General features: G+C 37.1%; 1 protein-coding gene across 4 annotated transcripts; it reads right to left on the reverse strand.

Annotated features, from left to right (window-relative positions):
- Positions 1-2,717: 2,717 nt before the first annotated feature.
- Positions 2,718-105,656, reverse strand: CEP162 (centrosomal protein 162). Of its 4 annotated transcripts, none has more exons than XM_033234504.1 (27): positions 105,539-105,656; positions 104,293-104,408; positions 98,989-99,103; positions 93,677-93,823; positions 93,177-93,360; positions 91,148-91,215; positions 82,030-82,145; positions 79,936-79,966; positions 79,017-79,133; positions 71,737-71,928; positions 70,450-70,531; positions 64,370-64,652; positions 63,225-63,486; positions 57,836-57,969; positions 57,343-57,570; positions 56,670-56,810; positions 54,233-54,345; positions 52,263-52,368; positions 46,342-46,468; positions 44,969-45,132; positions 44,040-44,144; positions 40,197-40,409; positions 37,415-38,049; positions 34,456-34,597; positions 31,598-31,696; positions 4,816-4,950; positions 2,718-3,727 (listed from the first exon to the last, which is right to left on the reverse strand). In XM_033234504.1, exons 2-27 carry the CDS (start codon positions 104,347-104,349, stop codon positions 3,518-3,520), a joined length of 4,206 nt encoding a protein of 1,401 aa, XP_033090395.1. In that variant the 5' UTR covers positions 104,350-104,408; positions 105,539-105,656; the 3' UTR covers positions 2,718-3,517. The 4 variants fall into 4 exon arrangements, with proteins under 4 accessions (XP_033090395.1, XP_033090396.1, XP_033090397.1 ...); XM_033234505.1 differs by having other exon boundaries at positions 105,532-105,644; XM_033234506.1 differs by lacking the exon at positions 79,017-79,133.
- Between the last annotated feature and the right edge of the window lie 38,523 nt (positions 105,657-144,179).

The following is a 144,179-nucleotide window of genomic DNA, read 5'->3' on the forward strand; positions in this document are numbered from 1 at the left end:
GGTGCGGGTCCTCTCTATGTTGAGTGCCGGTCCCCTAGGCCCACTTTTTCTTTCTCTGTACTTTGTCTATGTGTCTCATTTCTTTTCTCAAGTCTCTGGTTCCACCTAATGAGAAACGCCCACAGGTGTGGAGGGGCAGGCCACCCCTTCATGATGTTCACATATCCCTGCGTTCCAGAACCAGGCTCTGCTTGTATTTGGAATGAATGGCCCACAGACAGTCAAAAGGACAAAGGAAAGGATGGGTGCAGCTATACATTAATAGGCTCACAGACAAAAATACACAAAACACACTCAATAAAATAAATTACTTATAGCTTAAAGGTTCTTTTACATAAAAAAATAGCAAACTGTAATACTTTTACTACCTTTTAGGCATATGGTTACGGAGCACTTGAAATATGGCTAGTCCAAACTGGGATGTGCTGTAACTGTAAAATGTATTTTGAAGATTTAGTATGACAAAATGCAAAAACTCAATTTTTATATCAATACTGGTAATATTTAGGTAGATTATATAAATTCGTTTCACTTGCTTTTTACCTTTTTATTTTTTAATTATTTTTTTACAGGCAGGGTCTTGCTCTGTTCCAAGCTGAAATGCAGTGGTGCAATCATAGCTCACTGCAGCCTTGAATTCCTGGACTCAAGCAGTCTTCCTATCTCAGCCTCCTGAGTAGCTGGGACTATAGGCACATGTCACCACACCTGGCTAATTAAGAAATATTTTTTAAGAGATGGGGGCTTTCCTATACCATGGTGTGGTATCTTCCTATACCATGGTGGAATGAAATTAGAAATCAATACCAAAAGGAACTCTCAAAACTACACAAACATGGCCAGGCACGGTGGCTCATGCCTGTAATCCCAGCATTTTGGGAGGCCGAGGCGGGCAGATCACCTAAGGTCAGGAGTTCAAGACCAGCCTGGTCAACATGGTGAAACCCCATCTCTACTAAAAATACAAAAAATTAGCCAGGTGTGATGGCGTGCACCTGTAATCCCAGCTACTCGGAAGCTGAGACAGGAGAATCGCCTGAACCCAGGAGGCGGAGGTTGCAGTGAGCCGAGATTGCACCATAGCATTCTGGCCTGGGTGACAGAGCAAGACTGCGTCTCAAAAACAAACAAAAACTGCACAAGACATGAAAACTAAACAACTTGCTCCTGAATGACTCCTGGGTAAACAATGAAATTAAGGCAGAAATAAAAAATTCTTTGAAATAAATGAAAATAGAGACATAACAAAACCTTTTGGGATACAGCAAAAGTAATGTTAAGAGGAAAGTTTATAGAATAAATGCCTACATAAAAAGACAGAAAGATCTCAAATTAACAACCTAACATCGTACCTCAACCTCAAGGACCTAGATAAATAAATGGTGCTGGGAAAACTGATTTGCCATATGCAGAAGAAATAAACTAGACCCTTACCTCTCATCATATACAAAAATTAATGCAAGATGGATTAAAGACCTAAATGTAAGACTTAAAACTATTAAAATGTTAGAAGAAAACCTACGAAAAACTCTTCTGGATGTTGGCCTCACCAAAGAATTCACAATGAGGACCCTAAAAGCAAATGCAACAAAACCAAAAATAGATAAATGGAACTGAATTAAAATTAAAGGCTTCTGCACAGCAAAATAATCAACTAAATAAACAGACAACCTACATAATGGGGGAAAATATATGCAAATTATTTCCCTGAGCTAGGATTAATATTCACCACCTAGAAGGAACTAAAACAATAAGAAAAAACCCCAAACAATCCCATTACAAACTGGGCAAAGGACATGAACAGACATTTATCAAAAGAAATACAACTGACCAACTAACACGTGAAAAAATGGTCAACATCACTAACCATTACAGAAATACAAAAACCACTCTGAGTTATCATCTTATACCAGTCACAATGGTTATTATTAAAAAGTTGTAAAACAGATGATGGTGTCAATGTGTAGAAAAGGGAACATGCGATAGTTTGCTGAGAATCCCAAGAACAGAAAACCAAACGCTGCATGTTCTCACTCATAAGTGGGAACTGAACAATGAGATCACTTGGACACAGGAAGGGGAACATCACACAATGGGGTCTGTTGAAGGGTGGGGGGAGAGGGGAGGGATAGCATTAGGAGATATACCTAATGTAAATGACAAGTTAATGCATGCAGCACACCAACATGACACATGTATACATATGTAACAAACCTGCACGTTGTGCACATGTACCCTAGAACATAAAGAATAATAATAATAAAAAGGAACATGAATACTTTTTTTTTTTTTTTTGAGACGGAGTCTCGCTCTGTCGCCCAGGCTGGAGTGCAGTGGCCGGATCTCAGCTCACTGCAAGCTCCGCCTCCTGGGTTTACGCCATTCTCCTGCCTCAGCCTCCCGAGTAGCTGGGACTACAGGCGCCCGCCACCTCGCCCGGCTAGTTTTTTTTGTATTTTTTAGTAGAGATGGGGTTTCACTGTGTTAGCCAGGATGGTCTCGATCTCCTGACCTAGTGATCCGCCCGTCTCGGCCTCCCAAAGTTCTGGGATTACAGGCTTGAGCCACCGCGCCCGGCCCATGAATACTCTTTTGGTGGGAATGTAAATTAATTCAACCTCTATGGATAGCAGTATAGAGATTTCTCAAAGAAGTAAAAATAGAACAATCTCATTACTGGGAATCTACCCAAAGGAACAGAAATCATATAAAAAAGATATCTGCACATGTATGTTTATTGCATCAATATTTACAACAGCAAATTCATGGAACCAACTTAAGTATCTACCAACAATTGACTGGATAAAGAAAACGTGAGAGAGATTATATATAGAGATACATATAAATGGAGTATTATGCAAGTATAAAAAAGAATGAAATCATGTCATTTGCAGCAACATGGATGGAGCTGGAGGCCATTATCCTACGTGAACTAAATCAGAAGTAAAAAATAAAATATTGCATATATTCTCACTTAAAAGTAGGAGCTAAACAATGGGTACACACAGACATAAAGATGGAGATTAGACACTGGGGACTCCAATAGGGTAAAGAGTGTGTTGAAAAATTACCTATTGGGTACAGTGTTTAATATTTGGGTAATGGGTACACTAGAAGCCCAATTCCCACCATTATTCAATACACCCATGTTACAACAAGCACATATATCCCCTGGATCTAAAATAAAAATTAAAAAAACCCCACATTATCAACAAAAATGTGGCAGAGTATGTTCAACTTTCTTTTCTTTCTAGCATACAAGTGAGACCTTCTCGGCTATAAAGGAACCTGTCCATAAATCACTTAAAATGTGACTGGTTAATGATTTTTAGTAAAGTACACCATGATACGTTTTTTTTTCTTATTGGTTAAAGGCAATTTATTTTGAAATGTTGCTATGGTTGTTTGCTTTCTGGAAACATATTGGAACACTTGTTTTTCATAAGCTGTCCTGGCAGTGGCACAATCCCATTCATTTTTTAGGCCTTTTAATAAGGTCATTATGAAATCTGAGTTTCTAGGAATACTCTGGTGCATTCACTTCATCTGCAAAAGCAACTGGTACAACCACCCCTTGCCGGTGCAGCTCTCGGAGAACATCTAATATTGAGTCTAGTTCTATGCGGAACTTCTCCAGCTCACGATTCTTTAACTGTGCTAGTCTTTTCCATTTTTCAACTTCTTTGTTTTGCTCAGTTTCCACTGCTTGGTGTGTTTGCTGTATTATCTGCAAATACAAAAATTCCACATTGCTGTCATAGTTCATAGTGGTGGGTGCGGAACCTTTAACAATCTTAAAGTAGGCAAACCTGGGGTTTCTTTGGGGAGCTCACGTAAACTATAATGCTCTGCATGGATGCAGCATTTTCAGTCTTCAAGGAGTATATACATCCCAACTGTGTTAGGGACTAAATGTTTGTGTCCCCCTCAAATTCATATGTTGAGGTCCTAACCCTTAATGTGGCTGTATGTGGAGTAAGGAAATAATGAATGTTAAGTGAGATCATAAGGGTAGGACTTGATTTGATAAGAATTAGTATTTTCACCACTAGAGACACCAAAGAGATTCTCAGCAGAAGAGACACCAAGGAGATGTCTCGCCCCTCTTCCTCTCCTCTGCGCACGTGGCACTGAGGAAAGATCATGTTAGAATAAAAAAAAAGGTGGCTATCTGCAAGCTGGGAAGAGAGACCTCACCAGAAACCTAACTGACCAAAACCTCAATCTGGGACTTCTGGCCTACAGAACTGTGAGAAAATAAATTTCTCCTGTTTAACCACCCAATTTATGATATTTTGTTACGTCAGCCAAAGCAGACTATATACTGTTCAAACAAGTAAAATTTCAGCACCAAGGCAAGTGCCTAAAAACACATCATGCCTTTAGATCTGCTATTTTTAATTTATCTGTTTGTAATTAAGTATAGTAATATTACTAGTGCTAGCTATATAATTTAAATAATCATATTAAAACAATTTATTTCTTATAAACATTTGCTGAAATGACTTGAATATGGAACACCATGCCTTGTTCCAGGGTAAGATGTGTAAGTTTTTAGGAACCCGTCAATAATTAAGAACATGATACAAATTTTTGCTTTTTTTTTCCAGATATAAGGATACCAATCTTCAAGCACTTGAGATATAAAGTCTCATTTTTCTCGTAAAAGTTATAAACTTATTAAATTTTTAACAAGATCAAAATACACTGGAAACACTTTAAATGGTAATTTTTGTTAGGGATGACAAAACTATAGCAAAATAAAGGCATTTAAAAGTAAAGACCTATATAAATATGTAAAATGATTTACTTTACCTGTTGAAGTTCCTGTTCTCTTTGTGCATGTCTCATTTCCATCTGCTTAATTTTCTTTTCTAAGCCCACGAAATGTTTCATCTCTGGTGTATGGTTTTCTTTGGCTTCTCTCAATTCTTCTAAGAGTTTTGTAACCTAAAATTGACATATGAAGCAAATGAAAACCTATGATCACAAGAACTAATTATTTTTTAATAGGTAATCTTGAAAATCAGAATATTTGTATCAAATTTCTCTACGTAAGTAAGAGGCATCTTGGATTGTTAGAGTAATTAATAGCTTTCATTCTCTATATCCAGAAAGTAAAGGCTCATCCTAGCTCTGAGCTGACCTCACATTCTAAGAGGTTCCAGATGAATGGACCATTTTCTACCTCCCAAGTATGGCAGTCTGGTAAAGGGGCTGAAAATGAAGTTGGCACTTTCTTTAATGCATTAAGTTTCACTACAAGGTATTTGTTAGTAAGGTGGTTACTTTCAGAATTTAAAAAAGTATATTTAAAGCACCCAACACAGTATAGTGCCCCATGCACAGAAAGAGTTCAATGAAAATGTATTTTTCTTCTGTTAACTCCCTATAATTCTATTTGTAATTCTCTATGGCCCTTATCACTTTATAATTTGTAGTAGTTCATTCCACAAATAAATGTACACATATAAAAACAGAGATAATGAAGTACTGAGCCCTTTCTGTGTTGGCTGCTGTCTTAGGACCTGGGGATCCAGAGATTAAAGACATAGACCCCACCCTCATAGAGTGTAATGCAGTGCCTTCATATTGAGCTTGGGAAAACAATTAATTGTATCTTCTTTATTCCATATAATCATGAACAGAAATTCCAACAAGAATCAGATTTTGCTAATTGTTTACATCAAAAGGCAACAAAAACCAAATGAAAATGGATAGAATTAACAATCACTCCTGTTTTCTATGAAAACACCCATTACCTAATAACAATAATACCAAAAAATCCCAGTATCTTACCTACATTAGTTGAAAAACACGCAAAGATACAAGCAAATTAAATCAGAGGCAATCTATTTTAAATGTGGAGCATCCCTGATGGTATCATCACTGAACAAAGAACTATGCAGACTATCCTTGGGATGATTTGCAGAGAGCTCAGGGAGAGGCGTCACAGAACATGCTGTGCTGATGAGTGTTGGTTGGGCATAAAAACTGTATGTGTGAAAATAGTGATTACTGATTGTTTAAAGAACTAATGATGACTAACCTAAGAAAGCTGATAAAGGCACAGTCATACACAGAGTGGTCAAATATTACTTCAATTCCTGTAACCTTTTTAATGGTTGAAAAATGATTTTGAGTAACATTTCCAGCTGTTACTATCTTGTGATATACCTGTTCCTGGTACACCAGTTAGGAAGCTCTGGTTTTCTGAACGAAGCAGTCAAGTGAATGAGAACTCTAATATGGTGTGCTATGATACAGAGATGGTCAATGAGTAGTGAGATAAGTGAGAACACCTAACTTGAAGAGAAGATGGGCCACAGAGAATTCCAAAGGCAGCTGTGCTTGAATTGAGTCTTAAAGGGTAAGTAGTAGTCAGTCATTACATTATGATGTGCTAGGCATTAGGCTAAGCACTTTACAGATGTTGTCTCATTTTTTATTAAACCTTATATATGTTTACTGTCTGACTCCTCACATAAAATATAAACTTCATAAGAGCAAAGATTTTTGTCTTTGTTCTCCTCACTATTCCTAGCACCTAGAGCTGCCCATGGCAGAGAGGTAGATGTCTAACAATTATTCATGAATTAATTAGTGCATTCACCTTTCGATGATTAAACATTCAATGGTAAATCATATCAACTTAGAAATCTGGTTTTAGACAAATAGAGAAAATTTCCTTTTAATTGCATGTACCTAAAAGAACCTTTAAGAATATAATGAAAACTGGCCGGGCGCGGTGGCTCAAGCCTGTAATCCCAGCACTTTGGGAGGCCGAGACGGGCGGATCACGAGGTCAGGAGATTGAGACCATCCTGGCTAAAACGGTGAAACCCCGTCTCTACTAAAAAAAAAAAAAAAAAACTAGCCAGGCGAGGTGGCGGGCGCCTGTAGTCCCAGCTACTCAGGAGGCTGAGGCAGGAGAATGGCGTAAACCCGGGAGGGGGAGCTTGCAGTGAGCTGAGATCGCGCCACTGCACTCCAGCCTGGGCGACAGAGCGAGACTCTGTCTCAACAAAAAAAAAAAAAAAAAAAAAAAAAGAATATAATGAAAACTGAATATGTATATATATTAAAAAAACCTTTTATTTTAATGAATTATCCTATAGAGATAACTGAATACTTAATAAACACATATGAAAAAAACACTTCCTGCTATGTACATATTATTAAAAGAACTGGAAACAACCTGCATACCAACAATAAGGGATTTGTGAAATAAATTAGTAATGATTAATAAGAGCCTGAGACCTAGAGTCACAGGCAACAGGTTCTAATGGTGGCACTTCTATATGGTGGTTGGTAAGCCTGGACAAGCTTTTTCACTTTCCTTAGCATCAGTATCTTCATCTAAAATAGGAATAGTAGTAGCAACTACTCTTTTGGTTGTGATGAGAATCAAATAAAATAAGGCATATAAAACACTTTGTACAGTTCCTAGTACACATTAAACTTAAAAAAATATATACTTTGTTCTGGAGTACATGTGCATAATGTGCAGGTTTGTTACACAGGTATACACGTGCCGTGATGGTTTGCTGCACCCATCAACTTGTCACCTACATTAGGTATTTCTTCTAATGCTATCCCTCCCCTAACCCCCAGCCTCCCAACAGGCCCCTGCGTGTGATGTTCCCCTCCCTACGTCCATGTGTTCTCATTGTTCAACTCCCACTCATGAGTGAGAACATGCTGTGTTTGGTTTTCTGTTCTTGCCTTAGTTTGCTGAGAATGATGGTTTCCAGCTTCATCTGTGTCCCTGCAAAGGACATGAACTCATTCTTTTTTATGACTACATAGTATTCCATGGTGTATATGTGCCACATTTTCTTTATCCAGTCTATCACTGATGGGCATTTGGGTTGGTTCCAAGTCTTTCCTATTGTGAACAGTGCCACAATAAACATATGTGTGCATGTGTCTTAAGAGAAGCATGATTTATAATCCTTTGGGTATATAGCCAGTAATGGGATTGCTGGGTCAAATGGTATTTCTAGTTCTAGATCCTTGAGGAATTGCCACATTGTCTCCCACAATAGTTGAACTAATTTACACTCCCACCAACAGTGTGAAAGCATTCCCATTTCTCTACATCGTCTCCAGCATTTGTTTTTCTTGACTTTTTAATGATCACCATTCTAACTGGCCTGAGATGGTATCTCATTGTGGTTTTGATTTGCATTCTCTAATGACCAGTGATAAGCTTCTTTTCATATGTTTGTTAACTGCACAAATGTCTTCTTTTGAAAAGTGTCTGTTCATATCCTTTGCCCACTTTTTGATGGGATTGTTTCTCTTCTTGTAAATTTGTTAAAGTTCTTTGTAGATTCTGGATATTAGCCCTTTGTCAGATGGATAGATTGCAAAAATTTTCCACCATTCTGTAGGGTGCCTGTTCACTCTGATTACAGTTTCTTTTTCTGTGCAGAAGCTGTTTAGTTTAAAGATCCCATTTGTCAGTTTTGGCTTTTGTTGCCACTGCTTTTGGTTTTTTAGTCATGAAGTCTTTGCCCATATTGATTTTGGACTGAGATGATGGGGTTTTCTAAATATACAATTGTGTCATCTGCAAACAGACACACTTTGACTTCCTCTCTTCCTATTTGAATACCCTTTATTTATTTATTTTTTCTTGCCTGATTGTTCTGGCCAGAACTTCCAATACTAAGTTGAATAGGAGTGGTGAGAGAGGGCATCCTTGTCCTGTGCCAGTTTTCAAAGGGAATGCTTCCAGTTTTTGCCCATTCAATATGATATTGGCTGTGGGTTTGTCATAAATAGTTATTATTTTGCAATACGTTCCATCAATACCTAGTTTGATGAGAGTTTTTAGCATGAAGGGCTGTTGAATTTTGTCAAAGGCCTTTTCTGCCATCTATTGAGATAATCATGTGATTTTTGTCCTTGGTTCTGTTTATGTGATGGATTATGTTTACTGATTTGCGTATAGTGAACCACACTTGCATCCCAGGGATGAAGCTGACTTGATCATGGTGGATAAGCTTTTTGATGTGCTTCTGGATTCAGATTGCCAGTATTTTATTGAAGATTTTTGCATTGATGTTCATCAGGGATAGCCTGAAATTTTCTTTTTTTGTTGTTTCTGCCAGGTTTTGGTATCAGGATGATGCTGGCCTCATAAAATGAGTTAGGGAGGAGTCCCTCTTTTTCCATTGTGTGGAATAGTTTCAGAAGGATTGGTACCAGTTCCTCTTTGTACCACTGGTAGAATTCGGCTGTGCATCCATCGAGTCCTGGACTTGTTTTGGTTTGTAGGCTATTACTTCCTCAATTTCAGAACTTGTTATTGGCCTATTCAGGGATTTGACTTTTTCCTGGTTTAGACTTGGGAGGGTGTTATGTGTCCAGGAATTTTTCCACTTCTTCTAGATTTTCTAGTTTACTGGCATAGAGGTGTTTATAGTGTTCTCTGATGGTAGTTTGTATTTCTGTGGGATCAGTGGTGATATCCTCTTTATCATTTTTTCTTGTGTCTTTTATTCTTCTCTCTTTTCTTCTTTATTAATTTGTGCTAGCAATCATATCTATTTTGTTGATCTTTTCAAAAAGTTAGCTCCTGGATTCACTGATTGTTTTGAAAGGTTTCTCGTGTCTCTATCTCCTTTAGTTCTGCTCTGATCTTAGTTATTTCTTGTCTTCTGCTAGCTTTTGAATTTGTTTGCTCTTGTCTCTCTAGTTCTATTTTGTGATGTTAGGGTGTTGACTTTAGATCTTTCCTGCTTTCTTTCATGGGCATTTAGTGCTATAAGTTTCCCTCTAAACACTGCTTTAGCTGTGTCCCAGAGATTCTGGTACGTCATGTCTTTGTTCTCATTGGTTTCAAAGAACTTATTTAATTCTGCCTTAATTTCATTATTTACCCAACAGTCCTTCAGGAGCAGGTTGTTCAGTTTCCATGCAGTTTGTGGTTTTGAGTGAGTTTCTTAATCCTGAGTTCCAATTTGATTGCACTGTGGTCTGAGAGACTGTTATGATTTCCATTCTTTTGCATTTGCTGAGGAATGTTTTACTTCCAATTATGTGGTCAATTTTAGAATAAGTGTGATGTGCTGCTGGGAAAAATTCTGTTGATTTCGGGTGGAGAGTTCTGTAGATGTCTACTAGGTCTGCTTGGTGCAGAGCTGAGTTCAAGTCCTGAATATCCTTGTCAACTTTCTGTCTCATTGATCTAATGTTGACAGTGGGGTGTTAAAGTCTCCCATTATTACTGTATGGGAGTCTAAGTCTCTTTGTAGGTCTCTAAGGACTTGGTCTACGAATCTGGGTGCTCCTGTATTGAGTGCATATATATTTAGGTTAGCTCTTCTTGTGGATTTGATCCCTTTACCATTATGTAATGGCCTTGTCTCTTTTGATCTTTGTTGGTTTAAAGTCTGTTTTATCAGAGACTAGGATTGCAACCCCTGCTTTTTTTTTTTTTTTTTTCCATTAACTTGGTAGATCTTCTGCCATCCCTTTATTTTGAGCCTATGTGTGTCTCTGTACCTGAGATGGGTCTCCTGAATACAGCAAACTGATGGGTCTTGACACTTTATCCAATTTGCCAGTCTATGTCTTTTAATTGGAGCATTTAGCCCATTACATTTAAGTTTAATATTGTTACGTGTGAATTTGACCCTGTCATTGTGATGTTAGCTGGTTATTTTGCTCGTTCGTTGGAGCAGTTTCTTCCTGGCATTGATGGTCTTCACAATTAGGCGTGTTTTTGCAGTGGCTGGCATCAGTTGATCCTTTCCATGTTTAGTGCTTCCTTCAGGAGCTCTTGTAAGGCAGGCCTGGTGGTGAAAAAATCTCTCAGCATTTGCTTGTCTGTAAAGGATTTTATTTCTCCTTCACTTATGAAGCTTAATTTGGCTGGATATGAAATTCTGGGTTGAAATTCTTTTAAGAATGTTGACTATTGGCCCCCAGTCTCTTCTGTCTTGTAGAGTTTCTGCCAAGAGATCTGCTGTTAGTCTGATGGGCTTCCCTTTGTGGGTAAGCTGACCTTTCCCTCTGGTTGCCATTAACATTTTTTCCTTCATTTCAACTTTGGATATTCTGACAATTATACGTCTTGCAGCTGTTCTTCTCGAGGAGTATCTTTGTGGCGTTCTCTGTATTTCCTGAATTTGAATGTTGGTATGCCTTGCTAGGTTGGGGAAGTTCTCCTGGATAATATCCTGAAGAGTGTTTCCCAACTTGGTTCCATTCTCCCCTTCAGTTTCAGGTACACCAGTCAGATGTAGATTTGGTCTTTTCACATAGTCCCGTATTTCTTGGAGACTTTGTTCATTTCCTTTTCCTTTTTTTCCTCTAAACTTCTCTTCTCACTTCATTTCATTCACTTGATCTTCAATCACTGATACCCTTTCTTCCACTTGATCGAATTGGCTACTGAAGCTTGTGCATGCATCATGTAGTTCTCATGCCTTGGTTTTCAGCTCCATCAGGTCATTTAAGGTCTTCTCTGTGCTGTTTATTTTAGCCATTCGTCTACTCTATTTTCAAGGTTTTTAGCTTCTTTGCGATGGGTTCAAACATCCTCCTTTAGCTTGGAGAAGTTTGTTATTACTTATCTTCTGAGGCCTACTTCTGTCAACTCATCAAAGTTACTCTCCGTCCAGCTTTGTTCCATTGCTGGTGAGGAGCTGCATTCCTTTGGAGGAGAATAGGTGCTCTGATTTTTGGAATTTTCAGCTTTTCTGCTCTGTTTTCTCCCCATTTTTGTGGTTCTCTCTACCTTTGGTCTTTGATGATGATGACCTAGAGATGGGGTTTTGGTGTGTATGTCCTTTATGTTTGTTAGTTTTCCTTCTAACAGTCAGGACCCTCAGCTGCAGGTCTGCTGGAGTTTGCTGGAGGTCCATTCCAGACCCTGTTTGCCTGGGTATCACCAGCGGAGGCTGCAGAACAGCCAATATTGCAGAACAGCAAATGTTGTTGCCTGATTCCTCCTGTGGAAGTTTCATTTCAGAGGGGCACCCAGCTGTTTGAGGTGTCAGTCGGACCCTGCTGGGGGGTGTCTCCCAGTTAGGCTACTCGAGAGTCGGGGACCCACTTGAGGAGTCAGTCCATTCTCAGATCTCAAACTCTGTGCTGGGAGAACCACTACTCTCTTCAAAGCTGTCAGACAGGGACACTTATGTGTGCAGAAGTTTCTGCTGCCTTTTGTTTAGCTATGCCCTGCCCCTAGAGGTGGAGTGTACAGAGGCAGGCAGGCCTCCTTGAGCTGTGGTGGGCTTCACCCAGTTTAAGCTTCCTGGCAGCTTTGTTTACCTACTCAAGCCTCAGCAATGGCAGATGCCCCTCCCACAGCCTTGCTGCCGCCTTGCAGTTCGATCTCAGACTGATGTGCTAGCAGTGAGCAAGGCTCCATGGGCGTGGGACCTTCTGAGCCAGGCGTGGGATATAATGTCCTGGTGTGCTGTTTGCTAAGACCGTTGGAAAAGCGCAGTGGTAGGGTGGGAGTGTCTTGATTTTCCAGGTACCATCTGTCACGGCTTCCCTTGGCTAGGAAAGGGAATTCCCCGGACCCTTGTGCTTCCTGGGTGAGGTGATGCCCTGCCCTGCTTCAGCTCACACTCCTTGGGCTGCAGCCACTGTCCACCAAGCCCCAGTGAGATGAACCCAGTACCTCAGTTGGAAATTCAGAAATCACCCGTCTTCTGCATTGCTCACGCTGGGAGCTGTAGACTGCAGAAAAGTTCCTATTCAGCTATCTTGCATTTCAGATGGGGGTTTTTTCTATAAGACCCTGACTGGGGCTGCTGCCTTTCTTTAAGAGCTGACCTGTCCAGAGAGGAGGAATCTAGAGAGGCATTCTGGCTACAGTGGCTTTGCCAAGCTGCAGTGGGCTCTGCCCAGTTCGAACTTCCTGTAGGCTTTGTTTATGCTGTGAGGGGAAAACCGCTTACTCAAGCCTCAGTAATGGTGGACACCATTCCCCCCACCAAGCTTGAGTGTCCCAGGTCACTTCAGACAGTTATGCTGGCAGCGAGAATTTCAAGCCAGTGGATCTTAGCTTGCTGGGCTCTGTGGGGGTGGGATCTGCTGAGCTAGTCCACGTGGCTTCCCGGCTTCAATCCCCTTTCCAGGGGAGTGTCTTGCTAGCATTCCAGGTGCCACTGTGGTATGAAAAAAAAAAAAAAAAAAAAAAACTCCTGCAGCTAGCTCAGTGTCTGCCCAAATGGCCTCCCAGTTTTGTGCTTGAAACCCAGGGCCTTGGTGGCGTAGGCACGCAGGTGAATCTTCTGGTGTGTGGGTTGCGAAGACCGTGGGAAAAGTATAGTATCTGGGCTGGAGTGCACCATTCCTCATGGCACAGTGCCTCATGGCTTCCCTTGGCTAGGGGAGGGAGTTCCCTGACCCCTTGCACTTGCCAGGTGAGGCAATGCCCCACCCTGCCTTGGTTCGCCCTCTGTGGTTTGCACCCACTGTCTAACCAGTCCCAATGAGATGAGCCAGGTACCTCAGTAGCAAATGTAGAAATCACCTGCCTTCTGTGTTGATCTCACTGAGAGCTGTAGAACAGAGCTGTTCCTATTTGACCATCTTGCCAGCCTCCCCCCACAGATTAAACTTTTGATAAATAATTATTACTACTATAATAATGCCTCTATTTTGAAATGGTATAACAGAAGTGCCAATAAAGATAATATACTGTCATGAAAAGATTTTATGCACACATACACACACACACTGTTACATTAAAAATGCTTTGAAAATCATATGCATGCATACATATACATGAACAAACATGTATTTGCATGTGTACACACATGAGAACCATATCCACAATATTTGTATTTCTCTATATTTATGAACAGAAAAAAATCTGGAAGGATATAGAGCAAAATATAACTAGGTAGTGCGATTATAGTGATTTTATACCTTCTAATTGCTAATACTAATTATCATGTATTAATAGTATAAAAACACATTGTATATTGAATCCATGCTCAACTAAGGACAGAAATAGCACCAATAAAAAGCATAAAAGCATATATTCTTTAATGAATAAAACTCTGTTATCTTATTCATCGTTTATTACTTTGCTAAAGTAAAAAAGAGTGATTTACCCAGATGATGTCACTTAGAGGTGAGTGAAGATGCTTTCCTGCTAGAGAAGACAGATATCACTGACTGCTGGCAGGAGGTGGCTCAGGTGCTAGAGTTCAAACAATCTGCATAGCCCAGAGACTGCTTCTCAGAGAAGACATTTGTCTTTGTTCTCTTACTTGTTGGTGAGTAGATAATCTTACAAACTACACATTTCAATTTACTCTGAACCACAAAATTACTACTATTTTTATTACTTTAAACGAGCCTGGGCCGGTCGTGGTGGCTCACGCCTATAATCCTAGCACTTTGGGAGGCCGAGGTGGGTGGATCACTTGAGGTCAGGGGTAGTGGGATGACCAGCCTGGCTGACATGGTGAAACAACTCCATCTCTACTAAAAATATAAAAATTAGCCGGGAATGGTGGCACAACCCTGTAATCCCAGCTACTCGGGAGGCTGAGACATAAGAATCACTTGAACACTTGAACACTTGATCACTTGAACAAGGAAGGCGGAGGTTGCAGTGAGACGAGATTGTGCCACTGCACTCCAGCTTGGGCGACAACAGTAAGACTGTCTCAAAAGAAAAAAAAATGAGCCTGGTATACTGTGTCTGTGTATTTTTCAATCATGTCATGTGCCTTCGTGCTTTGTAACTATTGGCATAAGTTTTCCTGGTCACTTTGCTAGAGGAATTGTGAGTGCTTACTTAATCTAGAGGGCTTAGATTCTAATTAGGCTAGCACTGAAGGAGATACTGGGCACTGTGTCTTAAGCAGCCATTCCTGCCTTCTTTGCTGACAAGGCCTTGATATTGTTCAGGTGTTCATGTCATGCTGGGGTTAATTCTGATCAGTTTTACTGACAGTTTACTGGATAACTACTGGACAAAAACAACTGATTAGTTATAGCTGTCCAGTTTTTCTTGGCAGTGATTGGTTTAGAGGTGGGCACATGTCTTGGTCTGTTTTCTGCTGGTATAACCAAATACCACAGATATTTATTTGGCTCACAGTACTGGCATCTGGACAGTTCAAATGCATGCTACTGGCATCTGGGAAGGGCCTTTTGCTGCGTTAACCCATGATGGAAGGGCAGGCGGGTGATGAGACAAGAGGGAATGAGAATCACTGAACTTATTCTTTTATCATGAGCTCACTCCTGTGATAACTAACCCATTCCTGCTTTAACATCAACTAAATTTAAACATAAGTTTTGGCAGGGACATTCAAACCGTAGCAGCATGTGACACAGTTCTGAAGCAAAGGCAGTTAGCGGGAGACATAGACTGTATGTATCTGTTTGATTATTTTTCTGTCCCACTGGTTAGAATGTTGCTTGAGAGCAAGGACTTCAGATGTTTCATTGCTATACCTTAAGAAGCATATAATAGGGACTGACATCTGCTCACTAAGTATTTATTAAATAAACGAATAAAAAGTGCTATGAAGGTCTTATTTAACTTGACAGCCGTAAAAACTGAGGCCGAGGGAGTTTAAAGGCACTAGAAGTGGCTATGTAAAGATAACTTTTTTCTTCTGCATGAGAAAGTGACCATGGGTTCAGTTTTCTGTGTCTGTTCTCCCCTTGATAAAGAATGGCCATCGGCCACACACCAGGCACCTAGGCTTGGGGGACTTTGTATGAACTGAAATACTTCATAGGAAGACAGTTTTGGGCTCTCCTGAGCATGCTGCCTCTTGTAACTGAGCATGTCCTTGTGGGAGCCACTGCGCAAGGATTAGTATGAGAGATATCGATTCTTGTGGAGCATGGGGCATCTAAGCTAGCTAGGGAATAAGACTCATGCCTGGCAGGTGGTATGAGTCTTACTTCCTTGCACCTGTGTTGTCACCCGGACAGCTCCTGGACAACTATATGAACCGCTGTGAGAATGACTTGCACTGAAGAGAAATGCCTCAAGCTGCCTTGCTAGCCTGCTGTTTCCTGGCCTGTATCCAGCATGCCAAGTACAGCCTTATGGTTGTTGTGCGACTCTAAATGTTTACTTGAACATGCTAATGAGCCTTATAATGGCAAGTCAAGAATTTAAATCCAGATCTTATAAATGCTATGATCATTCCACTATCTGTTCATAAAACAACAGCAGCTAGCTGTAGAATATTTGGGACAAATTACAGTAAGAATTTTGATAATTCTTACGAGTTGGCCACAGTAGTCCCTGGGGTCTTATTAGAGGTTAAGTCTTAAATATTTTCTATATCTTTTATAAAACATTTATGTAGATTAAAAAACAAAATAAAATCCCACGAATGAAAAAATCTATAATCAGTAAAATGCATATCCTAATAGGAAAAATATGAAAATAAGCAATAATAGCATCAATCCTTGGTTATCTGTAGGGATCATGAGTAAAGATTCATGTCCTTTCTCTACAACTGCAAGGTGTGAAGAAATAAATGAACTGAAGATTTTTGCAGTCAATTAGAAGTGGAATAATAGACTGAAAAATCTATGATGAATATTAAAATACAAAAGATTACCTCTAGAGTCTTAAAAAAACCAAAGATTTGAAAAACACATGCCTCAGCATCAACTGAAGAGGTGCTAGATGCTTAATAAGATTTTCACCCCATTGCAGCAGACATAATTTTAAAATATGTGCTTGAAAATATTTTAGGTGACAAAGGCATGAAACATAATGAAGAGTTTAGAAACATCCTTTCAGATTTCTATAATTAATACACTAAGTGGGAATTATCTCCAATGACATTGAGGGATTTGCTTTATGCTGAAAACTTCGAAATCATTATTCAGTTATCTCATGGCCTATAAAATGTTAGAAACACATAAGCAATCAAAAGTCCATTGATGGTTTAAAATGTATAGTGTGTTTTCATCTGTGGCGATGTATAGTGCACTTTCACTTGTGGCCATGTGGAGGCAAAGGGAGACTCCTCCTTTCAACAACTAGAAAACGGCACAAAATATTCGAAACAACTGTTTTCAGACACTGGATAAACAGCACTACAGACTGTGATTTCTGGGAGAAGAGAAATAAGGTGAGCTCTAGAGCTGTCCAGCTTATTGTCAAACTGCTTTGGCAAACAGCTTATTGCCAAAACTGCTGGAGGCAGTTTTGAAGCCAGAGCACTTCCTGGAGCTCACACAGAGGTGGGAATAGTTCGTATTTCCATCAGCCTGAGAGGAAATGCCTCATAATACACAGGACGTCAGGGAGAGTCCTCGGAAGGGTATCAGCAGTAGCAATAAACTAGTCTTGTCAAAACAGCTATTTTACAGAATATTACACATAATACAGCCATTATAAATAAACCCCATATTAAAAGGTAGGTATTCCAATTAAAAGGCAGGGTGTCATTACCTTTACTCAGGACACTGAGTGCTTAGCTTTCTAGTAATTAGGCTTAAAAATCATGGGCTGTGGCTTTTCTGTTTTCAAATACTTTAGTTATTCTTAAAGAACTATCTTATCATTGTATTGCTAAATTAACAACAAAGCTAAAACTGACTTCATTCTTGATCTTGCAAACATGCAATAAGTACATATACTTTCTTTTATTGCTTTTCCTAAAAACTTTCAGTTCTGAGGTTCTGTAAACTTAGTGCTTATGTTAAAGTTTTATGTACATCTTAAACATTGAAAAGAATGCACAATGTTGAACTAGCCTTTCAACTAGAACAGGATTTTAAAAACTGACACTCGCATAATTGTAGAGTGTTTTTACATTGATCTTTTCATAATACAATTGGCTCTATATTTTACCTGTGGGACTTAAGTCCTTGAATAACAATAAATGGTATATATGCATCAAAGAATAGGATGTGCAGCTTTCCTGGCTTTTCACACTTTTTAGAATCAAAACAATCTTGGAGTAATAAAATTACTTAGATCTTAGAGTAATAAAAATGGTAGGTTTCCAGAAAGATTTATTTTTGTAATGACATTGTTATTGGTGATCCAGTATGACTCTATCATGGTGGCCTTGCCTATTTATTAATCAAACAGTAGTAGTACTGAAGGAAATCAGAATATGTTATCTCAAAATATGCCTCTTTGACATAAAAATTATTTTTGAGCTAAAGGAAATAAGCAGCAGCAAATGGAAGAAAAGCTTTCTATCCTCCTTTTCTGCCTAAAAGTAGGAAATAAATTTTCCTTTAGTGAAGAGGGCTCTAGATGCTTATCAGCTTAGAGATGGCACCAGAGGAATCTGCAGTACTCCATGAGTTTCCTACCATATATTTACATTCCCCTACTTTCCCACCTTTGTAGCCTAAAACTGTTTTCCTCTGTCCTGTCTTTATCTACAAATTGATTGTTCTTTGTTAAAGATGGCTTATAAGCCAGAGTTCTAAGCCACTGTTTTGAGTTACTTTTTGTTGAGGTTTCTCCTGTGATACGTGCTGCATACAGTAATAAACTTGTTTTTCTCTTGTTAATCTGTCTTTTGTTCCAGTGGTCTGTCCCAACAGGAACTCACATGGGTTGAGAAAAAATCTGTTTCCTTCCTGACAGTTTTTGGCAATGCAGATGGGACTTTCTGGGATACCCTATCCACTCTGGAACCTGCAGATGAAATCCTAGCAAAACTGGCAGAAGCTGGTAAAAGGTAAGAATTCTTACCAAACTCAGCTCTCCCAGATATCTGTCTATAGCAGCCAGTCAAGAAAGGAAGCTGAAATTTTTCCTGGTCCTTCTTTCCATATTCAGATTGGTAGAAGAAAAAAATTTGTACAATTCTTTGAATTTGTGACTCTTGTGGGTTTGGTTTTGGTGACCTATTCATTATTATCTTTAGCCTCCTTGAAAAGATCATTGTTTTCTGTTGTCTTTTGCATCATTTGTTGTAAGGAGGAGAATCACAGTATAGAACGCAGACATAGGTCATATAAGCCTGTTGTTCCAGCCACCCTCTCAGGCTGATGAGTTTAGGGTTCTCATCAGACTGGTGTGCTCACGGTTCTCACCAGACTGGTGTCTGTTTAGACAAACTTTGCTGAGGGTCCCCAGTAAGAAAAAGAAAGGATGAGGTTCACCTTTTGTCTTGTTTTATGTCGTGAGAGCTTGGCTTTTATGACCACTAAGAACACTCTCTCTGGTCTCTGTCAGGTGGGGGGGGCACAAGCGTGTTGGCTTGTGTCAGGCAGCCAGGTGAACAGGGTGGGAACCCAAGACATAAGTGACAAGCAGCATTCTCTTTGTCTGATGCAGCTCAGGGGAGTTTGTCTGAATAAGAGATGCCAGTCCATAAGGAGCCTTTGGCGTTTCAAACTTTGTTGCTTGGTTCATACTGGAAGAGTCCTATCCCAGTAATGCCTGTGTGGTGTCACAGATTAGCAGGTCTGTGACTGGAGTTGTCTCTGTGGGAGGCTTGAAACGCCATTTTCACACAACTATTCTGTCTGCAGAGCAATGAAGGTCTTTGTTTTCTTAGGCTATCTTTGGGAGAAGCTTTGGATATCGAGGGAGTTTTGATCTTTTGCAGACTTTTTGAGGAAGCCCCCGGCAACCATGGTTAAGCTACAAAAGGCTTCTTGGTTGTTTTTTATTTTATTTTTTGTAGAGACAGGGTCTTGCTCTGACACCCAGGCTGGGGTACAGTGGCACAATCAGCTCGCTGAAGCCTTGAACTCCTGGGCTTAAGCAATCCTCCCACCTCAACCTCTTGAGTAGCTGGGACTAGAGGCACATGTTACTGCACAAGCTAATTTTTGTATTTTTTGTAGAGATGGTGTCTTGCCATGTTGCCCAGGCTGATGTCAAACTCCTGGTCTTGAGAGATCCTCTCACTTTAGTCTCCCAAAATGCTGGGATTTACAGGCGTGAGTAACCCTGCATGGCTGACTTGTTTTAAACCATAAAAAAAGCTTATTGGTCTAGAATAGCAGTTCCTAGCCCTTTTGGTACCAAGGACTGGTTTTGTGGCAGACAGATCTTCCACGAAAAGGAGGATGGTTTTGGGATGATTCAAGCTCATTACATTTATCATTAGATTCTCATAAGCCCACAACCTAGATCACATGCATGTGCAGTTTACAACAGGGTTCACACTTCTATGAGAATCTAATGCTGCTTCTGATCTGACAGGAGGCGGAGCTCAGGCAGTAATGCTCACTTGAACCCTGTTCATCTCCTACTGAGAGGCCAGGTTCCTAACAGGCCACAGACTGGTACTGGTTTGTGGTCCAGGGGTTGGTGACCCCTGGTCTAGAGTCACATTAAAATGGGTATACCTTTAAAAATTTGAGCTTTTATATCGAAAAATGATTTTTTTTGAATTTTAAAGGGAGCATTCATTCTAAACAAATGTCTTACTGGTACTTACGGTAAAATAAAATTTAAAAGAGGGCGTAAAAGAGTATCAAGTCTAGTCTAAAAAAGAAAAAAATAAAAAAAAGTCAGACTAGACTTAAGTTAATATCTACACCTGCTATGGATTCCTTCTCACCTACCTATAGTCTCCTTTACTCCCAACTGCCTGACGTTGATCTACCAGAAGATCTTCCGATCTCTGGGTCCCTGACTTAAAAATCCAGTCTCATCCTCTGAACAAATTCTTTTAATCTTAAAACTCCTCCAACTTCCCCAGGAAATCTTTTGAATGCCCAGCGGCCTACTAACTTGCCTTCCTCTGAAAGATTTACAGAAAGTACTCCACTGATATACAGGGCCGGGGTGTATAGGTTACTTGTGTAAATACTGCCAACTAGGAAATAGACAGAACACTGTCTCAGGGAACTGGCAGCCAGGCTGGCTTTGCTGTACCTATATTCCACCTACTTTCCAGGGCTCTATAATCAACTCCATCAGCTCCAGGCCTTCCTATATTTTGGGTGCCCACTACAAAAATATTCCTTAAGACTGTCCTGTGCTCCAGGAAAATAAAAACTTAAAAAAAAAAAAAAACCCTGGATCTTTCATAATAGACAAATATGTCCTAAAACTCCTTCTTGGAGAAAAACTTCCGTCCTTTCTCAGTCCCTCAGAGATGTAAATCTTACCATGTCTTTGAAATTTAAACATCCAAGGAGTTAACTAAAACAAACCCCACATACATTTGAGACTAAAGAGAAAAAGGCAGCCCAGGGGGAGAAGAGTTTGTTTTTTTAAACACACTGCTATAAAAACTCCTTTACCCCAAATTTAGTCCATACCCTCCATAAGATTACCTAAAAAGGGCAAATGAAAAATTTTAAGTCTTCCTCAGAAATACTAGTAAAAAGTTTGGCCATCTAAACAGGTAACCTTAATTTATTCTATCTGCCAAATATACAATTTGCATTCAACTATTCTTTTATAAATTAGTGAGTTTTTGGGGCATGTTCAAGATGGCCAAATAGGAACAGCTCCAGCCTGCAGCTCCCAGTGTGAGTGACACATAAGATGGGTAATTTCTGCATTTTCAACTGAGGTAACGGGTTCATCTCACTGGGGAGTGCTGGACAATCAGTGCTGGTCAGCTGGTGCAGCTTGACCAGCAAGAGCTGAAGCAGGACAAGGCATCTCATCACCTGGGAAGCCCAAGGGGGAAGGGAATCCCTTTTCCTAGCCAAGGGAAACTGAGACACACAACACCTGGAAAATCGGGTAACTCCCACCCTAATACTGCCCTTTACCAAGGGTCTTAGTAAATGGCACACCAGGAGATTATATCTCACACCTGGCCAGGAGGGTCCACGCCCACGGAGCCTCCCTCATTGCTAGCACAGCAGTCTGAGATCTAACTGCAAGGCAGCAGCAAGGCTGGGGGAGGGGCACCCGCCATTGCTGAGGCTTAAGTGGGTAAACAAAGCCCTAGGGAAGCTCAAACTGGGTGAAGCCCACCCCAGGTCAAGGAGGCTGGCCTGCCTCTGTAGACTCCTCCTCTGGGGACAGGGCACAGCTAAACAAAAAGCAGCAGAAACCTCGGCAGAGGTAAATGCCCCTGTCTGATAGCTTTGAAGAGAACAGTGGATCTCCCAGCATGGAGGTTTGAGATCTGAGAACAGACAGACTGCCTGCTCAAGTGGGTTCCTGACCCCTGAGTAGCCTAACTGGGAGACATCCCCCACTAGGTGCAGACTGACACCTCACACCTCACATGGTGGGGTACATCCCTGAGACGAAGCTTCCAGAGCAACAATCAGACAGCAACACTTGCTGTTCAGCAATACTCTATCTTCTGCAGCCTCTGCTGCTGATACCCAGGCAAAGAGGGTCTGCAGTGGACCTCAAGCAAACTCTAACAGACCTATAGCTGAGGGTCCTGACTGTTAGAAGGAAAACTAACAAACAGAAAGGACACCCACACCAAAACCCCAGCAGTACGTCACCATCATCAAAGACAAAAGGCAGATAAAACCACAAAGATGGGGAAAAAGCAGTGCAGAAAAGCTGGAAATTCAAAACATCAGAGCGCATCTCCCCCTCCAAAGGAACGCAGCTCATCACCAGCAACGGAACAAAGCTGGACGGAGAATGACTTTGATGAGTTGAAAGAAGAAGGCTTCAGTCAATCAAACTTCTCAGAGCTAAAGTAGGAACTACATAACCAGCGCAAAGAAACTAAAAACCTTGAAAAAAGAATGAATGAAGAGATAACTAGAATAATCAATGCAGAGAAGACCTTAAAACACCTGATAGAGATGAAAACCATAACACGAGAATTACGTGACAAATGCACAAGCTTTAGTAACTGACTCGATCAACTGGAAGAAAGAGTATCAGTGATTGAAGATCAAATGAATGAAATGAAACAAGAAGATAAATGTGGAGAAAGAAGAGTAAAAAGAAATGAATAAAGTCTCCAAGAAGTATGGGATTATGTGAAAAGATCAAATCTATGTCTGATTGGTGTGCCTGAAAGTGACGGGGAAAATGGAACCAAGTTGGAAAACACTCTGCAGGATATCATCCAGGAGAACTTCCTCAACCTAGTAAGGCAGGCCAACATTCAAATTCAGGAAATACAGAGAACGCCACAAAGATACTCCTCCAGAAGAGCAACTGCAAGACACATAATTGTCAGATTCACCAAAGCTGAAGACACACATAGGCTCAAAATAAAGGCATGGAGGAAGATCTACCAAGCAAATGGAAAACAAAAAAAAAGAGCAGGGGTTGCAATTCTAGTCTCTGATAAAACAGACTTTAAACCATCAAAGATCAAAAGAGATGAAGAAGGCCATTACATAATGGGAAAGGGATCAATTCATCAAGAAGATCTAACTATCTTAAATATATATGCACCCAATAGAGGAGCACCCAGATTCATAAAGCAAGTCCTTAGAGACTTACAGAGACTTAGACACCCATACAATAATAATGGGAGACTTCAACACCTCACTGTCAACATTAGACAGATCAACTAGACAGAAAGTTAACAAGGATATAGAGGAATTGAACTCAACTCTGCACCAAGTGGACCTAATAGACATCTACAGAACTCTCCACCCCAAATCAACAGAATATACATTCTTCTCAGTACCACATGGCACTTATTCCAAAATTGACCACATAGTTGGAAGTAAAGCACTCCTCAGCAAATGTACAAGAACAGCAATTATAACAAACTGTCTCTCAGACCACAGTGAAATCAAACTAGAACTCAGGACTAAGAAACTCAATCAAAACCGCTCAACTACATGGAAACTGAACAACCTGCTCCTGAATGACTACTGGGTACATAACGAAATGAAGGCAGAAATAAAGATGTTCTTTGAAACCAATGAGAACAAACATACAACATACCAGAATCTCTGGGACACATTTAAAGCAGTGTGTAGAGGGAAATTTAGAGCACTAAATGCCCACAAGAGAAAGCAAGAAAGATCTAAAATTGACACACTAACATCACAATTAAAAGAACTGGAGAAGCAAGAGCAAACACATTCAGAAGTTAGCAGAAGGCAAGAAATAACTAAGATCAGAGCAGAACTGAAGGAGATAGAGACACAAAAAACCCTCCAAAAAAATCAATGAATCCAGGAGTTGGTTTTTTGAAAAGAGCAACAAAATTGATTGACTGCTAGCAAGACTAATAAAGAAGAAAAGAGAGAAGAATCAAACAGATGCAATAAAAAATGATAAAGGGGATATCACCACCGACCTCACAGAAATACAAACTACCATCAGAGAATACTATAAACACCTCTATGCAAATAAACTAGAAAATCTAGAAGAAACGGATAATTTCCTGGACACTTACACTCTCCCACGACTAAACCAGGAAGAAGCTGAATCCCTGAATAGCCCAATAGCAGGCTCTGAAAATGAGGCAATAATTAATAGCCTACCAACTAAAAAAAGTCCAGGACCAGATGGATTCACAGCCGAATTCTACCAGACGTACAAGGAAGAGCTGGCACCATTCCTTCTGAAACTATTCCAATCAATAGAAAAAGAGGGAATCCTCCCTAACTCATTTTATGAGGCCAACATCATCCTGATACCAAAGCCTGGCAGAGACACAACAAAAAAAGAGAATTTTAGACCAATATCCCTGACGAACGCCGATGCAAAAAATCCTCAATAAAATACTGGCAAACAGAATCCAGCAGCACATCAAAAAGCTTATCCACCATGATCAAGTGGGCTTCATCCCTGGGATGCAAGGCTGGTTCAACATACGCAAATCAATTAACGTAATCCAGCATATAAACAGAACCAATGACAAAAACCACATGATTATCTCAATACATGCAGAAAAGGCCTTTGACAAAATTCAACAGCCCTTCATGCTAAAAAAAAACTCTCAATAAATTCGGTATTGATGGAACGTATCTCAAAATAATAAGAGCTATTTATGACAAACCCACAGCCAATATCATACTGAATGGGCAAACACTGGAAACATTCCCTTTGAAAACTGGCACAAGATAGGGATGCCCTCTTTCACCACTCCTATTCAAAATAGTGTTGGAAGTTCTGGCTAGGGCAATCAGGCAAGAGAAAGAAATAAAAGGTATTCAGATAGGAAAAGAAGAAGTCAAATTGTCCCTGTTTGCAGATGACATGATTGTATATTTAGAAAACCCCATCATCTCAGTCCAAAATCTCCTTAAGCTGATAAGCAACTTCAGCAAAGTCTCAGGATACAAAATCAATGTGCAAAAATCACAAGCATTCTTATACACCAGTAACAGACAAACAGAGAGCCAAATCAGGAATGAACTTCCATTTGCAATAGCTTCAAAGAGAATAAAATACCTAGGAATCCAACTTACAAGGGATGTAAACGACCTCTTCAAGGAGAACTACAAACCACTGCTCAGTGAAATAAAAGAGAACACAAACAAATGGAAGAACATACCATGCTCATGGATAGGAAGAATCAATATCGTGAAAATGGCCACACTGCCCAAGGTATTTATAGATTCAATGCCATCCTCATCAAGCTACCAATGAGTTTCTTCACAGAATTGCAAAAACCACTTTAAAGTTCATATGGAACCAAAAAAGACCCCGCATTGCCAAGACAATCCTAAGTCAAAAGAACAAAGCTGGAGGCATCATGCTACCTGACTTCAAACTATCCTACAAGGCTACAGTTACCAAAACAGCATGGTACTGGTACCAAAACAGAGATATAGACCAATGGAACAGAACTGAGCCCTCAGAAATAATGCCACACATCTACAGCCATCTGATCTTTGATAAACCTGAGAAAAACAAGAAATGGGGAAAGGATTCCCTATTTAATAAATGGTGCTGGGAAAATTGACTAGCCATAAGTAGAAAGCTGAAACTGGATCCTTTCCTTACTCCTTATACGAAAATTAATTCAAGATGGATTAGAGACTTAAATGTTAGACCTAATACCATAAAAACCCTAGAAGAAAACCTAGGTAATATCATTCAGGACACAGGCATGGGCAAGTACTTCATGTCTAAAACACCAAAAGCAACGGCAACAAAAAACAAAATCGACAAATGGGATCTAATTAAACTAAAGAGCTTCTGCACAGCAAAAGAAACTACCATCAGAGTGAACAGGCAACCTACAGAATGGGGAGAAAATTTTTGCAATCTACTCATCTGACAAAGGGGTAATATCCAGAACCTACAAAGAACTCAAATTTACAAGAAAAAAACAACGCCATGAAAAAGTGGGTAAATGATATGAACAGACATTTCTCAAAAGAAGACATTCATACTGCCAACAGACACATGAAAAAATGCTCATCATCACTGGCCATCAGAGAAATGCAAATCAAAACCACAATGAGATACCATCTCACACCAGTTAGAATGGCCATCATTAAAAAGTCAGGAAACAACTCGTGCTGGAGAGGATGTAGAGAAATAGGAACACTTTTACACTGTTGGTGGGATTGTAAACTAGTTCAACCATTGTGGAAAACAGTATGGCGATTCCTCAAGGATCTAGAAATACCATTTGATCCAGCCATCCCATTACTGGGTATATACCCAAAGGATTATAAATCATGCTGCTATAAAGACACATGCACACGTATGTTTATTGCAGCACTATTCACAATAGCAAAGACTTGTAATCAACCCAAATGTCCATCAGTGACAGAGTGGATTAAGAAAATGTGGCACATATACACCATGGAATACTATGCAGCCATGAAAAAGGATGAGTTTGTGTCCTTTGCAGGGACATGGATGCAACTGGAAACCATCATTCTCAGCAAGCTATCACAAGAAGAGAAAACCAAATACCACATGTTCTCACTCATAGGTGGGAATTGAACACTTGGACACTTGGTGGGAGATCACTTGGACACAGGAAGGGGAGCATCATACAGCGAGTCCTATTGTGGGGAGGGGTGGGGGAAGGGATAGCATTAGGAGATATACCTAATGTAAATGATGTGTTAATGGGTGCAGCACACCAACATGGCACATGTATATATATGTAACAAACCTGCACGTTGTGCACATGTACCCTATAACTTAAAATAAAATTAAAAAAAAAAAAAAGAAAAAAGACAACCCTTTTCCTAGGTGAATTCATCTATGTCCTCGGCACCTGCCATCGCGAGTGGAATTGTGAAACCTACTTTAGATTGCATCCTCTTGACTAAGTGCCCTCGCACTAGGTACACGATTAAGGCAGTTAAATGATAATTGCAAAAGCAAATGGTCAGCAAGTGACAAGGAACTCATTATATGATACTCTGAGGGCTGCGTGGTTTGGGGAAGTGTGTATGCTAGAGAAATTTATTAAATTTCATTCTATATAAAAAAATTAGTGAGTTTTATATTATTGTGCCTGTGTCATGGCTAAAACTTTAAAATGAAATCTATATGATCTCTGCATTATGTTTATGTACATCTATGTGTGTGTGTGTGTGTATATATATATATGTATACATATTTTTTTCTGCCTCTGGATGGTACTGTCAAAAGTAATTCATAAAAGAGCACTATTTAATTGGCTTAAAGAAAAAGAAGCACTTACATAAATTAAGAATTCCAAAAACTCTCAGAAATATAGAAACTAACCCAAATGCTTTTCAAGTTCATGTGTCTCAGGTAAATCTGGTATATGATTAGTTTAACACTACTGACTTAATAAAAATAGGCATGCCTTCAGAGTTGTCAACAGTAAGTATAATGCAGACATACAACCCTTATGCTACCTGGGTTTACTAGTCAAATAAGTATCTCTGCTAGATATTTAAAATTAAAGACCTAGGAGTTCATTCCCAAATCAAACGTGCAAGTCGAAGTACAGTATCCATTATTCCATGTATGTTAAGCACAGCAGGAAAAGAAAAACATGTATTTAACTTTGCTGCTTGCCTAACATGCATGTGTTGTAAAAATAGTTAACAGGAAAATAAGATGACTAGCTGTTTAATGGCTCATGAATTTTCATGAGCAATCCAAGCATAATTGTTAATAACAAGTACATTAAGTAAATATTAGTGGGATAAAATTTATAGTCTTCAATAATGATTATGTTTTATGTTTGTAGAAAAAAATTAGTTGTCCAAATCTTTTTGGTATAACTTACATCCTTGGGGTTTTGCCAAGTTAAATAATAAATATTCATTGAATATCTAGATCATTTCCAAATATACTGAAACAGTAACTTATGTTTCATAGACTCATGTTGCTGAATGTAAGATTATCTACCTTGGCTTCTTAATTTTTACAGAGAAACAAATCACCTGTTCTTATTGTCACACACAAAAAAACTATAAAAATATGCTTCTAGAAATCATGAAATGATAATCTACAAAATGCTGGTATATGACAGGTCATAGCTGCTTTGTAGTTTTCATAAGAAATTAATGTTACTAAGGATTAAAAGTTCTAATATACATATATTTAAAACTACTAAAGATTAGGGAAACAACTTTGTATGCAAAATATACAAGGAAAATAATACATAGTTTTGGTAAGCAAAGTTATGAGGAATGAAGATGTGTTTTTGTTAAAGGAAAAAGAATAAATCTGTACTAAAGTAGAATGACAGACTGTTTCAGAATGAAAAAGGAGAATGAAGAACAAAAGAATGAATGAATATAGAAAGCTTGGAGAGGGAGAAAGTTAGAATGCGTGAACATCTTATGTGTCCAAGCAGAAGATAAACAGAATGTATTTATTATAAGGGTTTCAAAAACGAGCCTTAATGTCAGAAGTTCAGTGGACAAAACTAGAAACTGGTTTTCTCTTTTAAAACAACAAAGCTTTCTTGGAGCACTGGTTTGCTCTTGATAAGAGATTATAAAAGATTTTCTTTACCTTTAAGTTAATTTACGTAGAAAGCAAAGATTTTGTGTTTCAGTAAAATTAACTTCCTGTGTTTCCTATGGTCTCTATCAGTTCTTTGATGACTTAGGGAAACTGAATCTTCTCACTATGTGATTTTCTGTATTTGCCTTTAGAATCTACTTTGAATAACTAAGTATTGTTTCATAATGACCTGTGATCCTATTTAATCAAATGCTTTAAACTTTTTGAAATTTTTGACAAATTCCCCAAATCAAATTATATATTAAATTCTTTTGACCTCAAACTAGCTTTGGGATGTTCCAGAGGGCCCTGGAAAACCTCAAAAGGATCTGTTCTTTCTCCCAGATAAATTCAAAGGAATTAGGCTTATTTGACATGATAAATTGTATGGGAATCACTGACAAGACAATGTTTAAACTTCTTTGAGTTATTTTTGTATGGATATGTTATTAACAAATGTTCTAGAAGTTGTATACAATTTCTAAAAATCTGGTATGCCTTGGTATGATGTTATCAGTAATAATTCTAGTTAATATGTTAAAATGTTGTATTGTCACAAAAATAACCACATTTCCGTATCAAGTGCATTATAATGAACTCTCATCAGATGTTTAACCATGGCAAGTTTAAAGTCTTGTCATCCACAGAGAGTTAATTGTTTTACTCTGTTACTTTCCTAAGAGCTTTTGTAAGCAACTATAAATACAAAGTGTTTTATCTTCAGAAAGATTCATGGAAAGGACTCTGACAAGTATGGGTTTCTGATAACTTCAAGATTATACCATTTGGCTGGGTAATAATTTTTCAGAATTCTAATGAAAAGAATGATTGGTTCACAGAAGTGCTAACCCAACATCAAGCAGAACAATAATTAATTACATGGGACTACATAAACTGATGAAGAATTCTTTTTAGGGACTTTGTTTAAAACACTGCTGATTCTTTAATATTCTGTAAGAGAAGTTTTTCTCTTAAGCTATCCATAGCTTAAAGCAATTTGGTAAATTACACTTTTGTAAACAGAATTGAAATATTTATCTTTTTTTCCTCTCTCTCTCCAGAAACCATTAGTTGAGTATTCTTATTTTCATAGCTATGTAAGTATTTGCATAAGTTCAGTAAGAATCTGTTCTCTTTAACACAACTGGAAACATCAGTTACATTACCAAGGCTTTGACTGGAATATCACATTTCAGAATGTGCATCGAATCAGATATAATCAGACAGTTTCAAAAAATACATTCACTTTCTGACGCCAATAAAGTCCCTTGGAAAAAACTGGCTTGGTACCTTATATACACGGTTTCCGTACAGATGAGTAAGAAATGTCACTTCCTGGCAAGCCCAGGAGCCTCAGAATATTTGGGGGATCTCTAGAAAATAAAGGAATTTACCTGGATCTATCGGTATCGGAGGCAAAAATCTGAGGCAAGCCTTTGGCATGCATTCCTAGCCTGGAGAGGCTAATAAAGGGCCAATCTGAGAATCCTTATGACAAGCTCCAGCAAAACGGACTTATAAAAGAACCTATATGATTAATCACTATTCTTGCTGCACTTTTTATGCAAATAACCAAGCCAAGTTTAATGAGACTAGACTTACTTTTGCCAACAAATTGGTCTTACTGTGATTATCTCTGAGAGAAATCAGGGTGACTGCAGAGAGAAAAATACTGTGCTTCATTAGAAAACTGTAACACACCCTTGTAGATATCAGATTCTAGCCTTGTTCTTTATCTCTGGGGTTTTATTATTTACATGTAATCTAGTCTAGATCTCAGTCTATAATTCTTCAAACTAGTATTTCGAATTTTTCTCCTACCCTCCTGGCTTGGAATCACTAAAATATTTAACTGCCCTTTTCCTAAAATCCTAATAAGCTGAAGCTGAATAACTTGATATAAACTGCAGAAAATCACCACAACAGCTCATATAAGGACAATTTTCATGCCAATTGCTGCATGGGCCACACACATTATAACTAGATACTCAAACTGTAAAAATTGCTTTGAGACCAACATCTAGAACTCTTGACTAGCTGCTCTTAGGATTCAGAAATTAGTATATAGACTACTCCTACCATTAACTTTTTTCTTTTGTTTCCACAGAAATGCCTCTTATTAAATCACCATATAGAGGCCTAACTTTGATGACAGCACACCTGCAATATCTCCTGAAATGAGACACAACTGCTTAATTGAATTGACCTGTTCTCAGCACTAAGACAATGATTTGATATGGGACAATGTACTTAAATTTGTTCAGTTGCACTTGTTCCAATCGATGTTTTTCTCTTCCTTTGCCAATCTCTGATCTCACAATCTCTAACCCAAATCTCTTCAAAGCTACCAACTTGGAGAGTCCTAAGCCACCATTTTGAGTTACTTTGTGTTGCGGTTTCTCCCACATCGTGTGCTGCACGTGTTAATAAACTTATTTTTCTCTTATTAATCTGTCTTTTGTTATGGGGTCTGTCTCAACTAAAAACTCATGAGGGTTGAGGAAAAAATTATTTTTCCTCCCTGACAGTACTTAACACAGAAACGGCCTTCACTATTCAGTTGTCTCCTAAAGAAAACAAACAGAAAACCCAAACATCTCCCATCCCATTTTCCCCACTATCCACAAAATCTCAACAGCAAATAAAACGTAGACAACTTAATGACTTAATATCTGAACTTCACCTGGGGAAAGCAGATTTTACATAAGCATGCTACTAATATTTTCTTGACACGTGATACTTTCAGGTTATGTCTATTTGCACATTTAGGTAAAAAATTTATAAATATGAATATGATTGAAATGCCTAAGAAACTTATTTTAGCCCAATATTTTGGCTATTTCTTACCTCTTTCTGTAGAATTTCTTCTCGAACTTGAGAAACTACAAGAGACTCTTGTTTACTCTGCAGCTCATTAACTTGACTTTGGAAATGTCTTATAAGTACCTAGGAAATTGTTAGAAGTGCTGAGTTAATAAAGCTCCTCCTTGAACACTATCTGAAAAATATAAGAAAGCCAATTCACAAAAGGAAACTTATATACTGTTGGTGGGAATGTAAGTTAGTACAACTGCTATGGAAAAAAATTATAGAGATTTCTCAAAAAACTAAAACCAAAATTACTGTATTTTCCAGCAATCCCACTACTGGGTATCTATCCAAAGGAAAAGAAATTTGTATATCAAAGGGACACCTGGCACTTGCATGTTTATTGCAGCACTATTCACAATAGTAAAGATATGGAATCAACCTAAGTTCCCATCAACAGACGAAAAGAAATGTGGCATATATAGCCAATGGAATACAATTCAGCCTTAAATAAGAAGGAAATAATGTCATATGCAGCAAAATGGATGGAATTGAAGGTCATTATGTTAAGTAAGCTAGGCACAGAAAAATACTGCATGTTCTCACTCATATATGAGAGCTAAAAAAACTTGATCTCATGAACACAGAGAATAGAACAATAGATACCAGAGATGGGAGTGGGGGGTTGGGAAGGATGAAGAGAGGTTGGTTATGGGTACAAACATACAGTTAGATAGATGAAATAAGTTCTAATGTTTAATAGCAGACCAGAGTGACTATACTTAGCAACAATATTATGTGTATTTCAAGGTAACTAGAAGAGAGGGTTTGAAGTGATACCAAGACACAAAAACAAATGCTCAAGGTGACAGAAATCCCAGTTACCCTGACTTCATTATTACACATTCTTTGCATGTAGCAAACATTTACATGTATCCCACAAATATCTAAATCATTATATATCAACAAAAGGAGGGAAAATAAATATGAACATTTTTCATGACTAGAAAAAGTCCTTTTAAAATAAAGCTCTATAAAGTCTACACATTTGGAAAAAGGTAGACAACACTATCTTTATACTCTGTAGTTAAGTGTGATAGTTTTTATTTAAGAACTATTGATTAAATATAACACAAACCTCATAATATCTGTGAAATAATGTCAGTCTCATATTTTTAGGTAAACTGAAATACATGTACAGATACTTTAAGAAACTAGGAGAAATTGGGAAAAATTTATCTCTAATGCTGTACTTTTAATGATCAGACTATGCTGACTTCTCTTTAACTCAATTTTACAATATTACATTTATAATTCTGGGAAAATAACATTTATGGCACTACGGCATCATAATACTACCTTTCCCACCTCTCCCAGACTATTCCTTACTACAAAATCACTTGATAGAATGCTTACAGTTACCTTCTGACACCCTATTCCTATGGAGGATAAGGCCAGAGAGGTTCTCTGTAAGGATGTATGGATTGTTACTTTCGAAAGGCACTTTAAGTATTTTTCATTAACGTAGTCAAACAGTCCTTTTTTCCCTCAGCGATCTGAAGTTCAGTTACAGACTTCATTACATTTTGCCCCTAAATACTTCAAATGTCACTCTGGGAGGCCAAAGTGGGCGGATCACTTGAGGTCAGAAGTTTGAGACCACCCTGGCCAACATGGTGAAACCCCATCTCTACCAAAAATATAAAAATTAGCCAGGCATAGTGGTGCGCACCTCTAATCCCAGCTACTTGGAAGGCTGAGGCAGGAGAATCACTTGAACCTGGGAGGCAGAGGTTGCAGTGAGCTAAGAGAGCCTGGGTGACAGAAAGAGACTGTCTCAAACAAAACCTTCAAATGCTTCAACATACATCTCTTTAGAATAAGGGCATTTCTCACAAAACCATAACATTTTATATCTAAGAAAATTTATAGTAATTTCTTAGTATCAATAGCCAGTCCATATTCAAACTTCCCCAATTGAGGAATTTATTTTTAATTAAGATGGTATTAAATAATTATACTTGGTGAGATAATTCTTTCTTGATGTTTTTCTCCCTGAGCTTCCTTCTTAAAATGGAAGCCTACAGACAAGATGAACACAATAAACATTCATATATTTTTCAATTTGATAACCCAAAAGGGGCTGATTTGCCACCTTTTCATTTTCTTTTTCTTGGATATACCATTTGAAAGTAGACTGTAGATAAAAGTCCTATTTTAATGATATTTTTATAAGCGACAAACAGTATAGAAGACAGGCCACAGGGTAATGCTCATAGGTATTTTAAGTAGATATACCTATTATTCAAAAAGAAACACACATTTATTTAAGGAAATGCTGATGAGTTGGCAGCATTCCCTTTAATAATTCTTAGAAGACTATGCTCCATCAGACCGAGAGCTGTGTATCTCTCTGTTCATTATTTTATTCCAGTGCCTGATTGTCTATTGACCTGAATCATTTGTTCAATAAATAAAAGATCATGGGGCAGGAAGAATGCCTAAGGATAACTGTCAGCTGGGACTTAAGAGACTCAGTTCAACATCCAAGCTGAAGTACTACGGTCCTAATCATTTTAGACCTATACCTCACCACCTGTGACAACAAATTTAGAGAAAGACTTATTTGAGAAGTATAGGGACAAAACTGTAAAAAACATTTATATGGTATAGTTTTAAAGCAGAAAAATTAAATACATAGTATTATCTTCTTTAAAAAAATTAAATATATAATATTTTCTTCTTTAAAAAAGAAATCAGGCCAATAATAGTTTACTGTTTCTATCACCAAGCTGAAAAAGTTAAAACATTTCCAAATAAAACAATGTTAACTTTAATCTCATTAAAGTCAAAACAAATTTATTCAAGTCAAAAGATAAAATAGATTTGTCATCTACCTCTTGAGTTGCTATTTTACGATTTAGTTCAGTTACTTTGGAAGAAGAATTTTCTACTGCATTTTGGCAAAGGAGTTTCTCTATTTCTCTCTGATGAGATGCTTTGAGGGATGCAATGTATGCTACAGTATCTTCCTTGACCCTACAGAGCAAATGAAAGAAAACCACACATAAAAGCGACTCTTCAACCTCTAATTCAGACTTAGCACAAAAACAGTATAAGAAATCTGGAAATTAAGAAAAGGGAAAATGGGCACCAATATTAACCGCACTGTGTTAGGTGCTTTATACATTACTGCCTATGAGTTCTTAGGACTAATCCACGAGCTATTATTTACTGAATTTTATAAGGGCAAATAGTGATATATCTCCACTTTATCCCCAACCTGAGGCTATACCTTCTGAGGGAATCTAGGGTTCCAAAATAACTGTCTGAATTTAAAGCAAAGCACTTGACATTTGATCTTTTAAGATAAACTCAGATTTCTTGCCCAGATGCGTCACTGGAAAATCACAGCTGTTGCCTTTAGAATCTTCAATGCCTTGTAGGCAGCATTAACCAATTTTCAATCCATGCATGAGACTCCAGGGCTAGTTGCATGTTGTGAGAATGAGACAATCTTTATGGTAATTCTCAGGACATATTACGCTTGTAATATGCAATTAAGTAATTTGGACTGTAAGTGTGAGAGACTATTCATTTGTCTCCGTGATAAAATTTATTCAGAGGCAGTTCAGTAAATGGTTAAAATTATAAATAAAGATTTGATATACTTTCTACAGATAAACATTTTCTCTCTTATTGGAAAGACTTTGAAAAATAACAGGATTTAACTTAAAGCATGTATTCTAGTAAACTGCTATATTAATATGGTGCTTCCCAACTATAGACAAATTTAACCATTGCTTATTTCACCATATGAATATTTAGTGTGATTAGGGTCCTAGGAAAAGAATAAAAACCCAAATTAAAGCACATATAACTGAATGATAGTAAAAAGTCTAAATATGTGACTAGAGAAGTTTATTCTTCACTTCTCAGGCCCAGAATTATCTAAGAAACAGACTGACAATATTAACAAATTTTATATGATGTACAGGAAAATTCATAGGAAAACCTGAATTTTAAATTCTTTCCTGGAAAGAATGTGGTTCTTTTTAAATAGTTTCATGCTACTATCATAATATTCAGGACTTAAGAAACAAGGTTTCCATTTGGTAGCAATATGACTGCCATATGGTAACAACATGACTCACTCACTGCCATGGCTGCCAGTCAATAAGCATTTGTTGGGTGTTTCCCATGCTTCTTCTGCTCCTACAGCACATTGCTGTGGGGATGCAAAGAAGCATAATCTTACACCAGTTCTCAAGGAACTACAAGGCTGGGTATGATTAATCCTTTCTTGGTACATATTAGTAAGTTTTGTAGGAGTTGGGGGTAGGAGAAGGCAATTTCCTGGGAAGTTCCATGAAATGTTATGTGAAGTAGTACTTATAACAAGAATGCGCAAAAGGCATGAGGAAATGTGACAGATTAGGTAAGTACAGCAGTATTAGAATAGTGATGAGACATGAGATGCCAGGCAGAGAAATTTAGTCTTGATATTTAAGGAAGTTGGGAGTCACTGGAGAGCAGAGTGACCCAGGTGTATGAGTATTTAAAGAATATTAATGATTTTTAAGCAAGATGACTGGGGAAGGTTAAAAAAAAAAGGAAGATTGGAGTGGGAAAATTGTATAATGGCAGCACTGGTTTATTAAAGTAAGGAAGAATGGAAAATGGGAAACATTTATACCCAAGGAATAACAGAGATAAAGCTGGCCTGGTAATTAAAATAAATATAGACAGGGAAGGGGAGCTTGGGAAGGGGAACTAATTTACAGTTAAAAAAAGGAAACTTGAGGTATTGGTGATTCCAAGAGAAGCAATCCAATAAATAGTTCCAGGTTTCACACCTGAACTCAGCAAAGAGAACAAACTTTAAAAGCAAATCTAGAAGTCATGGTTCATAGAAACCATAAGAATGGGTAAGTTTAGCAATGGAGAAAGAACAGAGAATAAACAGAAAACCAAGAGCTGAATGCTGGTAGAAAGCCAGATTTTTGGGGCTGGAGAAGGAAGAAGGGTCAGAATTCAGTAAAAGAAACAGAAAAGGAGTTTTGGTCAGAGCTGCCAAGTCATGGAGGTTAAGGGAGGAAGCCATTTCAGGAGAAGTAGTGTGGTCAACATTGTTGAAGAAAATGAGGATGGAGAAAATGCCACTGGACTGGGAAAGGTCATTATTGAGACCAGGTTTAAAAGGGGTGATGATGAAAGCCATATTTAAGAGGAAGTGAGATAGAAATAAAAGAAAAGACTACTTGTGAAAAAACGGGTACTGAAAGACAGGATTGGAACTTGATCAGGTGAAAAAAAGATCTGAGGATGTCAAAAGACTCAGAGGAAGAGACAGTGGATAGCAAATGGAAATTGTGAGAAGGAAATGGATGAGTATAAAGTTCCTTAAGGTATGAATGGATGTGATCACAAGGTCAATTTGAAAAGTTATTTTTGAAAAGAGGACCTTTTCCTTTTAGACTGTCAACTAGCTTTAACAATAACTGTTTTCTGAAAGCAATCTGCCTATAGCAATAATGAACTGACATTCCTTTGCTAGAAGAGCCCAGTGAATCAGCTTATTAATACCATATGGGTACATGCCAAAAGGCAAGACTGGCGAGCCCAAGGACACAATTTGGGTTGACACAGAGGTTCAGGTACATCAGAATTTGGGCCACCAGCAGGTAGAAGACCCTATCCTGAAACAGATACATGCTCAGTAATGTAATATAATTTATTAATATTCACTTATGAATTCAGTTCAGGGTCAAACTAATTATCTGAAGGAAACATATCTTATAGTTTTTCAATTTTTATCTTTTTATTTTTACAAATATTTATAATTTAACATTTTACCTTCTCATGGAGTCTTCAAATTGATTGATTGCTGCTTCAGATTTCACCTTCAGCTCATTCTTCTCTGAAATTAATCCCTCTAGTTCATTTTTTAATCTGCAGTTTTCTTGTAAAACTTCTGAAACATGGGAATCAGTGAAAGTATGTGGTTGGTAAAGCTTGCTGTCCAGGATTCCAGAGAAGGAGTCAGTATTCCCTTTACTTGAGTGCAAAACATCTTTCTTTGCCCTTTTGGCAGACATTTCCTCTCTGCCCTTACAGTTCTGATTTGATAGCATCATTCTTCTTTCTTTCTGAAGCCTCTCCACAGTTTTTGAAAGGTCTTGTATTTCTCTCTTTTTTGCAGCCAGTTCTTCATTGAGTCTTACTAATTTAGCTTTAGCATGAGCCTGTTCCACCTGGAATTCTATAGACTGAAAATCTTTATCATCTTTATCATTTTTCTTGACATCTAATTCAGCATTCTGATGTTTAAGAATGTCTATTTTGGCTTCAAGGTTTCTTACAGTGATCTGATGAGCTTCCTTAATGTCATCAAGTTCCTTCTCTAGTGCTTTAATTCTGGGAGAGTCATGTTGATTCAATTTGCAGGCAAGTAGCTGCTCCTGCTGCTCTAGTCTTTGTTCATACTGAATCTGAAGGAAAGAATCCATGTAATGCCAAATACCTGTTAAACGTTTCATTGGTTGCTGAAGCCCTGCACACTACTGGGTTCTACCTAATCCTTTATTCAGGTACTCATTATACATTCTGATGTCTACAATTCTGTTTCTTGAGTGAGTCAAATATATTGAAGTACTATTCTTTCAGGGTATAACATTATGTATTCTTGACATATGTCATGTAATTTAATAATTGATATGTTGCTTCATAAATATTAACTTACCTATGTTCTTACACACTGCAAAATTTATTTTAAACCTCACAACAAAACCTATTATTATGCAGTCTTTTCCACGCAAACTGTCAGCACACTGTTTGAGGATGAACAGTAAAACAACTGGGGACACTGAAGTCTTTGGGAAACAGCACATTTTCAACTTTCTAACATCAATTTATTAATTTCATAGAAAGTAAAATGGCCTGGAATTTGTATATTGGAGCTTTAATATTTTGTTTAGTGTTCAGCAAATGAAATAAATAATTTCTCCTATGGAGGGAGGCACCAGCAGTGTTTGCTCATTCATTCAATGGATATTTACTGAGCTATGGCCTTATGCCAGGCAATACGCAGGTTCTAGCAACAAAAGACTCAGTTCTTATTTTCAAATAGCTCACAGCTTGGTGAGGAGAGCAACATGGCAGCAGCTACAACATCCCATAAGTGCAATAATGGGCCTGTGAACATAGTGCAGTGAGTGCAGAGGAGGCGAGACTGCCCTAAGTGTCTGGAGGCTTGACAGAAGGTGGGAAGACTACATAGAGACAGCACATTTATGCTCGGTCTTGAGAGATGAATGTTAATTTGGGGTTAGGTGGAGTCAGGGATGTTTTGGAAGTAGGAAGAGCATATGCAAAGCTGGTCGAATGCTTGGTATATACAGGGAATCAGAAATGAAAGGGGGAAGAGGCAAGTAGTGAGCAAAGGCAGGAGTGGGATGGGGCAGGCGGCTGCAAAAAGAAACAGAGTGTTTAGATTTAGATACATAAAAGTGGAGTAGGGGGTTGGAGTTTATACCTGAGAGTCTTTATTTGGTTGGCGGAACACTAATAATAATTAAAATCATTGTTTGCTAGACTCCACGCTGGTAATTGATACCAGCATGTTATCAGGGATCTGTATCTCTATATCTATCTATTTATATCTATCTATCTATCTATCTATCTATCTATCTATCTATCCATCCATCCATCCAACCATCCATCTATCTATCCATCCATCCATCTATCTATCTAAGTATAAAAGAGGGTGGAATGGAAGAAACCCAAATTACCAGGCCACTGTATTATTACCCGGTTATCAACCTTCTACTGTTTCTAGAATCTAATGTTCTTTCATTTGTTGCTTTTCTCAGGATATAAATCTGTGGAGAATTGAGATGAACTTCCTAGAAAATCTCAGCTCCCTCATCTGCAAAATAGTGTTAACAATATCTACTCCTCACAGGTGTTTGGAAGGATTATGCAAGATGAACAGAGATATTTATGAAAGTATCTAGCATGGATTCCTGACAGAAACCATGTGCTCAACAAATTTTTAAAAATAATCTATAACTGTTATTGGTCTACAAAATTTTTTTTTAAAGTAAATTAAATATGTCCTGTTTCATACTTGGTCTGTTCTAGCAATGGTATTTTCTGATTCATTCCTGTTTCACAAAATAATGGAAAACTCAGAAAGTAAGACATTTCTGGAAGATGCTCCCCTACCTGCTGTTCCTAAAGTGCATACTTCTGTCTTATTCCCTTACCCTTCTCTAGATAAATTTCAGTGAAAATATTTTCAAACATAGTAATTTCTTTTTTCCTTTTGTACTGAATACGTATCAGGTGTGTTTTATTCTGCTTTTTCATGACTTAATTTCTACCAATTCTAATATTGAGAGAGTTGATGTAAAGATTATCTTGTGCTTGATTATTGTCAGAAATAAAAAGAAAAGTTGCTGAAAGAGGACATCAAAATAGGATGGACTTGGTTTCTTTTGCACCTATTGATACCAGTGGTAAAGGTTTCATGGGAAAGAATGTTTACAGCTATTTGTTAAAGTGAGATCCTAAGAAATGCCAGCCCCCATTGTCCATCTCTGACCTTTATTTATCTCTGAGGCTACTTAGCACTTACCTTCATTTTCTGAAACTGTTGTTCCATGGTACGAAGGCTTTTCTTTGCTTCTTCATCTTTGCCCTCCAGATCAGCTTCTAGCTTTTTTATCCTTTTCTCCATAAATTCTACTGTATTTTTATCCACTGTATCACCAGCTGCTGATGCAGCCAATATTAAAGCAGGTAAAGAATTGGGATATCTTCTCTTCAGAATCCCTTCCATTTCCTTAACCTATTAAGACATATTTTCCACCAAAAAACTCTTAGATTTAATAAATGAATTCAGTAAAGTTTCAGGACACAATCTACAGAAATCAGTAGCATTTCTACATATCAATAACAATCTCGCTGAGGACCAAGTCAAGAACTACCTAGGAATACATTTAACCAAGAAGGTGAAGGATGTGTACCAGGAGAACTACAAAACACTGATAAAGAAAACCGTGACACAAACAAATGGAAAAACATCCCACGTGCATAGACTGGAAGGATGAGTATAGTTAAAAAGACCATACTACCTAAAGCTATCTACAAATTCAATTCAATTCCTATCAAATTACCAAAGTCATTTTTTACAGAATTAGAAAAACCAACCCTATAATTCATATGGAACCAAAAAAGATGCCAAATAGCCAAAGCAGTCCTAAGCAAAAAGAACAAAGGTAGAGGTATCACATTACCTGACTTCAAATTGTACTAAAGGCTATAGCAGCCAAAACAGCATGGTACTGATAAAAATAGACACATAGATCAATGTAACAGAATAGAGAACCCAGAAATTAAGCCACATGCCTACAATCAACTGATCTTGGACAAAGGCAACAAAAATATACACTAGGGAAAGGACACCCTATTCAATAAACGGTGCTGGGAAAAGTGGACTGTCATGTGCAAAAGAATGAAACTGAACTCATACCTCTCATCTTATACAAAAATAAACTCAAGATGCATTAAAGATGTAAGACCTGAAACTATAAAAATCCTAGAAAAATTTCTAAGAAAAACTCTTCTGAACACTGGCCCAGGAAAGGATTTATGACCAAGTCCCCAAAAGCAAATGCAACAAAACCAAAAATAAACAAATGGGACTTAAACAATCCCATTAAAAAGTGGGCAAAGGACATGAACACACATTTTTCAGAAGACATACAAGTGGCCAAAAAATATGAAAAAATGCTCAACATCACTAATCACCAAATAAATGCAAATTAAAACCACAATGAGGTACCATCTTACACCAGTCATAAGGGTTATTAGAAAGTTATTACAAAGACACATGCAACGTATGTTTATTGCGGCACTATTCACAATAGCAAAGACTTGGAATCAACCCAAATGTCCATCTGTGACAGACTGGATTAAGAAAATGTGGCACATATACACCATGGAATACTATGCAGCCATCAAAAAGGATGTTTGCGTCCTTTGTAGGGACATGGATGCAGCTGGAAACCATCATTCTTAGCAAACTATCACAAGAAGAGAAAACCAAACACCTCATGTTCTCACTCATAGGTGGGAACTGAACAATGAGATCACTTGGACTCGGGAAGGGGAACATCACACACTGGGGCCTATCATGGGGAGGGGGGAGGAGGGAGGGATTGCACTGGGGAGTTATACATGATATAAATGATGAATTGATGGGTGCTGACGAGTTGATGGGTGCAGCACACCAACATGGCATAAGTATACATATGTAACAAACCTGCACGTTATGCACATGTACCCTAGAACTTAAAGTACAATAAAAAAAAAAAAAAAAAAAATAAGAATAATAATAAAAAAAAAGAAAATGTGGCACATATACACCATGGAATACTATGCAGCCATAAAAAAGGATGAGTTCGTGTCCTTTGTAGGGACATGGATGCAGCTGGAAGCCATCATTCTCAGCAAACTATCGCAAGAACAGAAAACCAAACACCGCATGTTCTCACTCATAGGTGGGAACTGAACAATGAGAACACCTGGACACAGGAAGGGGAACATCACACGCCAGGGCCTATTGTGGGGAGGGTGGAGGGGGGAGCGATAGCATTAGGAGATATACCTAATGTAAATGACGAGGTAATGGGTGCAGCACACCAACATGGCACATGTATACATATGTAACAAACCTGCACCTTGTGCACATGTACCCTAGAACTTAAGGTATTATAATAATAATAATAAAAAAGAATATTGCTCCATAATTATTCTGACTATATTGTGATATACCTTGATTAAAAAATATGTATTAAAGTTTAAAACATCAGGATAGAAATGCTCATGGAAACTAAATAAACATGATCTGAAATGTACATGCAGCAATCCAACTACATAGAAAATTATTTTAGAAAAATGTAAGATGATGAACTAATGTTTAATAAAAGCATTAATAAAAAATTTTATAAAGTGGTGTATCTCTGACCAATATGGATCAATTCTACATAATTTCTCTTAAAATAAGTCATCTAACAAAGAAGTAGCTCCTTTGGTGTTTTCTCTCTCCCACTTCTGGATGGTTTCTTAGATTGGCTAATCTAAATCTTTAGCACTAAAGAAAATCCAAGCAATGCCAGACTATACTCATTTCAGAATATTTCTAGTTCTTTTTTTAAAATTAATTATTTATTTACTTTTCTTTCTTTTTTGAGATGGAGTCTCGCTCCATCACCCAGGCTGAGGTACAGTGGTACGATCTTGGCTTATTGCAACTTATATCTCCCAGGTTCAAGCAATTATCTTGCCTCAACCTCCCAAGTAGCTAGGATTACAGGTGTGTGTCACCATGCCCAGCTAAAACCACGCCTGGCTAATTTTTCTAGTTTTTAGTAGAGAGGGCGTTTCACCACGTTGGCCAGCCTGGTCTTGAACTCCTGGCTTCAAGCGATTCTCCCACCTCAGCTTCCAAAGTGCTGGGATTACAGGCGTGAGCCACTGCGCCTGGCCAGATATTTCTAGTTCTTCATACCATGTTCGGCTGATCCTTTCTTGACCCTGATCCAATCTACTCAGTCATACCTTTTAATATAAAAACAGGTATTGTAAAAGTAATAAAGTTAATTCTTTGCTTAGTTTTCCTTCTTCTCATAAAACTGGGATAATATTCAGCCCAGTAATGACCTCACAGTTTTGGATTTATGATGTAATAATACCTATATGTTTAAGTACAATGACTTGACTACAGAATCGTGCTCCCTTATGAACAAGGCTGGCAATTCATATTTTGTTTTAAAATATTTAGTTATGAATATAAATGCTATATTACAGTGTTTTAAAAACAGAAGGAAAAAAATAATCCTACCTTCTAAAACAAATACTTAAATAAAAAAATCTTTATTTTAGTAAGCTTCACTTTATGACTAAAGGTCTTCCACATTGACCACAAAATTAGTATTTCTAAGTTTGAACAGTAAGAAAGGGCTCAAGATAATGGTCAGCTCTTTGGGAAGCTGAATGTTTTGTTTATAGGCTGTTTTGTAACATTTCCCAAGCATTACCAGCATGTTCCCAACTCAGGGATCTCCCTCCTATACTCCTCTCTCAGCTGTCTATGGTCAGGAACAGAAATCCTAACTCTATATCCAGAGTTTCAAAATTCTACTTCCTTCTTCCTAGATGTCTAATAGAGCTACGGTACCAAACTAGCTTTTATCAGCAGGTCTACCATCTTACAAATGAGGCACATTAGTCTAAAAATTCTGTAATTATAAAGCTGTAGGTACATAAAATGATGTTATTACTTTTACTAATGTAAATACTTTAAAACAAAAATTTCCAGGTCAACTCCATCTCGTGGGAACTCCTGAAACAAAAGAGAAAACCAAAATGCACTATACATAAAATATGCTCATGGAAATTTACCCTGAATACATACTTGTCGCTCCAGATCCTGAATTTTTTTGGCATCTGCTGCTTTATCTTTTAAGCGTATCTTCTGCTGAATAGATGGATTCCCAGATTCAGCTTTCAGTTTCTTAATCTGTCAATAAATAAATAACATGCTAAGAAGCATATTTAAATGTAACAGAAAAGTTCCGGGGGTGGGGAGAAGCATAATATTAGGTACTCATTCATTTATTAATTCCTCAGTAAAATTTGGGGAATTAATGCCTCAAATTCCTTGAGCTCCTCCCAAGTTCCAGGTACTTCCTAGATCTGGCAGGAGATATGGATGGCAAATGAGAGAAACTATGTCCCTGCTCCCAAGATGCTTATGCTCTAGTAGAGGGAGAGAGTTGATAAGCTAATAAATAAAGTAAATCAAAGGGAAAATGAAATAACTTCAGAGTGGTAAGGGCCAAGAAGAAAATAAAACAGAGTGAAGGGATAGGAACAAAGAACCAGAAGTTGAGAGATTGGCAGCTACGTTAGGAAAGAGAGTCAGGAAACATCTTTTCTAGAGAGTAGATATTTGAGCCAACAGGAACAAGGAGGAGGAGTGAGACACAGAAAGAACTCAGGCCAAAGTATTTCAGGCCAAGAAAACAAGTGGAACGAGTCCAGCATGTTCAAGAACCAGAGGAGCTCTGATGTGGCTGGAGAAGAGTCACTCAGGGGAGTGTGGTATCCGATGACACTGAAGAGGCAGGCAGGGTTTGGACCCCATGGGGGCCTGACGGTTGTGATTAGGAGCTTATATTTATTCTCAGTCTAATTTAAAATAGACTATATATCTAAAAGCAAACCAGCAATCTTAATTAATAGTTCAGAGTAATGATGCAATGACTAAAGGTTACATAGAACTGATATTACAGATAACAGGATTCATCTAGAGAAGAAATACATTCTGAAATGATCCATTACCTCAAGTCTGAGTTTCTCAATTTCCTCATTTGCTTCTCTAAGCCGAAGTGCATCTTTATCCAGAAGTTCCTGATTTTCAGCATACCACTGTAATCTTTTTTGCAGACGACTGATTTCTTGTTTATGTGTTTCTTCTAAAATTTTTATTTCATATAATTTTTCACCTATAAGATAAAAAAACTCAATAACCTGCTTGTTGTTCTCCAAAATATGGAAATAAACTAAATTAAAAGATTTTAAACGAAATGCCCATCTAATGACAGCATTATGAAAAAATAAGAAGCATAAAACAACTGATATATACAACATAGTGTCTAGCTTAATCTATTAGTCAAAAGAAATAAGAGACTGTGTTTATAATCCAAATCGTTAACCTTACAGCAAAGTTGTCTATGTAGAAATTTTTGATAAATTATTTTCCACTGACCTTTTTAAAATTATAAAAGTAAAGTTGTTTCCATGGGAAAATAAATGTTGGATTTAAGAAATAATAAAAATGAAGAACGTCTATAATTATACTAAAAAGTAACAGGACAAACATTCAGGAGTGCTTATTACCATTTATTATGTTATTTACTACAACAAACTTTTACAATGGATAACACTATTATTGTTATTACTCTGTATTTTACAGATAAGGGAAGCAAATGTCATTTTCTTACAAACAGATCAGAATGGATTTCTCTGCACATATCTTACACTGAAGTTCATAATAATGCAGAGGAAAGATCCTATCTTTTGCAAACAAGGGCTCCTCTGATCTAACTTTCTATCCCTGTGTTCTGCCACTCTAAGTTATGGAATATACTTGTGCAGCCTCTCTCCATCCCTTCACTTTCAAATTTTACTACCCGTCAAGGCCCAGCTCAAATGCCACTCTGCCCCAAAACCCTCATTTGGTATCCCAATTCCTATCATGTTTGCTTGTAATTTTTTCTTACATTATGCATATTCTTATCTTATTCCCCTTGGTTTTCGTAGTAGGGACCATGCCATATTTATCTATGTGTTCTTTATAAAACCCAGTGCGCTATTATTTATTCACTTGGCAAATACTTAACAGCCTACAAAGTTTCAGACCCAGGGAAAAGAAGACAGGCTTTGCCCTCAGGAAGGTCACAGTCTAGCTAGGATGACAGATTTGTGAACAACCAAATATACATGCCATAAATCCAAAACAATTAGTGATTTTCTCTTGTCTTGCAATTATTCTTATTAAACCCAACCAGATTCACACATCTTTTAATAATGAATTTAAAAAAATGTTTCTAAAATTACAATATACTTTAAGGAGTAGCATTTTGATTATACCATTCAATCAACATCAGAACAGTTATGATTATAAAGGTACACAGTTTCAGCTCAGTGTTTACCTGTGACATAAGCAATCTGATCTTTGGCTTGGTCCCTCTCTTTCTTCATTTTTTCCAAGTCTACTTCCAGAGCTTGTTTGTCTTGTTTCAGTCTTTTGATGTCTTCCAATAAACTGTCTTTTTCTTTCTTGATATTCAAAGAAATATAAAAGCAAGTATTTTACAACCACAATAAGTTGTAGTATAATCTTTCACACAATCCACATCATGAATATTGTTGCAAAATATTTTCTCTAAATTTTAGCTCTGATGTTGTTACCACCTGCCCCACCCCAGAATTTTTAATGGCGTGCAATAGCCTATTAAAATCAGTTCTAATCATCTCAACACAGCATTAAAGACCTTTCAATCTACTGTTCTAACTTCTTCCATATACTAACCATATTGATGACCCACTAATTCTCTTGCTTGGATTACTGTACTAAGCTCTTAATTAGTATGCCTCTTCTACCTCTGGCCCCTACAGTCTATTCTCACAGCAACCACATGAATTGTTAAACAGTCAGTTGATGTCATTCTCCATCAAAAACTCTCTGCTGGCCAGGCGCAGTGGTTCAACACCTGTAATCCCAGCACTTTGGGAGGCCAAGGTGGGTGGATCACTTGAGGTCAGGAGTTTGAGACCAGTCTGGCCAACATGGTGAGACCACATCTCTACTAAAAATACAAAATCAGCCAGGCATGGTGGTGCCCACCACTATGACAAATGGGATCTAATTAACCTAAAGAGCTTCTGCTTAGCAAAAGAAACTATCATCAGAGTGAACAGGCAACCTATAGAATGGGAGAAAATTTTTGCAATGTATCCATCTGACAAAGGACTAATATCCAGAATCTACAAGGAACTTAAACTAATTTACAAGAAAAAAAAAACCCAAAAAACATCAAAAAATGGGTGAAGGATACAGACAGACTCTTCTCAAAAGACATTAATGTGGCCAACAAACATATGAAAAAAAGCTCATCATCACTGGTCATTAGAGAAATGCAAATCAAAACCACAATGAGATACCATCTCAAGCCATTAGAACGATGATCATTAAAAAGTCAGGAAACAACAGATGCTGGCAAGGATGTGGAGAAACAGGAACGCTTTTACACTGCTGGTGGGAGTGTAAATTAGTTTGACCATTGTAGAAGACAGTGTGGTGATTCCTCAAGGATCTAGAACTAGAAATACCGTTTGACTCAGCCATCCCATTACTAGGTATATATCCAAAGGATTATAAATCATTCTACTATAAAGACACATGCACACATATGTTTACTGCAGCACTATTCACAATAGCAAAGACTTGGAACCAACCCAAATGCCCAATAATGATAGACTGGATAAAGAAAATGTGGCACATATATGCCATTGAATACTATGCAGCCATAAAAAAGAATGAGTTCATGTCCTTTGCAGGGACATGGATGAAGCTGGAAACCATAATTCTCAGCAAACTAACACAGGAACAGAAAACCAAACACCACATATTCTCACTCATAAGTGGGAGCTGAACAATGACAACACCTGGACACAGGGAGGGGAACATCATACAAGGGTGCCTGTTGGGGGATGGGGGACAAGGGGAGGAGAGAATTAGGACAAATACCTATGGCAGGTGGGGCTTAAAACCTAGATAGGTTGATAGGTGCAGGGAACCACCATGGCACATGTATTCCTATGTAATAAACCTGCACATTCAGCACATGTATCCCAGAACTTAAAGTAAAATAAAAACAAACAAAACCAGAAAACTCACTGCTGGTCCCTTGCAGGGTTAACCCAAAGTTCTTACCATGACCTTTAGTGTCATATAACCCAGCTTTACCCATGACTGATCACCTCTTCTATACATCCCCACCCATTCCATTCTAGCCAGAGACCTCCTTGCTGTTTTTTGAACAATCCTACCTCAAAGGGTCTGCAGTGTCTCTTCTGCTTGCAGTGGTTTGGGACCCAGATAGCCAGGTAGTTTCCTCCTGCACTCCATCAGGATTTCTGCTCACATGAAGCCTCAGAAGGCCTTCCTGACCACCCTATCTAAATTAGGAAGCCCCATCCTGGCCCTCAGTCACACAGTTTCATTTTTTTCTCACAGCACTCATCACCACCTGACATATAAAAAGCAGGATTTTATTTTGCCAAACTTTGTATCATAAATGCATAAAAAATGCTTGGGACATCCAAAAATAAAAATGAAATTCTCAATATGGACTACATTCCATACTACTCTCAGTAGTTCAAAGTGTTGTGCCCCATTCCTCTGCTTGACAAAAATCATACTTATCTTTCAAAGCGCACTTCAAATTAAGCTAAGCTATTCCTGATAATACCCTCTTCTGTCTCCCACAGACTTCAGTTGTACCTCTAGCATGGCATTTATTACTGTTTCCTATGACACTGATTCATTTATATGTAACCTCTTCTCTTTATTAGGCTGAAGGCTCTATGGGGACCAAGACTGATTTAGTACTACTTGTTTACTTTATGGTACTAAGTGCATGGCATGTATTAGATAAATGTACACTAAACTGAACTTATGAAACTACTGGACTCAACAGCAGTCAACTCGGTATTTAAGTTTCAAAATGACAAATTCTTACAAACTCTGGTTTACACTATCTTACAATTTAAAAATCAGTATTAGAAAGAAAACAAGAGCATTTGTAAAGCATTGTATAATCTTAGTTTCTAGTTGCATCACAGATTTAACTGCATCGTTTCATTGTTTAATCTTCTGTAGATGTCCTTTCAGGAGAGCCCTGAAACTAAAATTAATCTAAAAGCTGCTGAATGCTTTTTCTGCAAAAACCTGTTGCTTAATTAGTTCGATCAATTTAGAAATGTTCTCTATCAGTGTAATTCATGGAATTACAGTATTTTAGAATTCAAAGAACTGTAAACATCTAAAGTTTAATCATGCTCAATCAATGGATGTCCATTCCAGGCTTGCATATTTCCAGGGAGAGAAAATGCCCACCTTCAAGAAAGTGAGTATGCCCCATGTTAAATCTGTGGGCCAGAGGCTTTTGGCTGACAAGTACTTTTCCTCTCTCATAATTTACCATGCAGACACTGAGAGAGGCCTCTGCCATTCCTGTCTTTATCCACTTATGCTTCAAAGGCCTCTAGCTTCTGGAAAGGAACAAACTCAGGGCTTTTGCATTTGCTCTTCCCTCTGGCTTGAAGTCTGAATCTGCCTGGTTGGCGGTTCCTCCACTTCAGCTCTGCGCTCAAACATCTCTCTCTCAGAGAGAGCGTTCCTGTCCACATTATTAAATGCCACCTTACCTCTAACTCATCACCCATTATTCCCTATTTTCATTTTCTTCAAAGCACTTCTATCTGTAATTATTTATTTGTGTATCTGGTGTCTGTCTTCTTCACTAGAACATATGTTCCTGATGAGTAAGATCTGTGTCTGTCTTATTTACCTACTATATTCCCAATGCTTGGATGAATGCCTGGTGCAAGGCAGGCGTTCAATAAAGGCTGTCTGAATAAATGAGTTGTAGTCAGTCCCATTCTCTTTCCAATCCTGGAATACTAAAAGGAAAGGGCTCACGAACTTACTTGTTATTACATTTCCACCTATACTTTATAACCAACTGACATTGTAAGAATATACTAATTGGCACTAATTTTTAAGGTATAAAGTAGACTATACACAAATATACTTGACAAGATTATTTTGTAGATTTATCCCAGTATAAATAATTTTTACTCTAAAACTATTTAAGAATACTAAAGTAAATCAAAATAAAGGTATGTTATATTCCATCTTGTAGTATGTGCACAAAAAAATTCCCAAATAATTTTTACTATTATTTTAAACTAAACTAACATTTTTTTTTTTTTTTTTCCTGATTTCTTTTAGGCTTCCCCTGACTTTGGTAGCTTTACCATGATGGGACTAAATGTGGATTTTGACTCATTTATGTTGAGCGGGACTTATTGTGCTTCCTAAATTCGAGACTTCACCTTTTACTACTTCTAGAGAATCCTCAGCCATTACCTATTAAAACATTTAAATGTGCATTAGGGCATCTTGTATTTCTTAATATTTCTGATATTTTACATTTCTCTATTTTTCTGTTTCACTCTGAGTTCCCTTAAATTGGTCTTTCAGTTTAATGCTTTTCTTAGTTGTTTATGATCATCTATTTAATTCTACTTTCTTAATTTCCGGCATATTTCATTCCCACAGCTCTGTTTAATGTTTGTTTGAATTTGGCCTGTTTTTTTCTTTTCTCATACTTTCTCAATTATTTTGTATATTTAAGCACTTTAAGTCTATTTATTTTATAGCCTCTATTCAATAACTCTATTGTGGTTCTAATCTTGCTGTAAAGCATCTCATGCCTGCTGATGGTGGGTTGTTTCTCTAGGTTGTGTAATTTTGCATTGTGAGCACATCATCAGTTGGATTTTATCTGTGGGAATATTGTGTGGACTAGGTTAACAAGTGTATACCTCTAAGAATTGTTTTGATTTGTTTCTTCTAAATCTACCAGAGATATTATTATCACTGACTTAGAACTACTGTTTATGTTATTTTTTTAGTTTAAGCATTGCAAGGTAGTGTCAATTCAAATACTAAACACAAATGGGCAGAAGAAATACCATTTACATTGAACAACCATTAAAGTATGTGCAGAGGAGACTTTTTACCTCTCTCCATCCAGAGACCAAATTAAGACAGAAAAGCTTCCTTGACATCTCAGTTTCTTTTTTCCTAATCCACTATTTTAGTGAAAGATGTGGTCCTTTAAGGGTATCCCGTCTACAATTTGCTGTTAAACCTCAGGCTTCTTGGTTACTAAACTTACTGCGATCTTTTTTATCCCTCCTTACTTTTGGTTTCTAACGATTTCCCTTACTTTCTTGGGAGCATGGTTAATCATTTACAAGATATTTATTATACTTTTTTCCAGTATATTTTGGTGGTGTTAGTAGGAGTTTTCAAATTTTCTGTCATTAAAATATGTTCAAAACAGGAATTTCAAAAGGTAAAAACAACAGCCTTTGGAACTAATGCTAATTGCTATGCTTGAAACCTTACTTTGTTCCCCCAAGCCTTCATAAAATATGGTAATATTAATTTCTGTTTTAGCTTGCTATTTTTGAGGCCCACTGAAATGGGCTTTTTTAGTTTAGTGCTATTATTCTGAAAGAGAGTGGTGGGAAAAAGTAACTGTCCTCCAACAGGCCATGTTTGGAAATGTGGCAGAGTGGTTTTAATTGTTACAATGACTGGTGGGTGCTATAAGCACATAGTTCTTAGGGACAGGGATGATAAAAATCATGCAGTGCATGAATTACTTCTGCTTAAAATAGAGTTCTGCCCTGCCTTAAATTCTCAAACTCTTCCTATTGATAAATACTGCTTTAGAAAACTCTAGGCCATATTTTTAATAATACAATTTAATAAACATAAAAAAGTTATGGAACAGCATTGCATTTCAACTTTATGTTAGGTATGCAGGATACAAATACTTGTAAGATACAGTCTCTGCTCTCTAGAAGTGCACAGTCTACTTTGGAAGACAGGCAGCAAGCTACTAACTTTTAAAGGTAAACAATTATCTCCAAATTACACTATTTAGGCTGCATACTTTCAAATAAGGAATTTGTTTGAAATAAGGTATACATGTCCTAAATAAAATCATGCTTCTGATATGGCTCCATGATAAACAGGTCTGATGAGATGTGACAAATGCCTGATGAGAGGCTGAATCATAAAGACAATGACATCTAAAACCAGTATTATAATGTTTCCTCTATACTAAGGTCATGCGTATACTATATGCTAATTTAAGATATTTCTCCCTAAGTTTTAAATGGTATGAAATTTACAGATTTTTTCATACATATGGGAATTTTTATAGAAACCTTTATTATCCCTAATAGTCAAAATCCTTATGCAACTTACCTGTGCCATCCGCAGTTCTGCTAACAGATCTGTAAAATTCTGGTTTCTTGTGGGCTCTGAATCTTCAACTACTTGAGACAGAAAACGACTTTTGTGCATCTGTTCTCTGATTTATTTTGAAAATAAAAAGTTGTTTTTCTTTCTTACCAGGTGCTCCTTTCAGTAGAAAATATTCAATTCTTAAAAATTAAAAACTAACATACATTGAAACTATATGCATAAATGAAGGTAAAATTTTCATTTAATCTAAAGATTAAAATACAACCACACTAAAAGAGAAATATACTTTAAGGGAAATGCTTATATTTATTCTAAAAGAACTAAAACCTAAGATTATTGGTTTATTTATAATATAAAAACATTAATTCCCAATTCTCACAGGAAAAAAATTAATGGTCCACAAAGATGTGCTGCATTTTTCTGTGGGGTTGTTAATGCATTCCTTGGCATATTGTTCTAGAATCTTTTCGGAGAGTCGCCAGTCTCATACATGGAAACTAACAAACAAAACAAAACACAGCCTAATATGTAGACCATAAATTCAATTTTCCTGTTATTCCAGGGACATTATAGAAGGAGTTTCAGATTCCACATAAGATCATCTAACCCTAATGTACTAAAGAAACCATTTATTTCATTCTGAAAGTTAATTTAGAGCTTCAGTTTTGGATCCTGGGATAGATCTTCTTTTAGAAGCCAAGTAGTACAAGATAAGATATTTTAAAATAACTTTACTGAAACACCTGGAAAAAAAGCTTAAGTAAATGCATTCATGCATTACCACTGTGCAGATTATCACACATGGCCTGAGGTTACACTTACCAACTTACCAGGAGAAAGTGGCAATAAATATATATATTTTGTCTGCTACCAAGTGTGCCTTTTTCTATTTTGCGTGAAAGATCAGTATGAGCTATTATTAGCAGCCCTGCCTCTTAGGCCCTAGTTTATATAACCAAAAAAGGGGAAGAAGTATATAAATAAATTTGGTAAACATTCATGATATTCATGGGTCAAAAAAACTTCTGGTAACAGTCCTTTCTGAATGATTAGGTGTTTATATAAAAGGATACACAAATAGTGGCCATTTTCTAAAAGAAGATAGTATCCAAGCTTGTCCATGTTCATGAGCTTGGCTTTTTCACTTAATATGTTAAAATTGGAAGCAGTAACGTCCAAAAGACCTTACAGTCTGAAATATGATTCCTAAGTAGGTGCTGGTGCTCCATTACCCTGCCATGATAAATGCTGGCTGAAAACAACTTGCAGGTGCTCCTTTGAACAGCAGCCCCTGCCCCCTGACACAAAGGGCAGCCCCCACTCCTTTCCACGGTACACTCCAGCCAGTGACTAAGGCTGCCCCCTTGCCTCAAGAAGGGACCAACTCTGGTACAATCTATTCTCCAGAGCTTCTTGGTGGGAGGAGAACGAAGCCAGTCTCCAGCTGAGACCACTATTTGCCCTCCCCCTACCTCGCCATTCCTGCTTCCCTTGCTCCTTTCTCCTGAGAGTTATCCTTCAGTATATTATCTCCACAAGGACCTGCACCATCTCAGGCTCCGCTTCTGTGGAACCTGACCCAAGAAGATCATAAGTGATACTGGATGACCTTTCTTTTTTAGTATTATTAATCACATGGTTCCTTGGGAAATGGTTATCTCATTCTTAATAACTGATCAAGAGGAATACCGTATATTCAATTTCCTGAAACTGATGTTTGAATCATTTATGAACATAAATTCATATGAATTCAAATATCAATATGCTGAAAATACTATCAAGTATGTGCTAGCCATCTAACACCAAAAGAAAAATCCACTGAGTATTAAACATATAAACTGGAAATGAGTGTACAAAAAAAAAATAAAATTTTACCATCTAAGTAAAAATAAATGTATTATTAACATAATAAGAAAATGCTTAGAAATAGTTTAAGTATATTTGATTTTAAGAAGTTCAAAAGTACTTACTTTAAGGAAGCTACCTCACTGAATAAACTCTGGTTTTCCTTAAACATTCGCTCCTCATTTTTCTTGTTTTGTTCTTGGAGATCTTTTACTTGATTATATAATCGTTCATTTTCCTTTTTAAAAACAGAATACTGCATTTTAGTTAAAAGTCATTAGTACTTATATAACAGAATATACGTGCTCATAACAGATTAATCCTTTAAATGGTCTTTTAAGTTTCTTTAGTTTTTGCATAGTAAAATATTCTTTAAACTTTTTATATTACATCAGAAGAAAATTTGGTGTCTAAAAATAGTTCTTTCCATAATGTTTAAAACGCCTAATTGAAAAAATAATTTGCCAAAATTCCCAAAGCCAAAGGGCCTAAGGTCAGTTGAATGAATTGCATTTCACAGGAGTTAAGTGGGAGAGTGGCTGAAGGAATCACTACATCCTGACTATGTGGGCCCGGGTGGAAAGACCCAGTGAGACCCTTTATATTCTTTTCTGTTTCTGACCCGAGAGAGGGAAAAAGAAAAAAAAAAATCGAATCACTGCTGGAGGAAGATTCTGGAAGTCTGGCTGCCGGTGGTGAGATAATCAGATGTATCTATGGGTGTTCATGCTTGTATCTGATATTGACCGTAAACAGGGAGTTAAAGACTGGTGTTTCTGAAAGTTGTCAGGACAAGGCAGAGCAGAGGACAGATCCAGTTCACCAAAAGGCTTGAGCTAAAGAGCTGAAGAGTGACTCAACCAGTTGAGATCAGAGGGAGAAGAGAAGGTACCAATCTGCACTTAGATGTCCTCCCTGGCTTATTAACCTGTTTAAAATTAAAAATCAGATGCAAACCAAGAGCTTTTGAGTATCTAATGCAAACTATAGACTGTTTTACCATGTCTGGAATAGTGCTGGGCAGACAGTCTATGCTTAAATACATGCAGAATTAATGAACATCCTCCCCTACTATTTAGACACATAAATTTTGTGTTGTCTCTGTTGGAGGGGTTAGTTGGCATACTTATGGGTCTGTTAAATTTTCTTAAAAACCCGTTTTTTAACGGCAAGATCAAACTGGCAGAAGAATTTGAATGGTTCCCAGTAACTGAGGGCAGCGTGTCCTGCAAAATCATTCTGATTCAGCTACAGCAAACATTGTAATCACTGATGTGGCAATGCTTTCGATGATGTCCCTGGGTGATAATGCATGTTACTAAGGCTCAAGGTTCAAGTTACAGTTGTCAAAAGAGAAGAATGTAATAAGAGACAAGAAAGGGGAAAAGTAAGAAAAAAGGGTGTGAGAGGCAGGGAACAAAGATGCTGAAGATCACTAAACCTGTCCTGGTTGACTGTTAGGCTAGCAACACCAAGATGTCATCACACAGTGCAAACATCTGCCTCTGTAGGACCCACAGATCTTCTTACATTAAATTCAAAATTTTTTCACCCTCAGGACGTTAGCAATTAATTCCAGATTCATATTTCTGAATATAATAGCAAAATCAGCCAATATTGTCTACTGAAGAGCATTACAGAAAACTAAGAAAAGACAGGGCAGTTTTTAAGAAACTGGCTATTAAAAATAATAACAGGTAACTTTCATTGATTGATTGCTGTGTGCCACACTAAGAGTGTACAGATGCTCCTCAACTTGCTTGCCCTGCAAATGGCTATATCTCAATAAGCCCAAAAGTAAGTAAAAAATGTCCTAAGTTGAAAATATACTTAATACCCTGATAAACCCACTGTAAAGTCAAATAATAGTAAGTAAAACTTATGATGAGGTTACATCCTGATAAGCCCATCATAAGAGTTAAAACTTTGTTAAGTCAAACCACTGGAAGTTGGGGATCCTATATATTATTATCCCCACTTCACAAATGAAGAAACTGGATTAGAAAGATTAAGTGATGCCCAAGGCACACAGCAGGTGGTACAGCTAAGACTCAAAACCAGTATTTTCCAATCCAGAACCCACGCTCTTAGCATTTAATTCTCCTCATGGGAAATACATAGACTAGTCAAATTATTACCTCCTATTTGCCAGAATTCCCATTATCTGTTAAATAAGCACAGAAATATTTCAATATGCCTTATTTTTTTTTTGAGATGGAGTCTCACTCTGTTGCCTAGGCCAGAGTGCAGTGACATGATCTTGGCTCACTGCAACCTCTGCCTCCTAGGTTCAAGTGATTCTCCTGCCTCAACCTCCCAAGTAGATGGGATGACAGGTGTGCACCACCATGCCCAACTGATTTTTTTTTTATTTTTAGTTGAGATGGGGTTTCACCATGTTGGCCAGGCTGGTCTTAAACTCCTGACCTCAGGTGATCTGCCCGCCTCATCCTCCCAAAGTGCTGGGATTACAGGCATAAGCCACTGTGCCTGACCTGCCTTGTTTTAATAACTAGAAGGTCAAGAAGAGTAAATATGCCATATGCTGAAGAATTGCCATACCTGTTGATACCCTTGAAGAAGTGTCTCTTGTTCTTGTATTTCTTTTTGGATTTGCTTCAATTTTTCTCCAGTGACAGGATCAGCTGCTTCTCCAAAATGTAACCACCTTGTTTTTTTGTTTGTTTCTTCAAAGCTGCTTAACTTTGAGAAATTGCAGAAATTGTTTTATTTGGGGAAGGAAATGATAAGGTGAGAAGTGAGAAAAAATAATAGAAAACTCCTATTTAGATAGAAAACTGTCTTATAATATTGAACACACTGGAATGTGACATAACTACAGTTAAATCAGCAAAGTGCTGTTTTGTGCTGATGGTGCCATTAGTAACTCACAAATGCTACACAATGTCATCCTCTGGGTCTATACCATCTACAGCAGTTTTGCTCAAACTTTGATTTCTTTGAAGGTCAGAATGAACTGATTTTCTTTAAGAAGGACGGCTAATAGAAGAAAACCATAAAAATGAGCCAATTTAAATTTAATTTGCTCCTCCAACGGTTCAAAATTTAGGCTCTCATGTATGGAATCACTCTTCAAACCATGTCTATATTTTATACAGCAAATACATCAAGTCAAACATCTCTAGGAAACAAGGATGACAATGTATTTAGCAGGGAATACAGGTTTTTTTAAAAAAATAAATATTAAAAACAACCAGAACAATGTGTCTAGTACCTTGGCTTGAAGAATATAATTATCTTGATTCAATTTGAAGAGTTCTTTTTCCTGTTGTTTCTTTAGTTCTTCCAACTTATTTTCTAGTTCTTTCTCTTTTCCTGAGAACGTGGCTTTAATTTGCTCAATTAGGGCTTGCGCACCCCTCCATTTTTCCTCTGCTTCCTGAACTCTTTTAAACATAAGTAATTTCTCCTCCTTGTTTTCACCACAGTATCCTAAGGAATCCTTTGAAGAAAAAGCATTACTTCATTACAGTAGACTTATGTATAAGATTTGAACACAGGTGGTTAATAAAAAAAAGAATAAAAAAGACATGGTTAACAATGTTCTATTATATAAGAAAATTAACTGTTTAGTAAGAGTGATTACAGTATCACTCGAAGGAAAAGACATTTCAGTCCTTATTATATTTTGTTATATATAATTTAGCTTTAATGTAATTTTAGAACATAAAAACATTATGATTATTAATTTTGAATTTAATACCTACAGTCTGAAACTGAATACAGGAATCAGTTTCTGTGGGATCTTCAGACTTCTTAGGAGTAACCAGGCAACTTTCAGTTTTGGGAGCTGGTTTATCCAAAGCTGCAGGCTTGATGAGTTTTGTTCCAGATAAGATTTCTAAATATTATAAGCAATGTATAAATGCACCACAAATATACAGTCAAATGTGTACTCATCAATTGTGTACAATAACTAAAAATACAATGGAAACACTAAAATGAGGATCTCAAAACAGGCTGATGGACTACACTATAACACAGCTGTTTCACTATAACTGATTGCATTCAGAAAAATTGCCACTCCGTAATCAACGTTCTACTAAATTTGACACAGATGGCCAATTAACCCAAGACTATGTCAACTGACAAATGGAGCTAAATAAATGTGAGAATGTAGATAGAAATAACTTTCAGAGTTTATTACTTTTAAATAAATTCTTCTGTTAAATGTTCATAGCAATAATCAATCAAAATTTCTAAATGACAAATCAAGGAGCAGCTGATAACTTTATGAAACATTTTGGTGCAGATTAAGTGTGCTTTTGGAGCACATTTTTTATAAACCACATATATCATGATATTATAGTATCAATGGAATAATATAAATTGCAAGGACGATTTTATAACTGTTAATCTAAATAGGATTTTAAAAGATTAACACTGTTATAAAAACCTAGCGCGCGCGCTCTCTCTCTATATATATTCAATTAGAAAAAAATGTGATAAATATATAATCTGTTCCAATTTTCAGCTTTTAAGGTAACCTGTAAATTCTTAAACAAGAAATCATTCTAAGGCTAATATATTATTCGGTTAATAATAAACAATGTTTAAGAACAATACCTAGAAGGGATCCTAAGATCCATATTCAACTACTACAGGCCCTGAGTTCAATAAACACTATCTGATTGCTTTAGAGATAAATTAAGAACTTCAAAATTTAAATTTTAAAAATAATTTATTCAAGATGCTAACTTTTTAAATGTAGAGTTTACTTTTTAATTACAAATGTTCTACATGATTATTAAATATTTGGAAAATATAGAATAGTCAAAAGAAAAAATAAATTACCAACAGTCCCTCACCAAAAGATTTCATTTCAATTATTTTTCCAGGTATGTGAAGGTTTTCCTTATAGAGTTATGATCACATTTAATTAGACTGATGTAAGTTTTCTGGAGAAATTTCTAAAAGTGTTCATGAAGAGGCTGTTTTGAGTCATCGTAAGAGGAGGCTTTTAAAACTTCCCAATCACTGGAGGCTCATTAAATGAATGGGGTGTGATCTGCTAGCACATGATTCTCCTCAGGACAAGGCAGTTAGTACAGGTGGAACGTCCCAGACCAGAAAATCCAAAATCCAAACTGCTCTAAAATCTGAAATTTTTTGAGGGTCAACATGATGCTCATAGAAAAATGCTTACAGGACCGTTTAAGATTTTGGATTTTTAGATTGGAGATGCTTAACTAGTAAATATAATGCAAATATTCCAAAATCCAGTGAAATCTGAAATTTGAAACACTTCTGGTCCCAGGCATTTTGGATATGTAATACTCAACCTATCACAAGTTCTTGTTCATAGCTGTAGTCTGCCAGTCCTTTTATGCCAGAATTCTCCCTTCTTGAATTCTTAATTTTTACTTCTCTCTCAGTGGACTAAAGTATCAAGTAATTATTTTAAATAATGGCACATGAGCAGTACTTTCTCCTTTTACACATGAAAAAAAATTTGCTTGAATATGAAATTTAAACATGAAAACACTGTGGGATTTGGAACCCATGAAACCTTCTTGGAATAGCAATGCATAAGAAAATTCAATCAAAAAAGAAACCAATCAAAATAACTCCAGAATAGAGAAACTATGGCTAAGAGACAAGAGAAAAGCATTCAGTCTCTTTAATAATCAGAACCAAGAATTAAATCTAAAAGCTGAGGGAAATTAAGGTTGTAGTAGAGAATATACTAAATATATCTTAAGTAAAAATAAAAACGAATAGGAAGCATGTAAGTTGGGGATACAATATGCTTTATATTTCACAGAAGGGAAGGAATCGATTGGTAATGTCTAAAATTGAAAAAGTTAAGAAACAACACTACAGTTATGGCAACCTTTGAGTGTTTTCATAATCTCTTTCCTTAAAGATTTTTCATAATCTTTTCCTTGTATTTTCAGATATACAATTTCTTGGGATGAAATTTATTTTTCTTCTTATAGATATAAGTAAACCTAGATCTAATATCCTATTTTAAAAGAACATGTAAAGTGTAATCCCATTCTTACAAAATATTTTGTCCATTTATCCACATCTGCCTTTCTCTTTCCATCCATTCATTCACATTTCCTTCTATTATGTAAGTATACACATAGTGAGATGCATGGAATCTGCTAACCCATCATAACAACAGTTGTTTCTGGCTATATCATTGCTTTCTTCTTTTACTTTTCTGTAATTTTGAATTTTAAACAATAAGCATATATTAAGAATTTTTAATTCTTAATAAGAAAAGATACTAAGAATTTTTGTCCTTTCATGAAAAAAAATTAGTCTAAAAATAAAAACACAAGTTACAGCCAAAGAAAATTAATCAAAACTAAAAAAGGAAAACAACCACATGGCTGGTACTGCTAACTGCCAACCTTCTCTTCCTTCCTATTAATAAAGATCTAATTCTGTCCTGAGCAGCAAGGTACATAGTTAAACATACTTGACCCCCTGAACTCCATGCAACTGATGGCCACAAGATCAAAGGTCATTAAGATGGATGCAAAAACTTTCCTGATTAGGAAGTTGATGATTTTACTGGCATCTACCTTTTACCTTTCACCCTATCTCATGGACAGGGTCCAGAGGCGGAGTGGCCATTGTGACAGTTAAGACAAAAGTCACATACTAGGGATTTTGCATCAGGAAAGAAAAAGGAATCTGGTTCCCTGCACAGCTTACCAGCCATGAACTGCCTATCTCTGGACGCTTTGTTACATAAAAAAGATATCTTTAATTTGGTTAAGTTCTAGTAGCTGGGCTTTTTCTTCATCCTAACCAATGTTGACTTTGATTTTAACTGCATTCTGCATATTTTCTGAACACTAATCTCATCTCAAACTCTGCTTCCTGGAGAACTCAACCGTTAACAAGTAACCACTATCCCAAAGGAATTACAGTTCCTCTGAATATAACTAAAACTGCTCTGGGCAATTCTTCAATAAAAAACAGAGATTAAAAACAACATACTTAATAGACAGTCTAGTGAGACACAGTAGTTCAGTATAAAAATATTTATGGTCCATCATTATACTTTACTATAAATTTACTATAAAATTTAATAATGTGTTTTATTTTTATTTTGGATGCACAAATGCTATAAAATTTTAAAATATGAAAAATGAGTTTAAGAATATTATGTCACTTTACTCATAAAAATATCAGTCTTCATCTAGCAACCTCCTTATGATTTCTCTCATTTCTTTTTCACTCACTGTGACATTACTTCTGTCTTCATTCTTGGTAATTTCAACATACTCATAGGTGATCCTTTCAACTCCCTGGCTTTTGGTTCCTTGAACTTCTTTCCATCTCAGCTACTCGTTCCCATTGGCATAGTTTAGGTCTTTCCTAGACTATTATCAGTAATGTAACCACTCCCCAATCTCAGTCCCTTATCTAATCACCTACTATGACTATCATCTCTGTCTTCCCCCCTCACACCCTCTGGTACCCAGATTCCAACAATCCTTTGACCCCACTAGGACTCACAGTTGATGGATCGTACCTGTTGCACATTGTGTCACACTCCCTTGATGCCCTTTCTTCCTTCATTGCTCAACTTAAATTCCATGGTCAACTATTCTAATTACTTTTACATACATCATCAGCTTCACTTGCCAAAAATATATTTTTTGGTAAACCCAACTGTTTTACCAAGTACAGTTTGTTTAACAGTTGGTTAAACAAGTTGGTTATTTAACGTGTTAAATAACAACTTGTTATTTCAATTTAAATTCATGATCACTAACTTTAATTAGACTGTCTTGATTTCTGACAGTCTAACTCTCCTAGATGGCTACTTCATATCTTCTCTTTTCTCTTGTAACCTCCAAAACACCTTTGCCTAACCCTCATGCTCATCTAATGATACTGCTTTCTATTTCTCAGAGAAAACTGGAGCTATCACAAAAAGCATTCTCTCCTCAGCACATCTAACCACCTGCCAGCATACATTCTCCCTTCCCATCTGCCTCCACAGTTCCTAGAATGCAGGAAATAGCCATGTTACTGTCTAATGCCAACCCTTCTTCCACTGTGCACCAGATCCCATTACAGCTACTCTACTAAAAAACATTGCTCCAGTAATTCTTCCCTCACTCTTGTACTTTGTCAATTATTTTTCTTTCTATCAAATCTTTCTTAACATCATACAAACAAAACAATCATTTATTTCATAAAAACAAAGCAAAGCAAAAATGTTCTTGGTCTCATCTTCCATCTCGGCTACTGGCCCATTATTCTGCTGCCTTTTACAGCAACTATCTGCAGTGTGGTCTAAAACTTGAAGCACCATTCCACTCCCATTCCCGCTTATTCCCATTTAATTTGCCTTTTACAGCCACCTCTCCACGGAAACTGCTTGTACACTTTATTGATCACCTCATCCTTGCTAAACCCAAAGAGCAGTTCTCAGTTCTCACCTGTCTTAATCTCTCAGCAGTAAATGACAGAGCAGTCCTTCTCAATACACTTTCTCCACTTGCTTGTTTTCAGGATTCCACATGCTCTCAGGATTCTTCCAACCTCACTCTGTTTCCTTTGCAGGTTCCTCCTCTTCTGCCTGATTTCTTCAGGTTAGCAAGATCAGGGGCCTCAGGCCTTGGCTTGCTCCTTTCCCTCTATCTATGCTCACGATTTTGGTATTCTCAATCAGATTTCAACAACTCCCAAACGGTATCTATAATCCATATTTCCCTCCTGAACTCGACTTTTATATCTGACTGCCTCCTTGTCACTTCTGCTTGCATATTGAATAGACATCTCAAAACTATCATCTCAAAAATTAAACTCCCAGTTTTCCCCCAACTCTCAAATCTACTCAGTCACAGCCTTCCCCATTCCAGCTGAGTATAACTCCATTCTCTCAGTTGCTCAAGCCAAAAATCTTAGCAATCCAAAACCAATTTTTCAGATTTTTGGTTCTACCTTCTAAATATATCCTTATCTAAACACTTTTCATCACCTCTACTGCCACCACCCTGAGTCAAGCTCTGTTGCCTCCTGTAAATTGCATCTTACAAATGGGATGTGGTACCTTAAGATTAATTCTCCTCGATGGAAGCAAAGAAAGTAAAACAACATACTAAATAAAGAGTATATGATTACCTTTTTTCCTAGGTTGATTAGAGGTGGAAATCGATCTCAAGTTTTTGCTTTTTATAATGTCCCCTGAAGTTTTCTTTTCAAGAGTAGAAAACATCTTGAGTGGTGAACTGGGTTTGCCATAGCCTGAGCTCCTAACTGATGCATATAATCCACGATGGGGTTTCCTTTTAAGTAAAGGAGGTGCACTTTTGGCCTTCTTGTATGGTACCTGTTTACCCATTACAGCCCCTTCTTCTTCAGAACTAATTTGAGATCTGTAAGTCTGTACACAACAAGCAAAAGCTCTTCAGTACCTAAACTTTAACTATTGTTGTAAATGAATATTTAAAGGATGGCAAAACAATAGTGATTATCAAATAACGTAGTTGGTAAAAGGCAAACTACCATAGTTAAGTTCTTGAAGTCTAATGCATCAGAATTTTAGTATTTTGAAGCAGACCTTCAAAGTTAGCATTGAAACAAACTAAAGCAAAATAATAAGGCAAAATTAGCTTGCCAGAAACCAAGATGTGTAATTACTTGAATGAACACAGCAGAAAGAACATATTTTGAAATGACATAAAATCTTATTTAATTTGTTATCTGAATTTCTCAAGATGCTTTAAAAATGTTATTAATACCTTGCCTTATTCCACAAAGAACTGGAGAAGACTTAAATACATAATTCAAAATTATAAAATACAAGTAGAATGTATGAATCATGGGAACTATAAAGCAGAAGAGCTCAAGAATACAGGAAAAAGAACCAGTAAAATGTAAATTTCTTCACAGGTGTTAACTGCTTTCCTATAAAATGACAACTTAAAAAATACAAATGACTGGAAAGACTGAACAGTGCACACTACAATGATGAATAAACTTTTTCTTATACTGTTTAAATTCTGGACTATATTTTATTCAAAATAGGAAAAAATGTATAAAGAATGGCTTCTAAAAGCAAGCTAATGTTATGGTGGTATTTTTGAATTTGGGGATTGGCTAGCATTGTAATAAATATCACTCACAAATATCCAAGATCTACTGTGGAGGTTAGTATACAATCAATCCCACTAGTTTAAAAAGCACACACCTACCAATAGTACTTATATACTTTACATAACTTCGGTTCTCAATATCTCAAATCAATTTAGACTATAAATACTTACTTTATTAATTTTGTCATCCTGAGATAATGATGAAGAATTAACAGATATTTTTTTCCTCAAAATATTAAGGTACATTTTATCAACATGTTCTTCTGTGGCAGTTACTCGTGGACAGCTGTTTTCCATACTCTCATTTGTGGTCTTTTGTAAAATCACATTCTCATCATTTTTGTCAAAAAAATGGTTCACATGTTGTGAGTCTTGAGACATAATATTTGGGTTCATCTTCAGGGGTAAAGAGTTAACAAATTCAGTTTCTTTACCTTCAGCCACTTTATCAGAGCTATACAACAAAACAGGACACAGATAATGAAACCTATGTAACAGCTCTTCAAACATCAGTAATAACCACGTGCGTGTGTACACGCAGATGCACTATATATATGAGTTGTTAACTATTCATATTAAGTTACTGATGTTAAATAAATTATTTATAATTTTGGTTAACAGCACACTCACGTAGTGTAATTGCTTTTAATTTCAGATAATAATTTTTTTTTTTTTGAGGCGGAGTCTTGCTCTGTCGCCCAGGCTGGAGTGCAGTGGCCGGATCTCAGCTCACTGCAAGCTCCGCCTCCCGGGTTCCCGCCATTCTCCTGCCTCAGCCTCCCAAGTAGCTGGGACTACAGGCGCCAGCCACCTCGCCCGGCTAGTTTTTTGTATTTTTAGTAGAGACGGGGTTTCACTGTGTTCGCCAGGATGGTCTCGATCTCCTGACCTTGTGATCCGCCCGTCTCGGCCTCCCAAAGTGCTGGGATTACAGGCTTGAGCCACCGCGCCTGGCCTAATTTCAGATAATAATTTTAATGCAGTATAATGCAAAGGATTATAAAGGTAATGCTGAGATCTATTTTAGAGAAAGACCAAACCAAACAAGACTGAGACTGCTTTTGTAGAAGAAAAGTAAAATATAAATTTCTAAGTGAACTTTCTGTAATATATCTTTTATCTACAATTTCTTATAAAGTTGACATGCATTTGAAATAAGAAAAACATTTTAAACATTTCTAGAAGAAACTGAAGAAATAATCATAATTTATGTTAAGGAGGCTTAGAGTATAAATACTAAAAAAGCATATACTTAATCACAGTATAGGATAAATTTTAATGTAAAACAGAAGAATCACTAGGCTTTGAAAAGAAAATCACTTCTGTGGTTTAAAGTACTTAAATGTAACAATTCAATTAGCTATTAAAAATGTAGAAGATACAACGTAAGGAAATGTTTTAAATGCGGTTAAATATTGGCAAACTACAGGGTCCCCAAAAATATGGCAACTGTGGTTTAAAACACTTAAATGTAACAATTCAATTAGATGTTAAAAATCTAGAAGATAACAACATAAGGAAATGTTTTAAATACAGTTAAATAGTGGCAAACTACAGGGTCTCCAAAAATATCGGAACTGTTAGTCTTAAAATATTTAATCATGTGTCAATTAGGCCATTTAATTTTATAATTTATAAAATAAGATTAAAGAATGTTTAAGAGGCTACCATTTTCATATAATGTAGATTGACTTCTTGGTAACCATTAGAAGCTTCTAAAGTGGCTGGAATCATCAAAAATATAATAGTTCTTTCCTTCTTCATAGCAGCAGAACCTGGCTAGATGTTAATCAAAATTGTTTCTCATTCTTGCTGGGTACCAACTAAACTATATTTCCTTGCCAACTTCCATCTAGATGGGACCATTTACTAGTTCTTCCCTTTAGAATGTGAGTGCTATGATGCCAAGAACCCAACTTATTTGTTACTGGCTTAGTTGTCAGGTTTAGGGTGGCAGGAAACTGATAGAGTCTGGAGAGATGGCAGCCTATGTTTTACAGTGGCAAAACATTGCTAAATTGTCATCTACAAAAGTTTGTAAGGCAGACCACATGCCAGCCGACCATGGAGAACTAAGAGAAATGACGGGAAAGAACAAGGAGTTAAGTGCTGGCTACTATTAGCTTCTTTTGACAAGATATTACCAAAAAACTGATGAGCTCAACACAGAATGAGCTGGTTTGTAAGCAGAATTTAAAGATAATAGAAAGAATCTAGAAACTCTAGAAATGGGTTCTCTCTCTATGTAGACTCAAGCTGTAAGATTCAGCCTTGAAGAATACTATGAAAAAGCAAGATTTCATGAGACTTCTTGGTTGAAGAGTGAGGAGTGACCCAGTTCCTTAGCAAAGATCATATTAAGAGTGTCATCTAGAGTGAGACTCCGTCTCAAAAAAAAAAAAAAGAGTGTCATCTTCACATTTAAGGTATTGTTTCCCCACATATCTAGAGAACTGCAAATAAACGCAGAGAAAAAAATTAGAGGGACAAGGAATCAAAGAATAAAGCAGATTTAAAACCTTTGTCTAGCAAAGGACTTTTTTTTTTACCTTTTATTCCAGGTTCAGGGATATGGGTATTGTTCACGGGGATTTGGTGTTCAGACTATTTCACACCCAGGTAATAAGCATAGTACCCAACAGGTAGCTTTTCGATCTTCACCCTCCTCCCAACCTCTCAAGTAGGCCCCAGTGTCTGTTGCTCTCATCTCTCTGTCCATATGTACTCAACGTTTAGCTTCCACTGATAAGTGAGAACATAAGTATTTTGTTTTCTGTTCCTGCATTAGTTTGCTTAGGATAACGGCCTCTAGCTCCATCCATGTTGGTGCAAAGGATGTGATCTCATTCGTTTTTACGGCTGCATGGTATTCCATGGTGTACATGTATCACACTTTCTTTATCCAGTCTATCACTGATGGGCATTTAGGTTGATTCCTATCTTTGCTATTGTGAACAGTGTTGCAATGAACATATGCATGCATATGTCTTTATGGTAGACAATTTACATTCCTTTTGGTACATATCCAATGATGAGATTGCTGGTCGAACAGTAATTCTGCTTTAAGTTCTTTGAGAAGTCGCCAAACTGCTTTCCACAACGGCTGAACTAATTTACATTTCCACCAGCAGTGTATAAATGTTCCCTTTTCTCTGCAACCAGCATGGTTTTTTTGTTTGTTTTTTACTTTTTAATAAGAGCTATTCTGACTGGCGTGAGATGGCATCTCATTGTGGTTTTAATTTGTATTTCTCTAATGATTAGTGATGTTGAACATTTTTTCGAATGCTTGTTGACTGCACGTCTTCTTTTGAAAAATGTCTGTTCATGTCCTTGCCCACATTTTTTTTTTTTTTTTTGAGATGGAGTCTTGCTCTGTCACCAGGCTGGAGTGCAGTGGCACAATCTCGGCTCACTGCAACCTCTGCCTCCTGGGTTCAAGCGACTCTCCTGCCTCAGCCTCCCGAGTAGCTGGGACTACAGGTGCGTGCCACATGCCCAGCTAATTTTTGTATTTTTAGTAGAGACTGGGTTTCACTATGTTGGCCAGGATGGTCTCGATCTCTTGACCTCATGATCCGCCTGCCTCGGCCTCCCAAAGTGCTGAGATTACAGGCGTGAGCCACCGTGCCCAGCCTACTTTTTAATGAGGTTGCTTTTTGCTTATAAATTTGCTTAAGTTCCTTATAGATTCTGGGTAGCAAAGAACTCTAAATTTCATTGCTGGCACATGGAATTCACTGGGACCAAAGTGATTGCTACGTTACTAAACCTTCTGAAAGAATATAATGTCAAAGAAACCACAACCCTGTTCAAAAGAAAAAAAAAAAAAAGAAACCCAAAAGCCAGTGACTGGGAACCTTAAAGCTACCTGTAGGCAGGAAGTGGATTGAGAAGGGAGTGTATGCCCCAACATGGGTATACCCCTCAACCTAAAACCCACTTCAGTTGTAGCCAATGGTGATAAATACAAGACAAATCCTCCAAGGAATGGAATGAGGGGCTATATAGAATAATAGATTTAAGGTAGCCCCTTCTTAATAGAATAATAACCTAATCAAGGAAAATCCCTATTCCCAAGGTAGGAGGCCTTTACAAGTTCTTTCCAGTGGTTCTCAAAGTTGCAACATTGATTACTGTATTTTCCTCATACTTTTCCTTGCTGAAAGGGCATATCTACTGCAGTTCCACCATTATATATTGGTATGGGGGTGAGGAAGTATATAACCCTGTCTTTTTAATTCATCCATTGGTAGACAATGAGGAGTTGTACTCAAACCTGACGGAGAGGACTGCGCTTCACCTGGAAATCCTGGTCTTTCAGATGCATACAGTCCTGAATGGGGCTTGGGGATGCCTGCTTGGGGAAGGGGATAAGTGAGTCTGTGTATGAAGAAGAGTGAAATTGATATTTTGTTATTAGAAAGGTACATCCTGGCAGAGAATGACTAGATATCGACCAAACTCATTTTTCTTTCTTGGCACAAAAACAAACCACATTTCACAGCCTCCTTGGACCTAGTTAGCTAGATGTGCTGGCTCCTACCAATGGAATGTGAGCTGAAGTGATATGAAACTTATGTGTTAAGGCAGTTAAAAGAAAGGATGCAAAACCATTCTCTTTCTTTCCTTACTGACTGGTTGGATGATGTCATAACAAATCTTAAAACTATGTGCTGATGACAGAAGCAGCCTGGGTTCCTAAATGACTGTGTGGAGCAGAGCCCCAATTCAACGCCACTGACCCACAAGGGACAGTGATGTGAGCAAGAAAATACATTTTTGATGATAATCTACTAAGATTTCAAGGATTATATTACAGCAGCTAGGGTCATTTACTCCAGAGTTTACTAAAATTTTTTAGGTATGTGTACTACAGATCATATTACTGACATTTCTATTACATATGATTACTGTTATACCTTTAATATATCTGTTTTAAGCTTTTAAACACAAATATAAAAATCTATTTTAGAATTTCTATTATTGAAATGGTTTTACCTATAACAACAAAGATACAAGACGTGTTAAGAAAATCTTAGTTATCACTAACATACCCCCAAAGAGCAATGATGAGTGGGCACAATCTCTCCTTTAAAAATACTAAATAGCATTATAGATCAATGGAAGACTACTAGACTTAGCACTGAAGTGAATGAATTTTAGTGTAAGGTTCACTGCATCATTTCTTTGTCAACTAGTACAAATGTAGAAACAAGGCCAGGAAATCACCACATGTGGATTTACATCATGAGGATATAGTATAGGAAGGGGGCTCAAAACATGTCTGTTGAAGACACAAATGAACAAATGACAACATGAATCGATGACAGGCTACTTCACAGAAGTATTTTATGGAGATCAAAGACCTGACAATATAAGTGGTTAGGCACATGAATGGCCTGTGTTCCTGGTCCACAGCTCTATGACCTTGGGCAATGGCTTTATTTATTTTAAGCTCTTAGGCTTCAGTCTTCCTGTCTATGAAATAGGGATAATAATGGACTATAACCCATGGAGTTGCTATAAGGTTAAATGAAATAATACATGTAAATTATTTGCCCAAAGTAAATGTGACAAATGTTAGCTGTTATCACCTACCAGTAAATTGAGTTCATCTCAGTTTCATTTCTTGAATTACGGGCATAAAGACGCCTTCTCTACTTGTTATGAGGATCGTGTGGGAGACTGGAAATGACATTTCAGTGCTACACAAAAGCAACGCTGTCTATGACAAGGTTACTGTGACGTGTTACTCCGTGTTGAAGAATGACAGTGGGTCACACATACTTCGACTAAACTGTATTGGACCTGAAGCATTTTAATGAGGATCATTTCTCTTGTGGCTACAAAACTCACCCTATGAGATGACAGCCAGTCTGTGACTAAGTCAAAACTAACTGGTTTATAAAGAAGCAAATCTATGACTCATAAACAGAATAAAATTCACTTTCTCCCTCATCGTGAATGAACTGTTCCAGCATTATTTAAAGCTGAGGAGACTGTATTTTTCAGTGAAAACCTTTAGGACTATTTAGTGGCAGCAACTTTTTTATAGCATCTATTTATTTTTTCATTTAGCCCTAGAATTTTGATGACTCGAGTAAGGATGAATATAAAAAGAAGAGAGTAATGACTCACTGGTAGACTCAAGCTAATATTAGTCATTAATCATTCACCAGGAATGATTACATAGAACAAATAACTATAAAAGTTTCCAATGACAAAACAACAAATAAAAAAATTCATACCTCATAGGTTGTAAATCAAAACCACTGACCCCAAAAGAATCTATTCTGATAGGTTTCATCAGCTCCTCTACTGTGGGCAGATCTAAAAGGCGGAAAAAAAAAGCAGAAACAAAAAATGTTATGTAGGTTGCTTAATTTATATGTGTAATAGCACCAAAATTATATTTTCTCTGACACAGTTAACAAAACAGTACATGCAATACACCTGGTTTTCCATCTTAAGTTTCCTTATGCCAGGAAAACTTCCTTTCTTATGAAATATCAAATAAATATCTCAAATATCAATATTAAATATATTTATCAAAAAATATCTATACGCAAACACACTCTCAGTACATATTTGGTTGATCCCGAAATGCTGTTCTCTAACAAAATACAACTTTAGTACATGTACAGGCAAAATAGTAAAAATGTCCCTTTAAGTGACTTCTTAATTTGATCAAGGCATATTAGAAGAGAAACTGGGCCAGGTGCAGTGGCTCATGCCTGTAATCCCAGTACTTTGGGAGGCCAAGATGGGTGGATCACCTGAGGTCAGGAGTTCGAGACCAGCCTGACCAACATGGTGAAACCCCATCTCTACTAAAAATACAAAAATTAGCTGGGCGTGGCAGCAGGTATCTGTAATCCCAGTTACGCAGGAGGCTGAGGCAAGAGAACTGCTTGAACCAGGGTGGCGGAGGGTGCAGTGAGCCAAGACAGTGCCACTGCACTCCAGCCTAGGCGATAGAGCAAGACTCCGTCTCAAAAAAAAAAAAAAAAAGAAAAGAAAGAAAAGAAAAGAAACTGAATTTTTGTTTTGTGTTTGGCTCTAATTTTATAGTTAGGCCAATGATTCCTGTATTTCATTTGAAAAAAATCTTCTTTTTTTTTTGAGGCAGAGTCTCACTCTGTTGCCAGGGCTGGAGGAGCACTGGCGCGATCTTGGCTCACTACAACCTTCGCCTCCCGGGTTCAAGCTATTCTCCTGCCTCAGCCTCCCGAGTAGCTGGGACTACAGGTGTGTGCCACCATGCCCAGCTAATTTTTGTATTTTTAGTAGAGATGGGGTTTTACCATGTTGCCCAGGATGGTCTCAATCTCTTGACCTCATAATCCACCCACCTCGGCCTCCCAAAGTGTTGGGATTACAGGTGTCAGCCACCTCACCTGGCTGAAAAAAACTCTTTAATTAAGCTCAGAGACTGAGAAACAATCACTACAGCAAATTGTATTTTAATTATATTACACTAAAAACTCTTTAGAAAGGATATCAAATAATCGAAAAATTCATCTATCAGTTTTTACCGGATTCCATAGTGGAGATGTTTTTTGAATTCTCTTCATTTTCTTGAGGATGACCTTTCACTGAACTCTTGATATCTTCCATTGTGTTACTCTCAATTTTTTGTTTGTCTTCATCTCCCAATGAATGGGCTATATGACAATAAGCTTGATGTAGGGCTTCAACATCACTACTGCTTTGTCCATAAGAAACACCTGTTGAAATAAGCGTAATCACCAGAAATAATTACACCACAAATACATGAGAACTATAAAACACTAATATCATTTCTTAACCTGTTAGGAATATAAAAGTAGAGTTAAGTACTAACTAGGTAATTTGCAGCTATGGTCTACCAGCATGGATTCACAGCAGGCTCAACAACTCTTTGAGTAAGCTGAGGCGTGTCCTGATGTGGTAAGTATAAAATCTGCCTTCACTAGTCATTGCTCTTTCTACTACTATTCTTTTATTTATTTATTTATTTATATTATACTTCAAGTTCTAGGGTACATGTGCATAACGTGCAGGTTTGTTACATATGTATACTTGTGCCATGTTGGTGTGCTGCACCCATCAACTCCTCAGCACCCATCAATTCATCATTTATATCATGTATAACTCCCCAATGCAATCCCTCCCCCCTCCCCCCTCCCCATGATAGGCCCCAGTGTGTGATGTTCCCCGTCCCAAGTCCAAGTGATCTCATTGTTCAGTTCCCAACTATGAGTGAGAACATGCGGTGTTTGGTTTTCTCTTCTTGTGATAGTTTGCTAAGAATGATGGTTTCCAGCTGCATCCATGTCCCTACAAAGGACGCAAACTCATCCTTTTTGATGGCTGCATAGTATTCCATGGTGTATATGTGCCACATTTTCTGAATCCAGTCTGTCACTGATGGACATTTGGGTTGATTCCAAGTCTTTGCTATTGTGAATAGTGCCACAATAAACCTACGTGTGCATGTGTCTTTGTAGTAGAATAATTTATAATCCTTTGGGTATATACCCAGTAGTGGGATGGCTGGGTCATATGGTACATCTAGTTCTAGATCCTTGAGGAATTGCCATACTGTTTTCCATAATGGTTGAACTAGTTTACATTCCCACCAACAGTGTAAAAGTGTTCCTATTTCTCCACATCCTCTCCAACATCTGTTGTTTCCTGATTTTTTAATGATTGCCGTTCTAACTGGTGTGAGATGGTATCTCATTGTGGTTTTGATTTGCATTTCTCTGACGGCGAGTGATGATGAGCATTTTTTCATGTGTCTGTTGGCTGTATGAATGTCTTCTGGTACCAAAACAGAGATATAGACCAATGGAACAGAACAGAGTCCTCAGAAATAATACCACACATCTACAGCCATCTGATCTTTGACAAACCTGAGAGAAACAAGAAATGGGGAAAGGATTCCCTATTTAATAAATGGTGCTGGGAAAATTGGCTAGCCATAAGTAGAAAGCTGAAACTGGATCCTTTCCTTACTCCTTATACGAAGATTAATTCAAGATGGATTAGAGACTTAAATGTTAGACCTAATACCATAAAAACCCTAGAAGAAAATCTAGGTAGTACCATTCAGGACATAGGCATGGGCAAGGACTTCATGTCTAAAACACCAAAAGCAATGGCAGCAAAAGCCAAAACTGACAAATGGGATCTAATTAAACTAAAGAGCTTCTGCACAGCAAAAGAAACTACCATCAGAGTGAACAGGCAACCTACAGAATGGGAGAAAATTTTTGCAATCTACTCATCTGACAAAGGGCTAATATCCAGAATCTACAAAGAACTCAAACAAATATACAAGAAAAAAACAAACAACCCCATCAAAAAGTGGGCACAAGATATGAACAGACATTTCTCAAAAGAAGACATTCTACTACTATTCTTAATCAACCCCTTCTGCATTGGATAAAAGTATTCTTAAGTTTCCCAAACTAAAAAATTCCTTTGAAGGATTCTACCTCTCCTTTACCATTACCATTCTCTCTGCTTCTCTGTACCGCCAAGCATCCTGTCATCTACACTTTTTCAACCACAACGAATTCAGTTGGAGGACTGAATTCCTCCAACTTTGCAATCCAATGTATTCCAACATCCCACTAAAGCTGTTATGATGATCAAAAGCAATTTCCTAATGACCAACTCCATTTGTCTTTAGTTCTTTTCAACTATGTGAGACATCTGACATTATCTTTCTCAGTTTATCTCAGCCAAAAGGCAGAGAAGTCATACATTGTTTTTTTTCCTGATAACTGTTTCTTCTGCATGCCTTCTTCTTTTTATTACTACCATCATTTTGATGGCGGTTTACCATCTCTTATGGTCTATAGTTCATTTCAGGGCTCCACCTTCAGTCCTCTTCTTTTGAATACCTCACTTACTAGTTTTTTGGCCTGGCTAATTTCATGAAGACTTTTAGCTTCAACTATTACCCATATGCTTATGACTCCAAAATCTATGTCTTGCGTCCTTATAACTCTTTTCTGAATATCAACTTAACAGACATCTAGATTGTCCTATATCACATCTACATATTCCTCAACTGAATTCATTATATTCCCTACTAAAACTTGTTCTACTACCAGTATTTCCTAATCACATCACTATTTACTCAGTCACAATAGAAACCTTGATGTCATCATTCACTCTTCCTTCCCTATTAGCCTTCTGATATGGTTTGGCCGTGTTCCCACCCAAATCTCATCTTGAATTGTAACTCCCACAATTCCCATGTGTCATGGGAGGGACCTGGTAGGAGGTGATTGAATTATGGGGGTGGGTCTTTTCTGTGCTGTTCTCATGATAGTGAATGAGTCTCACGAGATCTGATGGTTTTAAAAACAGGAGCTTCCCTGCACAAGCTCTCTTTGCCTGCCGCCATCCATGTAAGAGTGACTCGCTCCTCCTTGCCTTCTGCCATGATTGCGAGGCTTCCCCAGCCATGTGGAACTGTAAATACCATAAACCCTTTTTCCTGTATAAATTACCCAGTCTTGGGTATGTCTTTATCAACAGCATGAAAATGGACTAATATACCTTCTCTTTCCACCAACTGACAAATTCTAGAAAAAAGAATTCAAATAATTTAATGTTAATAATGATTGCACATTTTTGAGTACTTTCTTACTCATTTTATAATTTTTATTACTGACAAGTGGAATTTTCAAAATTAGAGGAAAATAATGAATCACAGAAGACAGGAAAAAAAGAAGAAAAACAGGTGACTAATCTCTTCTCTTCATACCCATGGTTAATTAACCAGTTATTAAAAATAAAATACTATATATAGTCTCATCTTCCTATATATACAATGTAAGTTGTGTATATACACAACTTCTAAACAGAAGAGATAGCCAAGTGCTACATATAAGATTGTGTAAGAATGCCTTACAATGAGATGTCTTTCTAGCTAGTGTTTCAGGTCCCCATGGCTACATGAAGTACACCCAAATAACAAGTTTGCTTAAATAAACTAAAAACAGAAGGGGATACTGCCAACAGTTGAAGGGCAGAGATTTTCAAGAGGACATGAGGAAAAAGGTCTTGCTTGTAGCATGAACGAAAGAGATCATTAATTTTCCAGAAAAGAGGAAAAGCACATGGTGTCTTTTTTTCCTCCTTAAAAATATCAGGTTGAGCAAGTATCTGCTGAGCATACATAAAAGAAATGACTTCAATGGTAAAGACCATAACAGTATCAAATGCTCATACCTAATTTAGTAGGCATGAGGTGTCAGAAAGAATAGGTTTTAGGCTTTTAAGCAACAACAGAGCAAACATGCAGAAAAACAAATGCCCTAAAAGTTAGAAATGAAAAAAAAAAAAAAAAAGTAGAAGAGGCTGCTCAAAAAATGGCAGGAAAGTGGTACTTTCCTAACTTGAGTTATTAACCTAAATCATATTAAAAATAATTTCATGGTTATGTAAGTTAACATTTCTCCAAGCATATCATGAAAAGGGGTTCCTTATCTGCCTTTTACATTGAAAACAGAAGACTCTGTAGTTATTTTATGTATTGTTATTACAAGTCAAAAGCTCTCATATTTTTCAACTTTAGAAAATTGAGGCTGGGCATAGTGGCTCACGCCTGTAATCCCAGCACTTTGGGAGGCTGAAGCAGGTGGATCACTTGAGATCAAAAGTTCAAGACCAGCCTGGCCAACATGGTGAAACCTCCTCTCTACTAAAAAAATACAAAAATTAGCCAGGCGGGGTGGGGTGCACCTGTAATCCCAGCTACTCGGGAGGCTGAGACAGGAGAATCGCTTGAACCCAGGAGGCGGAGATTGCAGTGAGCAGAGACCATTCCACTGCACTCCAGCCTGGGTAACAGAGCAAGATTCTGTTTCAACATAAATAAATAAATAAAAAATGAAAAAATAAAAGAGGAAGTTGAGAAGTGCCAGATACTATTTTGCAGAGGAAAGGGTCTAGTTTCATGGAGTAACACTGTCATCCTGTGACGACTCCAGTAATGGAGGCATAGCACAAAATGGTACTTGCTTATGAGACAAATGAAAGTAAATGAAAGGTTAGATCTAGTCTGGTGTTAGGAAACCTTAAGTTTTATATTTACTAACCTCTTTGATACAGCAAAGCACAAAGAATTTCATAAATAATATTTTTAACAAAAGAGAATCTTTGACAATGTTTAAAGTTAGACAGTGTTTGAAAATTAACCAATGGTTGTTAAAATTAGCTGTTTAACACATGAAGTGACACGGTAAAACAAACAAACAAAACCCACTGAACTTTTCAGTTCTTAAACCTAGTTCACATACTCATTTGAAGACTTCCAAGTATATATTTTATTTATTTATTTATTCATTTTTTGAGATGGAGTCTCACTCCATCACCCAGGCTGGAGTGCAATGGCATGAACTTGGCTCACTGCAACCTCCGCCTCCCAGGTTCAAGCGATGCTCCTGCCTCAGCCTTCCGAGTAGCGGGGATTACAGGCACGTGCCACCACACCTGGCTAATTTTTTGTATTTTTTAGTAGAGACCAGATTTCATCATGTTGATCAGGCTAGTCTCGATCTTCTGACCTCAGGTGATCCACCTGCCTCGGCCTCCTAAAGTGCTGGAATTACAGGCAGGAAACAATGCACCTAGCTGAAGACTTTAAAGTATATATTTTAAATACCAGAAATTCAATACCCCGCAGCCAACAAGTGTTTATACTGTATAACTCTAGGTTCTCTACTGTGCAGCATGCATTAGTAACAGAGGGTTGACATACATAATGATGATAATAACAACAACAAAGTTGTAACTGTTTAGTGACTCCAAAAAATGTACTATGGACTATATTTTATCTCAGTTGACCATCATGAGGGTTCATTTTAAAGAAGAGAAAACATGCTTAGAGGTAGGTACTCATTATACAATGTCACATAGCTGGTAAGTGGCAAGGTTGAAAATATGAATCCAAATCTACATGATAGTAAGTTCATGCTCTGCTACATTCAAGTAATGGACTAATCAAACTATCTTGGAGTCACGAATATTTAAGAATTAAGACCAAAAAACTATAGCTTTATATAACTGTTTAGATCATCTTAATAAAATTTTTACTTTTAGAAATACATATTTTATTTCTGAGTTTTTCTTAAAACCTATGGTACTGGTTTTCATACTGTGTATGCAACTGATTTTGTTATCAGTTTTTCAGAGAAAATCATGGGTTTCACAGATGTATTATTGAAATTCCATTTTAAATCATGCTTTAAAACTTAAACATTATAATAGAAGCTAATCTGCACACTCAAATGTACCATTTATGTAACTGTACTAATCTGAAGACATTATGTAATTACAATATTTTTAATAATTTTTGCTTTCTTTTTTACTTGTTTTAATGCATATCTCAGAATAAAGTTTCTCTGGTCATCCTGAGCACATGAATTTCCTATAAAATACTGTTAATCAGAAAAGCTGTAGTTGTACAATGGCCTTTTAAAAAAATTCATGTCTGCCTACTGAAAACTCTGCAAGGGGACAGACTATCAAAGCACATATGTGACATGGTTCCTTAAATCAACAGCAGTAAAACTGGGGGACATGCACTCAGCACATGCTTACATCATGGTAGAATACTCAGCTGGGCAACAAGTGAGTAATGTGTCTTGATGGGGAAATTACGTTTTATAGTTGTAATTTTTTGACCTTTATATTTTAAAATGAAAGTGGATGTAACAAGTCAAAATAGTGGTGACTCTTGGAAAGACAGTGACTAGAAATAAGAGATGTGATGGACATTGTGGTTAAAGTCCTCTTTTTATCTGGTTGCCGATTACATGGGTGTGCTCAGTATTTCAAAACTCATTGAGTTGCACTATTGTGATACCACAAACTTTTCTATAGGTATATTATATATCAATTAAAAAGTAAAAAGCAAAAAAAAAAAAAAAAATGAAATGCAAGCTGATGATGGTTAGTGATTTCTGAGTTGGTTAGTAATTTCCATTACTCTTTTTTATCAAGTGTCTGAACTGGTTTAGTTAACCAGTATCCATAGACTGCAAAGCAAGCTGATTAAAAAGTTCCCACTTACAGCTATGTATGTGATAAAACAAGAGTATTTTTATACTATTCAATCAACAAAAACAAAAAACACAAACACACTGGAAGGCTGATGGTGATACGAGACCATAACAATCTCAATAGTTTCTATTTTCAAAAATTCCAAAAGACCATTACTGTCCTCACCTATTTTATGAACAAATGTAACAAATATAAGTTTAAATATTTATCCTGATAAAATATCATTTTTACTTATGAGACAGTTCTACATAAGATTTCAATTGAAGATGTGCATTTCACTGCTTTAAAAAATTTTGAAAAGGCATTATCTTGAAGACCTTTATAAGCTTTAGGAAAGTCTAGTTGGTCTCAGGTATTTCAGAATTTGGGGATGGGGTGTAGCTTTTTCCTAGAGAAAGAACTATGGAAAAGCACAATAAGACCAAAGTCCCATTTCTCCTACACATGGCAGATTTAACTGAATACTCTGGAGAGGCATAGAAAATTAGTTAACGTTCACCTACAGTGCTACACTTTTATCAACATCATTTATTCATTTATTAATAAATATTTATTTAAAACCTCACTTTACTTGGGCTACTTGCATTGTGCAAGTTTCAATTAAATTATTATATATGATAGAAAAATGTCAGATTTAAAGTTGTCATTATCAATATGGTTATTACATATACATTTCCTTAGAAATGTAGTCAATTATTCATAAAGCATTCCATATTTAGAGAACAGTCAGGTTTCCAAACATTTTTACCTGTTCCTGTCATTTCATTCTCAGTCATTTCTGGTAGGCCCCTTGGCTTAGGTGTTATTTGATCTTGTTCATCAAGATTGACCTCTGCAACAGAGTCTAATGAATCAAGCAGCACAACTGGAAGAATATAAAAGAAAAATGTAACGAATGTAGATAAACTCAGTGGTTCTGCTGATCTAATAAAATTATTTTAAACATATGCAATGCAGGCCGGGTGCGGTGGCTCACGCCTATAATCCCAGCACTTTGGGAGGCCAAGGCTGGCGGATCACGAGGTCAGGAGATTGAGACCATCCTGGCTAACACGGTGAAACCCCGTCTCTACTAAAAATACAAAAAATTAGCTGGGCATGGTGGTGGGCGCCTGCAGTCCCAGCTACTCGGGAGGCTGAGGCAGGAGAATGGTGTGAACCTGGGAGGCAGAGTTTGCAGTGAGCCGAGATCGCGCCACTGCACTCCAGCCTGGGTGACAGAGCGAGACTCCGTCTCTCACACACACACAAAATATGCAATGCATATAAAAACAAAGATAAATGCTTATATACAAAGAACATATAATCTTTTATATATATGTAACAAGCATGTTTTATCTATGTGTGTGTATGCATATAACAAATGATTTTCTTCCGATGCAGAAGACAGACTAACATCAACATACATATCTATGCTTATGTACAGCCTAGTGTACATGTACACACGGAAGGCAAAGGGCATTAAGAAAAATAAAAAAAATCTTAAATATAACAGAATGGATTCAAGATAGACATAAGAAACACATTATTGAGAAAAGCTAGGAACATTAATTCCTTAGAAATATTTAAAAACAAACACAGATAGTGACTCATTCAGAATTACTTAGATGAAATTCTGAACAGACTAATTTTTTGCCAACTAAAAGATGAATATAAATAATATTTACCATTAGCTAGCATGCCAGTTTTTTCTTCTTCCTAAATTAAAAAAGGAAAATGATGACATGTTTTGAAACCAAAATTAGGTAAAATGACCACAATGCAAATAATAGCAAAATCTGAAATCCAGGGCTTTTTATTCCACATTGAAAAGATCAGGAACTGTGTTTTCTAGGCTTCTTTCACCAATCACTCTCATTTATCAATAATTCTTCAAGACTAGCTCTGACGGAACGTCTAAAATTCTCTTCTGAACCTTGGCAATTACCAAAATTAATTTAGACCTTACAAATTCTTGCTTAAAGTATTTAAGTTCCATTTGCTCATCTACTTTGCTCAAGAATTCTCTAGTTTTTTTGAATGTCAAGACAATAGAGCTATTTCACGCAAGAGTACTGCAATTATAACATTACCAGTCTATTTTTATTTATTGTTCAAAATTAATGGCCAAATACTTTGTACTCATTATTTCATCTATATTTCAAAAGACACAACTTTCAGAAAGACAGGCCACAAAACCGTAAGACAGACGAAGTTCTTCAATATTAGAGGTTCCCTTAGAATAAGTTTTCCTATTAATATCACCTCTACCTCCTACTTGGGTAGGCAGTTTGTGGTATCTTCCAATAACAGAGCTTTAATCCTTCCTATTTTGATTCTTACCCAGACAGTGCTCTGAAGCTTCCACAATTAGGCTGATACATTTTTATACATATGGTATACCTTCTAAATATACCACGCTATTATGCTTACACAGTTCAAGCAATACTCCTGCCTCAGCCTCCCGAGTAGCTGGGACCTCAGGCGCATGCCAACCATGCCCGGCTAATTTTTTATATTTTTAGTAGAGAAGGGGTTTCACTATGTTGGCCAGGCTGGTGACCTATTCATTTTTCAATAAAATATTGTAATTGCCATATTCCAAGTATAAATCTCATTAAATTTCTAAGGATATTCATCAGTCATATTAATTTCTATATTATTTCTAAGGTCATCTCATTTTTCCCTCAAAACTGAGTGACACGTAGACACCCAAGGACCAAATACTAAGTAAATTTAAAAATAAGAGGATTTATATATACCTGAAAAGTGTTTATCTTGAGTCTACAATTTCATTCATGTTAAAACATCTAGTCCTAACACACAGAACCAAAGAGACTGTGCCCACAGTCCAAATAAATAGTAATAACAAATAACAAAACAACAATATTAATTGTTCTAGCTACTATTAGATACCTTCAAAGATAAGTTCTACAAGGTAGGCAATATGAAGAAGCAACCCTCAACAATTCTTGTTAAGAACTGGGAAATGAGAGAATCAGAGTATGAAGCACCACTGAATATGAATGGAATCATGTAGTTCCTTATCTTAGCCAAGTAAGTTTCAGACGTTAATGTTGTAACTAGCATAAATATTAGGGAGGGACATTTACTATACTTCATAAAGGGAAGTCATACCAAAGAAAAACTATAAGTTAATATACTTGTTTAAAAATTAGTTTTGAAATTTTAATTAAGCTTTCAATTTCTAAAGCTTAACTTAAGCTTAACTTATTTGCCAAAAGAAGTCTTTGGTTGTTTGTCTGATTGAGATAGGGTCTCACTTATCAACCAGGCTGAAGTGCAGTGACATGATCACAGGTCACTGCAGCCTTGACCTCCCTGGCTCAAGTGATCCTCCTACCTCAGTCTCCTAAGTAGCTGGGACTATGGGCACTTGTCACCACACTTTGCTAATTTTTTAAGGATTTATTTTTTGGAGAGATGAGATCTCACTATGCTGTCCAGGTTGTCCTTGAACTCCTGGGCTCAAACAGTCCTCCTGCCTCAGCCTCCCAAAGTGTTGAAATTACAGGCATGAACCACTGTGCCTGGCCAAAAAACCTCTCATAAAATAATCAATTGTCATAATTTTTTTCATTAAGATTTACATTAATTTGATATCTTGAATCAAGCAAATGTTTAACTGTTAAGAGACCTGTAAGTTTACAACAATGAGCAAGATTATGAAGAACTCCATTTTTTGAGCTCTTCATATAGCAATAGGCAGCCAGGTTGATGAAAAAAGTTGCAAAACTGTCAAATATATAATTGATATATACCTGTTTGGGTACACTTATTTTTTCTGATTTGGAATTCTCTTTGGAAGGCGTCTCTTCATCTTTAGTAGTCAACGGTGCACCAACATACTCATCTTCAAAATCATCACTGTAATTTTCTGAAGAAAATAATTATTAAAAGCACAAAGACCACATTGTCAAAAAAGTCAAATTCCAGGAAAAGGCTGTTGATTTCCAAAGGAAGAAGTCTGTATAAGAATAGTTTATTGAAATATTAACATAAAGATGCCTTTGGAGAATCTATAGAACTCTCCATCCCAAATAAACAGAATATACATTCTTCTCAGCATCACATCACACTTATTCCAAAACTGACCACATAGTTGGAAATAAAGCACTCCTCAGCAAATGTAAAAGAACAGAAATCATAACAAACTGTCTCTCAGACCACAGTACAATCAAATTAGAACTCAGGATTAAGAAACTCACTCAAAACCACACAACTACACGGAAACTGAACAACCTGCTCCTGAATGACTACTGGGTAAAAACGAAATGAAGGCAGAAATAAAGATGTTCTTTGAAACCAATGAGAACAAAGACATAACATACCGGAATCTTTGGAACACATTTAAAGCAGTGTGTAGAGGGAAATTTATAGCACTAAATGCCCACAAGAGAAAGTAGGAAAGATCCAAAATTGACACCCTAACATCACAATTAAAAGACCAAGAGAAGCAAGAGCAAACACGTTCAAAAGCTAGCAGAAGGCAAGAAGTAACTTAAGATCAGAGCAGAACTGAAGGAGATAAGAGACACAAAAAACCCTTCAAAAAAAATCAATGAATCCAGGAGCTGGTTTTTTGAAAAGATCAACAAAATTGATAGACCACTAGCAAGACTAATAAAGAAGAGAGAAGAATCAAATAGATGCAATAAAAAAATGATAAAGGGGATATCACCACCGATCCCACAGAACACAAACTAGCATCAGAGAATACTATAAACACCTCTATGCAAATAAACTAGAAAACCTAGAAGAAATGGATAAACTCCTTGACACATACACCCTCCCAAGATTAAACCAGGAAGAAGGTGAATCCCTGACTAGACCAATAACAGGCTCTGAAATTGAGGCAATAATTAATAGCCTACCAACCAAGAAAAGTCCAGGACCAGACGGATTCACAGCCAAATTCTACCAGAGGTAAAAAGAGGAGCTGGTACCATTCCTTCTGAAACTATTCCAATCAATAGAAAAAGAGGGAATCCTCCCTAACTCATTTTATGAGCATCTTCCTGATACCAAAGCCTGGCAGAGACACAACAACAAAAAAAGAGAATTTTAGACCAATATCCCTGATGATCGATACAAAAATTCTCAATAAAACACTGGCAAACTGAACCCAGCAGCACATCAAAAAGCTTCTCCACCACGGTCAAGTTGGCTTCATCCCTGGGATGCAAGGCTGGTTCAGCATACCCAAATCAATAAATCGAATCCATCATATAAACAGAACCAAAGACAAAATCACATGATTATCTCAATAGATGCAGAAAAGGCCTTTGACAAAATTCAACAGCCCTTCATGTTAAAAACTCTCAATAAACTATGCATTGATGGGATGTATCTCAAAATAATAAGAACTATTTATGACAAACCCACAGCCAATATCATACTGAATGGGCAAAAACTGGAAGCATTCCCTTTGAAAACTGGCACAAGACAGGGATGCCCTCTCTCACCACTCCTATTCAACATAGTGTTGGAAGTTCTGGCTAGGGCAATCAGGCAAGAGAAAGAAATCAAGGGTATTCAGATAGAAAAAGAAGAAGTCAAATTGTCCCTGTTTGCAGATGACATGATTGTATATTTAGAAAACCCCATCATCTCAGCCCAATATCTCCTTAAGCTGATATGCAACTTCAGCAAAGTCTCAGGATACAAAATTAATGTGCAAAAATCACAAGCATTCTTATACACCAGTAACAGACAAACAGAGAGCCAAATCAGGAATGAACTTCCATTCACAATTGCTTCAAAGAGAATAAAATACCTAGGAATTCAACTTATAAGGGATGTAAACGACCTCTTCAAGGAGAACTACAAACCACTACTCAGTGAAATCAAAGAGGACAGAAACAAATGGAAGAACAGACCATGCTCACGGATAGGAAGAATCAATATCGTGAAAATGGCCATAGTGCCCAAGGTTATTTATAGATTCAATGCCATCCCCATCAAGCTACCAATGAGTTTCTTCACAGAATTGGAAAAAACGGCTTTAAAGTTCATATGGAACCAAAAAAGACGCTGCATTGTCAAGACAATCCTAAGCCAAAAGAACAAAGCTGGAGGCATCATGCTACCTGACTTCAAACTATACTACAAGGCTACAGTAACCAAAACAGCATGGTACTGGTACCAAAACAGAGATATAGACCAATGGAGCAGAACTGAGCCCTCAGAAATAATACCGCACATCTACAGCCATCTGATCTTTGACAAACCTGAGAAAAACAAGAAATGGGGAAAGGATTCCCTATTTAGTAAATGGTGCTGGGAAAATTGGCTAGCCATAAGTAGAAAGCTGAAAGTGGATCCTTTCCTTACTCCTTATACGAAAATTAATTCAAGATGGATTAGAGACTTAAATGTTAGACCTAATACCATAAAAGCCCTAGAAGAAAACCTAGGTAATACCATTCAGGACATAGGCATGGGCAAGGACTTCATGTCTAAAACACCAAAAGCAACGGCAGCAAAAGCCAAAATTGACAAATGGGATCTAATTAAACTAAAGAGCTTCTGCACAGCAAAAGAAACTACCATCAGAGTGAACAGGCAACCTACAGAATGGGAGAAAATTTTTGCAATCTACCCATCTGACAAAGGGCTAATATCCAGAATCTACAAAGAATTTAAACAAATTTATAAGAAAAAATCAAACAACCCCACCAAAAAGTGGGCAAAGGATATGAACAGACATTTCTCAAAAGACGGTATTTATGCAGCCAACAGACACAAGAAAAAATGCTCATCATCAATGGTCATCAGAGAAATGCAAATCAAAACCACAATGAGATACCATCTCACACTAGTTAGAATGGCAATCATTAAAAAGTCAGGAAACAACAGGTGCTGGAGAGGATATGGAGAAACAGGAACGCTTTTACACTGTTGGTAGGAGTATAAACTAGTTCAACCATTGTGGAAGACAGTGTGGCAATTCCTCAAGGATCTAGAACTAGAAATAGCATTTGACCCAGCCATCCCATTACTGGGTATATACTCAAAGGATTATAAATCATGCTACCATAAAGACATCTGCACACGTATGTTTATTGTGGCACTATTCATAATAGCAAAGACTTGGAATCAACCCAAATGTCCATCAATGATAGACTGGATTAAGAAAATGTGGCACACATACATCATGGAACACTATGCAGCCATAAAAAGGGATGAGTTTATGTCCTTTGTAGGGACATGGATGAAGCTGGAAACCATTCTGAGCAAACTATCGCAAGGACAGAAAACCAAACACTGCATGTTCTCACTCACAGGTGGGAAGTGAACAACGAGAAAGAACACTTGGACACAGGGTGGGGAACATCACACAGTGGGGCCTGTCATATGGTGGGGGATGGGGGAGGGATGGCATTAAAAGCAATACCTACTGTAAATGACGAGTTAATGGGTGCAGCACACAAACATGGCACATGTACACATATGTAACAAACCTGCACGTTGCATACATGTATCCTAGAACTTAAAGTACAATTAAAAAAAAAAAAAAAGAACTTTTTCTTTTGCAAAGATTTAATCGGCATTCAATTTATAAGACTATCTTTGGTTTATGTCATTATGGTACTTTCAAATAGTTCTTAGAGTTTTAAATTTTTAGTCTTTTATATAATTAACCAAATAAAAACTTCCAGAGCTGCCCAAAGGACCTTGTATTACCTTTAAAATAAGATTTTAATATTTATTTTTAAAAGACAAACATGACCAATTGCTTACTTATAAAAGGAAGGACTTTTGTGAAATCTTGCCACTTTTTAAAAGGTTGGATTTTGTTTCTTAGGTTGACTGATTTTTTTTTTTTTGTATCTACAGGTATCTCTACTGTAAGTCTTAACTAGTACTTCTGAAAGATCTCTGACCCTTCCCTTAGGTAACTACTGGCCTTATATGACCTTTGCTGTTTTCCCAATCCTGAGTGTTTCTTATCTAAAGCCTCCAAATTATATCTCAATGACTTTGTGGAGAAGGAAAAGGTGTCTCCATGTTAACTCAGGCATTCAGTCTACTTATTGGCAAGGTTGGACAGGAATTATTTGACCAGGATCTCTTCTTCAATTTTTAACTTGTTCACAGTATTAATTCAGATCTGTGGCTATGAAAGGGAACACTTTTTCAGAGTGGAACTGATCATTTTAGAAACAAACATGATCTAATTTGTATTTCAAAAAACTACATCACATTGAGAAACAGGATGGCCTGATGGGAAAAAGACTACATAAGGTACTAGAGTCTACTTCTGGAATGCCTGTTTTTTACTCTTTTCTTAGAATGAAGATGAAGACGACAACTTGTAATTAATACTGGAAGTTAAGAAATGAATTTGAGAGGGTTTGGGAGTGAAACAGGGACGCTTCCAGTGAGATCTGGCTACAGAAACATCTACATTTTAGTTCATAAGAAGTATGAGCTTGGAACAGCATGTATATTGTAACTTAGGTAGATAAACTAGGTTAGTTGGTTAACTATGTCAGTATCTGTATTCTGAGGCTGAGAAGTTCACCTTTGTTTCTCTTCCACATGAGAAAGAATACTGCTTGGAATTTTTAAATATCAGTAGACATATAGTTAAAATCATAAGATAGTTAAAAGTAATTACTTTGTATTACGCACACTTCTAAGTGCTAAGACCAATATAAGATGATCCAGACTTTAGTAGTCTAGGTGGGAACCACCGAATTTTAAGTAACCCCTGAGATTAGACTTGCTTAAGAAAAGATGATGAACGAGGAGAGAGGAGATATGGGAGAATATGACATTGAACTTGGACAACTACTTAGGATTCGGGAACCAGTGGGAGGCGCTGTGGTGTGTGTGTGTGTGTGACTGTGTAAAGAAAGCGTTAGAAACAGTTCAGGCAGTATGGCATAGTGCTTAAGAGCATCACCTGGAGCCAGAAGGCCTAGATTCAATTCCTGGTTCCACTACTTTCAGCTGCAGAACCACTGGCAGGCCACAAACTCCCTTTGCTTTACTTTTTCCATCTGTAAATTGGGGATAATAGTACTTTTCTCAAAAGATTGCTGAGATGATTAGCTATAATGTTTATAGTAATTATTGCTGTTAACATTATTATAGTTAATTTTTTTTTTTTGAGATGGAGTTTTGCTCTTGTTGCCCAGGCTGGAGTGCGATGGCATGATCTCTGCTCACTGCAACCTCTGCCTCTCGGGTCCAAGCGATTCTGCTGCCTCAGCCTCCTGAGTAGCTGGGATTACAGGTGCCCACCATCACGCCCAGCTAATTTTTTGTGTTTTTAGTAGAGACAGGGTTTCACCATGTTGGCCAGGCTGGTCTCAAACTCCTAAAGTCAGGTGATCCACCTGCCTTGGCCTCACAAAGTGCTGGGATCACAGGTGTGAGCCACCACACCCAGCCTACTATAGCTACTTTTGTACTTAATCCAAATCAAAAGTTTATACAGCCAAGTATGATTTCTGATTGGGAAAAGTGCCAATCTAATAAGCATTCTTCAAAACTACATTTTATTATTTTCATGTAGTAACTAAACAGCCTATAGGCAAATACTAGCATCCAGCACACGAATGACTGACTTCCTCCCCAGAAACCTGAATAAAGTACATTTGAAGTAAGAAGGAAGTGTCATTGGTAGACACAGAAAGAAATGAGAGACAAGAAACAAAGAAAAGGAAAACAGCACACGTCAGAGCTTTCAGGAACAAACATCAAGGCAAATTAAGTTTATATAAAAATGAAAGAGTAAAACTAATTTGAGAGGGTGCTTCTTATATGAGAAACATCAGAGATAATATCTAGGCTCTTCCACATTGTTCAGAAAACAATCAGAATATTCACTTGTACCATTCTGACCTTTTTTGCAGGAAGATGTTACATATTCAAGTTACTAGGTTTCTATGATTCTCTATCCTTATAACTTCAAAAATGTTATTTTCAGAAATAAAAATGTTCTTAAAGTTCAGATAAACCATATGCAATGTAAAAGATCCTTTCGGAAGACATTTTTCATCTTTTGTTGGCAAACTTAACTGCAAATTTTTAATTTTTTTGCCAATCTAGAGGACTTTCTCCTCTGCCATATTGGAGTTAAAGGGATTGTACTTTCTTTGTAAACAATACAATATATAAAACAACTATTTTCAAACATTAGAAAACTGGCAGCAAAAAAAATGTGATTCCTAAGAAAAGAAGGGAGCTATCCCTACAATTACCTGAAGGCACATACATTCTGAAGTACTGAGCAGGGGCGGGAGATCAGGACAGTCTCACTGAGTAGAGGAGAGAGAGATAAGTTCAGAAAGCCTGAGGCAATTTAGAAAATATAAGACAGTAATCAAGAGAGGAGGTGCCTAAGTAAAAACAAAGCCCCAGAAATCTGCATAGGGTGCCCTTGATTCTTTGTTGAACACTAAGCTGTTAATGCATAAAATGAGCCAAGAACAAGTGGGATGCTATAAGTTAGACAATTCTCAGAGTTCACACAAGACAGGGAGACTTTTGAACTCTAATCTGCTTAAGTGGAGAGTCCTCACTGATCACTAGGGGCATCCAGTAGAAGCCTCAAAAGGGATGTGCTTTAGCAGTAGGGTTAGAGGTTACTAGAGTTACTCTAGACTTCCGCTAACAAAGCATAAGAAAAGCCTTGAAAAAAAATCAAGTGGTAGGATCAACTACTTACCAGACAAAGCTCAATAATACTCTTTAAAAAAGGAAAATCAAATCCAGACACTGAATAACATAAAATTCACAATACCCAATATCCAATAAAAAATTACTAGACTTCTAAGAGGCAGGAAAAAGTGTCAGGAAACTAGAAGAAAAAATAGCCAACAGAAAAGAGACCCAGAAACAAACAAATACTGAAATCTGTAAAATATGCTTAATATTAAGGACTTGAAAAAAATGAACATAATGAAGAAAAATACTAAAGAATTTTAAAACAAAGACCCAAAATGAACTGTTAGAGTGAAGGAAAAAAAGGACGGGATTGGGCCAGGCGTAGTGGCTCAGGCCTGTAATCCCAGCACTTTGGGAGGCCAAGGCGGGCGGATCACGAGGCAGAAGATCAAGACCATCCCGGTTAACACGGTGAAACCCCATCTCTACTAAAAATACAAAAAATTAGCTGGGTGTGGTGTCGGGCACCTGTATCCCAGCTACTCGGGAGGCTGAGGCAGGAGAATGGCGTGAACCTGGGAGGCGGAGCTTATAGTGAGCCGATATCGCACCACTGCTCTCCAGCCTGGGTGACAGCACGATTCTATCTCAAAAAAAAAAAAAAAAGATGGGATTAATAGCAGATTAAAGAAAGGAAAAAGACCAGTAACTTGAAGCAAAGGAACTGTTCTCTCGTGAACAGTGAAGCACAGAAAGAAAAAAAGGTTTTAAAAAATGGAACAGTCTTAGTGACCCATAAAACAAAGCTTAGCACTCTATCATAATAAGGTTCAGAGGGCAGGAAGCGGAAAGCAGCATTATTATTAATATTTTAAGAATTCATGGCCAAAATATTTTTTATTTTGACGGAAACTATAAATCCATAGATCAATGATGCTCAACCAACTCTGAACAGAATAAATATAAGAAAAGCATACCATGACACACCATAGTCAAACTGCCAAAAAACAAGGATACAACCTTGAAAATAGAGGGAAAAAAGACATGATATACACAAAATAACAATAACAGGAATTACCAGAAACTTCTCATGAGAAGTAAGGTCAAAAGATAATAGAATAAAATCATTAAACCGCCCAAGGGAAAACAAAAAAACAAAAAAAAAACCACTACATAAAATTCTATATCAAGTAAAAGTATTCCTCAAAAACAAAGGCAGAGTATATTTTCAGACAAACAAAAGCTGAGAGAACTTGTTCCTAGCAGTAACCTGCACTACAAGAAATGTGAAAGGAGGCTCTTCGTGATAAGAAAAATAATTTGAGATAGAAATTCAAATGTATGCAATGGAATACAAAGCACTGGGAATGGTAAATATATGGATAAATACACATTTTTACATAAATATCCATTTCTTATATTCCTTAAAAGTACTGTTAAATGATAACTGATTGCTTTAACAACAATAATAATAATGCGCTTTTTAAAATAATAATGTGGTGTTTTTAAGACATGTAGAAAAATGTTGACAAAAATAGCAAAATGGTTGAGGAGAGTTTATTGTTGTTAGAGTTCATATAAATATAGTGATATAATGTTATTTGAAAGTAGACTGTAATAAGGTAAAGACATATTTTGACTCATAGGGCAACTAAGAAAAAAAAATACAACAAAGAACTATAGCTAAAAAGCCAAAAGCAGAATAAAATGGAATACTATAAATAATACAATAGAAGGGAGGACAAAAGCAACAAAAACAAAAAGATAAAAAGAAAACAAATGGCAAAACAGTAAACAACTATATCAATAAATACATTCCTGTAAAGTGTAAAAACACATCAGTTAAAAGGTAGAGACTGTCAGAATCAACAAAAATGCTAAAACCAGCTATATGCAGTCTATGAAAAAAACATTTTAAATATAAAAGCACACATGCATTAAAAGTCAAAAAGTAGGAAAAGGTACACCTCTCCATCAACATGCTTTGCAGGTCTTTACCATGTTTTCAGAGATGCCCACAATCCTGGCACAAAAATCCTTTTTTCTTTTTTCCCAAGTGGTCCACTGCTCACTCTCAACAAATGAGGCAGTTCACTTTTAACAATTTCTTAGCAGCTCAGTTTATAACACAGGCAAACCCACTCTATCTATTCAAAGCTCTAAGACAATACGATTTTCCTTTTAATTATTTTTCTTATCAACGTCTTCATTAAAAGCTATTATCTTTTCAAATATAAATTTAAGAACCAATGAAATTACCTGCCAGGTCTTCATGTTTCGATTCATTCTCATGTTCGTCATCAGTTAGTTCTACATTAGCTTGATTACTGGAAAAAATATTTATTCAATTTAGCATTACATGTTAAAAATATATTCTCATGCAACTCTTTCTATATACCTTTTAAAAAAATCCCTAAAATTATACACGTCCTCTCTTAAGTCCTCTTGTTCTATCAAAAGCTAAAAATTTGGGAGCTTTAAGGAAAACGTTTTGAAAATAAAGCATCTTCGAAGCATATGATTAATTGTAGCTTGAAAGTAATACAAAGGAAAAGATGCCCTATTTCCTAAATATACACAATTTTATTACTATGTGCATTTTACATGTCCAAATATTATCTTATGATCCTAGATATCCCTTCTACACTGAAGATTAGAAATTGACCACAAGCTATGAGAACCAGTGAAGTCCATACGAAATCCAGAAAAAAATGCTAAGGTCAGCACTTACATGCTAATAAGCCATTGAATCCTGAAATGGAAGCTGAATAGAGCCTTAAAACAAAACCTAAGCAAGGGAACAAAGGAGCTTGAGTATGATTTAATTATATTGGATGTATTAGTTCATTTACTGCTTTCTCTCAAGCCAGGAATCAGTTCTACCTTTTCAGTCTATCAACCCTCTTTAGTGAGATCGTAAGAGAAACTATAAGACTATGTAATAATGATGAGAACTACAAACACCTAATATTGCATGTTCAATGCTATTCTGTACTTTGACCGGCCTGTTCTAGAGCAGAAATATCAATAATTAAGAATACTGTTAAGAAATAAGAAAAAAGTTAAAAAAAAATGTAGGAAAGTGGCAAAAAGTTGTGGCCCACAAACCTGGCATGCTTAACCTGTATTGACACCGTTGGGAAAGGCAATGACCATAGGCCCTGAGTGTCTCTGCACATTCTTGCTGAATATGCCAAGAGTGCAAGACGCTGATCATTTTTCACCATGCCATTTGGGTAACATTTCCGACCAAACAAAGAGCAGGCTTGTCTCCACTTTATAAAAGTAATACATTTTTCCAAGCTCAGTGTTCCTCTTCTGTAACACAGCCCACCATGCGTGCATACATCAGTTATGGATCCTTTGCCTTGCCCTCAGCATACTCATAGGGCATGGGGAACCAATGCAAACAAATGCGACACTCAGGTACTGCCTTTATTCTTTAATTCTGACCCAGGAATCTTCTGTTTATTGTCAACATCATAAAACTGGAAGACTAGCTTGTTAGCTTGCCAAGTAGGGTAAAAATCTCAGACCCTGAAAAGTTCATGATGATAAATGCATTTCTTTATCCACTGTCTATAAAAAACTAATCATCCTGCAGAGCCTAGGCACTCCAATAATCAGAGATTATGATTCTCCTGACCCTGAACTTAATTATACCTTTGTGATTTCAAAATCCTAAATAAAATCGTAATCTGCTTTCCATTCATAATTTTAAGAATTACATGGATAACTAAATAAGGGCATTGAAGACCTCAGGTTTCAAAGGTCTTGAGAATGGCAATGGTCTAGTGTAATAAAGAGAGGATCAGCTCAGTGAACTAGTGGGATTCCTAGAATAAATGAGGCTTCCCAATAAGCATCAGGGTCAACCATACAGAGGTTAAGACACAGATCAAATTTGTCTTTGCTCCTTGGTTCCCACTTGCCTTTCTGTTATATTTTTTCCTGAGTTTATAATAGTAACCTGGACTCTCTTATTTATCTGTGGAAAATGACTTAATAAATTACTTTCCTAGTAAGGACTTCTTGGCAATGTACTATTAGTCTCCATAGCATGAAATTTCAGACTTTGGAGGCAGCATGGGCTCTCAAATACAAAGAAACATATTCTATTCACACATAAGAAAAACCCTAACTGTAAAATGAACAGATAACAGATTTAAAAAATAAGATTTAATTTTGCCTGTTATATAATGTTTACCTATTTAAAATCATGCATATATCAGCCTTCCAAAAAACACAGAAAACATAAAAATCATCAACAGTTTACACTGTACTTTACCTATGTAAAGCTTTAAAATGTGTAGAGTCATTAGAATCCAATTCCTTATTTAATCTCGAATAATCAATGGAAGATGTTAAGCCTTTCTCAAGCCTGGCAAAAAATTGTTCTTTCTCCTCTTGTTCTTCTAATGTGTCCAATCCCACTCCGAGAATACTATGGTTGAGCTCAGCAACTACTAGTTCTAAATGGAAAGCACAAATATATTTTAGTAATATACAGAATTTTGAAAACATTGATTTGAATGATGCATTTACTGACATTATGTAGTAAATTTTAAAAATTTTACAAATATTTACTCTCTTACTCATCAAATATGAATTCATGTTAACATGTAAGGTTTAAAGCTTCTCTAGAATGATAATTCTAAACCTGTAGGAAGATATTAAATCTGTCTACATGCTTCAGTAAAGGAGGCTTCAAGATAGTTAACTTTTGTAATTCTGAATATAAGCATAACAATTAATAATTGACCAACTCATATCCCTTGCATTTCTTACCATTTGTTTCTAAGCTATCAGTACTTAAGAGAGAGGTTCCACTGCTCTTAAGAAATTGAATCTTTTCAGCAGACTCCTCTTCTATTTCCGTAACAGGTTGAGAAGTCTTCTTTGTTTTCAAATAGCTCACATTTGTTCCAAGCGGTCCTAGGAATACAATTTAATACAGATGAACATTTATGTTCAAAGAATTGTTTTGACCACTATGACAACACAATAATGATGTTATGCTAATTTTATGCACAGAACCTACAAAATAAATCTGCTCTATTAAATAAAAATCCATCAGACCTAACACTCAGAAAAGAAAGATTATAATTCTATTTGGTGGCACTGTATCATATTAAATACAATACTTCAAAGGGTTGAACCATAAGACAAAAATTTTTTTTAATCACTTTGAAGCCCAAGTACTTAATACAGTATACGATCCCACTTTAAAGAATATCTTCTGCCTCATTCCCTCTGTTCTTTACATTTCTCAGAGGGTTTTTGTTGCGCAACTCTTAACACTATTGGAAATAGACTGTGGGCGGCATGAATCAGTATAACAAAATACAAGGGGGCAAAGTAGGTACAATTAAAAACCTACTAGGCTAGACAGAAGCCTTCGTTAGTGTAAATATCATTTCAAAAAATAGACAGAAATAGTTAAAGCTCTTTCAAAGTCATTATTTCTAAAACAATGCAATCAGTGGCTCACTGCAGGAGAGGTTCTCAATGCCAGGATATGTGCATATTGTTAGGGACAGGAGGGTATTATAGTCTCTCACAGCATTCAGGAATTTGAAATTTTCTCTAAGGCTAATATATATTAAGCATATTAAAAGTGTTTTATGACTGATTAGATGTTTGATGATACTGAGAAATTATTATAGATACTTCTTAGACAATATTCTTTGGTTATATTTTAAAAAGAGAGTACTTATTTTCAGAGATACTTTGAAATATATGTGGAGAGAACTGATATGCTGTTGGAGATTTGTTTCAGTATAATCCTGAGTGTTGGAAGGTGGAAAATAAGAGAGAATATTGATGAAAAATGATTGGCCATGAGTGAATAACAACTGTTGCAGCTAGGCAATGGGTACACAGGAATATGTGGTACTTATGTATATGTTTGAATTTTTTCATAATAAGAAGTTTCAAAAATGTTCTATGAATCCTGGGTGAAAAAGTATAACTGATGTTTATGTAGAAAAAGTTCTGAGTATTATTTACTTTATTCAAATTTTTTGACAAACTATGTGCCTAGAACATTGTTAGTGCCAGCTATACAATGAAGTCCTTTACCATCATGAAGGTTAAAATCTAACAGGAGGAGACAATCGACAGCAAATATTCATGGGTGCCTACTACACACCAGGCATTGTTCTAAATGCTGGGGCTTTATCAGTGAACAAAAAAGAAAAAAATCCCTGCTCATTTATGTGATTTGAGGGAGGCAACAAGTAAAATAAGTACATTGCAATTAAATTGTACATTAGAAAACAGTTAAGTGCCAAGAAGAAAAAAAAAATGAGAAAGAGGAACAGAGAATGCAGGAATGGAGGGCACTACAACTATAAAAAGGATGGTCAGGAAGGCCTTCACTGAGAAGTTAACACATGAGCTATGGCTTGGTGGGGGTGAGGGACCAATCTACATGAATACATGGGGGAAGAGTGTTTAAGGAGGAGGAAAGAAGTGTAAAGCCTCTAAGGCAGGAAAATGCCTAGGCATGTGTGAAGAGAAAGGAGGCCCAATGTAGTGATATTGGCATAAGCAAGAGAAAGGTAGTCTAAGTTGGGAGGTCAGAAAAGTCAGGGTGTAGAACTGACGTGGGTGGGAGCTTGAATGAAGGTCATCAGCTTTTTTTTTTTTTTTTTTCTTGCAGTCATCAGCTTTTCTAACAAGTGAAATGAGAAGCTATTAGAGGGAGGAGGTGGCTATGATGTGGTTGGCAAGATTTTTTAGTGTAAAGAAGTTTAAGGAACTCAGAAGTCAGGTTATTAGAGGCAACAGCTATGTTGTTAATGTAGTCACCAATAATTAGACAAGAGAATTGGAGACTCACAGTGAAACAGCAGCTTAAATCTTTGAGGAATGAGAAGGAATAACCGGGAGTTCAGTAGATAACTGCAACAAAGAAACATAGTAGGTAGGTGGCCTGATGGCAAGGTTCATAAGGAGATTGGAGGGAGAACAGTCTAGAAACAGCAATGAACAATAACCTACTCCTTTTCCAAGTCTAATGAAACAAGAAACGTGGTAAAGAAAACAGTAACCACTGGAGGTTACCAGAGAAGCAGCACTGTTCATAGAGCAAAGTTAAATGTGAATTATAACTCTGCTTTGAAGGAATTATATAAGATTAATGGGGGGGGGTATACCAAGACAGGAAAATCCAAGAATATTTCCATGAGGAAGTAACATTTCTGCTAAGATGTGAAGAAAGAGCAGGAAATAACTAGGTGAACTAGGCCAGGGAAACCAGTACAGGCAGGGAACATAGTAGGTACAGAAGCATGACAATGGGAAGGGCAGGCCACATTTGCAGACGCAAGAAGGCCAGTGAGACTGGACTCAGACGGTGAGGGCAAGCCTAAGGGGAAATAAGCCCAGAGCAAGAAGTCAATGGTTGGATCATGCTCATCCTCATAGGCCAGGCACACGGCCTTGCTCTGTATTACAAGAGCACTAGAAAAAACTGGTAAAGTTATACAGTATCAAAATTTCCTCATTTTAACAGTATATATTTGTTGTAAAAAACTGATATATGGAAAAGGTAAATAATTATAATGAGTAATGTTTTGTTTTTGTTTTTTGCTTTTTAATATTCTTTTATTCTTTGTTTTCTTCAAAAACCAGATGACTGAAAATGTGTGCTATAAATATTAAGATTAGAAAAAAATATCACTTTTGGTTAGAAGGAAGCCCTATTAAGTCACGAATTCTGACTTCAATTTCCTAATTAGTGTCCTCTTGGAAAAGGCTAAGAATCAATTTATTTTATGCCTTTCTGTGAATAATGGTTTTAATGGATCAAATAATAACCTCCATAAGCTGTAAAAAATCAAGAGATAGATTCACAGATGCTTCAAATGCAAAAGTATATGCTAAGTTGTTGTGCTGTGGTGGCAACATGTCCAGGGTGTCACCCTGGCTCTAAAGCAGGACTCGGTGTTATAGCTCACACTAACCAAGCTCACAAGAGATTAATGTAACAGAAATAAAGATCCAGTTTAGTTATTTACAATAAAGAATACAATCAGCAAGAGGATGAGATAGTTTCACCTTCTAAGCTGACCATTTTATTCCTATGGCAACCGGGAAACAGGCAAAATTATAATGTAAAAGTTGCTCACCGTTAATGTTTAATGGTACGTGTCTTAAGATTAGTAATGCATTCCTCTTCTCAAGAGGGGTGTTGAATTCTCCCTCAGAAGGTTCTACACTCTTGATACAGGAATCATGTCTTGGCTTTTTATACTAATGCCTAGTATTTAGAACATAGTATGAACTCAGTAAACATTTGCTTGAATCAGGGACCAGGTTATTCCTGTGGGCAGGGAAACCTCCCTCTGCTTAAGTTGACATTGCCAAAGTTTGCTTCTTGACTACCCTTCTTTCCTTCTTTCACTAATCAAATCTATTTTTGATACATTTAAAAAAATTATTAATACCATCAATCAGGTTACATGTGAATATTTTTGGTCTAGGCGCTATTCTTTTCCTGTAGGATTAGGCTGTATATATCTGCTCTGATTCATTATCTTCTAGACAAAAGGCTTTATATCCCAAATCTTTGTCAACAATTCCAACAGTACTTCATCTTATAATATCCTTTTCAAGCATTAAAAGCAGGGAGAGATTCTAAAACATTATTCTTCACTACAAAGTTCAGCATGTTGCATAAGAATTTATAAAAAACACACTGAAGTTTTCAATAAGGAATTTCTTTAAACTACAGTATTAAAAAGAACAGAGAAGTGACTGTCAAATCTACTTTAATATGCATTTATTAAACAAATTTATCACTTAATGTTGAGGGTCAGGGGATATAAGGACAAAGAAGGGTTTCCTACCCTCACAAAACTCCCAACCTCAGGAGTTGTCCTATAGGTTACAACTATCAACACAATGTGTAAGTGTTACTATGGTGTTCTGACATCAAAATGAAGGAGAAACTAATTGTGACAAGAGAGCTAGAAGATAGGGTGAAGGACTGCAAAAAGTGGTGATGTTAGGCTTTAATGGGCAAGAAGGATAAGAGGAAAGGCATTCTAATGGCAAGGAAGCATGAGATAATGCACAGAGGCAGGGAGGCCTATGGTGTTTCCAGGAAATGAGGAATGATTTAGTATGGCTAGAACACACGAGAAGGCAGGGTTCCAGTCAGATCATGCAGAGCCTTAATTATGACATGAATTCAGGCTCAATTTTTATGGGGGGGGAAAAAGTCTATATGTAAATTTTTTCCCTAGAGATCCAGAAAGTCTATCATTTTACAAAATTGTGCTTAACACTGATCCACAAATGGTATGAACGTAGGTACTGAAATAGAAGCAGTCGGGGTTGTTGACAGATATGGCAGTATCATATATAGTAAATCTATCAGGCCAGGTGTGGTGGCTCATGCTTGTAATCCCAGTGTTTTGGGAGGCCAAGGTGGGAGGACTGCTTGAGGCAAGTTTGAGATCAGCCTGGGCAACATAGTGAGAGACGCTATCACTACAATAAATACAAAAAAATTAGACAGACATGTTGGCATGTACCTGTAGTTCTAGCTACTCAGAAAGCTGAGGTGGGAATATTGCTTGAGTCCAGGAATTTGAAGTTACAATGAGCTATGATTGTATTACTGCCCTTCAGCCTGGGTATATCATATACATATATATATATATATGAGACATACATATGAGACATATATATAGCAAATTTTTTACTACTGTCATTAACAAACTGTGATACCAAAGTCTATAGGTTTGTTACTCTTCCCAATGCAATGACATTAATATACTGTCAGAATATCTTATTAAATCACATTAAATCAATTTATCATTAAATATAATAAATATACCTGAATTGTCACCTTAATTTGAGTAAATATAAATTATCTCTATGTAAAATAAGCTGATAATGTTATAACACAGATTCTCAATTACATAATAAATACATAATAAAATACTAGTTATATGAAAATCAATTCAAACTTCAAAAATCCACACTATTAGTATTATTTTCTTTATTTATAGTGAAGTAACAAAATACAGGTCTTGACTGACCCCTTGTGGTCAAATAATCTGAAACTAAAAATCAGCAACATTTACCATCATCTTTAAAATCATCTTCAGTTATCCACCAAGGCACTGTATCTTTCTTCTTCATTTCTTTTTTAGATTGTCTAGCTGTTTTGTCTGAATTTTCAAAAGAATCATCTGAAAGCTGAATTAGATATAAGATAGTGAATTTGAAAACTCAGTGTAAATTCAAGTATTTCAGATTCATCATTAAGCATGTTTCTATTAGTTCGCTCACAGTTCAGCTATCACATAGATAAATAACATTCTCACCAATATGTATAAGTTCATAGCCACAAGCCTATTTGGCCAAAATAACTTAAAAATAAGACATACATCTCTGAGCATCAATTTCATAATTAAACAAGTAAACTAGGAGAATAACAACAAAGACAAAACTTGATCAAGAATTTTTTTTAGGAAAGAAAAAATAGGAGGATACAATCCTGTCTTCTAAATATTCTCTAGGGTTTAAGAATAAATAACGGCTGAACAAAATTGCATAGCACCACTCTAGAAACAGAATTTCAAGAAAAGGAAGAACTGAGTTTCAGGGTGTAAAGAGGAGAATGAAATTGACCGGAAAAATCAGCATATTTTTTCAGCGATTGATAAACGCTTATTTGCTTTTTTCTACTCTTCCAATCCAAATTTTACTACACTCCTAAATCTCATGCTCTAACCTCAATACCACCCCCTACCACCTAGCCAGTAACTTGGTCACCCTTTTCTCTGAGAGATAAAAACCTTCAACCACCACCCACCTCACTCCACTACTAAACTGTGAAGTAGTAGTGAAGGTACTTCTTTCGTCTCTCAGACAACACAATCCTTTCCTCCACTCTAAGCAGAACTTCTCTAGGTTCTTCCTTCCTCGGTTATCCCATTTGATTTCTGTATGTTCACTCCCTTCTCTCTCTACTCCCCTCCCTTCCCTCTGATTATATATCGGCTCAGCACTGCATCTCCATTGCCTAGCACAGTACCAGGCACAATTGTGGAATGAAAAATGAATATTTACTCAACTTTGAAAAAAAAAAAAGTAAAACAAAACAAAAAAATTCCTTATCCCTATATCCCTTTTATTCTACCTATCACATTTCCTTGACACACTAACTCCTTGGGTTCACTTAACCGCTTATAATCTGGTTCCCATCCAAAACAGCTCTCCTCCAGGCACCAAAGGACTCCGAAATGCCACGAATAAAGTACCACTGTCAGTTATCCTCCCTGATCACATCATGGAATTTGCTACTGGTGATCAACTCTTACTCTTACTTCTTGAAACTCTCTACCTTGACTTTAGTAGCATCACTTCCTCTGGGTTATTCTTCAGATCTGTGGCTACTCCCACCCATCTATTTTAATAGCTTTTGGCTTTTTGCCCATTTATTTAGCAGGAGACTTCTCCAGGACTCTGCTCTTGATCCTTTTTCAATTTCATTCTACATTACTTTTTCTGGAAAAGAAATCAACATTTACTACATGCCTGCTCTATGTCAGGATCTACACTCAGGTTAACTCACTTAATCTTTAAACAACCCTGCAGAAATTTACTCATGGTGAAACTGAAGCTCTAAGAGGTTAAGCAACTTGCTCAAATTGCTACTGTTAGTAAGTGTTACAAAGTGACATTTAAACCCATGTCTGACTAACTCCTGTCCACTTTCCACTATGCTATGTAGTTCCCCAACTAGAATATTGTTATCTGAGTGACCTTTTAAACTTCTAAAATGACAGCAGGCACACCCATGTGCGTGCGCTCCCGCCCCCCACCCCACACTTCCACTTGCCAAACAAAAAACTCTACCTTAGTGACTTGAAGAATGTCAATTTTCAAACGTTCAAGAAGAACTTACTGCCTTCATTAACAACCAGGTAGGAAGACAGGAGGAGGGAAGAAAAAACATTCCTTATCTCATCTGAATTTCTGAAATTAACTGTATCACTTTTCATTTTCTCTCTAAACTTCAGTATCACCTTGAGGTGTTCCATTTCTCTCTCCTCCCATTTTTTCAGTTTATTTATCTGTAACATAGGCATGGTACCACTGACCTTGTAGGGCCATGACAAAGAAGAGAAAAAAAAAATGAAGATTTCTAATACATGATAAGCGTTTTTACTTTGAACAACCTTCCACAGTGCTTCCCAGCACTTTCATTAATTATTTTTAATCAATATGATCAATTAAAAATAAAACAAAACAGGCCGGGCGTGGTGGCTCACACCTATAATCCCAGCACTTTGGGAGGCTGAGGTGGGCAGATCACAAGGTCAGGAGTTTCAGACCAACCTGACCAACATGGTGAAACCACATCTCTACTAAAAATAGAAAAATTAGCTGGGCATAGTGGCGCATGCCTGTAATCCCAGCTACTCAGGAGGTTGAGGCAGGATAATCACTTGAACCTGGGAGGCAGAGGTTGCAGTGAGCCAAGACTGCGCCACTGCACTCCAGCCTGGGTGACAGATCAAGGCTCTGTCTCAAGAAATAAATAATAAATAAATAAATTAATTAAAATTAAAATTAAATAAACAGAAATAAAACACAATAAAAAAGCTGATTCTCAGATATAACAGTTGTTGGCAATGATATGGAGAAACTGGAACTCTGGGCTGGGTGCAGTGGCTCACACCTATAATCCCAGCACTTTGAGAGGCCGAGGTGGGCAGATCACTTGAGGTCAGGTGTTGGGGACCAGACTGGCCCACATGGTGAAACCCCAACTCTACTAAAAGCACAAAAGTTAGCTGGGCGTGGTGGCAGGCACCTGTAATCTCAGCAATTCAGGAGGGTGAGGCATGGAAATTGCTTGAGCCCAAAGGCAGAAGTTGCAGTCAGCCAAGATTGCACCATAGCACCCCAGCCTGGACAACAGAGCAAGACTCAGTCCCCCACTACAAAAAAAAAAAAAAAAGAAATTGCAACTCTGATAAACTAATACACTACTAGTGGAAATGTAAAATAGCACAGCCATTTTAGAAAATAGGCAAACACACAGCTATCATATGATACAGCAATTTCACTCTTTGGCATATACACAAGAGGAACAAAAACACATCCACACAAAAACTTGTACATGATCATTCACAGCAGCATTGTTCGTAACTGCCAAAAAGTGGAAAGAACCCAGATGTCCTTCAACTGATAGGTGGAAAAACAAAATGTGGTACATCTACACCATGAAATATTACTTAGCTATAAAAAGAAATGAAGTGTTAATACATACGACGACATGGATGAACCTTGAAAACATCATGCTAAGTACAAGAAGCCAGACCCAAAGGGCCCCATAATACATAATTCCATTTCTACGACATGTCTGTAACAGGCAAATATTTAGAGACAGAAATCAGATTAGTAGTTGCCTAAGGCTAGGGAAGGGGGAAGGAGGAGATGGAGTAACTACCAACAGCTATGGGATTTCTTTCTGGGGTGATAAAAATTCCTACAATTGATTGTGGTGATGGTTACATAACTCTGAAACCACAGAACTGCACATTTAAAATGGGTAAATTAAATGGTATGTGAATTATGTCTCAATAAAGCTATTTTTAAACAGCTGGTTACCACTACTCTCCTAAAAACAGAGAGATATAAACTGTCTTTGAATAAACTGAACAATAACTTATCAAAGTGAGAAAAGTTAGCATGACTCTAAAATCATGACTTCCATAGTAAAAAAAAAAAAATGACACAATGCAACTGAGGATGGATATAAGAGGGAGAGAGACAGAGACAGAAGGGTGGGGGAAGGAGAGTGTTGGAGAATGTGTGTGCTAGAAGGGTGGTAAATGAGTGAAGAATAAAAATATCTTCTAAATGGCCTGTTCTGCTATCTTTTACAGTACAAATCATTCTTACAAATTTAATTTTCAAAATGTGTCTGTATTTGAAATTTTAAAAAATCAGCTTTTCAAATGGTAAATGAAACTTATTCCAAGTGCCTAATTACATCTCGGCAATAGGTAGATGCTTTTTAAAATCCTTAAAACAATCCTACAAAGAAGGCATTATTTTTCCATGAGACAGACAATGAAAGTGAAGTTTTTCTGTACCACATTAAACTCTCCTTTTTTTTTTAACAAGAATGTATGACGTATAATAGCTTAAAATGTGACTCTCTTGAATGAGCTACAAGGCCCCTCCATTTATATAAATAGAGTTATGCATCGCTTAATTATGGGGATATGTTCAGAGAAATGGGATTTCATCATAGGAGCATCATAGAGTGTATTTACACAAACCTAGATGGCTCCATGGTACAGCCTACTCCACACCTAGGCTATATGGTATATAGCTTATTGCTCCTAGGCTACAAAGCTGTTCGGCATGTACTGTACCAAATCCTGCAGACAACTGTAACACAATGGCAAGCATTTGTGTATCTAAACAAAGAAAAGCTACAGTAAACATATGGTACAAAAGATTAAGGTACACCTTTATAGGGCAGCCCCATTATAATCTTATGGAACCACTGTTGTATATGTGGTCTGTTGCTGACCAAAACATCTTTATGAGGTGCATGACTGTACAGAGAATGTGGTATGACCATTTAATGTACTCATTCAAATATTTATTATTTATTAGGTACTGTACATATAGTAATGAACATGTTGATATATAATAGCAATGAACATAGAGTTATCACATTACAGACTGTACATTCTTATAATGGGAAGCAAAAAACAGACCCATACAAGATAAATAATTAATGTGCTAAGTGCTATAAAAAGAATTAAATACATACTAGACTAAGAGGTGACTTCGTGGTTACCTTTTACTGGATAAACAGAAGAAGCCTCTCTGAAGTGGTGATATTTAAGTTAAGATTTTCACCAGCCAGGTAAAGAGTAAGGGAGGAGCATTATTGGCAGAGGGAACAGTGAGTGCAAAGCTCCTAAGGTGAAATGAGCTTGAAATGTCTGGGAGAGAAAAAACGCCACTGTGGAATAAATAAAGTGTATGAAAGAGGAATATGAAGGCAGTGAGACAGGTAAGAGCGAAATCATGAAAGGCTTTAAAATCATGGTAAGGAGTTTGGTTTTTCTTTCTACATGTGATGGGAGACCAACAGAGTCTTTTACTGGGGAGGAACAGAGTCTGGCTGCAATGTGGTAAAAGGAATGCTGGTCCATGAGTTGGGAACTGCTGCAATAGCCCCGTTGAGATGATGGCACTGAACTTGCAGTGGCAGAAAGGGGACAGAGCTAGAGGGATGACGGGAGTTGAGAGTTTGGTGATGGACTAACTGTATCTTCGAGGTGACAGAATTGAAGGATGAGTCTTTTGAGACAAATTTGACAACACAGTTTTTAAAAATATAAACTTACCTCTTTCATAAACTGTTCAAACTCTTCATCTAGCTCTTCTTGGGAATAGTTAGCCATAGTCAACAATTTTGACCTCCCAAAGTAAACATTCTAAAGTATCTCAAACACTGGAAACACTAAATGACAAGAGACATAAACATCTTTTGAGGAAATCCATCACATCATGAACACGGTAAGACTTAAACTTCAGACATTTGTTATGATTCAGTATACGTGTACTTTTTTTTTTTTTTTAACCAGTAAGCTGGTCAAGAGATTCCTAATTCATTAAGCAAACCGATTTGGAAAATCAGCTTTGACAGGATGTCTTGTACTCAACGTTTAGAATTTATGTTTTCATCTGTTAACATCCAATTGTTAAAGAGTGGTCTCTACTATATTTCCCAAATCTACGTTTGCGTGCATGTGTTAATTAGTACCTCTCAAACACAAACCAGGTCCTCACAGGGAATCTTAAAAACTATAAGTTAGCAAACCAAAGTACTGTTTCTTTCTTGCAAAGCACATAACTGTTTGTGCTGCCTTATCACTCGGCTCGTTATTTTACCAATCCATAGTAATAGTTTCGTAAAGCAGACTGCACAGTTTCGTAAAGCAGACTGTATCCAGATACGGGGATGTTTCAAAATGTACACAAATAGAATTTAGTAAGAATTAGTAATTTAGTCAAAATACTTACAGAATACTTAGAGTTAATGGAGTACACAAATCAGTACCATGTTTCTTTTGAAGCGAGGGAAGACCGACAAAAACTATGCGCTGAACACAAGCAGAATCCAGTGATTTGCAACGGAAAGCATTCCCCTAGACACCTAACGAACCCAACCGTGGGTCGACCCCCAGCTCCTGAACTCCCTAGAGCAGCTCAAATCCCAGCTTTCTTTTGTAGAGATGGGGGAGGGGAAGAGGGCTTGCAGACCCAGACAATACCCTCCCCATTGTGCAGAATAACACCTCTTCCCCTCATTAGCACTTTCGATCAGTTCAGGGTAAGTGCGGTTAAGGTCATGGCCTGAATAGCTTGGTCAGAGGTAGACTCCACCAAAAGCTTCTCAAGCCTGGCTGCGACCCCGTCCCCGGAAGTGCCGGTTCGGGAATTAGAGGGAAGACAAAGACGCAGTAGCCGTGGGCTCCAGGCGGAGAAGGGAAATGACCCGGAAAACTAAAGCCCTTCGGTCGAGTATGAAGCACGGCCTCGCCCAGGACGATTTGGGTGGGAAACCAGCGTTCACAACTTACCACCTACCTCTGCCTCCCAATTCCGCGCTTTCCCGGAAGTTCTGTGCGGGTCCGCCAGTTGTCAGGGTAACAGACTTCAGCTGCCGGGTTCTGGAGTCACATGACCAGGGCTGGTCACGTGGGCCGTGGGTTTCCCAATGCCTTTACAAGCGAAGGTCGGAATAACAAAGGCTCAGAAAGACACTCTAGTGGCTAAACCTTCGCTGCTGCAGTAAAATGCCTTTCCTTCACTGGCTTTCTCTACGTTCCTTAGAAAAGAGGACGGCGGCAAACCAGTTACTGTAGAAGCGAGACGGTGGCTTCCAGCGGATTGGGGGTCGCGGTGGTTGTAGGCCAGTCCATGGCTTTCTGGGAAATGTAGTTTAGCTCCCCTGATGCTTGTGTTTCCGCACTCCGCATCTTCGCCTCCCAGCCTTCCCCGCACTTGTCATTCGAGCGCTCTGTTTTTACAAGGGGCAATTTTGAAGAGATTGAATTTCTTGGATTTATTTGGCATGCAAAGACCTGTGTAGGCGTTGTGAGAGAAACACAAACCTGTGAGGAAAAAAAACGGTCGTTTAGATGGGGACTCTGTTCCACCACCTAGTGGGCAGAAATCAAAAATACACAAACAGCAAGGTTCTTACTAAGTTATTGCTCCTGGCCTCAGAGCTTCTCTGTGGCTTCCCGCTACCCCTACTTTTCAAAACTCCAGTCTTTACTGGCATTTCACAATTACTGCCTTGGATTTTGTTTTCTATTTATTTTCTTTTTTCGAAGCATACAACGTTAGCTGGAGTTTCAGAGGACAGCATTTAGCATAGTGTAAGTAAAATCTACAACAGCTGCAGATGTTGCTGATGGTAGATTTAGTTCAGGACCTCATCTTTAGCTAGAACTGTTTATTCAAGTCTTTTTTGCAATCCAAATATGTACAAACCAGGAGCTGTGGACTATGATGCAAATATGAATAATAAAATTATCTTAAGCTAGCATTTATTGAGAAGTTGACTTCCTGCCACCTTCTATCAAAGACTTATCTTCCCACGTATGATCTAGAGCGTTTACACATTCTTCTTCTCACTGATCTTCGACACACACCACACATATACAAGTGAGTGCATATAAAATTGGTGAAATCAAAATGACCTCTATTCCATTTCCCCAACTTTCTGTCAATCTGTTACTAGATAGAATAAGATCATAGGTTATATATATGTTTCACAATCCTGTCTTCTAGGAAAATCTTGTGAGAAGCACAATGTATAAAACAAATAAAAGCAGAGTTGCCATGGTTGGGAGGCAGGTGAAGGATGGTTTTGAGGTCTCTTTCTATGCTTTTTTATTGGCCTTGAAGGGACCTCCCCCAAGCTCCAGAGTGCTGACTAAAACTGCTTATTTTAGACTATAATTCTGTAACTCAGATAATCACATAATTTCTACATGTCTATTAATACATAATCAATGTAATACATATATGAATTCACCAGCAAGTTAGATAAATAATTAAGTATAAATATGTGTTTTTAGTATATATACAAAATTGTGAATTTTAGCATATCTAAAATATGGATTAAGCTCATCTGATTATTAACAAATTATTAGGCTGTGTCTATGTGATAATGTTAGTCTAAAATTAAATTTTTTGTATTCACATATCTTAGATGATGGAGAGATGATTGGATACAAGAAGAAAATATTAGAATTTATTTTCAATGTATTTTTATCTTAAACTTAATAAAGTTTGACTAATATTGTGGACTAATTGTAATAAATGTATTAATTTATAAATAAATATTCATAAAGTGAGTGTGTTTGCCTCCAAATAGTTTTACTGACAGGGCTATGTGGAACATTACTGATTGATTTAATGGAACTCTTAGAACACAGAATTACTTTATTAAAATATGTCAATAAGGTAGAAGTTTGAAGTTGTGTTTATTATTTCCTAAGCTACATGTTTTGGATTACAAATATCACTATTTTGTTGTATTAAGAAACTCTAATAAAGAAAAATGATCATAATATCTTTGAGCTAGAAGTATTTTTCTAGTCACAATCTGTAGTCTTAAGCATAAATAGGCCATATAGAGTCATTTTCTAACCCATGGTTCTTTATTAGTTCCAATTTTGATTGTTCATACTCTATTTTTCTGTGTGCTCCATTGGACTGTCTTATATGTCACATTCACGTGTTCATGGCCTCATCTTTTACTCTTGCCACTGCTGCTGGGACCAGTTTCGCTCAGGCTTTGACTAGCTTCACAGATGTAAGTCAAAAGTGTGCCTGCCTTAAGCCTGCATGTGAACCTCTTGCTTTCTGCTCCCTGAGTTTTCTCTGATGCTTGAGGGAACCCATTCAGCACTCAAAGCTTGCACATTGGAAGTGTAAGGGACTTAACCTCTGTGGGCTCACCCTTGACCAGTGCGGGGAGGAACTGATGAATAAATGCCTTCTTCTTTTCACCCTAGGGTAGACAGTATTGATACACATTTCATAAGACTTTTCAGAATATCTGCTGTGATTTGGAGCCAGTTGTTCATAGCAATGATTTGATGATACATTTTCTATTAGCTCTCTCTCTCTGTCACTGTCCTTATTCATCACTTCTACTACTTGACAACTCATTTCCAAATAAATTACTTTCATTCAAGTCTATGTTTCATGTTATCCTTTCAGGGGAACCCTGGGAAAGACAGATAGTGTTAGAGTTATCCCTAGAAAGCAGACCATTAGCATAGGATTTGGGAACTGAAGAACTCACCAGTAAGATGGCAATGAAGACCCCATTGCTGAAAGAAATGGAGTGGCGATAACCAGTGGAATGCAATTGCTAAGATTCTCACATGAGGTTGGTTAGGCAGAAATACAGGTGGAATATGAGGGGTTACTCATATAGTATGATGGCAATGGTAATTATTAATATTGTAGAATGACCGGATTTTACTAAATGCTTTGGATGCCTTGAAATAAAGACAGTTAATGGCTCATGTCAGTCAAAATCAATGTGCATTATAAAAGTCAAGGGCCCAAATCAGCATTTGAGGGAATCATCCTTTCCTGCAGCTGCTGTAGAGTATGTGGTGAAAGTCATGCCCAAGATCAAATCATAAGAGTGGCATAGCTGCAAAGGGAATTGAAACCACAACCTTTCTGGGTCTTCTATTATTATTATTATTATTATACTTTAAGTTCTAGGGTACATGTGCATAACGTGCAGGTTCGTTACATATGTATACTTGTGCCATGTTGGTGTGCTGCACTCATCAACTGGTCAGCACCCATCAACTCGTCATTTACATCAGGTATAACTCCCAATGCCATCCTTGCCCCCTCCCCCCTCCCCCTTCCCCATAATAGGCCCCGGTGTGTGATGTTCCCCTTCCTGAGTCCAAGTGATCTCACTGTTCAGTTCCCACCTATGAGTGAGAACATGTGGTGTTTGGTTTTCTGTTCTTGCGATAGGACTTCATGTCTAAAACACCAAAAGCAACGGCAACAAAAGCCAAAATTGACAAATGGTATCTAATTAAACTAAAGAGCTTCTGCACAGCATAAGAAACTACCATCCGAGTGAACAGGCAACCTACAGAATGGGAGAAAATTTTTGCAATCTACTCATCTGACAAAGGGCTAATATCCAGAGCCTACAAAGAACTCAAACAAATTTACAAGAAAAAAACAACCGCATCAAAAAGTGGGCAAGGGATATGAACAGACATTTCTCAAAAGAAGACATGCATACAGCCAACAGACACATGAAAAAATGCTCATCATCACTGGCCATCAGAGAAATGCAAATCAAAACCACAATGAGATACCATCTCACACCAGTTAGAATGGCAATCACTAAAAAGTCAGGAAACAACAGGTGCTGGAGAGGATGTGGAGAAATAGGAACACTTTTACACTGTTGGTGGGATTGCAAACTAGTTCAACCATTATGGAAAACAGTATGGCAATTCCTCAAGGATCTAGAACTAGAAGTATCATATGACCCAGCCATTCCATTACTGGGTATATACCCAAAGGAATATAAATCATGCTGCTATAAAGACACATGCACACGTATGTTCATTGTGGCACTATTCACAATAGCAAAGACTTGGAATCAACCCAAATGTCCATCAGTGACAGATTGGATTAAGAAAATGTGGCACATATACACCGTGGAGTACTATGCATCCATAAAAAAGGATGAGTTTTTGTCCTTTGTAGGGACATGGATGCAGCTGTAAACCATCATTCTGGGTCTTCTGAGTCAAGGCTCTGCTAGCAGATAGTGGAACACTGAACTTGGAATATGGACATTTGGGTAGGCAAGTCTGGAAGTCTTGAACTCTCAGATTTCCCTGAACCCTCAGTAATGGTAGAAGCACTCCCATTCTTCTTACTAGAGCAGAACATCCTCTTCCTGCCTGGAGATCTTGAAAAGACCTAAAAACCCTTATATGAAGAAGGAAACTCACAAGATGATGCTTGTCCTCCTCAAGATCTGTCTGATCACCATTCATTGTCCCCATGCCAGTAGCTTGGGTCAGGTCTCAAAACACCTGAGCTGGGAAATATAATTCTTTCTCCAGGAAGAAATGGTTTATAGAAATTGCAGGTCCTAGATTATATGTACTAAAAGAAACCAGGGAAACACATGTAGGGGTAAATTTTGAGGGTGTTTACTGGTGGGGGAAATAAAATAAGCCTGAATAGGGAAGATTTTATTGACATGAGAGCACTCACTCCTAAACTGGGGCTCAATGTCCTAGTAAGGACATCTGGAGCTGGTCTTAATATTCTTCTGGGAAGTTTCCTTGAAGTCTGCATGTGATGATGGCAAATAGGAAAATGATACAGAAATGCTGAAATTGCTTTGGCTGGTATTAAGGAAGAGTTCATAAGGCTCATGAAGATAGGAATGTTAGCATGGATTCATTAGGTGATATCTAGAAACTATCACCTGACTTTGTTCCCCGAGAGGACCCAGAGGACATACCCTTCAATAAGGCAGAAAACAATTTGCTTGTGAGGGGAACATCAGAATCAGAAAAACTTGGTGATGTCTATCCTCCCTAGGTCAGGATTAGTAACAGGAGATGCTGCTTGAAACTAGTCTCCCTTGTATCAGTAAAGTTATGGGATTTCTCAATGAAAAGTATATGTGGTGATACTAAACTGTCAGAGGCAATTACTGAATTACTGGTTGCAATTACTGAAATGGGCAGAAGTCTGTAGTAGCAGTCTGGCTGTCTTGACCTGCAGGAATCTGTGGCAATGGCTAACAAATTGCGGTTTGAGGGATGAGCTACATGGACAGCTGACTGGGCAATTTGTATGTGTATGTGTGTGTGTGTGTGTGTGTGTGTGCAACAACCAAAAGATCTTCATATGATCTGCTCCATTAGAATATAAGAAGAATATGAGCATCAGCTATCACAATGGAAAATTCACGTCCTTCATTCAGCTTCTAGATTTATGTAATTTTGTAGACCAAGATCTCACTGGTTAAAAGGCAGGGTGAGTGCCCTTAAGGAAGGACCCTGCATTGTCGCATGAATAATTATAAACGTTCTCCCTATCTTTTCATAAAGGGACCTATGACCATTTACTAGGGTAACACTGCACTGAGGAAAGAATTATAGTTAGATTTTTTGAAGACTGTTGAATAAGGAGTATGAACTCACCCTAATACTAACTGCTGTAGAGAGCCAGAAAAGCTTCCATGGTTCTCTAGTTAGAGTGGGAGGGTTTGGAAGCCAAATGAAAACTGGAAATAAGAATAGTTAGACTTTTCAAGGATTGTTGAATAAAAGGTATGAGCTAATACTGATGCCAGGGAACCTGAAATGCTATCATGGCCTTCCAGTTAGTATAAGGGCATATGGAGGAAAGGTAGAAGAGTCCCAGCCCAAATATGTCTCACACAGGTTACAATGGGTCTGTGGCTCACTCTTTGATTGTTTCCCCAGTCCACAAATAAATAATTCATAAAATTTCCAAGTATGTAACTGAAAGGAGTCTTATGTTGGTTCCAGGATCTGTGGAGCCATTGTGGTAGGAAGTACTAAGTGGAAGTCTCTGAAAACATGCCACCACTATCCAAGTGAATAAATTAGAATCAAGACCTCTTCATGGCAGGAATGGCAGAGACTAGCACCTCTGTGTATCTGGAAAATATTGCCTTTTAAATCACCTTTGGAAAAAAACATCCAAAGCAATTGATAGGCACTTGGGTAGGATAATAGTTTACATTCCCAATTTCCCCCATGGCTGTATTAATTCTTGTTCTGTATCATAATGTAGCCTGTAGGAAACTTAATTGGCTTGTCATTTCATAACATCATGGTGGTCTACTATATTGATGGCATCATGATAATTGCACTAGATAAGGAGGAAGTGGCAATTATTCTAGATGCCCTAATTAGGCACATGAACACCAGAGGGTGGGATATGAACCCTACAAAATTTTAGACTACTGCCATATTTTCAAAGTTTTAGATGATTATAAAAGATAAAGATGAAAAACAAATTGCTACACATTGGAACTTCCCACCCAGAAAAAGGCATAGTGCTTCATGGGCTCTTGTAGATGTTAAAAGCAGCATATACTGCATTTGAGAGTATTGTACTAACCCATTTATTGGACTTTGTTGTTACCCAGAGCAATAGAATAGTCTGTAACAGGTCCAGGTAGTAGTGCAAGTGTGCTGGAAGCTTGGTCCACGTGACCCAACAAATCTGATGGTAGCTAGCAATATCCGTGGTAAATAAGGGTGTGTTAAACATTCCCTAAACCTCAGTTGCATAGTCAGAAGACAGATCAGTAGATAGTGAAGAAGATCATTTTTTCTGCTCTTGAAAACTACTTGCCAATTTGAAAAGTTTTTAGTGTGTTACTTGGTCCTGGTAGTGGCTGAGTGCTTGACCATTAGTGTTTTAAAACCACAGTGCAATCAAATTAGAACTCAGTATTAAGAAATTCACTCAAAACCCCACAACTTCATGGAAACTGAACAACCTGTTCCTGAATGACCAGTGGGTAAATAACAAAATGGAGGCAGAAATAAAGAAGTTCTTTGAAACCAATGAGAACAAAGACACAACATACCAGAATCTCTGGGACACAGCTAAAGCAGTGTTTAGAGGGACATTTATAGCACTGCATACCCACAGGAGAAAGTGAGAAAGATCTAAAATTGACACCCTAACATCACAATTAAAAGAACTAGAGAAGCAAGAGCAAACGATTTCAAAAGCTAGCAGAAGACAAGAAATAACTAAGATCAGAGCAGAACTAAAACAGATAGAAACATGAAAATCCCTTCAAAAAATCAATGAATCCAGGACGTGTTTTTTTGAAAAGATTTACAAAATAGACCACTAGCCAGACTAATAAAGAAGAAAAGACAGAATAATCAAATAGACACAATAAAAAATAATAAAGGGGATATCACCACTGATCTCACAGAAATACAAACTACCATCCGAGAATACTACGAACACATCTACGCAAATAAACTAGAAAATCTAGAAGAAATGGATAAATTCCTGGACACTTACACCCTCCCAAGACTAAACCAGGAAGAAGTCAAATCCCTGAATGGACAAATAACTGCCTCTGAAATTGAGGCAGTAATTAATAGCCTACCGATCAAACAAGTGCAGGACCAGACGGATTCATAGCCAAAATCAACCAGAGGTACAAACAGGAGCTGGTACCATTCCTTCTGAGACTATTCCAAACAATAGAAAAAGAAGGAATCCTCCCTAACTCTTTTTGTGAGGCCAGCATCACCCTGGCACCAAAACCTGGCAGAGACACAACAAAAAAAGAAAATTTCAGGCAAATATCCCTGATGAATATCGATGCAAAAATCCTCAATAAAATACTGGAAAACCGAATCCAGCAGCACATCAAAAGGCTTATCCACCATGATCAAGTCGGCTTCATCCCTGGGATGCAAGGCTGGTTCAACATATGCAAAACAATAAATGTAATCCATCACATAAATAGAACCAATGACAAAAACCACATGATGGTCCCAATAGATGCAGAAAAGGCTTTTGACAAAATTCAAGACCCTTCATGCTAAAAACTCTCAATAAACTAGATATTGATGGAATATATCTCAAAATAATAAGAGCTATTTATGACAAACCCACAGCCAATATGCTGAATGGGCAAAAGTTGGAAGCATTCCCTTTGAAAACCAGCAAAAGACAAGGATGCCCTCTCTCACCAGTCTTATTCAACATAGTATTGGAAGTTCTGGCTACAGTAATTAGGCAACAGAAAGAAATAAAGCGTATTCAAATAGGAAGAGAGGAAGTCAAATTGTCTTGTTTGCAGATGACACGATTGTATGTTTAGAAAACCCCATCGTCTCAGCCCCAAAACTCCTTAAGCTGATAAGCAACTTCAGCACAGTCTCAGGATACAAAATCAATGTGCAAAAATCGCAAGCATTCCTATACACCAATAATAGACAACCAGAGGCCAAATCATGAGTGAATTCCCATTCACAATTGCTTCAAATAGAATAAAATACCTAGGAATCCAACTTACAAGGGGAAGGACCTCTTCAAGGAGAACTACAAACCACTGCTCGAGGAAATAAGAGAGGACACAAGCAAATGGAAAAACATTCCATGCTGATGGATAGGAAGAATCAGTATCATGAAAATGGTCATACTGCCCAAAGTAATTTATAGATTCAATGCCATCCCCATCAAGCTACCATTGACTTTCTTCACAGAACCAGAAAAAAACTACTTTAAATTCCATATGAAACCAAAAAAGAGCCCCTATAGCCAAGACAATCTTAAACAAAAAGAACAAAGCTGGAGGCATCATACTACCTGACTTCAAACTATACTACAAGGCTACAGTAACCAAAACAGCATGGTACTGGTACCAAAACAGAGATATAGACCAATGGAACAGAACAGAGGCCTCAGAAATAATGCTACACATCTACAACCATCTGATCTTTGACAAACCTGACAAAATCAAGCAATGGGGAAAAGATTCCTACTTAATAAATGGTGCTGGGAAAACTGGCTAGCCATGTGCAGAAAACTGAAACTGGACCCTACCTTACACCTTATACAAAAATTAACTCAAGATGGCTAAAGACTTAAATGTTAAACCCAAAACCATAAAAACCCTGGAAGAAAACCTAGGCAATATGATTCAGGACATAGGCATGGGCAAAGACTTCATGACTAAAACACCAAAAACAATGGCAACAAAAGTCAAAATTGACAAATGGGATCTAATTAAAGAACTTCTGCACAGCAAAAGAAACTATCATCAGAGTGAACAGGCAACCTACAGAATGGGAGAAAATTTTTGCACACTATTCATCTGACAAAGGCTGATATTTAGAATCTACAAGGAACTTAAACAAATTTAAAAGAAAAAACACCCCCATCAAAAAGTGGGCAAAGGATATGAACTGACACTTCTCAAAAGAAGACATTCATGCAGCCAACAAACATACGAAAAAAAGCTTATCATCACTGGTCATTAGAGGAATGCAAATCAAAACCACAATGAGATACCATCTCACACCAGTTAGAATGGTGATCAATAAAAAGTCAGGAAACAACAGATGCTGGAGAGGATTTTCAGAAATAGGAATGCTTTTACACTGTTGGTGGGAGTGTAAATTAGTTCAACCGTTGTGGAAGACAGTGTGGCGATTCCTTAAGGATCTAATACCAGAAATATCATTTGACCTGGCAATCTCATTACTGGGCATGCACCCAAAGGATTATAACTCATTCTACTATAAAGACACATGCACACGTATGTTTACTGCAGCACTATTCACAATAGCAAAGACTTGGAACCAACCCAAGTGCCCATCAATGTTAGCGTGGATAAACAAAATGTGGCACATATACACCATGGAGTATTGTGCAGCCAAGGATGAGTTCATGTCCTTTGCGGGGACATGGATGAAGCTGGAAGCCATCATTCTCAGCAAACTAACACAGGAACAGAAAACCAAACACCGCATGTTCTCACTCATAAGTGGGAGCTGAGCAATGAGAACATATGGACACAGGGAGGGGAACATCCCACAGTGGCTCCTGTTGGGGGGTTAGGTGCTAGGGGAGGGATAGCATTAGGAGAAATACCTAACATAGATGACAGGTTGATGGGTGTAGCAAACCACCATGGCATGTGTATATCTATGTAACAAACCTGCACATTCTGCACATGTGTCCCAGAACTTAAATTATAATTTTAAAAAAGTGGAAAAAAAGGAAGGAAAGTCATACAACATGAATGAACCTTGAAAATATTATCCTACATTAAATAAACCAGTCATAAAAAGATAAATATTATATGATTCTACTTATATAAGGTACGTAGAGTCATCAAATTAATAGAGACAAAAAGCAGAATGGTGGTGGTCAGGGACTTGGGGGAGGGAGGAATGCAAAATTATTGTTAAATGGGTATGAAGTTTCAGTTTGGGAAGATGAAAAGTTCTGGAAATGGATGGTGGTAAAAGTTGTAATATGAAAAGTACTTAGTGACACTGAACTGTACACTTAAAACTGGATAAGATGGCAACTTTTATGTATCTTTTATCAGAATTTAGAAACATATTTAAAGCATTTAAGGATATCATAGAAGAAAGCTTTCCTGAAATAAAGATATATAAAGCAAAAAAAAAAAAAAAGAAAAAAAATTAAATGGCAAAGTGATTATGTGACTAGAGCTATATCAAACTGACAATTATCAGCTTTATCAAGTCTAACATCAAATAGGCACAGCAGAAATTCACTGTATTGTGGAAACGGTACAAGGCCTGAGCAGGTACAGAACATAGAAGTAATGTACTTTACCTAAATGGATGAACAAGACTCCCGTAACTACCCCTTTCACACTATGCTGCTTCCTGATTCACACAGGAATTCCTCTTCCTGTTACCTCATGGGTATTTCCTATGACCAATTAATGAAGGAGAAAATACCCTGGCCTGGTTCATACATGAACAAGGGTGATATATTGATGCCAACCACAAATAGACTGTTGTTAGTCTACTGCTACACTCACAGGTATCCGTAAAGAAATGTAGTACACAGAAATTCTCCCAATGCAAAGAGCTCTAAGCAGAGCACGTTTTCAGTTACTTACATGGAGATAGCCATGGCCTGAGGCATTATCTATAGCATATACATAGACTACTGGGTAGTGACAAATGGCTTTGCTTCTTGCTCAGGGGCCTTGATAAAAACAAGATCAAAAGATCAAAGACAAATACATCTGGGGAAAGACGCATGTGGATGGATTTATGGAACTGGATACATGGCATGCACATTTGATATAGTTTGGCTGTGTCCCCACTCAAATCTCATTTTGAACTCCCATGTTGTCGGGGGGACCTGGTGGGAGGTGTTGAATCATGGGGCAGGTCTTTTCCTGTGCTGATGCTTTGTGATGATGGATGAGTTTTGTGAGATCCAATGGTTATAAAAAGAGGAGTTTCCTTATACAAGCTCTCTTCTCTTGCCTGTCGCCTTGTGAGACGTGCTTTCACTTTCCATCAAGATTGTGAGGCTTCCCCAGACATATGGAACTGTAAGTCCATTAAATCTTTTTCTTTTGAAAATTACCAGTCTTGAGTATGTCTTTATCAGCAGCATGAAAATGGACTAGTATAGCATTGCTGTGCCTCATGTTAATGTTCACTAATGAGCACTCTAAATAAGAGGTACTTGACAACAAATAACACAGGTTAGGTTTCTCTGTGGAAGTGAGCTGTACTCGCTTTCACTTTTACATACCTCACTGCTTGGATACTTGGTTTGTGAACAAATTTGCCACCACAGCTGGAAAATAGGCTATTAATGGGCACGGCTCCCTAATGATGATATGATGATCTAACTACTCCCCCCTGCTGAATGCCCAACTTGTCAGTAGTAGAGGCTAGTGGTGAAAGCTCAATATGAAATTGTCAGAGTCCAGTCAGTCATTTCATATCAGATTAATTTTATTAGATCCTTTCCACCATGGAGATTGCAACAATTCATCCTTGCTGGAATTAAAACCTACTATAGTAATGGATTTGCATTCCCTGCCAGTAAAGCCTCCACCAGCACCACCAACTGAGGGCTTGCAGAAAGTGTTACCTATTGATATGGCATCTGTCACAACATTGTCTCTACCCAAGTGGCTCATTTTATGGCAAAGGTGGTTCAGAATGGGTGCATGATGATGGAATCCACTGGGATTACTAAATACCTCGTCACCTGGAAGCAGATGACCTATGGTAAAACAGCCTGTGGAAGACTCAGCTGAAGTTCCAGGTTGGGATAGGATGAGATACATGTATGTATTACATCAATGGCTGACATATGATGCTGTGTCCTTTAAGCTAGAATACATGGATTCAGGAACCAAGGGGTGGAAGTATAATTTGTCCCTTTCACCATTACTCCCAGGTGACTTATTTGTAAACTTGGGCTTCCTACCTTTGAAATCTTAGGCTTTGCTGGACTCGAGGTCCTGGTTCCCAGGAGGCAGAGCACTTCTGCCAGAGAATGTGGTAAGAGTCCCACAGAAATTGACTATCTCTTGCTGACTGTGTCTTTGGGCTCTTCATTCCAGTGATTGGACTCCTCATTCCTGGATCAGCAGGCAAAAGAAAATTAATATAGTTGAAAGTCTAGTCTATCCTTATATATGTAAAGAGCCAGTGTAACTGGAGGCAGAGAGGACTATCCAGGGACTTGACTGATGCATCTCCTGGTGTTTTCATGCCAGGTAATAATGGTGAATGGGTAGTTACGGCAACTACGTCCTGATAAGGGAAAAGCAAGCCTTGAGAATAAAGATCTGGATTACTCTACCAGGCAAGAAACCTTAAATTAGTTGAGATGGTGGCCAAGGGCGAGAGAAATCTAGCATTGGTAATGGAAGACAGAGATAATACCTTTCTTTTTTTTTTTTTTTGAGACGGAGTCTCGCTCTGTCGCCCGGGCTGGAATGCAGTGGCTGGATCTCAGCTCACTGCAAGCTCCGCCTCCCGGGTTTTACGCCATTCTCCTGTCTCAGCCTCTCGAGTAGCTGGGACTACAGGAGCCCGCCACCTCGCCCGGCTAGCTTTTTGTATTTTTTAGTAGAGACGGGGTTTCACCGTGTTAGCCAGGATGGTCTCGATCTTCTGACCTCGTGATCCGCCCGTCTCGGCCTCCCAAAGTGCTGGGATTAGATAATAGCTTTCAATAAAGTCAGGGGACCATCTGTAGCAGGGGTTGTAGCTAGTTCCAGAAACCCTCCTGCAGAGATTGTGGCTGGCCAGCTCCTTAAAGGGGACTCCGCGATAGACTGAACTTAAGGAAGAGAAAACATAGATCTGAGTAGTGCAAAGAATCTACTGTATCAAATAACACTGTGTATGTCACTTCAAATCCTCTTGGTGCCACATCTTACTGCAGTCCCTGTTTCAACAACCAATTCTTGTAGACTTTGACCAGCTTCCTGCAGGTGCAGCTGAAGAGTGCCTCACTTTTAACCAAGGTGTGAACTTCTCACTTCCTTCCTTGGAACTTTTCTGACATTGAATTGTGAAATGTTCATTGAAATGCCACACGTACACAAGTTGCAAGTGGTTATGTGGTAGTCAAAGTCCCCGGAACCACCTTCACTCATGGGGAGGGGAAGCCCATGGAGAAATGATACTCTTTTCTTCATTCATTTAATTGTGCTTCTCAAAAGATCTTTGAATCCAGCACAGGTTAGCCATAGCTGCAATCATTTGACAATGAATTCTTGTTTCAGCTTTCTCGTTTTCCCTGTTTTTATTCCCCCGATCATATAGCTGCTCTCTGGGTCCATGTTCCCAGATAAATTCCTTGTGAGCAAGCCTTTTTCGGAGAAACTCAGGCCTAGACAACAATCTTATTAACCAAGTTGAAACAATAAATGAATCTAAAGAATTCAGGTTTTAATATGCAAGTCTGCTTTCTTACTCATAACTACCGAGATTTAGGAAGAGTTATGATTTTGTAAATTAAAATATTTGTTTCAACTTATCTAAACTCTATTATTTATTCAATTTACATTGGAGAGCGGGTAGTCATTGTGAGCTGCTATATCACTAAAATGTTCATTCTTCTATGTAAATCGCACACATTATTAGAGACTTACATGCTGTGAATAAGAGGGCTTTTAAAAAAACACTTTGGAGTAGTATGAAATTGCCCAACATTACTTCCATATTGTTGAATAATTGATGCTGTTACATACTCAAGGTAAATAAATATGAAAAGAAGGAGAAAGTTCTTCAATAATAAGGTAAATGGAATTTGTGGCATTATTTCTGATAGTATTTGTAATGTCAGTTTACACTTTCACCATCAGAGGTCATGAAAGGACAGTTTAGAGCAGAAAATGTGAGCTTTGCTGAAAATAAATTTAAGTTTGAGATTTAAACTGAAACTTTTTTTTAGAAGGCCTTTTTAAAAAAGAAGTCACAATCTACTTAATACCATTTGTAAATGAAGAAAAATAATTTTTAAGAATAAAAGTATCTGGTGGATTCCAAGAACATCCAGCTAATTATTGACTTTAGTGCTCTCAATTTATATTTTAAGAGCAATTTAAAAGTGCAAAGTATTGTTGACTACTTGTCTTTCAAATATAAATATAATATTTAATTTCAGTTGGGTTTGTGGGGTCTATAATTGATAAAAGTATTCTATTTTTTTAAAAAGGAAAGAAATTAAGTGAAATGGAAATATAGAAGTGCTTTGCAATATATTTCTTAGTAACATAGCATGTACTTCATAAATTTACATCTGAGAGCCTGATGATGCAAAAGGTATCCATTATCTTATCAATAATAATAAGCTACATTTAAAATATCTACTATTAATATGTATTTTGGCTAAGTCATAGGTAGCATGTATTGATTTAAAACTTCTCTTGCTCTAGATAAATTATTAGACATGCAAAAACCAGTAAGTTAAAATAATTTACATTTGGGTTTTAGAAACACAAAATCATCAGTTGTCGTTGATCCTTTTTGTTTATATTTAAAACTCCTTATAAAATGATAAGTTTTGCATTAACAAAAAGTTAATGTTTTGCATTAACATAGTTTATGCTTTAAAAAATACTGTGGCACATGAAATAAGTGAGTTAGAAAAAGACTAATACTATCTGATTGCACTTATATGAGGTACCAAGAGTAGTCAAATTTATAGAGACAGAAAGTAAAATAGTGGTTGCCGGGGGCTGGGGATAGGAGAGAATGGGGAGTCATTATTTAATGAGTGTGGAGTTTCAGTTCTGCAAGATTTCTGGAGATTTGTTGCACAGCAATGTGAATGTACTTAACATTAGTAACCATATACTTAAATGATTAAGATGGTACATTTTACCTTACTCTATATGTATTTTGCATTAATTAAAAGAAATGGGGATAAAAAACACTGTGACCCATGAGTTGACATTAAACAATCAAAATCTTTTCCACTAAAGTTGGAGTGCAACATTACCAGCATTTGTGGTCTGCCTTTGCTGCCTCTTGACAACACTGGGTCTGGCCAGCCAAAGGAGCCACCAGTGGGCAAAAGGAACCCCTGCAGGGCTGAGGCCTGGTTTAGAGAAATTATATTTGATTTATACGAAGAGTTTATACTAAAATGTGGCACCATCCATCCCAAATTCCTCATTCATTCAATAGGTACAACAATAGCTTTTACATTATACCATAGAGTTGTGAGAGCTAAATGAGTTAAAACATATACAGATATTGAATAGTACCTTGTACATAATAATGCTTAATACACATTAGCTGTTCTTATATTGATTGTTATTTGTGAAGCACACCCTATAGCATACGTAGCAAGCAATGATTTGATACCGATTATTATTATGGCCATTACTATGTATACTTTTCTTCCAGCATAAAGTATAGAAAGATATTTTTCATTTGTTTCATAGTGCCCCAGAAAGGGTTGTCAAAACTATCAGAAAGTGTTAAAAATAATAAAAACATAACTCCGTGACTAAGTAGAGGAATCTATTTTTATAAACTTTTTGTTTAAACAGCTAAACCTTAGTCTTCATAAATGTCCATACAATTGTCCCTCCCCTCAATTCTGTCTTCTTTTTTGAGTCAGTTCTATCTTACTTGGTTTACTTTCTAATCTTCCTGTGGCTCTCACGTTTAAGGAGTCTCCATGAGGCTACTAGGTGCAGCCTACTGCTATCTGATAGCATTCTCTTTACCTGCAGGGACCATGGTAAAGAGGCGGGGTTGGCAAGAAGTTGAATAAGCACCTATCAGGATCTGGAGTTTGAGAAATTTTTACCAGAGACTTTGTTATTTTAATTCATGCTCCTTTATGGATACTAGTAACTATTTTAATTAATTATTTAGGTATTAAAAATAGTTTTGGACTTTTGTTGTTCACCCTTCATTCATTAGTATATCTGAGGTTCATCAATTTTAACACAGAACATAGCATTTAGACATGAAAATAGATTCACCACCTGTGCAAAACCTGCTACTTGTGCAAAAAAAATGTGTTCTGTATGTTGAGAACGATTTCACTCAATTTTCTGTTTGTTTTTAGTTATGTATCAATCTTAACAGGAAAATATAAATTAATATTTGATATGAAATGGTAGAAAATTTTAATTTTTTTCATAAAGTCTTTCTTTGAAGAACTCCTTTATCCAGAAAGTCAAAACACACATACATTTTCTAGTCACCATATAAATCTCATTGATGAAAAACAAAGTTTCTTTGAAAGAAAAAGAAAATACAAAGAGACTGTTTCTACAATTCTACCAAACCTTTCACCAATGCTTCCAACAAGTTCCAAAATGAATTTCAGCTCCATCCCCTCCCTTGTTTGCCCTCTGCAGGAGGTTTTAATGAGCAAGGAACTGCTTCTAAGGGTGAAAGCCAAAGGAAAGAAAATCTTGAATAGTCCACCACCTGCATTATTCCACATGTAATAATCAAGAATACTGAGAGTAGCATTAGTTCTGTAACACTACTGCTTTATCAAAGAAACCTATTCAACTTTACAAAAACTGCAGAAGGAGCAAAAGAAACATCCAATTCAGGTTTATTTTATGCTCACACCCAAGTTTTCAGGGACCTTCTAATACTTTAATTTGGGGACAACAGTTTTTCTTCGTTTATATATCTAGTAAAAAATGTTATCTTATTTACTTTTAAAATTTTATTTATTTATTTAATGTATGCCCTTTCTCTTTTTCTTACTCGATTATAACGTTTTTGAGGTTGGGTGTAGTGTTATTAATTTTTGTATTATACCAATGTGTGGTTGTCAAAACTATTGGCTATATTGCCTATTGGTCCAATTTATTATCTAATGATTTAAGTCAAAACTTAAGACATCTTGAATGTTTAACACATCTTGAATGAATGTCATGTGTATGGGGTGATGCTTCTCTCCCTCTCAATCCTCACTGCCACCTTCTAACCTACCTGAACATATTAAGTTAGAGAAATTGTTCTTTAGTTAAAGCAGGAGCAAGCACATTATTTCCAGGCAGGAGTCCAATTCCAAAAGATATATGGTGATCTTTTATTGCTTTAATTTCAATGATAGCAATGATGACAAATGTCTAAGGTAGTACAATGAGAGATGTTGGAAGCTGTGGCATCTCCTCCACCAGCTCAACAGTTACTCAGAGTTCACCTGCTTGTTTTCTTGCCTCCCAGGGTCTTGTAAATTGATAAGTTAATTCTTTTAATTTGGATAAATACTGCCTCAGTGGGAACATTCTTTCATTTTGTCTCTCAATTCTGAAAGGCTTGGAATTAATAAAATATCTTGACTAATTGCCTACTGCTGCAGAATAGGGTTCCTTAGAGTGAGCATGAGCATTGGTGATGATCTTTGGATTAGGGACCTGTCCTACTGTCTTTGGGAAGCTGGAGGAAGCCTTGCTATTTTTACCACATTTTTTCTCATAAGTTAATATAACCTTGAAAGTGACTTTCTTTAGCAGTGTCATTTCCTTCATCTTATGCAAAAAACACATTTAGACTCTTTGTCTACTCTGAAAGCCATTTGCAATACACAGGTAAAGGTGTAGGTTTATGCTCCTCTCTTGTTTTTCCTCCAAGGAAGAGAGATGTTAATGATCTTTCTTCCTTCCTTCCTTCCTTCCTTCCTTCCTCTCTCTCTCTCTCCCTTTCTTTCTTTCTTTCTTTCTTTTTTCCTTTCTTTCCCTTCCTTCCTTCTTTTCTTTCTTTCCTTCCTTCCTTCCTTCCTCCTTCCTTCCTTCCTTCCTTCCTCCTTCCTTCCTTCCTTCCTTCCTCCTTCCTTCCTTCCCTCCCTCCCTCCTTCCCTCTCTCTCTCTCTCCCTTTCTTTCTTTCTTCTTTCTTTCTTTCTTTCTTCTTTCTTTCTTTCTTCTTTCTTTCTTCCTTCCTTCCTCCCTCCCTCCCTCCCTCCCTCCCTCCTCCCTCCCTCCCTCCCTCCCTCCCTCCCTCCCTTCTTTCTTTTTTCTTTCTTTCTTTCTTTCTTTCTTTCCTCCCTCCCTCCTTCCCTCCCTCCCTCCCTCCCTCCTTCCCTCTCTCTCTCTCTTTCTTTCTTTCTCTTCTTTTTTTAAAAAAACACTTTTAGTTATGGGAGTACACGTGCAAGTTTGTTGTATAGGTAAATCACATATTGTGGGTGCTTGGTGTACAGACTATTTTGTTACCCAGGTAATAAGCATGGTACTCAATAAGCAGTTTTTTGACCCTCACCTTCCTCCCACCCTCCACCCTCTTACCCTCAAGTAGGACCTGGTGTCTATTGTTCTTTCTTTGTGTCTGTGCATTTTATTTTTCTTAAAAAGGATAATAAAACCCATGAGAATCTGACCTCCATATACCAAGGTTGTTTCTGAATCTTAATACTCTTCTAAAGGAGATAAATTTCATCTAATTTTAGTTGAAATTGAATCTTTTGTTTAAAAATATATAATAGGGATACTGCAAGCAATGAAGAAGAAATAAAGTCATGTATTGGCATTACTAACTTTAACCTGGGAATTAAAAAACATGTTTTTTTTATGTAAATCGAAGAAGAGGTCATAGGCTGATTTAAGATGAAGGGCTCTCATGAGGTAGTCTTGGCTGCGGTTTAACTGTGGAGGTGAAACTTATTTTATAGAGCTTGGAAATGTCACTATCATGAATATACTTTGAACCAAAACATCTAGTGGATTTGTTCTGATACTGGGAATGTGGTAGACAGGCAACCAGAGATGTCTGCCATCATAGAGGGTTAAGTCGGAACGTCTGAGAACTCCCAGGCCTCCCTGCAGTGGAGCCACAGCCTGGTGAACCACGTGGGTGGGGAGGCAGGGTTGGCAGGGACTAACAGGAAATGAAACCATTTAGGAACAGGCAACTGAGAACAGTAGCATCTGAACATTGGAAGAGAATTGTATACTTTTGGGTCAGATCAACAGACTTTTAAGTTCTGGATAACACAACCAGAATGTACTGCTAATTTGAGTTTGTTTTACATTTTTAGTTCTGGCATCTTTTCAAGAAGAAAAGGCTATTTTCTTTTCCTTTTTTGAAAAGTTCCCTAGTCTACAGATGAAATCTTTGGAAATGACAGAATTTCAAATATCAGATTTAAAATTGTAATATACATTTTATAAAATATTTATATATAAGCACATGGAAAAATGCAGAGGACATACAACAAAGATGGATTGGGGGGACCAAATTTGATTTATTTCATTTTCTTTATATTATACTTTATTATATTTTCTAGTTATTTCTATTGAATGTGTAGTCTTTCCTGAAGTTTGAAAAAAAAGTAAAAAGACTATATATGAAACACCAAAGTATGCACCACCCTTGCTTACAATTTGTTATTTTTGCTTGAGATTTACTTTTGAAGAAATAAATTATTCAAGATAAAAATTTTATATTCTATTTCCATTTTAAAATTCATTTATAATCAGAAAAAAGCAATAAAACCTTTAATTTTCTGATAAGTTATTATCAACATGATTGCATTTTACATGTTTTTGTCTGCCCTAAGAATAGCTCTTATGTGAGAGTTTTCTATTTTAAAAAATTCAGAATATGGAATAATAAGTAAACTTACAAGAATATTTATAGTTTACATGAAAATAAAGTAAGTTATTTTATGTTTGTAATAAAGATTTTATGTTGTGAAAAAGTTCTAAAATAATAATGCTCTAATAATAAAATAAACATCAAAATAGGAATGTCAGAGATGCAGGTTGAGACTTGTAACAAATTTCTTCTTTTCTTTGTTATTTATTTAATGAATTCAAATCTTGTTCCTAAGGCTGGAAACATATATTACTTGATTTTTGGGTGTACTGGACCAAATGCAAGGACCCATGGTGAGAATGAGAATGCAATTTAGAGAAAGAAGTAGGGGAAGGAGTTAATCATCAATGTACTCAAGTCAATAATACATTTTAATAGTTTCATAAAAATACTGTTCACATATGAACTGGCAGAACACGTTATGACAGAACCCAAACAAGACTGGATGGAATTTAAAGTTTTTCAAAAGTTCAAATTAAAAAATTTTATCAAAATAAATTTCTGAGAACTCCTGGAGTTCCAAACAGTCCCAGGAACACTGATGAAAACTGGAACTTGGGGATTAAACAGTGAGTTTAAGTGTGTGTAAAAACAATATATCACCGACTCTTATGCCAATAGAACAATGACATTTTCCCTTGAATTTATGCATAATTACTTCTCACCCAATTTTATCGTTTCAACTATTGTGTCATTTACCTTTCCAAAGTTATCTATTTCAGTGTAATTTCCTTTTAGCAAGTTTGGCTCATGTTGGCAGAATAATTACTGTGACCACTATCTCTCCTGTCTAAGGAATAATACTTCTATGTGTCTTCAAGGACATCCAGATGACAATTGACAATTGTGTTTGCTGAAGAATCATATTGCTTTAAAAATCTCTGAAACCAATGAACATTATTCACAAATGCTGTGACCTCTAGTTAATATTAGTAATGTATATTGTATGTTATCTTCCATTATTGACAAAAAAAACACAATCTTGACATGTAATTTATTATCTTTAGATTGTAATATCTATAATATATGCTGAAGATAATCCTATCTTCATATTGTTATACTGACATATTGTCCAATATTATTTTAAAGAGTTCCAAGAATTTTGTCTCATTTGTAATCTGTGAAAGCTTTGTAGAGACAATGGGCTCTTTACTGTCTTCATAGCAAAAAGAGGACAATGTTGATTTTAGTGTGTATGAGTACTACTCTATAGAATTTAAATGCTTTTGAAATTGCTTTAACCTTCACCTGTGAAATAATGGAACACTTTTCCCAAGATTGCTATAGTACCCAGTTTGTAACTAGTTCAGGCAGTAAAACAACTGCATGTAAGTCTTGGTATAGATGTAACTGTAGCAGAATGCTAAAGGTCGCATCATAGTGCAGGTTAGAACTGAGAATCGAGTTGGGAGGTGCTGCCTATAAGACTGATGGCCAATGTTCATGCCAGGAATGTCTTCCAGTTTGCAATTGTCTTGTGAAGTTCTGGAAGTATCTGTTCCTGACACTGGGCAAGAGAAGGAAGGTGCTTCTCTTACTGACAGTTGAGGCCACTGTCTTCTAGGAGTCTCCCATAGACTTTAACACATTCTTCCAAGGGGAGCCACAAAAATTATTCAACAAACTTTATTGGAGACACATTTTGTCCCTGGCACAATGCTTGACTCTGAAGGCGCAGAGATAAAAGACATAGTCCCTGCCAAGAGAAACTTACTGTTGAGATGGGAAACAGAATTGTGAAGTGACACAATAGTAACCGCAACACACCATGAGAAATGCTACAATAAACTGTTATGACTACAAAAAACAAACAAACAAACCAAAGAGCACCAGTTCTGCCTAGAGGTGCCAGCCGGGTGGCATTAGACCAGGGAAAGATAGATGCCCCCTTGTTAGAAAATAATGAAGATCTTTTCAAATGTAGAAAACAATGTGAAGAGGCAAACACAGCATGCTCTTCTTTGGAGCATGTTGCATAGCCTGAATAGCTGAAGCATAGATCACACTGCTATCGCTTTATGGTATCCAGCATCTACTTTCACTTTTTATTACAGCCTCTTTCTATGAAGCTAAAAGGTCTACCTCCTGTTTTTCCAACCCGTATCACCTCCCCCTTTCTGGGCTGGCAGTGGACCTCTAAATTCAGCTGGGCTAGTTTGATGGGGAAAGGGAAGTAGAAAAAATATTGAGTGGAGAATTCTTCTGGTGTTCACTGCATCACTGAGATTGCAATTTCCAGGGACAGTAGTAGCTGTAGGACCACTGTCATCTCTAGCATCCAGAGACAGTGTCCAGAGAGAACAGTGGTGGTATTAAAGCATAGGACTAGTATTGTATGGTGACAGTAATGGTAGACTTAACTAGCTTGGTTCTGTAGTCAGATTTTGGCTGTGGTTCTTCTGCCTAGCTTTTCGTTTTTTCTTTCTTTCTTTCTTTCTTTCTTTCTTTCTTTCTTCTTTCTTTCTTTCTTTCTTTCTTTCTTTCTTCTTGAGATGAAGTCTCTCTCTGTCGCCCAAGCTGGAGTGCAGTTGTGCGATCTCGGCTCACCGCAACCTCCACCTCCCAGGTTCAAGCAATTCTCTGCCTCGGCTTCCTGAGTAGCTGGGATTATAGGCGCCCAGCATCACATCTGGCTGATTTTTGTATTTTTGGAGAAGACAGGGTTTCACCATTTTGGCCAGGCTAGTCTTAACTCCTGACCTCGTGATCCATCCACCTCGACTTCCCAAAGTGCTGGGATTACAGGTGTGAGTCACTGTGCCTGGCTGCTTTTCTTTCTTTCTGCCTTTTCTGAGTTCAGTTTTCCAACCTTTAAAAGATTTCTGTGAACTACTCAGTATACCCTATTATAAATTTATTTCTGCTTTTTCAGCCACACTTCTTGCTACTAATAGCCATATCTAGGTCAATGCTCATGTTTGAGTTGGAAAGGTTAATTTAAGGTAGAATGTGAAAAGTTGTACATGCCATGTCTAATATTTTTTAGACTCAAGGATTTCAAAGAGAGAGATGATATAATCATACTGCATTAAAAATTCTGTTATCTATGTGGAGATTGGTAAGGAGGAGAGAAAGATGACAAGGAGTTGAGGTAGGAGACTATTGTGGAGGTCAGGCAAAAGAAAACAAGGGCTTTAAAAGAAAGGGGCCATGAGGAAGAGAGAGAGAAAAAGATTTGAGAGATTGTCCAGAAGCAAAATGAATTGATCTGGGTAACCTAGGAGGTGGGGTAGATGGAGAAATTGATGACAGCTTTGAAGTTTCTAGCTTGGATGAATAAACAGATGGTTATTGGAGCTGTTGACCAAGTAAGCTAAAGAGGTTTTGGATACACTGAGTTATTGCATTTAAGGTGCTGTTGAATATGTCCAGTTGCCAGGTACATATGTGGAGCTGAATTTGAGCAGAGAAGTGAGGGATGAAATGCTATGGAGTGTCTCTTAGGTGATCTGAGTGGATGAAGCACCTTTGAGAGTTGCAGATAGATAAATGGCTTCCCTAAAAAAAAATCCTCCAGATTTATCAACAGCAACCACTCTTAAGGCTTCACTAAAGCTTCTTTCATCCATTGCTAGTTTGGTTTGTGTGTGTGTGTGTGTGTGTGTGTGTGCGCGCGCAACTTGTTAAAGGGTATTCAAACTCAATTTCAATTGGGATAAAAGAGGTACCATGGTTTAGTTTTCTAAGTTTCACTATTCAGGCCACAGAATATTTTTTTCAAATGACATGTTGCATGGATCCTCAAATTATAAAACATTTGAATTTAGAGGGAATCTGGGTGAAACAGGTATGAAAGTTCAGAGAATACCGCTAAGCCTCCCACTCAGTTATCAAAATAGCCTCCTGAGAATCCTAAGTGTCCAGGTGTAATATACATGTCTATCTATCTATCTATCTATCTATCTATCTATCTATCTATCACCTATCTATCGAGTGAATATACACAGCCTCTCTCCAAAGTGTCCCCCAGTTCCTTACATGTGCTCAAAAATGGGACTGCCTTGTTCCTCATCTGCTGCCCTGCCCTGGCTTTGGTTTGTCTCTGGTTGCTGATTGCAACGCCATATGAAGGAGGTACACAGCTGTCAATGTCCATCATGAAAACACCACTGTGACAGCAAAGGTTCTATCTCAGGGTACTTTAAACGTTCCCTAATGAGGGATACCAGAACATCTGAGTGCCCAACACAGATGGACATTAGGGCTTTCTCTCCCATTCCCTGACATACTTTTCTGTACAGCTCAAAATACATTTGAACATTTCCATCTGCCTACGGTCATTGCCCTTTAAATAAATCTAGTCTACAGATACACATGGGAAAGGATATCATACTATCCCTTCCCTCTATATTTTACTGGCCCTCACCCTGATATAAAACAAAAGGAAATAAGTGGAGTCAAACCTATATGTTTGTAAAAGTGTGTTGTGTGGGTATGTGTATGTATGAGTCTATGTGTATATAGGGAGGGAGTGGATGCAGGGGATATCCAAACCATCAGTATTCAGCCAAAAGTGCCCTGCTACACATTGAACACAGTTTAAAGACCACTGGCTGTAGCAGAAAGATCAATGTCTTGTCACCAGAACAAGGTAAAAAACTTATGTTATTTGTAGTGGAGTGGCTTGGATTTTAAGTTACTTCACCTCTTGAAGCATCAATTTCTATATCAGTAATATGGGAATAACAATAATATTTATCTACCAGTACTGTTAAGATGTAAGATGGTGTCGCTAATGTACTTGGCACTAGTAATTATTGCTAATTATTCTTGGCAAATAATTAGGAAAATGGATCTGATCATTTTCCTAAATATTTGAAATGGGTCTACTTAGCATATGCTTTCTGAAGTGACTTTGTCTTTTACATTCAAAATCTACTCCCTTTGTAAATGTGTACATATGCATTTCAGCAGAAATACGAACATGTGTAGCTACACAGAAGAGAAAGATTTTGAATATGTGAAATCATTTAATATGTTCGAGCAACTCTTTCTTCTGTTTATTATGGAGATAAAACATTAACAAATTTTTTTGTGTGTGCAAGATCCCACTTCAAAATGACTTAAATTGAATAAAATATTTTCAAAATATTCCCAACTATCAATCTGTCAGCAAGAGCAGACCTAGGGGAATATTTGCAAAAGCATTTGTACCTTTTGTTTCCAAACACTTAGCATGGCTACAACCAACTTTTATGCTTTATAAGCATTTTTCAGCAAAACAAGCTATTGGAATGAAAATAAGCACTAGAGCTATCGAACAAGGCAAAAATAATGGCAATGTTTATCATTTTCATTTTTAAAAATGTTGTCAGTTGCTTGTGGTCTATTTGTACCATATGCTCTTCTCTTTATCCCACTTTATATCAGACACAGAATGTTGCTCAAAGAGATTTCCTGCTCCTTGCTAATCCATTCATCCTTTATTTCTCTTAAACAAACTTTGCCTGGAATAACTATTTAGTGACAGAAGGTTTCAGTTTTGCAGATAATGGCTTAAAATTTCTATTTCATTGTTTGCAAAGTTTTAGATTGGAAAAGTATTTTAGAGTGAGAGGGAAAGTAAAATGTTATCAATGCTCACAAAAGTTTTGCATGTTTCTGCTATTTCTCACTTAAAATACCACTGGAAATGAGACCATCTCTACTCAGGCTGTTTGTACATTCATTCCTTCATTCATTTATTTAGTAAATATTTCGTGAGCACCTATTATGTGCCAGCAACTGACAGGTCCTGGAGGAGAACTATGGATAGAGATCGTCCTTCCCATAGTGGAGGTTAAACATGGTCAGAATTGGAAAAATTTTTCCTCATAGAGAACACAAAATCTATTCCAGTGAGCTTGTGGTCCAGTGTGGGAAGCTCAAAATACAGTGGAAACAATACTCTTCCTGTTCCTGTGTGCTGACAGTCTTACTCATTGCTCTCCCACCTTCCACATAAGAAGTCAATTTTATTATTATGATTTATTGATTGCAACTTAGCTTAGATACTGTATATGAAGCAGTTTGGTGAACCTGATGATTGAATTCAGCTAGCTATATTTATATTTTATACTTAAGTTGACTTACTTATCATTACAATTTCCGTGTTGCGTGTAAGTGCTTTCCAATAACAGTGGTGTTTTTAGTATTATCCTGGAGAGTTGCCTGTTTTTCAATTGCTTAGTTTTGTAAAATGGGATTATCACTGTGAACACGACAAAGAAAGCAGTTTGAACAAAGTTCTTAATTCACCACTGTTTGTTTGCTTTTAATTCAGTACGAAACTGTTAACCTTTACAAAAAGACAACTAAAGAATATGGCTAAATATTTATTTTCATAATCTCTAGTTTCACATATTTGTAAGTCCAGAGCTGAAATCCTATATCTCCTCTGATGCCCTAGTAGCAGAGTTAATGTACAAACTCCTTTTTTGAACTTTTTCTCTTGACTTAGTCTCTTAATTTTTTATGGCTCTAAAAAATAAAACATGAAAAAGCAAAGCCAGATACATTTTATCTTTCATGTCTGACAGATGTTCCCTCACCCATGTTTCACGGGCATAATCTGTCTTTAGGAAACATGGAGGTGGATGTTTCTGCCAGCAAAACTTCATGAAAAGAAGGCTGTTTGTCTTGATTAGCAAATCCTTCATAATGAGTTTTAGAGTCACATATTATTCAAGTTTCTGGATGAGATTCTACATTGAGTGGTAAAACAATTAGCATAGGACTAAAATATAGAAAGTGGCTATAAGTAGACAAATGGTGACAGTGGCCATTCAGATAGACCATGTTCTATTGGTGCCATTAAACATTTACTATTAAAAAAATTATAAGACACACAAAGGTGAAAGCCACCATGACTCAAGAGCAGTTTTATTTTTAGGATAGTCCTGGAGGCGTAGGTGTTAATATGGATATTTTTAATGAAAAAATAAGAAAAAAATAAATGTGTTAAATGTGGACATGAAACAAACCAGAGGCTCTGAACTGGTGTCATTACGATTTGCTTTAATTGTCATGGAAGAACAGAAATAGACTGTCTTTTGGTTAAAACTGATCCTATCTCCTGATAATGCTGGCAGATAGAGCAGTTTTGCCTTTCAGATTTTCACCCAGTTATTTTTAGTTCTTCTGAAGCCTGGGAAATAAGAAATATAACCTCCTTGAAAAATCCAAGTGGGCCAACCATAGCAGGGCCTCTGAATCTGATTAGATAAAACAACAAAGAGGTTCTGTTGGAGCAGAGGCAGGAAGAGCCAAGGTGGGTGGCAATCTCTGCTTAACTCAGGGGAAATGGAGCCTCAAAGAATTCAAAAGTGGGTGAAAAAAATAACATAAGCAATAGACAACTTTCCCACATCTCAGGTCACTCTCTAAATACAGCTAAAAAAATTTTCCCCACGCTAAACTTTTAAAAAATTTTTTGAAGTATAATAAACAGTATGTGAATGTATGTTTATCCTAAGCACCACACTGAGAGAGATATTCGCTCTCTAGTAACATTTGTGCTCAATATTAACCAGTTCTCATCCCTCTTATGAGCTTAGAAGGTAAAAGAGAACAACATTTAAGTTATAAAAATGGATATTTGTTTTAAACTTCAAAATAGGATACCAAAATAATTTAATGCAGCCTTTTTCTTCAGTTGTTAAAGTGGAAGTGTATCATGGGAGTAAGAGGGTGGGTAGAGGTCCTGCCTCCAAGTAGAGTTAAGAAATAGAGTCTGTTCCACTTCTGTCACTTGGTTTCCTGGAATCAGTTGGTCAGATTTTAGCTTGGTGAATGCCAGGCAGAGTCTAACCAGAAAAGTGGGGATGGCTGACGTGCTGACAGTTGTCACCAATAGCTTTCCACAGAGCTTGAATAAGTAACGTTATGCATCCCCAGCATCGCCACGCTGCAAAAGAAAACAAATAACAGGGGGCTGGGCACCGAAATACAAGATAGTGGACATCTGGCATCTCCTGTGCATTAGAAGTCACTGAAATACCCTGCAGTTTAGTTTCACTTTTAAAAATGGGATAATTGCCTTACATTTCACATTCATTTGGTAACTTGAAAAATCACTCCAAACTCTTATCCATTTCCTCCTAATAGTGCCAATGCCCCTAGTTAAAACTGCAGAAAAGCTACAAAGAGTCAAATTATCATAAGGCATTTAATGTACTTTTTAGATACAAGTAAAGTCAGCCAAGCTAAATTTCCTATTTTCTCTGTTTCTCAACTTCCCTCTTCACTTATCAACACCATGATTCTTCCTTATCATGTCACCAACAGCTGAGAGGTGCTGTATCAGATGCTGGAGAGGGTTTTAGTGCAGGAACTGGAATGGGCTTAGGCCAGGGAATCCTATAGATTGTTTAGAGGGCTAGGAGACATTCCAGGGAAAGAAGAGGAGTGAGACAGTGTGGTGGGCTCACCCAACACCCCAGCAGCTCCCGTGACTCTCTCAGATCCCACTTGTCAGCCAGCCCTCTTTGAGCTGTTCCCTGTGGCATAAGTGGGTATTTTTATGTGCAGTTCCAGGTTCTGTGACAGTTGTGGATGCTGTGAGACATCCAGCAGTAAATGAACAATTGTTTCATGTGCACTCCCTCAAACCCGGGAGAGAGCCAATGATAGGCCCAAGGTGTAGAGGTAGAGATGCTTCCTGGCATCCCTGACATGACGGCGTTGAGCAGCTAGTCTAAACCAACTTGGGTTTGGTGATTTTGTCTCTTTCCTGTGCCTCCCTGTGTGATGCATGTGAGAAGGGGACCCAATATTTGATTTTCAGTGCCACTGTGGATCTGTCAGTTTAGAGATCCCTGGAGTCAGACACAGAAATCTGATAGCTCTTCTCTAGGCATCTATACTTTTCTGAATTTTGGATCACAGATACTCTTAGATAAAGGCATTGAGAGAGTTCCAGTATTAAAATATTACACCATATTTTACATCATGCTCTCACTGTTACCCAAAGAAAATACATTGACAAAATGTGTCTGTCTTGTGAAATATATAATATTCACTGCTAACTTCTGCTTCTATCAGGCCAGATTCCATGATCTTCTACACAGAAGTGTTCTGGCTGTGGCTGACAACTCTTTGTCTAAAGTATCATCATGCATTACCTGTAAGGTAGACTATTTTCACTGAGAAGTCTTGAGTGCCTAATTCAAAATATGCATTCAAAGTAGAAATCATGGAGGGCATGAGCTAATTCTAAGCATTACATGAACATTGTAGTTAAAATTTTGCATGGGAGTGTTAAAATTGATTATGCAGTTATCTATGAACCCAAAGCACATTAGAAAAATAATAACTTTCAAGGAAAAGAAAAAAAAGAAAAATCATAACTTTCTAGTCATTGGTTTCCCCATCTTCAAAATAAAACACACTACTTTTAGGGAGATTTTGAGTTTACAGTGTTTTCACACATGTTATCATTTTGATCATCCGAAGAGTTTGGGCTAGATGGTTTATAAGCTCCTCCTAGCTTTAAACTTTGATTACTCTGTGGCTATTTTTCTGTTAAAGAATACAGACAAGAAGGTAGTTTCTAACAACAAGAACAATAAAAGAAACTGACCCCATGCAACAGAGTGAAGTACAAATGCTCTTCATAAAGTCTTCATAGCCTTTAGATAGCACTTTTTAAATTGCCATCTGGTGCTCAGGCTTTTTGTTTAAAGGGTCAGAGACTCATCATCTGAGGATTCCGAAGTGGAGGAGACAGTCTGTCAGTGCCCTGGGAGCCAGAGCAGCTGAGCATTTGAAGTCAGGCAGCCACCCACGTGGTGCCAAATTTGCCACTATGGAATTGGCTGTGCAAGCTCTAAATGAGAGCACAAAGGATATGACACCTGTCCTTCCATTTATTCCCTTTCTTTCAGCATCATTTTTGCTAATCATTTCTTAACTGTATCAATTTAAGAAATAAACATGTCTCTGACTGAGCCCTCAAAGACTCTCTAAAATGTGTCTTGAAAGTAATACCCAGATTAAGCTTACAAGCCAGGCTATTCCCTTTGTAGTTGCAAGCTTTTTGAAAGTGGTCGTTTCCCTCATGTGATAAAAACCTGAATCATGTTCAGAGAAATAAGAATTTCATCATATTTGTCAGGATCAATGGACTCTTGACCAGTATTTAGGGAATACTTCCATGGCAAGAAATTCTCTCAAGCTTCTTGTTCTGACCTGAAAAATTATTTAACCAGTATTGTGAAATGGCCCCACTTTAGAGGTAATAAAAGTAAGGCACAGGTAAGGTGGTTTATTTACTAAGGAAAGACTTTTGCAATATGACAACATTAGTTGTAACTCTAGTAGGATGCACACAGAATTAAAAAAATTCTTCCTTGAAAATTCCTAGGGTAAGTTTGAGGTCTTTCAAAGTTCAAGACTATTCTTTAACTATTGTGTGCATTACTAATTCTATATTCTATAGAGTTATGTAAGCAGTACTCTTAAGTACCAGAGCAAAGACGCAATGGTTGACTCATCTTCGAGTCTGAGTTACATGTGTGGTATTGTGTTTTTGAATGGAGCTTTCTGGAATAGCAACACTCCATCAAAAACACAATAGCACACCTGTACTCCAAATGGCTGAATAAGGCAAAACATATGACATCAAAATGCTGGGAATCATATTAAAAAGAAAGAAAAAAAATCCTCTAAGCTGTAGCAAAGATAAATATAATACTAAGGCACTAATACACATGAAGAATAGAGCGTTTTACTTATGTTGCTCATGAAATGATTTATCTATCATTTAACTTCCGCCCATAAGCCATGTTTGTTCTGTGTGATGTTGACATGAGCACCACATACATAGTACGTGAAACGTTGCTCAGATGGATGTTCTATCCTAAAAAATAAATTATCATCACAGATTGCACAATGAGAAATGACTGCTGCTTATTTTACAAAGGCTATAAAACATAAAGAAAAAGGCAAAAGTGGCTTTTTTTCTGGAATTTTCAGTGGTAACTAATGGTGTATAATATATTTGCTTTTTTAAGGGGGGTTGTTTTAAATTAATGCTTAATATTAAAAGGGAAAATTTTGTCATTGTTTTTTACAAAAAGCAGAAAACTCATAGATTACCTTTCCAATCTAATGAATGTTTATTCATACCTCCTGGAGGGAAGAGCTAATAGTATTCATTTGGTTGAATTTTTACATAGTTAATTTTTTTGTGGATATCACTTAAAACAATTGTAATAGAGATTTTCCTATGTGTTGGTGTAGCCATCTTTTTTGCTTCATTGATTGTGCAAAATCATTTTTTCATGTAAAAATAGAACTTCTGATAGATACAAAGCTTATGTCTATCTATCAAAAGATTGACTGTTAACAACTAAGTTTGGGTTTTGCTCACTAAAGCTTGTTAAATTATAAACCTTTTCCTTGTGGTTATCTATACAGAGTCATATTGTTTTTCTTTATTACATAGATAATAAAAGCATATTGCCCATTGGGTAATATTCTTATATTTTTTTCAAATAATGCTTTTATATTGAGATTGCACTAGATTTTTATTTTAATCGGCTGCCTTCTCACTGTGCTCCATGCATTACAATTATGAGATAGCTGCCTATCAATCCAGGTCTGCTCTTTGCCGTGGTCTGAAACACTGGTGAGGAAAATTAACAACAGAGTTTGAAAATCCAGCTTTCTAATAAGTATGTGCACATTGAGCAGTTTTCATGCCGAACCCCAAGAGTTGGCATCAAACACTTTTTTCTCTATAGAAATATCATCAGAAAAATGATTATTAAAAACACCAACTACTTTTTATGTTGGGTACTCAGGAAACACACTCACAGCCTGTAATTTGGAAGTTTGGTGCCACCACAGTCTTTATCGAGAAACATGTGGCTGGCAACTGAGAAGCTAGGAAAAGTCGTATGGATTAAAGGAAATAAATTAAGAGCTGATTTATATAAATCTTGAGGGCTCCTTGCACCTGGAATCATTTTCATGGTAGTATATACAATTGGGCTTTCTCCTTATTAAAGTATCCTGGCTGCAGGATGAAAATTGGTATTTTTGAGTAAAACACTGCACAAATCTTTCATTTGGTGTGGTGACTAGAAAAACACTTTTTTTTCTTGTTGAGATTTTCAAGAAGTACCAGGATATTTTTGCCAGAGACTGCCAAATTTTTCTGCTGCAAATCATTGATCCCAGACTGATATTCTCTCCTTGTGTGTTTTCTTTAGCTTTCACTGAATCAGTTTAACTTAGCCCATGTTTCATATTCTCAGAAAATTTGGAGAACTGACACAGACTGAGTTTGGTAGAGATAATCCAGACATGGTGTAAGAAGTTTTAAGGCATTTAAGAAGAGATGGTTTTGTGGGCACTACTTAGTCTTAATTTGTCTATAGGACAATAGAAATAAACATTACGATTTTCCATTCTGTTCATACTATGTTTAGGGAGAAAATAAGAGGATAATATTGCTATTTGGAACTCCTACATTATCATAGCACTCTGCTAAATAATTTATATGCACTCTCCAATAATATGAACATTTACTGAACATTTGCTATGTGTCAAACTCTGGATGAAGCCCTTCATATGTATTATCTCACTGAAATCTCACGGGACCCTATTAGGTATTTTGTTATTTTCATGTTATAGATGAGGAAACTGGAGCTGACAGGATGTAGAATTCCTAACCATTGGACTAGATTGCTTCTCTACACTATTCTATTATCTTACTGAATATCTATAATACCCTGCAAGATAGGCATAATTATTCCCTTTTATATATGAGAATACTGGAAGTTCAGAAATTCTGTAATTTCCCCAAAGTCATACAGCTGGGTAGAGTCAGAATTTAATCCAGGACTGAGTGATGCTAAAGCTCATGTTTTCCCTATCACAATAGGTATGCTTTTGCTAGAAGGTCAAGTCAATGACTTTAGAGAACATGTCCTATAAGCATGGCACTGGGAAGACTCTGGGACAAGAAGCATAAGGCAGTGTGGCAAGGGCGGTGCAGTCTGCCCTGAACTGTAGCCTGTACACATGGTTCAAATTGGCCTTCTTACCCATGCTGCAAGGTCAGTGCTCAGAGAGGATTGAGAATTTCAGAGTGGTTTGCTTCCCAGAGTGGACATGCACCTTTAGACAGGCTCTTTATGGAAATCCCTCTGGGACTTCCACATAGCACACATATTTGTAATGCCTTCTCCTGCCTCAGGCTACAAGGGTGCTTTGTAGTTAGAACCTAGTTCATTTTAGAATCCCATCTGGTCTTTGGTGGAGCACATTGGAGAAAGTGAACTACAGATTGACCCCCAACCCAGAAAATATTTTCATGATTCCCATTTCCATAAGGTCACAAGGGTGTATGAGAATAGAATTTTTGGCAGGAAGTAAAAATCCATACTCTCAGAAATATTCTTTTCTTTAGTTCTAACTATATCACTTTGGACCTAAGTACTTGTAAGAGACAACAAAGTAGAGACCAGTGCAGAAAACAGCCCACTGTTTCTGTAGCAGTAGGTTAAAGAGAAAAGGCAACATATTCCACCCTCTTAATGTTCTAGTCTTACAGAAATAAAATTTCACCAATCACTTTTGTAGCCATAATATTTTTGTATTATGGGATTTCCTACCACTTTGGGGGGTTTATAATAATCAAACATAATGAAATACACATTTAGAGCCACTAGTCTTATTGATTTGTGAATACAAATGTACACATTACCAATATGGCCCCTTCTAGTTCACATTGTTTTCCAAGTTTATGGGCACCATAAGATTTGTACCCCTGCTGTCCTTCTTAGAAGAAATCATCTCATTTATTGAGTGACTAACCTTCTTTGATTTACAAAATAGAGATTAATATAGCTTCATTTACAAATTGAATCCAGCAAACACAAATAAGTCATGTGAATCTGGCTCCATTGTGATAGAGGGTCATCAACCCACCATGGTCAAATTCCGAATTCTTTTGGAGCAGAAGTTTTTAACTTTGAGTCTGTAGCAAAAAGATAGACTTTGTTGGATCCATAAACCCTTGAAACTGAATGCAAAATTTTGTGTCTGTTAACTGTAGTAGTGACCACAGCAATTATCAGAGTCTGTGAGGGACCTATGACTCCCTAAAAAAGATGACTGAGAGATGCATAGTTCTTTTAGCATTACCTTCTTTCTCTCAGACAGAATTAAAGATGATGAAAACAGCAACACAACAACTTCAAAAAAGGAAAGCTCCCTTTTTAAAAAGAGTATTTTCCTCATAGAGTATGTTATTCTTTTTGCATGCAGAGGGTGTTGTGTATTAAAATGGAGATGTCCACTTCCTATTGTTGTGCAAAGGTTAACATAAAATTATGAGAATCATACACAAAATAAGTGTGTAGGATGCATAGAATTCTCCAGCTGTTTCTTAACTGGAAATAAGTAAGTTCAGTAATATTTCTAGAAAAAAATCAAATGATTCACATATCATTCACAAATAGCTACTGCAGTTTGCAAAATTAAATCACATTCTAAGTGATTCTTCACATTGGAAGAATAAATACTGTTTGTGCTCTTTAGAATGAACATAAAAAATACAAAATAGAATTAAAGGTTAATTTGTAAGAATCATTCCCATACCAAAATCTTCAAAAAACTCTCAAAAATAATAATTCAGACAGGCTGAAACTGCTATGCAAAGTTTTATAAATGAGCATCCTGAGCCAAGAATTCTCTTTTCTCCTTGTGACTGTTGGCATTTCCCTCCCCTTGTGCCCTTCCTGTCTTCCTTCCCTGCTGCTTGGCACCATTTGCACCACCACTCTCTTGACATTTCATAATTTTTCCTCCCCAGGATGAGTGTCCAGTGGTTCCCTGGGACAGAGGTGGCGTTGACATGAGGAAGGGGAGAAAAAGATGAAAGTAAAACCTTGTTGTCTTGCCATGTGTGCCATTGCTTCTCCAACCACGGCTACTTCCCAAGTGTCATCAGTTACATTCCAGCTCCTGAGTCCCCTGGCACCATCTCAGTCTTTTACTTGCTTTCCTCTTAAGGGCCCCACTGTCATAACATGCTCAGCATGAGATGATTTTTCTCTGGAATATAGGTAAATCTTGTTTCAGTCTTTTTTTTTTTATACTTATTTATTTATTATTATTTTTTATTATACTTTAAGTTCTAGGATACATGTGCACAAAAGATCCTTAGTTAACAAGCATGTTGAATCCTCCCTCCCAGTGACACAGCTTGTGTTGTTTTCTTAGTCTCTATGTTTATCTGCTTGGCTGCCTCACATTTTTGGGTCTCTGATCAAATTATCTCATCAGTTGGCCTTCCCACATTATCACTCTATATCTCCCTTAACTTGCTTCCGATTTATTCACAGTACTTTTATCATCACATTACAATAATCTATGTATTTGTTTACTATTTGTCTCTTCCTATCAGGATGAGAGCAAGGATTCTGGTTTTCTTTACTGCTCAATGCAGAGCATGGAGTAGGCACCTAAAATATTTGCTAAATATATTGAATAAATAAACAACACATAACAATGCTTTGTAGTTTATATTTTCCTATTTGCTGCTTCAATTAATTCATCCCAAACCCTTATTTATTTTTTAAATTTATTTTAAATTTTTGAAAATAAATTTAGGGGGTATGAGTGCATCTTTGTTGTATGGATATACTGTGTAGTGGTGAAATGTGGACTTTTAGTGTAACCATCACTGGAATAGTGTACATTGTACCCATTAGGTAATTTCTCATCCATCACCCTGCTTCCAACCTCTTACCCTTCCAAGTCTTTGGTGTTATTATTCCACTCTCTGTGTCCATTTGTACACATTATTTAGCTCCTGCTTGTAAGTGAGGACATGAGATATTTCACTTTCTGCCAACACTTTTTTGTTATTCTCATATTCTCAATGAGAAATCCAAGGTTTTTTTTTTCTGTTTTTTTTAACAAAAGAAAGAACAATCACCTTTTTTTTTCCTTCAAGCCCTTGTGTTGCTATTTGGAGAATTAGGCAATAGAAAGAGAAGGGTCACTGCCTGGGAGAGGCCAAAATGGTATTGACGTCGGTAGGGTTTCTATATCCCAGGGATTGGTTTTCAACTTTAGGATCAAACATTTTATGTTAAAATAAGTATAGGTAATGTTATTCTGGGGAAATAACTAATCAGATTCATAAAAGTCAGACATATAAGAACAATAATTCCAATGAATTAATTTATGATGAGAAACAATGCTATTTAGTAGACTAGCTACTTCTGGTTACTGATCATTATATTCTTTCCCTGCAGACAAGACTTTATAGAAGCAAAATTATAATTAGAAAGTTGCTTGGTAAGCATGAAAACAAAGGAAGGAGGGCTAAATGATTTCAATAACTGTGTCATAAACGTATAATAGTTGATAATAATAGCCAACAGTATTGAGCTCTTACTACATGCCAGCCATTTCGCAAATTACATGATTTACATTTATATACGATAAAAATATTCGAGGATGATGATGTAAAGATCAAGGAGTTTAAGTGACTGTATAAATCACACAGCTGATAGGTGATACAGCCAGGATTCAGCCAGAGGTCATTTTGAATCTAAGACTCATGTGCTTTACACTCTCTTACTCAAGGGTGATGCCTCCTCCTCTAGAGGGTGTAATTGGAGGACAGAGTACCTCTCTCTTGAACAGTGATATAATCATCCTGTCAAAATATCTTTACACTTTCTGTGTAAAGTGTGTAAAGATACAGATCTTTCTGTCTGATTCTCTTTCCCATGCTTCCACTGGTGATGTACACTCTCCTTCTGACAGAAATACCCTTTATTTGACAATATCAAATATCCATAATTGGGTTACAGTAACGTCTGAGAGTCATTCTATCTCTTTAAGTCAGGTATCTGCATTCTGATACCAAACTTAGGTGCATCTTTGAATTCCACTTTTGTAGTTTAATTTCTAGAACATAGTATTTGTTCCTCATTTTCAAGTTCTTCAGTTATACTACCTCCTGTGCTGCTTAATCGTGAATGTACTTCAGAAATTCTCAACCATGGCTGCACAGTAGAAGCATCTTGGGAGGTTAAAAAATATTGTTATGAGGCCTAACAACAGACCAATTAAGTGAGAATGCGAGAGTGGGAATGGACTCTATACTAAAAAAAATCTCTTTAAGTTGTTTAAAAATTAGAACAAACTTACTCTGCTATATATTATCTTAATATTGATACATAGCTAGGACATTCTCTAAACTTATTAATTAATTTAGTTGGTGGTAATAGTGTGCTCACAATATACAGTTAAGTTACCTTTACTTGTGAAGTTAAATTTCCTTCTTAATTTTAATAAAACTCTTTACTATTATTATTTTTAGAGATTGGATATTGCTCTGTCACCCAGGATGGAATGCAATGGCACAATCATAGCTCGCTGCTACCTTGAACTCCTGGGCTCAAGCAATCCAAACCTCTTGCCTCAGCCTTCTGAGTAACTAGAACTACCAGCATGTGCCACCATGTCTGGCTATTTTTTTTTTTTTGGTAGACAATGGGGTCTCACTATGTTGCCTAGGCTAGTCTTGAACCAAAACTCTTAATATAGATTTTTAAATGTGACTTTGTACAACCAATATTGAGAACTATTGGGTCTTTGTATGGACAAATGAGGTCCATTTTTCTGGGGCATGAATTCTGCTCAAATATGTATAAGAAAATACTATTTTTATTAGGACAAATTCAAAAATCTATGTTATAGATTTTTTACTCAAAACGTGCATAAATTTTAAAGATTAATTCCTAAGACTTTAAATAAATTCCTTGCTTGTGTTGGCTTTTTAACTGACCATACCTATTCTCTCTTTGGAAATTCCACAGTAAAGTGACAGTAGTGGAAGGTTTGGGAAGCAGTACCAAAATTAACATCATTCATTGTAGACAGCATAGTCATGAAACAAAGACAAGTTTTCATATTTAATGGGAAAAACAAAAATGGAAAATTATTTAATGAAAAATAGGGACCTTATGTCAATATTCACTTAGCAAGTAAATCACTCAAGAGACATATATACCAGGACATCTTAGCCTCTGGTGATATACAGATCAATTGAATTGCAGAAGCTCGCAGGGTAGTAATATGTATTAGGCCATTCTTGCATTACTATAAAAAAATACATGAGACCAGGTAATCTATAAAGAAAATAGGTTTAGTTGGCTCATAGTTCTGCAGGCTGTATAGAAAGCATGATGTTGGCATCTGCTCAGCTTCTGGGGAGGCCTCAGGAAACTTACAATCTTGGTGAAGGGTGAAGGGGCAATAGGCATATCACATAGAGCAGGAGCAAGAGAGCCAAGGGGAAGATGCCATACACTTTAAAACAGCCAGATCTTGAAAGAACTCACTATAGTGAGACCAGTACCATGTGGATGGTGCTAACTTATTCATGAGAACTCTGCTCCCATGATCCAATTAACTCTGACCAAGCCCCACTTCCAACAATGGGGATTACGTTTCAACATGAGTTTTGGGTGAGGATATACATCCAAAGTATATCCAAAGTCATATAAATGTAATTATAATGCAATGTGGTCAATGCTGGAAAGCAAGGATGTAAAGTGTGCAAGTG

Source organism: Trachypithecus francoisi, unplaced genomic scaffold (assembly GCF_009764315.1).
Source record: "Trachypithecus francoisi isolate TF-2019V2 unplaced genomic scaffold, Tfra_2.0 Lachesis_group15, whole genome shotgun sequence".
Classification (NCBI taxonomy): Eukaryota; Metazoa; Chordata; class Mammalia; order Primates; family Cercopithecidae; genus Trachypithecus; species Trachypithecus francoisi.

Excerpts from the sequence above, each read along its gene's own strand:
- CEP162 (XM_033234504.1), bottom strand. The coding sequence starts at position 104,349 with ATGGCTAACTATTCCCAAGAAGAGCTAGATGAAGAGTTTGAACAGTTT. Across the intron at positions 79,134-79,935 it reads AACTGGCATGCTAGCTAATG|TTGTGCTGCTTGATTCATTA; the intron begins GTAAATATTATT and ends ATATTCTTCCAG. Across the intron at positions 57,970-63,224 it reads TAATCAACCTAGGAAAAAAG|AAATCTTATCTGGAACAAAA; the intron begins GTAATCATATAC and ends TATAATATTTAG.